The sequence below is a fragment of the Zonotrichia leucophrys genome, chromosome 20, assembly GCF_028769735.1.
Source record: "Zonotrichia leucophrys gambelii isolate GWCS_2022_RI chromosome 20, RI_Zleu_2.0, whole genome shotgun sequence".
Taxonomy (NCBI): domain Eukaryota; kingdom Metazoa; phylum Chordata; class Aves; order Passeriformes; family Passerellidae; genus Zonotrichia; species Zonotrichia leucophrys.
In genome coordinates, this window is record NC_088189.1 from 7,581,478 (window position 1) to 7,716,867 (window position 135,390).

The 135,390-nt window shown below is 54.3% G+C and overlaps 9 protein-coding genes across 11 annotated transcripts in view; 5 read left to right on the forward strand and 4 right to left on the reverse strand.

Annotated features, from left to right (window-relative positions):
• Positions 1 to 5,691: 5,691 nt before the first annotated feature.
• Positions 5,692 to 16,496, forward strand: LOC135456328 (BPI fold-containing family B member 4-like). Its single transcript, XM_064730110.1, has 15 exons — positions 5,692 to 5,803; positions 6,537 to 6,651; positions 7,072 to 7,176; positions 7,780 to 7,935; positions 9,624 to 9,687; positions 10,059 to 10,122; positions 10,575 to 10,666; positions 11,743 to 11,916; positions 12,486 to 12,539; positions 13,100 to 13,267; positions 13,372 to 13,439; positions 14,498 to 14,540; positions 15,033 to 15,096; positions 15,452 to 15,528; positions 16,063 to 16,496. Exons 1-15 carry the CDS (start codon positions 5,692 to 5,694, stop codon positions 16,084 to 16,086), a joined length of 1,380 nt encoding a protein of 459 aa, XP_064586180.1. The 3' UTR covers positions 16,087 to 16,496.
• A 4,461-nt stretch (positions 16,497 to 20,957) lies between these two features.
• On the reverse strand, positions 20,958 to 34,519 carry BPIFB2 (BPI fold containing family B member 2). Its single transcript, XM_064730325.1, has 17 exons — positions 34,481 to 34,519; positions 31,051 to 31,285; positions 25,785 to 25,901; positions 25,476 to 25,566; positions 25,110 to 25,214; positions 24,841 to 24,978; positions 24,374 to 24,419; positions 24,067 to 24,127; positions 23,732 to 23,823; positions 23,435 to 23,611; positions 23,041 to 23,082; positions 22,753 to 22,917; positions 22,138 to 22,205; positions 21,802 to 21,847; positions 21,485 to 21,548; positions 21,307 to 21,383; positions 20,958 to 21,026 (listed from the first exon to the last, which is right to left on the reverse strand). The coding sequence occupies exons 1-17, from the start codon at positions 34,517 to 34,519 to the stop codon at positions 20,958 to 20,960; spliced, it is 1,632 nt and encodes a 543-aa protein (XP_064586395.1).
• Positions 34,520 to 38,547: 4,028 nt separating this feature from the next.
• LOC135456474 (BPI fold-containing family B member 3-like) lies at positions 38,548 to 43,249 on the forward strand. The gene is made up of 13 exons (XM_064730327.1): positions 38,548 to 38,690; positions 38,797 to 38,919; positions 39,259 to 39,322; positions 39,755 to 39,815; positions 40,180 to 40,259; positions 40,834 to 41,043; positions 41,169 to 41,222; positions 41,301 to 41,471; positions 41,861 to 41,928; positions 42,221 to 42,263; positions 42,648 to 42,711; positions 42,834 to 42,910; positions 43,145 to 43,249. The coding sequence occupies exons 1-13, from the start codon at positions 38,548 to 38,550 to the stop codon at positions 43,217 to 43,219; spliced, it is 1,233 nt and encodes a 410-aa protein (XP_064586397.1). The 3' UTR covers positions 43,220 to 43,249.
• A 6,364-nt stretch (positions 43,250 to 49,613) lies between these two features.
• On the forward strand, positions 49,614 to 57,345 carry LOC135456250 (BPI fold-containing family B member 4-like). Its single transcript, XM_064730001.1, has 12 exons — positions 49,614 to 49,641; positions 51,281 to 51,389; positions 51,645 to 51,830; positions 52,105 to 52,540; positions 52,973 to 53,077; positions 53,532 to 53,678; positions 53,954 to 54,017; positions 54,674 to 54,734; positions 55,360 to 55,451; positions 55,536 to 55,578; positions 56,288 to 56,342; positions 56,502 to 57,345. The coding sequence occupies exons 2-11, from the start codon at positions 51,296 to 51,298 to the stop codon at positions 56,317 to 56,319; spliced, it is 1,260 nt and encodes a 419-aa protein (XP_064586071.1). The 5' UTR covers positions 49,614 to 49,641; positions 51,281 to 51,295; the 3' UTR covers positions 56,320 to 56,342; positions 56,502 to 57,345.
• A 6,872-nt stretch (positions 57,346 to 64,217) lies between these two features.
• On the reverse strand, positions 64,218 to 70,777 carry CDK5RAP1 (CDK5 regulatory subunit associated protein 1). The gene is made up of 13 exons (XM_064730176.1): positions 70,522 to 70,777; positions 69,849 to 69,952; positions 69,353 to 69,387; positions 68,578 to 68,678; positions 68,237 to 68,447; positions 67,392 to 67,512; positions 66,916 to 67,146; positions 66,523 to 66,620; positions 66,357 to 66,412; positions 66,111 to 66,241; positions 65,100 to 65,249; positions 64,573 to 64,713; positions 64,218 to 64,449 (listed from the first exon to the last, which is right to left on the reverse strand). The coding sequence occupies exons 1-13, from the start codon at positions 70,760 to 70,762 to the stop codon at positions 64,369 to 64,371; spliced, it is 1,701 nt and encodes a 566-aa protein (XP_064586246.1). The 5' UTR covers positions 70,763 to 70,777; the 3' UTR covers positions 64,218 to 64,368.
• A 1,219-nt stretch (positions 70,778 to 71,996) lies between these two features.
• Positions 71,997 to 86,659, reverse strand: LOC135456475 (uncharacterized). Its single transcript, XM_064730328.1, is given in 31 exon segments — positions 71,997 to 72,044; positions 72,310 to 72,386; positions 72,872 to 72,935; positions 73,279 to 73,321; positions 73,548 to 73,615; positions 73,901 to 74,068; positions 74,194 to 74,253; positions 74,452 to 74,628; positions 74,793 to 74,884; positions 75,326 to 75,389; positions 75,821 to 75,884; positions 76,269 to 76,424; positions 76,843 to 76,971; positions 77,576 to 77,675; positions 78,488 to 78,663; positions 79,679 to 79,719; positions 80,328 to 80,404; positions 80,898 to 80,961; positions 81,305 to 81,347; positions 81,573 to 81,640; positions 81,926 to 82,093; positions 82,219 to 82,278; positions 82,477 to 82,653; positions 82,818 to 82,913; positions 82,915 to 83,048; positions 83,356 to 83,419; positions 83,852 to 83,915; positions 84,257 to 84,412; positions 84,867 to 84,995; positions 85,625 to 85,724; positions 86,545 to 86,659. Coding segments are annotated over 31 exon segments (3,042 nt in total).
• A 3,876-nt stretch (positions 86,660 to 90,535) lies between these two features.
• Positions 90,536 to 98,631, reverse strand: LOC135456210 (bactericidal permeability-increasing protein-like). 2 transcript variants are annotated; one of them, XM_064729939.1, is made up of 15 exons: positions 98,488 to 98,631; positions 97,435 to 97,549; positions 97,053 to 97,181; positions 96,462 to 96,617; positions 96,037 to 96,100; positions 94,077 to 94,140; positions 93,587 to 93,678; positions 93,246 to 93,422; positions 92,988 to 93,047; positions 92,695 to 92,862; positions 92,342 to 92,409; positions 92,073 to 92,115; positions 91,666 to 91,729; positions 91,096 to 91,172; positions 90,536 to 90,830 (listed from the first exon to the last, which is right to left on the reverse strand). In XM_064729939.1, the coding sequence occupies exons 1-15, from the start codon at positions 98,600 to 98,602 to the stop codon at positions 90,783 to 90,785; spliced, it is 1,440 nt and encodes a 479-aa protein (XP_064586009.1). In that variant the 5' UTR covers positions 98,603 to 98,631; the 3' UTR covers positions 90,536 to 90,782. The 2 variants fall into 2 exon arrangements, with proteins under 2 accessions (XP_064586009.1, XP_064586008.1); XM_064729938.1 differs by having other exon boundaries at positions 90,658 to 90,830; positions 96,462 to 96,620.
• A 5,619-nt stretch (positions 98,632 to 104,250) lies between these two features.
• KIAA1755 (KIAA1755 ortholog) lies at positions 104,251 to 117,277 on the forward strand. Of its 2 annotated transcripts, XM_064730018.1 has the most exons (14): positions 104,251 to 104,374; positions 107,030 to 107,227; positions 107,724 to 109,011; positions 109,120 to 109,284; positions 109,820 to 109,943; positions 110,242 to 110,359; positions 110,989 to 111,075; positions 111,160 to 111,276; positions 111,604 to 111,702; positions 111,944 to 112,092; positions 112,979 to 113,117; positions 113,388 to 113,510; positions 114,100 to 114,291; positions 114,371 to 117,277. In XM_064730018.1, the coding sequence occupies exons 1-14, from the start codon at positions 104,372 to 104,374 to the stop codon at positions 115,355 to 115,357; spliced, it is 3,789 nt and encodes a 1,262-aa protein (XP_064586088.1). In that variant the 5' UTR covers positions 104,251 to 104,371; the 3' UTR covers positions 115,358 to 117,277. The 2 variants fall into 2 exon arrangements, with proteins under 2 accessions (XP_064586088.1, XP_064586089.1); XM_064730019.1 differs by lacking the exon at positions 113,388 to 113,510.
• A 5,910-nt stretch (positions 117,278 to 123,187) lies between these two features.
• TGM2 (transglutaminase 2) overlaps positions 123,188 to 135,390 on the forward strand; it is a 13,129-nt gene continuing 926 nt past the window's right edge. Inside the window, exons 1-12 of the mRNA XM_064730127.1 lie at positions 123,188 to 123,321; positions 125,356 to 125,535; positions 128,251 to 128,493; positions 129,598 to 129,716; positions 130,503 to 130,631; positions 131,110 to 131,290; positions 132,230 to 132,365; positions 132,462 to 132,565; positions 132,688 to 132,927; positions 133,075 to 133,347; positions 134,767 to 134,927; positions 135,148 to 135,284. Of these exons, the coding sequence (XP_064586197.1) occupies positions 123,312 to 123,321; positions 125,356 to 125,535; positions 128,251 to 128,493; positions 129,598 to 129,716; positions 130,503 to 130,631; positions 131,110 to 131,290; positions 132,230 to 132,365; positions 132,462 to 132,565; positions 132,688 to 132,927; positions 133,075 to 133,347; positions 134,767 to 134,927; positions 135,148 to 135,284 (1,913 nt within the window). The 5' untranslated portion in view covers positions 123,188 to 123,311. The remainder of the gene's footprint in view (positions 123,322 to 125,355; positions 125,536 to 128,250; positions 128,494 to 129,597; positions 129,717 to 130,502; positions 130,632 to 131,109; positions 131,291 to 132,229; positions 132,366 to 132,461; positions 132,566 to 132,687; positions 132,928 to 133,074; positions 133,348 to 134,766; positions 134,928 to 135,147; positions 135,285 to 135,390) is intronic.

Consider the following 135,390-nt stretch of genomic DNA (forward strand, 5'->3'; position numbering starts at 1 on the left):
TTCTGCCACCTGTGCTGATGATGTGTCCGAAGAGACCGTGTCAAGTCTCTATTAAAAGCTGTGAATAAGACAGAAAGCCTGAAATCTTTGCTTCTAGAAGATGTATGAATGTAATATAAAGCTGCTGCTAATTCTTCCCAGGGATTAATGGAGACTATCAAGGACAATTTCACTCAATACTGCTTTTCTTTTTGTAAAGTGAAGCTTCCCCAAACCTCAAGCAAGGCAGAAACATGACTTTGAGTCTGTGTCGCTATCCTTCAGTCAAATAGAATTAGCTGTCTTTATTTAAAAAGTCTTCACTGGCACCACAGTGCCAACACTTTCTGAGACAACAAAATGGACAGAAATCCATTTTCCAGCCTGAGAGGAAGGCAAAAAAATAAATTGGAGGAATGAAGAGTGAGGAGGAATTGAGGCGTTCACAGCACTCGCAGTGCGAGTGATTGGAAGTGATGGGAAGAAAGCAGGAGAGGGATTCATTTGCTTAAAACATAGAACTGGAATTGACTTTGAGGTGCACGTTGCATCACTGAGGAACCCAGGCTCTGCTGGGGGAGTGCTGGGCAGCAGCAGGAAAGGAGGGAGGTAGGATAGAGAGATGCTGGTGTATGGCAGCAACTGCAGAAGGCAGGGACGGCTCTGGCCACGCACCCCAAACTCAGGGCAGACAGCTGGTGTGTGCCCTGTGGTCTGTCCTGGAGGCTCCTGGCAGTCCTTCAGGAAGGTCACAACCTCTTCTGCTCACCAAGTGTGCCTTGTGTGGGGCCAGCTGAGAAAGGATGCCCCAGGGAAACCCGGAATGGGCCAAACCTGAAAGTCCAGATGCAAAACACCCACCCAGAAAGGTGCTCAGGGCAGCACTTTGGCTGCACTGACAGATACTGGAAAAATATTGCAAAACTTGGTGAGGCCAATGCCTGCCCAAATAGCTGGGAAGGGATTTGCAAGGCTGCCCGGGCTTCCCTGGGTGTCCCTGTGAGCCCTCCAGCCTGAGCTGCTGTCAGTGTTGTGTTGGGGAGCTCTGGACAAGGTCTGAACACCCTTCTGCAGAAATGCCTCCATTTTTGCACTGCAGAGTGTCCAGTGAGTGATGCTTTTCTGTGCATTTCTTTTCCATCTCACTGCATCTGCCTGATGAAGTTTGTCCCTTTTTGCAGGCTGATAACATTATGCTCCTTCTGCTTCCATCGGCGTCTCAGAAGAAGAAAATTTCCTGTCTATAAAATTCCTGGAGACATCGATTTGTGCTTATCTCATGGCAGTGATTTTACTCGCCTTTGCTGTTTATGCTCAGCATTGCAGATGCTTCCAGAAATCAATGCTGCTGCTCTGCCTCCTCCTGACAGGCAGCTGCTGCCCGTGCCTCTGTGTCCTTCTCCCTGCTTTCCCTGCCTGGGCTCTCTGTGTGGTTGTGTTCCTGCTTCTCAAGTTGCCTGTGTAGGAAACTGCAGGGCTGAGTGATCAGACACGGGCACAGCTGCAAAGGAGGGCTCTGACGTCTGCCCACGCACGCCCTGCCACGGCTCTGGGGTTTGTGTGCCAAGCAGCAGCCCCAGGTCAGCCTGGGCTTGGCAGGACTGGCTGTGCTGCAGGAGTGATGGGTATTAATCAAGCTGCTGTGCCCTCCCGGGCTGCTGACAATGGGAGCTGCTAAACCAACCACTGTAAATCTGGCCCTGGGGATTGTGGGGTTCTGTCAATCCTGGGCTCAAGTCAAGTCCCAAAACGTGAGGAGGGTTTGAGTCCTTCAGTTCTTGCTAAAACCTTCCAGGTCCTTTCTAGGAGACTCTAGATTAAGTTTTGGCAAATCCTCTTGCTCAAAATTAGTTTTGGAGCCTGGGTCTGGGAAGATTAATCCATCCCAAACCAACCAGAACACAGGTGACTCCACAGAGACAGTGCTGCACTAATGCCGTGTTCCTGGTGCTGAATTCAGCGTTTTACACTGCATTGGGGAGCTCTGAGACAGCTCCTTCCTTCCACTTCCCTGAGCAATTTCATTAACAAGAGTGGGAAAAAATCTCCCCTGAACAAACCAGCTCGCAGTGAGGCAGAGGAACCAGAGCAGTGAGTCACCCTTTTCCATTGCTGTTTTCCAGGCTCTGGGCTGAGCTGCCCCTGACTGAGGTGTCTGCCCCCTTCCCAGGGCAGGTCTGGTATGCTGCCACATTCTCCAGTAAAATCCTGATGGGAAAAACAATTCATCACCCCAATTTCAGCATTCCAGAGACCAGGCTGCGAGTTCACAACCCAGCTGCAGTCAGCACTTAAAACTTATTTTGTTCCCCCTGCCCTTTCCCAGTTTCTGTTCCAGCACAGCAGTTTGCCGTGTCATTTTCCTCCCCAAGTGCTTTCTCCTTTCCCTTGGGCTGCTGCCTTCTTGTTGGCATCAGGGAATTACTTCCATTGACATCTGGGCTGAGCAGTTCATGTAAGTTCACAGCATCCCTTTGGGAGCAGTCGCAGACTCCTAGGAGGTGTCCCTGAGAGGGAAAAGGCTGAACATCTGTACAAAGCTGCTCCATCACAGGCTGCAAGTCCTGCCACCAGATTTAGGCTTTTTACCTCAAGAGAAAGGATTCAGTTTATGTATACTCTAAACAAGGAGTTACTATTTGCCCCTTAAAGAATTTTAACACTCTGAGGTTACACCTTTTAGTTTTAGTTTTAGGTTTTTTTTGTCACATAGCAGTGAAGGAAAGCTGTGCTCCTCTAGCCTGCAACCCCTGGAATGTCTCAAAATGACCATCTGTCATTAAAATGTAGTGCAAAAATCTTGATTTTATTTCATCTTCAGCCTTTCTCAGTATTTTAATTTGACCTGTAGGGTGCAATTCTCCTAAGCTTTCCCTAGGCTTCCATGGTTCTGAATATTAGAGAAAAAAAATCAGTTAATTTAATAATATTTAATAAATTATTACATTTAATTACTTTAATATTACTCTTCTAAAGATCCTGTTGCTTTTTAACCTGCCTTCTTGCAGAACCCCAAGCCTGGGGCAGTGCAGGATGCCAGAGGCTGCTCTGGAGCATTTCTTCTCTGTGGGTGTTGGTCTTTCCTTGAGCCCTTCTGCTTTCCAGCAGTTGTGTTGAGACAATCTCTTCTACAATTTCTTGCAATGCTTTATTTTAATATATCTTCCCTTGTCACTGCAGGACTGAATCCAGCCTCCTGGTAAGTGATATCTAAATCACTGCTGCAAGGAGAGGATGAAATATGGGCGCATGGGAGGGGAGACAAGGGATGTGACTGAGGAGGAAAAAGTCTCAGAGCAAGAAGAAATATGGCCAGGGTGTGTAAAATGGGCTGTGCTCCTCACAGCTGCTGTCAGTGCCGTGGTTCAGGTGTGGTGCAGGACGTGAGGGTGTGGACATGGATCCCATGGAGCAGTGAGAGGATCCGATGGGATCCTGGCTCTGCTGGGCACGCACACATCCACAGTAACTCAGGTGCTTATTGCACACACAGGAACACTCTGAAACCAGTTGGAAATCCACATTTGTTCATGCTCAGCAGCTGGCTTTTGGCAGCAGTGATATTCCTGCGCACTGGAGCAGTGTCATGGACACTTCACTGTGGGTGTGCTCATGGTGACTGCTCAGCCTGGTGCATTTGGATCTCTGAAAGGGGACACAAAAGGAGCAGCATGGATAGGGTGCCTGTTAAGATTATCTAGTTCATCCCCTGGTTTTGGGACCAGACTGCCACCAGCACATCAAATGCAGTGGTGGCTGAGTGTTAAACAAAACAAATTTCTGTGACAAGCCAAAGTTTGCTCCATTGAGCAAAGGGCAGCACATGCTGAGGGACCAGTGCAAGCACTTTGCTGCTTCTGCAAGAACACACCTCATGGAGTATTGAAGAGAAACCTGAGAATATTTTTCTGCCTTCTGTATTCCCAGGGGACAACTAGCCTTAAACTCACTGTGGTGGTTGCAGCTTTCTCCTAACTTCAACTTAAACATATCAGCTTTGTTTGTTCCTGTGCCAGCCTTGTCCCTGAGCCCAGGCAGCTCCACTCCCTCTCTCCTTCCCTCTCCTCTGCCGTGTTTGTGGAGGATGATTGTATCTCTGCTGCTCCCTGTTCCATGAGGCTGAGCACACCAGCCCCTCTGCAGCTCCTCAGCTCTCAGCAGCCCTGTGCTGCTCCCCACATCCATCCCAGCTGAGCACGGGTGACCAGCCCCAAACAAAGTGCCCAGATAAGATCTTCCCCGGGCCCTGCACAATGGAAACTTCTGCTAAGCCCAGCCAAGGCATCTGCTGAGGGGTGAGAGCCTTGTTCCTGCAGGATGAGACTTTCCTTTGAAATCCATGTTGCTGCTTACCAGTGTTCAGCTACCATAAGTGTTGCTTATTCAAAATATGTTAAACGTTGGTTTTGTGCATTTCAATACAACTTCACTTTTTACATGGCACTTTTCAGACCCATCTGAAATCAATCTAAATGCCAAGTTTTATCAGGTCTCTGCAACTCTCAGCATTGCTTTTTGTCAAGAAAATATTTTCCCAGTACTTCACTTGAAACAGGAACGACTCTTTTAAATCTGACACCTTGCCAAAACCAGACATTCTAGGTCTAAGTCGTCTGGATCCCTATTCCTGTGCTTTTTCTGTGCTGCCTTCCTGCATGGGAAGTTACATCAGCCTTCTGCTAGGAGTCTTCAGTAATTCTCACTATTTCCTAAAAAGGTTGTTTTTAAGGTCATAGGGTCTCCATTGGATGTACTTGTGCAGGGCACCCTTTCTAGAATGGGATGGAGTGGCCCTAAAGCAGCATCTGGAGGCCAAGTGAGCAGTGACTCAGGCGTTGGTGATGCAGTGATGCTGCCTTGTTTCTAACAAGAAAATTGGTGTCTGGGTGGTGCTTTCCAGGAGCAGGAGCAAAGGGATGGCTGATCATGGGGCAGGGAGGCTGAGCACAAGAGGTGTGTCCACTTGGCTGCAGATTTTATATAAGGGATGCTACTTTCATCTCAGATGTGGGGAACAAAGGGACATCACAGAGCCCCGAGGAGTCCAGAGGAGCCTGAGTGGAGCCAAGAGCCCATCCCAGCTGGCTGCAGCTGAGTCAGGTAACATCCTCCAGGTGCTGGTGGTGTGGCAGGGTGACAGCTGCAGTGGCAGGGTCCTCACGCTGGAAGTGCTTGACTGCTTTGGTTGGAGATTGTGCTGGGCACCAAGCTCCTGATCACCTCTCTATGTCTGCTATGTCATAATTAAATTTATGTTTGTAGTTATTAAGTTATAACTTCTAGCTGGCTTTTTTTTTAATCACTTGCGCTTTAGTTTATTGCTGTTGAAAGGTAGAAGGAGCACAGATAATCCTCAGATGCTTCCCTTGGCAAAGCCCCTCACCAAAAGACCTGTACCTGTGTGTTGCAGGGATACAGAAATAGTTTAAACATCAAGTTTGGCTTCTTTTGTGTAAAGATTTTGGGCCAGACACAAAGGATGAAGAAAGGGCTTTTATTGACCCACACATGGAGCCTGTCCATGTGTGTGGACATGAAGAAGGTTCTGTTGCTCTGGGCTTGAACAGAGTCTCCTTTGATCCAGATAAAGAGTAAAGGAGGGATTCCTTTCTTGACTTCTTTCCTCATAAAGACACTGGGGTCGCTTCTGAGAGTTTCTTTCCTCACTGTCCCCTCTGTTGTCTCCCTTGCCAGCAGGGGAATCTTCTGGAGATGAAGGTTTTGAAGCTTTTTGGGATCATATTTTTCTGTGGCCTCCTCTCACCCTCGCAGGAAGTCTTGTCTGGCCTGTCCTGTGCTGTGAGCCCACGGGCGATGCAGAATGGTAACTACAAAAAACACCTCCAAGTTGTGTTTGCTTTGAAAGCTCTGTGGGGGGTAAGACTTCCTGAGTTTTACTCCCCATCATCTTTATTTCATAATTCCTCAGGGCTGCAGGCTTTGCTCAGAGCCCCTGAGAGCCATCACCAGATTGATGGGTCAGGGGAATCTCTGCTCCAGAACTGGGGCACGTTTCAGCTCCAAGCAGCCACACAGAATTTCAGGGCTAGATCTGGGTTATTTCCTCTTTTTTTCAGTTTCTCATTTCCATATTGGAGCAGCTGATGTTTGACAAACAGCTGCTGTGAAGTAGCAGACATAATAATGTTTGCAACGTTCAGGCTTGTTTCAAGTTGTTTCTAGTAAAAAAAACTCCAAAAGCCGAAAGCAAAAATAAACAGGCAAAAATCAACAAGTAAAAACCTCTTTGACAAAGGGGAGATGAGTTGTGATGGAACCCAGCCTCTGAGTGGGGTCACTGGTGCTCCTGGCAGTGCACAGCCAAGCTGTGATGTTTGAATTGGAGTCTGGGATGCTTTCCTGTTTACTTCACCGAGGGCAGCTTTGGTTTGTTGCACCAAAGTTGTAAAATACCATCCCTGTGTTATTTTACTGCACGGAGACAGCTGATGTCTCTCCATGAGGCGTCCTGGGGAGTGGAGGGGCTTTGGATGGATCTGCCTGAGGGGGGAGAGGTCGCTGCTGCAGGCTGGTCCTCACACAGAGATGTTTTCCAGTTCTCTCAGATGCCATAATTCATAGTGGGCTCATCCACCAGCACCTGCAGGGTCTCGTGGTTCCCAACATCATGGGCGAAGGGAGTCAGCTGAGCTCTCCCACCAGCATCACGGAGTAAGTGCCCCTTCAGCATCGCTTCTGAACAAGACAAGCTGAGCTGTCCCTGGCAGGGTTGGCCTGGGCTGTTATCCTTGTTTTATTGTGGTACTGAAATTCTGACCCAACAATGTTAGTGTGGTCCCAGCAAGGGACACTGCAGGCTGTAGGTGCAGAGTGACAGCTCTGGTGGTGCTGTTCATGCCTGGCAGCACTGAGAGAGGCAAAAGGCACCACAGAGGGGAAAAAGCAGACAGCTCTCCAAAGTCAGCTTCCACCCCAGTCTGGTTCTAGGCTTCTTATAGCCATCTGTCTACCCTTGTACCTCCAGCTGGAGGTGTCTGGGGAGCTGTGGGTGCTGTGGGTCCTCCCTGGGTGCAGCTGCTCAGCTGCTGGAAGGTGTTTTTAATCTGTGCCAGCCCTTGCTGTTGTTCACAGCCTGCACCTCATCAAGGTCCGGGTGCCCAGGCTGTCGGTGGTGCTGCTGCCAGGGATCGGGGTCCAGCTGACCATCGGGGCAAAGCTGCAGCTCAGAGGCAACTGGTGAGTGGGGATTCAGTGAGGGAAACCCCTACCCTGGCATATTTTGCATCTCTTAAGGATTTTGAAGTGTTTGTTACCTATAATAAAGCCACAGAGTAAAACAGACACCAAAATGTCACAGACATGTTTTATGAAAAATCCTTTCTTTAGGATTTTTCCTCCTGAGAAGCCGAGAGGCCTCAGGAACAAAATGTAGACAATGGTTATCTGCTGCTGTGGAATGCAACAGGTGCATCTGTGATTGGTCTCATGTGGTTGTTTCTAATTAATGGTCAATCACAGTCAGCTGGCTCAGACAGAGAGCCCGAGCCACAAGCCTTTGTTATCATTACCTTTTTCTATTCTTAGCTAGCCTTCTGATGAAATCCTTTCTTCTATTCTTTTAGTATTGTTTTAATATAATATATATAATAAATCAAGCCTTCTGAAACATGGAGTCAGATCCTCATCTCTTCCCTCACTCCAAGACCCCTGTGAACACTGTCAAACCAAAAGATGTCCTGTGGCATTGCAGAAAATGGAGAAGCCTGTTTCTCCTGGCTTTGGTGAGTTTCTGTGTGTAGAGGCTGAGAGATGCAGTAATCCCGTCTGCTTTTTTTGCAGCTTGGTTGGCCTGCTCTCAGAACTCATTGATATCTTAGTGGAGGTGAACATTACTGCAAATATTAAATGCACGAATTTTGAATCTGGCACGTTCCAGGTTGTCACTGAAGACTGCCTCTGCATTCTTGGGGCCATAAAGATCAAGGTCCTTTCTGGGTAGGTGCCTGTGGATTTATGTTTTTGTTATGTGCAGTCCTCTCCTCTTTATTGATCTGGACAGTGTGCCAGGACACAGACAGTGCTCGCTGATACAGAGCCAGGCCTCAGGGATGGAATTTCCTCCCTATTGCCAATGCCAACTGCATCAGTGGAATGAGGGTTAATTTGCCCTGTTTGCCTGTGGAAATTTTAAGATGTGAAGCATGAGGTTTGGTACCTTTCCCAACACACTTTCTCTAGACTTAGCTGGAGAATTGATATCCAAAGGGTAGGAGTAATGGGGCTGGGAGAATTCCAGGAAAACAGGACCATTACATTCCCTGGTTTTGTACTCTGCCTTTGGCTGCTGTCCCATGCCTGGCATGTGGAGTTTCCCTCTGACTGCTGTGGTTGTGTGTAATTCCATGCACATGTCCCATCTCTTGTCAGTGTTATTAAATTCTTGACAGCAAGGATTTGCTGACTTCATGTATTGATGAACTCAGCTGTAAATTGATAATGGGAAATATTTTCTTCTATTGCTTTTGAATTACTTACTTTTCAGGTTAATCTAAATTCTCCTAATTAATTTTTGCATTATGCATTATATTTCAATCAGTGCAGCAGCTGATTTGAAAAATGCTGTGTGAGTGAACAGAGGAACACGACTCACCTGCTCTGAGGGTCATGGTTTAATTTTTAACAGGATTAAAGTGATGATTTGCAGGAAGTGATCTCCTAGGGGGGTGAGGGAAATGTAGATATACACAAATGACTTCATGGCAGCTCCTCAGATCCATTTGTAGGCAGAATTTGGGCATAAATAACAGATGCTCTATGAATTCCTGCTGTCTGTGTCTTGCCAACTCAACAGTCCAGTAATATATTGATTATCAGACAAAACTGCCTCTGTGCTGCTGCAGGCATCACAGGTCCTGAGTGAGTTGTTCAGCAGCAGTATGGAAATGTCACACAGCAGATTTCTCCTCTTGTTATTCCAGATGCAAATTGTTTGTTCCCAGTAACTAACATGAAGATATTTCCTAACAGCTCCCTCTTCCCTTAACTACAGCACTGATTTAAATACCTGAGGGAGATACCAAGCACAAGGTTAGACTGTGAAAGGCTCACTCTTTTCATGCAGGCAATGCTCCCTGAGAGCTGAAGGAAAAATTTTCCTCACAGAAAGGGTTGTCAAGCACTGGAACAGGCTGCCCAGGGGAGTAGTAGGGACACCACACCTGGAAGTGCTAAAAAATGTGTCCATGGCACTTGAGGATGTGGTTTAGTGGGGAACATGGTGGTGGTGCAGAGCTGATGGTTGGACTTGATAATTTTAGATATCTTTTACAACCTTAATGATTCTGTGATTCTCAGCAATGAGTGAAGATCTCTCCTCAGTGGGGTAAGTGAGAAGAGAATATATATATATAACACACATATATAACATATATATACATAACATACATATAAAATATATAAATTAATATATAACTATATAAATATATAAATATATTTATAAATAAATATATATATAAAATATTGTATCTCCATCCCCTGCTCTGGTGAGCATCAGCCACAGCACTGGCCCTGAAGGGATGACTGAGGGTGTAGGAGAATGCAAAATGAAGGCTGGAGATCTTTTCGTCTCCTGTCCTGGAGCTTTGTTTGTGCTGATTTGGAGTTTTTTTCCTTTTTTTTTCCAGCTTGCTCACCCTGTCAGTGAATGAGCTGGTTCTTCGCCAGCTGACAGCGACTCTGCCCGCTTTGGTACGGCTGAGGATTGTCCTCCTTCCACAGCTGAGGCACAGAAATACTGGGGAAAACTGGTTAAATACTGGGAAATACTGGGAAAAACTGGTTATGAGGTCACAGCAAGATCTGCTGTCTCTCTGTGCTGCTCTCCCACATCACTGCTGTCTGTAGGGCAATGCCTCAGATCAAAACATTCCCCTCCAGTGTGGTGCCACAGCTCCAGGGATGCTCCAGTGCCCCAAGCCTTTCCCAGCACCCCAGCTGTGTCTATTGCCATGCAGCTTTTTCCCTTTTTTTTCCTTTCCTGGTGGGGAAAGAAGGGCGTCTGGGCAGGATGGGTGGTGAGGGGGCTGAGCAGTCCCGTGTGTGCTTTGTGTTTGTTGCAGCTCTGCCCCGTGGTGGATATCGTGATGAACCTTGTGAACATCCATCTCCTGAGCACTCTCAATGGTGAGTTGCTTGGGGAGGGTGAGGCTCTGCTGCCCCGTGTTTCCCACAGTGGGAACAAGACCCATTTACCCACACCAAGTCCATCAGTGCATCAGGAGAAGTCCAGCCCTTCTGCAGGCCTGTTGGTGAGCCTGGAATTCACACCCCAGCATTCCAATGAACTGCTCCCACCTAAGCCCTCCTTTTTCCATTTCTATGCATCACCTTTGGATTTTTCTTATTTTCTTTGATGCTCTTTTTGTGCTATATCCTAAAGGCAGATCCCACCAAGCTGAATTTGGGGATGTTCTGGCCTTTTGGAGTATCAGCAAGCACCCCTGAGCCCTGAATGCTTGGGCCTGTGTGGATGTGGGAACTGGTGGCCCCTGGGGCCAGGGGAGGTTGTGTTGTTGCTGATTTCCCGGTGCTGTAACGATCCTTTGGTGCTGTAACAATCCTTTTCCTTTGTGTAGCCGTAATCCCGGTGGGCACAGCAGGAACAATCCACTACCAGCTGGCCAGCATCCCCTACACCTCTGGCAAGTTCCTTGGGCTGGATTTAGATGTAAGTTAATGCTGGGCAGCAGGACCCTGGGAGCGTGGCTGTGCATTCCTCATCCCATGGGAGCTGTAGAATCCCAGGAGGAGCTGGGATAATGATTTGTCCTGGAAATGCACCTCCAAATGCTTAGATCTTTATCCAAATCACCACTAAGTGATTGTGTGGGCTTTTCTTCTTGTGCTCTGTATGCTAACCCACCCTGAATCTGCCCATCCCGTCTGTTGGATGTAGCTGCTGTGATGAGCAGTTCTCCTTCTCATGGCATGAGCTGTTCTCTTTGTTTCCCTTGCCCTGCAGGCCTGGTATTGGTGCTTTTTGCCTTTGCTGTTCAGTCTCTGCAATGGGTGAATGCTGAACCAGGCTAACGGATGAATTTTTTACTTCTGTCTCACTGTGAGGGGAAAAAAAACCCAAACAGCAGAAAGCAAGCTGCTTGCTACCAGGAGAGCTTAAAAAAGCAAGCAGCTGGACAGAAGCAAGTGGGGGAAAAAACCCAGCAAAAAAAGCAAACTACTTGATAGAAAAAGCAAGCAGCTGGACAGAAGCCAGTGGGACACGAGCACTAAAGAGGAGTTTGTGATAGCAAACACTGCAGCCTGTGAAACCCATGTTGCTGAACTAACTTTGGTGAAATTACTTCATTGGGAGGAGCCTTTGCCCCCAACCCCCCGGATGGTCAGAACCAGTCTCCTTAGCAAAAAGTCGGTGTCAGTGTGACTGTGTGTGCAGCTGGAGGGTGGCTGGGCAGGTCTGGGACCACTGTGTGCAGCACCATCACCCCTCGGTGCTTGGAGTGAGACCTCAGGGATGGAGTGAAGCACTGATTTGTGATGTGGACAGTGTGTTATTAGCTAATAATAACATTTTTTATTAGCCAGTAATAAATTTTCTGGTGTTAGCTAATGGCACCTCAGTTACTCTGGCTCACCCTTGTCAGCTCCTTCCATCTATGAAACAGAGCAACCTGCTCGAGTCCGGTGCTTTCCCGAGGGATGTTCAGCTGGCATTGCTGCCCTCCTGTGAGATCTGACCGTGCCTCGAGGCTTTGAGGGCTGATGCTGTGTCACCTCTCCTTGCAGGGCGTGGTGAAGCAGGTGGGAGGCAGCACCATCCCCCACGACTCGTCCCCCTCTGCTTTGCCTCCCCTGATGGACCGGCTGCTGCTCTTGGTGATGCGCCAGAGCTTCCTCAATGCAGTCCTGTCCCTGCTGCTCCAGCTGCCCCCACAGACCTTCCCCTGCACGCCAGACGTGGTGAGTACAGCAGGGCTGTGTTTCATGCTGGAGCCAGTGACAAGGGACAGGTAACAGCACCAGGGAGGGCTGTTTGTGCCTGTCCCTGGCTGTGTGCATTGTGCGTGTGCTGACCCCAGCACTGCCTCCCTCCTGCCCTTCTCAGAGAGCTGCAATAGCACCTGCACTGCCCAGCTGTGCTCTTGTCTGCAAGGACACCCCTGGGGACACCAGTGGAGAGCAGTTGTGCACTGCTTGTGCCATGGACTCCTGCAGGCTGTCAGCCTTTCAAGGAGTCTGCAAAGTGCCACAGAGAAAAGACATTGCATGTCTGCAGTGCCATTCCCTGGCTGTTTGCATTTCCCGTGCCTCTGATCTCTGCTTCCCATGGGAAGTGTTGGGGTCCACACATGGCAGGTGTTGAAACCTCTGGGGAACATCACCTTCCACCTTAACAACTACCAGGAGTCACCCAGAGAGCAGTGGGGACAGTGGGGGGCTCAGGGTGCTGTGGGATGGGGTGGCCCAGCAGGATGGGTGTTGTTGGGTGATGGGTTGTTGATGGGTGTTGTTGTTTTCTGTCCCCTCAGTTCTCCGGTGCCAGCCGCCTGCGCGAGGCCGTGTGGACCATGGCTCCTGCTGGGGTGAGCAGCTTGTTCTGGCTCAGGGGTTTGTGTAAAGCTCTCCAAGATGCACCTGGATGTGCCATCATGCCCCTGCCAAAGGTCCCCAGTCTTCTGCTCCCCTCCTCTTGCACCTGAGCCTGTCCTGCTGCCCGACCAGCTGGTGGGAGTGGGAGAGGGACTGGGGCTTTGCACAGCCCTGCCCTGCTCTCCTGTGTGCCATTGTCTGTTCCAGCCTTCTCCTGCTCCCTGAACAGGGGAAAGCCTTCTCTCAGCCTGTAGCCATTGCCATGGAAAGCTGATAAATATCTCCTGTTTCCTGTGTATCCCATTTATTGGGCACCCTCTGACACCCACAGCCCCCTTTGTGTTCTCCTTGCCTTCCTCATCCCTTCTGCCCTCAGCATGGAGAGCTGATCCATGCTGCTGGACCTGCAATTTGGCTTGTCCAGGGTGTGTGTGACCTTGGGAGGCCCTGTGGAGCCATGGGGCTGTGAGAGTCTGCCTGAGGACTGCCAGCCCCTGCCTGGCTGCTGTGTGGGGTGCCAGCAGCCCCCTCCACGCGTCCCCAATTCCCACAGTGCTCCGCCTGCAGCGGGACCAGTCCTCTGAGCATCAAACTGGTGTTGAGAGGGAACCCGCTCATCCTCTTGGAAGAAAACAAAGCCAGTGTCAAGCTGTCAGTCCTGATTCAGCTGTTTGGTAACCACTTAGATGGATCCATCCTCAACTTCCTGCTGCTGAAGGCTGTAAGTGTGGATGGAGCTGCCTCGGAGGGGTGCAAGCAGCTGGGTGAGAGGTGGCTGGGATGGGGATGTTTCCATCTGCTGATCCTCTCCCTCTCTGCCTGCAGGACCTTGCTCTAAACGTCCGTGTGTCCATTGTTGGGGGCAGGCTGATGCTGCAGCTGGCCTTGGGCAGGTGAGCTGTCCCCTCACACAGGTGGGGACATTCTCTGTGCTGCAATGTTGGCTCTGCGGCTCCTGCCTTGAAATGTTTTCTGTGTCTGTAAACCAGACATTTCATCTGAATGTGAGAATTTCATACCTGACTGATGTCATAAGGTGGTTGGGGTAGTTCAGGAAGGATTACAGCAGTTGGAAAGTTTTAAGAGGCTGGAGGAAAAGTGTGTCAGTTTTATAACAAGGAGGAATGAGGTAACCTGAATAATTGCAAGACTGTCAGCTTGACTTTGATCCTGGGCAGTGGTTTGAAATGCCTGATATTGGACATGAATGATAAAGCAGTAAAGGAAAGTGCTGTCATTAATGCCAGTCAAGGCATGATTAAAGATTGGAGAGCATTCCTTATAGCAGGAGGTTTGAGGATTTGGGGCCATTTAGGTTGTCAAAGAGCTGGATTTAGAAGCAAAATTGGCATAGCTTGTATGCAGCGATATAGGGAATAGAAATGCGTCAAAAGGCTTTTAATTCAATAGACAAGGGTATAACAAGATTCAATAGAAGTAGAAAAGAGAAATTGAAAGTGGAAATAAAGCATCCATTTTAGGTATGGATAGTTGTGTGATTGCAGTGATAGATGAGGAGCTGTAGCAAATTCACCAGACTGTGTGCTTTTACATAGAATCACAGAATGGTTTGGGTTGGAAGGGATCCTAAAGATCATCCAGTTCCAGGCCCCTGCCAAGGGGTTCCAGCAGCTCTGCTCTCAGCTGGGCAGGAGCTGTTTCCTTCCTGAAAGTGAAGGGAGGGAGAGGGAAGGTGCAGCCAGGAGCTGTGTGTGCCCTGCTGCAGTGCTGCACCGTTGACAAGCAGATTAAAATTAGGTTAAGCTTTTATTTTCCTGTTTTCTTTTCTCTCTTGCAAGTGTGCCAGCCCCTGTTTTTCATGTCACAATGCAGGTGTCCCTTTGTGGGTCTGCGCCCAGGGGCTGAGTGTGCTTGGAGGTGGCTGGCTCTGGCTGTGAGCTCTGGCTGGTGCCTTGTGTCTGACCTGCTGTTTGCTCTCCTTTCCCTGCAGCACTTCCCTCTCCTTGGAGTCTTCTGATGTTGGCATCAGTAATGTAAGTCTCTAACACTAGTCTGGGCCTTACTGGGCAGGGAGAGCAGCCAAGCATGATGTCCTGTGGCTCTTGGGGAGGGAGGGAGCCAGGCAGTGGCTGTGGGATGCTGTGATGGATTGCCCCTGCTGATGGTCAGAGCTGTTAGCTGCTCTGTGGTGTAGGTTGTAGCAATTCCTCTGTTGCTGGGGTTTCTTTTTCCCTTCTGCCTTTTCTAATAAAGAAAATGTAAAGCTGAAATCTGTTTGTTTATTCACCTCTGCTTGGGCAAAGCTCACACTGAGCTGCAGCAGAAGTGTCACGAGGCAGAAGTTTTTCTAAAGGAAGGACTGAATACAAATTGGAGAAGAAAAGCAGATTCACTTCAAAGAGAAGAGGGACTGTTCTTTAGCTGTGTCAGTGGGCAGTTTTTTGCAGTCCCAAGGGTCCTGCTTGCTGCTGGTGTGTGCACTGCCAGGCAGTGCTGCTCATGTGGTTGTTCCTTCTCTGATTCAGATATCCACCCTGAAGCCCCACTGCAGCAATTTGCTTGTGGAAACATTCATGCCTGCCATCAATGGTAAGGTGACCTGGATGACTGTAATGATGGGAGCACTTGGAGTTGTGGGCAAGGAGGGAAGAGGGAGCTCTGTGTGTGTGGGTGTGTGTGGGTCTGTGTGTGTGTGTCTGTGTGTGGGTTTGGAAGACATATAAGGAGTGCTGGAGCCATTAAAACCCTGAAATCCCAATTTTGAGGATGTAGTTAAAAGTCCAACCTTATATTTGCACCATCCCACCCCAGCATCAATTCTGGCAGCAGTCAGTGATGGAGAACTGAGGAAAGCCAAGCACACAGTGGTGGCTGAGAATCCCTGCTCCCTGTGCCCTCCCTGGAGCAGCTCTGTGCTGAGCTGAGGACCTGTCTGTCCCTGCAGGTGCCCTGAGCATTGGGATCCCTCTGCCCAAGGTGCTGCGCATTCCCCTGGTGAATGTGGATTTCCAGATAAAAGCGGTGAGTGCTCCGATGGCTGCTCCCTCCTGTGAGGCTCCAGGGCTGGTCACAGGACCCTGCTGGTGCTGCCTGTGTGTGCAAGGCTGTAGAACTCAATCCCTGAAAGACTGAAAGGGCTGCTCTGTCTGACCTCCCTGGCCAGGGAATGTTCCTGAGGATGTGATGCCCACACAAGGTGTGGGCCCAGCTGCATCATGAGCAGTGCTCAGGCACTGGGGCAGGTCCCAGTTCCCTGTCCAGGCCCTTTTTTCTTTCTGGAGCAGCTGTGATGTGGATCCAGGCATTCAGACAAGCCCTCTCCAGTGGCACCATCCAAAGAATCCTGAATTGCCCCAAGTTCCAGCCCTGATCACCCTGGAGGTGTCCTGGAGTAGCCAGAATATTCCCCAACACCTCCCAGAGAGTTCTGTGCCCTCCTTATTACAAACTGGACATGAGGACTTCTGCAGGAGGGTTCTGTCTTTGCTGTGTGTTGTGAACCGGCATCCCTTGATGGGAAATAATGTGTTTGTGTTTCTCCCTGCTCTCCTCCAGGGCCTGATCGTGTTTCTGGTGTGAGCTGTGCAGCCTGAGGCATGGAGAGGACTGTGGGGGCAGAGAGAGGAAGAGAGCAGCAAGAATGGAATGCCAGGATCAGCATTATCTGCTTTTTTTTACTAAACTTGATTCAAGGGTCTTGATAATATTTAAAATACTTTAAGATGAATTGGTTTGTGTGAGTACAGTTTGACACTTGCAAACCTGACTGGCAGCTCTGTGTACAAGCATTTATTTAGAGAAGCTGGTGTGATTTTGGGGTCACAGTCACAGCAGTTGAATGTGGTGCTGCAGTGGAATTGGGAAATTTGTTCTGAGGTAAAATTTTTCCTGGTAGAATGAAAAAGTGAATTTGTTGCATGTGGCTTCTGAAGTGACTATCCCCATCCTTGTCCAGGAGGATGTGAAGGGCTGAGTGGGAGCTCAGCATACATTTGTCATGTAACTCTTTTAATAAATGTTCCTACTTTTTTAGTGCTTGGAATGAGGTTCTGGTTTCTGATGCTTCTCAGGGTGAGTTTCTGTCCTGCCTCCACTCTGGGACTTTGTTCCTTTGTGACAATCAATATTTTGAGTTTGGGTTTGAAAAGTCTTCCCACTTCCTGAGAAAAAATATTGAACTTTCAGTGGCTCCTCCTGGCCTGATAACCTGCTGACCAAATGCTAATCCACAAGCAGAAATCAAAATTAAATCGAATTTCCAAAGGTCATGAAGCATTTCCAAATAGATTCTGGAGGGAAAACTTCCGTAGCAGAGGACTGAGAGGTCTGACAGCCCTGGAGAACACCCATGTGCCTGCCAGAGCCACGTCTGCTTAGGCTGATGTCACAGCCTGTTGGTCTCTGCATGTCACAGTGATAAGAATCCCAGCACTTTGGAATTTAAAAAGCCCAAATTATTCTGTGTTAAATAAATTACAAATCTCAGGTTTTAAATGGCCTCCCCAACCCCAGTTTTTCCCAGCACTGGATGACATTACAAGTGTGTGAGTTACTCTTTGTGTCCCAGAGGCTGTGGCAGTCTGGCACTGAGCAGCTGAGGGATGGGGCAAATTCCACCCTGCATTTCTGCCTGAAGGAAGGAACAGCTCAGCACCTGTGGGGCCAAACCTGTCCTGCTGCAGGAGCTCCCAGCACTGCTGTGAGATGCTGCAGAGGGATCACGAGCATGGCAGAGGAGATGCTGAACCCATTGGGGGTCGGTCCCCCTTTGTATGAACTGCCCAGCACTCCTGAGCTGTGCCAAACACAAACCTGGTGTCACACACTGTCACCACGTGGGCTGGCCTGCCTTGTGTCCAGCAGAAAGGCTTTGGGTGGGTTGAAGACCATTGAAGATGGGTGTCCTGGGGAGTATAAACAGCTCTTTTGGTTCCCAGCATGGTGCAGGCTGATGCTGCCTGTGGTGCTGAGCTCCCCAGGGTCAGTTCAGCTGCTGGTGACACAAGCCTTGTCCTGTCCCTGGGCAGAAGTGCTGCTCCTGTGTGGTGACACTGAAGCCCTGGGCTGGGTACAGCCCCATCCCCAGCTGGACCCCAGTGGGGTGAGGTGCCAGCAAGAGTGAAGGCGGTGGAGCTTTGGAGCCTGCTCAGGAGCCAGGAGCAGGAGCTCAGAGCCCTTTGCTCGTGTTCTCTGACACCAGCACACCTTGGAGCTGGCAGAGCAGGCTCTGGGCTCTGTGGGACCCTGTTACCTGCAGGATGGGATGAGGGACAAATTCCCTGTGCTGGCATCTGCTTTGTGCCACCCCAGGGCTCCTGCACTGCTGGGACTCGGTGTCTCCATCCATCCTTTTGCCCACAGGTGGCAGAACAGGCTGTGTTGGTACAAGGTTTTGTTCTGGCTCCTGAGCAAACACCTTCTGGACACTGAGTAAAGTTTAGGGCCCCTTTTCATTCCCGTTTGGCCATCACTTGTGTGTGTACTCTGCTCTGCTGGGAGGCATTCATTTCTCTGGCACAGTACCGAGGGCTCTGTGATCTGGCACTGTCCCAGGTCTCTGCTTGCCTTGAGAAAGAAAACAGTGTGGCAAGAACGAGTGATGAGAGCTTGCATGGAGAGCTGGCACAGCAAGCCCAGGGTCACAGAGGAGTGGCAAAGTCATCTTGTGCCCCTGGAAAAGGCTTTTCCTCTTGGGGTCTGGTTTTGGAATTTTTGCTGGTTAGAGTGACTTTGAGATGTAATAGAAAGTTTTGTTTGTAGCTCAGCGGTCGAAGAAGGAGTTAGAACTTTTTATTTTTGTTCTTAAGGTTGTTTATTGTTTCTTATTTATAAAATTCTTTCTTTGACTTGCTGAGGTCTGTTTGGCAGGTTGGGTTGAGGGACATTGCTTGTCTTTGGGGTGGTGTTATCTTTTTATAATAAAAACTACCTGTACACTATTCTTAATACTTATCACTTATGTTAGACAGTGAGTTTCTACTCTAAACTAATCTAAAAATGCCAACATCACAGCAGAAGATGGAGGCTAAGAAGAAGAAGAAGAAAGACTGGACACACCTAGATTCTTCTATCTTGGGACTTTGAGCACCTATTCTAAAAACCTTTAAAATCTATTTTTCACTTCGCGACAAACTAACTATTATTCTACTTAAACTCTTTTGACTTGTAATTCTTCATATAAAGGTTGGTAGTTGTTTTTTCCAAGGGCTAAATCAAAGGCACAGGGGTCTTGGGCTCTGTGCCAAGGTCTCTGAGCCCCCCAGGCAGGGGCTCGAGCCCTCCAGGGCAGCCAGAGGAATTTCCTGGGTTCTGACAGCCTGGCCTCCATCGTGCTGCTCATCACATGGAACTGAGGGGGAAGCAGCAGAGGAGCCTTTTCCAAAGGGAAAGGCAGCATCTTCTCAATGGTACTTGTCACTTCTGCAACTTGTACATCTAATGCTCTGAATTTCTAGTGGCTTCAGGAGTATATCCAGAGCAGGAAACTGCAATCCAGAACCCTTAACAGCTGGGATAACCCTGTTCAGGAAAGCTTCTTTAACACTGGAACCTTGGCAGGCTGGGAAATCTTTTGCTGGGTGAGCAGCAGGAGGGGCTGCCAAGGCCTGGCTGTGCTGCTGGCGGCTTGGGGGTTTGTTGGAGCTCTCTGTTATTGCTCCAGCAACGCCCCTGGCAAAAGCTTCACCCCTCTGCTGTTTTTGGGGGGCTGGAGAAGGGGTTTGTTCCCCCTGCTGTGGGGTTTGAACCATCTGGCTGCTATGTGCTGCCCCATGTGCAGTAGTGAGGGAAGCTGGGGGTCACCAGGCAGCTCCTCCTGCAGGACTGCCCGGGAAAGTGATGGATTCTGTGTTTGCCAAGGGGGCTAATGCAAACAATTCTTTCAGCATTCCTTTTCCCTGGCTGTGCTGGGGGTCTCAGTAAATGGGGTGACTGGGGGGAGCAGCAGATAACCCTCATTGTCCAGCATGAGGCAGCTCTAAGCTGTGGCTATTCCCAGGTGGGGCTGAGAGTTGTGGGTGCAGCTCCTGAGACTCCAGCCCTGCACCTGAGAGTCAGAGTCATGCAGTGGAGCTTGGAGCCAGAATATTCCCTGCCAAAGAAATGCATCTTTTCACTCCTGTAGCTTATTCCTTTTGGGAAACTGGTTTAACATATATTAGTCAAAGAATAATGGTTGCAGCTCTACCAGGAAGCTTTTATTAGGAGCTGTTTCTGCTATGGCCAACCTCAGGCATTAACATCATTAGTCAGGTCCCCACTCCGGGCATATAAACCTTCAGGGTTCTTTACTCCTTGCAGTAAATCAAGCTGGCTTGTTTTGTTTGCTTTTCCTATTTCTGAGGCTTTGAAATAGAAGGTTTTGAAGCGTTTTTCTGCAGAGGCTAGAAATGATGGGTATAGTTGTAGCAGTGAAAGCAGATGTAGATATAATTAATAAAGTTTCGGGGTTACGTGAAGCATCACTGTGGGAGAGCTGAGGTGGGAGCTGCATGATCAGGGGTAAGGATTCTCCTCCTGGGCTGCATGGTCAGGGATGAGGATTCTCCTCCTGGGCTGCGTGCTCAGGGACAAGGATTCCTCTCCTGGGCATCAGCACAGCCTCATGTTCTCCCTGTCTGGGGTAGATGCCAACAGCACCCAGTGACTGAGTGACTGGGGCAGCTTTTGAAGCTCTGTTACCACCCACCCTCCCCTTTTGGATGCCTGTGTCTGCTGTGGGTGTTTTTTCACCCCTTTATGTTCCTGAACAACCTGGAGATGTGTTTGGTCAGTAGGAAAGAGCGTCCCAATGCCAGCGAGCACGGCGCCGGCGCCTGCAGTCACCTCTCATTCAGCATCTCCTCTGTGATGAGCTTCCTCAGAAGCAAAGTGTTGAAAATATAACTGCCTTCAGGTCTAAAATTAGAAACCATTCTGCAGACTGATTTCCTCCCCCTCCTCTTCTTTCTGACCCGGGAAATTCACCAGCTGTAATGTTCCCATAGTAACACGAGACATGGAGGAAAAGCAGATGAAAGATCTCTCCTTGCAGGGACTGTGTTGTTCTGCAGCTGAGAGGCACGAGTCTGTTTTGCATCCTCGTAAATGAGTGGGATTAATTAAATGTAGGGTCTGGACATGATGGGCAAAATTTATCTGTTTATAGGTGCAAATTGTTGAGGGGGGAAAAATGTCAATAGTCACACCAACAAATGCAGAGTTAAAGAGAAATGTTTAATTAAAGCACAGAACGTTGTTATAATACATTCTCTGTGCAACAAAACTACCAGGAGGAGGGCTGGAAGACAAAGCTGCTAGTGCAACACCATTATTATCCAGAATATAAATCCATGATGTTTTAGTAAGTCAAGAAATAAGATTTTCAACATTTCAAGCAGTGGCAAACCACAGAGCACGGTGTGAGAGTCAACTGATCGATGGTGCCACTGTTCCACTCCAGACACCGAACTTCACTCCCAGGTTCTTGCCTCTCCAGTCCTCGCCTCCAGCTGGAGGTTGCAGGGGATCAAGACATAATCCTGAGCAAGGAAGGAAGGAAGGAGGACTGAGCATGGTGCCTGTGTGGCTCCATCAGCCCACACAGGGCTTCACCATCACCCCCATGGCCCCAGCCACTGCCTGTGTCCACGGGGCTAAAGAGGGGCTGGGCCTGTTTAAGGCAGTGGAACTTGGTCCTGCACGTTACCAGGGCTGGGCAATCAGGCTCTGATTTATTCTGGAGCTGGGAGGTTAGCATTGCTCCCAGGCTTCCTTTAAATCAAGCACAGCAGGGAGCAGTTTAAATGTCTTATTTGTTACCTTGTGGATGGTGATGTTGACATCGGTGTAAGTGAAACTGGCGATGTGGGGCAGGAAAACCCCTTGTCTCAGGACCTCTGAGAGAAAGAAAGAAAAGGGAGAGTTGCCAGCTGGGTGCTGCCTGGGTCCATGCTGAGCTTCCCACATGGCAGCACCTGCAGAGCTCCCATCTCCTCACTGTTTATCTGGGCTGGCACCTCCTCACGGAGTGTGGGCAGGAACAGCTCCTCCAGCAAGGCAGCCTGTGGGGAAAGGCAGGGTCAGCTCATGGTGTGGGCTAAAGCAGGAGGAGAGGGGCAGGGTCCAGTGAGAGGGTCCTGATGCTCACTGCCCCTCTTCCCATCCCACAAGGACTCAGCTGTCCCTCCCATCAGGTGCAGCAAGCACCCAAAGTCAGTATTCCCACATTTCCCTGCCCAGGATGGCTGGGGCAGCTGAGGGACACCAGGCTCTTGGAGGATGGTGCCAAGAGTGGCCACAGCTGGAGGTACCCACCAGTATAGGACCCACATCAGAGGTGGCCAGGCTGAGCTCGATGTCCCTGGAAAACAAAGAGCAGCAGAGGAGCTGCTGGTGCTGAGCTGTACTAAGCAGCTTTTCCTGTTTCCCCAGTTTCCCCATCTGGGCCTTTGTGGGAATGTGGAAGCTGCAGTTCCCACTTTTCTCTCTAGCCATGTTTCTGGAATTTCACTGTCTCCCTGGGGAAGAAGCCATGTCTGCAATGCCCAAACTCTAAAATCTAAAACCCTCCCCAGCCCAGTTTGGCTCTCCTTTTCCTGCTGTGAGTGGGATGTGTCCCCTGGGGCTCCTGCAGGGCAGAAGGGTCATTACTCTACAGCTGCCACAGAGATGATCATCCTGGTGTCAGCGACGCTGATCTGGAGCCTGGCAGTCACGTCCTGTGGGGGAGCAGAGGGCAGGATCAGTGAGGAAACAACCCCATTTTGGCTTTGTAGGGTGTGAGGTGCCCATTCATGTGCTGCCTCCAGCAGTGTGCTCCCTGCATCCTGCACGATGCCACATGAGCAAACAGCGCTGATTTAGAGAAGCTGGAGTGATTTTGGGGTCACAGTCACAGCAGTTGAATGTGGTGCTGCAGCAGAATTGGGAAATTTGTTCTGAGGTAGAATTTTTCCTGGTATAATGAAAAAGTGAATTTGTTGCATGTGGCTTCTGAAGTGACTATCCCCATCCTTGTCCAGGAGGATGTGAAGTGCTGAGTGGGAGCTCAGCATACATTTGTCATGTAACTCTTTTAATAAATGTTCCTACTTTTTTAGTGCTTGGAATGAGGTTCTGGTTTCTGGTGCACTGACAAGAGGAGCACTGTGATGGAACAGGCTGAGCCAGCCCCTGCAGAAGCTGCACTGGGGCTCAGGGGAAGGGGCAGTGCCTGTGGGCAGCAGGGGCACACTCAGCACATGCTCCCCAGGCCTCCACACCCACCACGTTGACACTCAGGAAGCTCTGGAAGGGAGATGGTCCTGCTCCAATCTGGGCAGTGAGGAAGAGCTGCACGATTGCTTTGTCCTCCTCCAGCACCACGTGAGGAGAACTCCGGGTCACAGCCTGGAGCACCACTGGCAGGTCCTCTTGGAAGAGGGAGCCCATCTGCCGAGGGAGTGGGGATGTTTCTGGGCATGGAAGCCACTCCTGCAGCCCCAGGGTGGGCAGCTGGGGGACACAGCCCGAGCTGGGCTTGTGCCTCTTGGGGGTACAGGGACAGCAACACACCTGAGTGATCCTCTCAGCCAAGGTGGCCGTGGTCAGAGAGCTCTGAAACACAAAGCACAGCTCGTGATCAGAGCCATGGGGCTGCTCCAGGGCTCTGTGCAGCCCCTCTGATGAGCCCCATCCCACCCCTGGGTACGTGCAGGAGCCCTCCTCACACCAGCCCATGCCAGGAGCAGCGTGCAGGTTACTCCTCATGGCAAACTCTCCATGCTCCTTTAGACCCGGAATGTTTTTAGGAGCTTGGGTGTGAGGGGCTGGGACTCTTGCAGGGTCTTGGACACACTCTCATTTTTATGTAGGGCTTGTGGTTCCTCCAAGACATTCCCAGGGCAGGGCTGTCCCTCCAGGTGTGTATCTCCCACTCCTTCCTTCCTCCCTCCCTCATTCCACTCACCAGGAGACTCACGTTGAGGGCTCCAGACTCTTCCAAGGCAGAGAACAAGCTGGTATAGAAGTGCTCAGAGAAGGCCAGGATGAGGTGGGAAGGGCTGGATCTCGCTGGCTCGGGCATGCTGAAAGGCACAGGGCTGACAGGCAGGGGGATTGCTGCCCCTGCCACTTGGAAAGTTGTCTGCAGGGACACAGGCAAAGAGAAAATGAGTTTCAAGTGTCTCAGGGCTGTAGCACTTGGTGGAAGAAGCTCTTCCAAGGACTGGAGCTGGGCTGTAAGAGCTGGAAAGTGAGGACTTACTTGCAAAGAGATGATGATTCCCTGCTCAGAGTACATGGGGGCAGCCAGGGGCAGGTACTGGACTTGGCAGTTGGGTGTGATGGGGAATGGAGCTGCAAATGGAGCAGAGGGATGCTCAGGAAGAGGAGGGAAGGAGTGACAGGCTCTGGGAAGTGTCTGGGTTTCCAGAGTAAAAGAGACAGGGAGAGAGCTGGGCAGAGGGAGCAGGTCCCAGGGAGATGATGGCAGCAGAGCCTCTGCTACTGCAGGGTAGGAATTTGTCCCACCTCCCAATTTGCTCCAAAATGCTCCTTGAAACCCTCAGTCCACAATGGGACTGAAAGCCAACTGCCCACCTGCCAGAGACATCAGCCGTTCATTTGGGAAAAGCAGCAACTTGGAGACTTCCAGGCAGATCTGTGGAATAAAGAACAAAAAGAAAAGAGGTGATAGATGGACATGGGGGTCTGTTGGCAGTGGGTGAACCCAGAAAGCCTCTGAGGTGAGTGTTGCCATTGGTTGAAGCAGGAGCCAGGGGACAATGGCAGTGTCCAGTGAGCACAGAGCTGTGGGGGGAATCTGGAAAAGCACCAGGTAGAAGTGCTGAAGTGCTCTGACTCTTACAGAGTCAAACTTTACAAACTTTATCTTACTTTATCTTACTTTTTCAACGTTGATCTGCTTGTCCACGTCTGAGCTCGAGGACTTGCTGGGTAAAAACAACAGAATGGAAGTTAGGAGAAAAGCAGATCAGCCAAAGGTGGGTGAGTGTCTTTTATGTGACCCAAAAGGCACCCAGAGACAGAATTACCACTGTTTTCTATCAAGCTATGATTACAATTCAGAATCACAAACTCCTGGAGAATAGCCTCTGGACCTACATTAAAAGAATTCCAGCTGCACAGCTCTAAAAGTACCACTCCCTTGTGACTGAAACTCTCTTAAAATGGGGAAACCACCCCAAAAGTAGAGCAAAGCTCCTCCCATGAAGGTAAAGTTTTAGTATTGGCCTTTGTTAGCTTTGAGGGCAGTGAGCAAGTCTCAGTCCAATGCCTAGAAACATTTGTGCCTCAGTTTCTTCTTTCACCCCTTTACCCAAACCCAACAAGGAGGAAAGCTGTGGGGCTGACCTGTCTGTCTCCTCGGTGCTCTGCACCTCCTCCAGGGTGGGTTTGCAGTCAGAGGTCACCATCTCCAGGTTCCCTTCGGGGTTCATGTCCACGTGGAGGTCTGCCAGGATGGACAGCCTCATCTCCTTGGTGCTTGAGCTGGGGAGGAGAGGAGAGGGCTGGAGGTGGGGGGTGCTCTGGCCACACTTCCCCCAGGCCACCCTTGCTCCTGCAGGTGCCTTCAAGCCAGGAGCTTGGGCTGGTTCCAGCCTGGCAGCCCCAGCACTCACGGGGCAGATGAGATGCCCAGGTCCACCTCGATGTTCAGCCGCATCCCCGTGTCAGGGATGAGGGTCAGGGAAAACTTGTCCACTTTGACAGAGATAATTTGGTTCCTGCTGGAGCAGAAAGGAAGGTGTTGGGAGACCAGCACAGACCCTGAAAAACCCCAAAAGTTCATGACATCTGCACAGATAAATCCATGCCTTGAGGGCAGCGTGGGTTCTGCTGCTGCTGGGCACTGATAAAGGAGACAGGACCTCATTTCTAAACCTCCTGGTCTGCAGCAGGATTTTTGTTCTCGCTGGCAAAGTCCCTTTCGTCCCAATATTCAAACTGCAGTGTGGGTATGGCAGGAGCAAGAGAGGGCAACTCACCTACTTGGGGAGGTGGGAGATGGCGCTGGGGCTGAGTCCATGAGGTCCCTCCTGAGGACTGACTCTGCATGTGGCTTTGAAACTTCAGCAACTGCAAAACAGAGCAGATGTTTTATGAGACCTTTTGGAGCTTGTGCCCTGATGGACAGACTGAAACCCATTTCCATCCCTTACTGACCCCCTGCTGCCAGCAATGGGCAGGGGGTGAGGCAGGTGAGCTGAGGAGTGGCATCAGATTGGGGTGCCAGTGTTTGGTGTGGAAGGTGCCAGCGGCTGCTGCTGGCATGGGAGGGGTGGGGCTGCACTTACGGTATCTCAGCCCAGAGGGGGTGAGGATGCCCCCACAGTCAGGTGACCTCGTGCTGTGAGCTGGCACCAGGAGGCTCAGGAGGACGCTCAGGGTGCACAGCATCGCCACGCAGGTGCCTGCGGGACGAGGAGAGAAAGAAGAGGAAGGAGAGGGCACCCACAGCAGCATGGTCAGAACAACGTGGCCCTTGCCTGGCCACTGAGGCACAGAGCCACAGATCTGCTCCTCGGCTGGGGCTGTGGTGTGGAGCTTGTCAGCTCTGGTGCAATAACAGCCTGCAGCTCTTGTGTGGTGTCTCAAAAGCACTGACAGAAAGCTCAGCCTTGAAGAGCCTTTGTAATCTTGTGAGCTAGAACAGTGCCTGCAGCAATATCTCACTTACTGAGGAACACAGAATGGCCACAACTGGTATAAAAATAGCAAATAAACAGAAGCTAAAATTAATAGAGGAAGGAATGGAAGTTATGGAGGAGTTATAGAGTCAAATGAAAAGGTGAAAGTGTTATCTGTCTCTGAAAAACATTTGGGAATCGTTTCTAATGTCTGTAATGCTCTTACAATGTTATGAAAACAAGTAATTCAGAAAGCTTAACCTGCAGAAAACATACATATTTATCTCAGTCTTTGCAGGAAGCATCACTTCTCATGAATGTTGACCCTTATGGAGAGACACAAAAGTAGGAGCAATGCCTGTATCAAGTTATTCAGTTTGCAAAAGGATCTTTACCTCTCCTGGCTGGTCTTCCCATGCTTCTGACTCAGTCTGTGTCTTGCTGTGGCCACACTGAGAAATCCTGCTGGTTTTATATGTCCTCCCAACCAAGCTGATGGGGCAGGAATTGGCAAAGAGGGCTGGGAACCAGGACACTGGGGGGACATTTTGTTTTTTGTACCATTTTTATTGTTTCCCCATGGAATTAATTACTTTGGCCATTGACCCAGGGAGGTGAAGGATTGAACAGCAGGTGCTGGGGCAGCTTGTCTTCACTGTGGTGTGCCTGAGGAGCACAAAGAAAGGCCTCTGGGTGGAGGGTGCCAAGAAATCAAACATTGTTAGAAAGCAAACGTGGGTTTCTTTGCTCTGCAGCCACCCTTTCTTCTGAACACCACAGGGACAGCAGCTCTGTGTCCACCTCTGCTATGGACACACTGAGAGAACTTGGGCTGTTCAGCCTGGAGAGGAGAAAGATCCAGGGAGGCCTTTGAGCCCCTTCCAGTGCCTAAAAGGGCTCCAAGAGAGCTGCAGAGGACTTGTGACAGGGCCATGGAATGACAGGACAAGTGGCAATGGCTTTAAACTGACAGAGGGCAGGGTTATGTTAGAGATTAGGAAGAAATTCTTCCCTGTGAGGGTGGTGAGGCCCTGGCACAGCTTGCCCAGAGAAGCTGTGGCTGCCACATCCCTGGAAGTGTTCAAGGCCAGGCTGGATGGGGCTTGGAAAAGTCTAGAGGAAGGTGTCCCTGCCCAAGGCAGGGGTTTGGAACTGGATGAGCTTTAGGGTTCCTGACAACACAGACTGCTCCAGGATTCCATGAGAGGCTGCTGTGGATTGTGTCACTCTCCTGCCTGGGGAGCTCAGACCAGAGGGGATGAAACTTGAACATGACCTGAGGGAGATCCTGGCAATTTATTAAGAATATTCTTGGTTCCATCAGGACTCAGTAAGTCTTTTGAAGGTAACAGAAGTGTTTCTATTGGGTTAAGTGAGTTTTAGACCAGACAGAAGATCTGAAATGGCCCATGTGCAATAATCCCTTCCTTTCTTAAACCCATCCCCTATCAAAAGCCACTGGCAATATGTATTACAATTGGCTGAGAATACAGTCAGTGGCAGCCACTCCCTTTGATAATATCTCCACAAACAGTGAAACCCTTCATGGGAGTGAATAAAACCCTCTCTTTCCTGTGCTTGATGTCCGTCATCTTTCTGCTTCCTCTTGGCCTGGAGGACAGAGCATGGCCCGCCTGCAAACATCATTACACACACACACCCTTCATGGCCTCACCAACTCCTCTTTGTGTTCTGGCTTCCCCCCATCCCTCCCTATGAGCTCAGCATGACCAGTGTCCCAGAGAGGGTTGAGCTGCCCATTTTGGCTCTGGGGTGAGGTGTTCAGGGCTTGTTGAAACACCTGCAGCCATTGTCCTTTGTGCCTCAGTGATGTGAGGAGCCGGGCTCTGCTCCCAGGTCCATCTCGACACATTCAAACACCCCCAGCACGGTGTTGCTTTCCTGCTCAGCATGGCAGGGAAATGCCAAGAAAAGCAGCATTCCAGCCACGCTGAGCATTTCCATTGAAGGCATCCTGGAGCAGTGTCAGGAGGAAATATGAAGATGGAGCAGCCTGCCAAGGGAGAGCAGGATTTACACTTCCACGCTGGTGTAGGCAGCCCATTGAGAAGCAAGAAATGCGCTCAGAAAAGTAAATCCATCGAGGAAGTTGTAACCCTCAGACGAGTCCCCTGCGGCCACGGGAGGCGTCCTGTGGGATCTGAGTTTGGCAGGGACGTGGACACAGCCTGGGAAAGCCTCTGAGAAATGAGTGTTTGGTGTGTTTTAGAGCAGCAATTGGGAATTTGCCCCTGTGGTTCCTTTTCCCAGTGCAGGTGATATCACCAGCTCTCCCTGAGATTGGGGATTTTCTGGGGAGCGTTATTATCTGTTCCAGCAGTGCAAGGGTTGGGGATAAGCTGCCACCACGCTGCTTAGAGGTGGATTTTCTCCTCCTGAAGAGCTGTTCTGGACCTGATGATGCCTGTGGAGGCTTAATTAGATGTCAACTCACAGCATAATGACTGATCAAGTTACTAGCACAAAAGTGTCTTTCTGGCATGATGTGCTCCTTGTCGGGAGTTATCCATAAATCTTACACTCCTGTTAGATAAGATGTAAATCTCCTTGTCTGGGCTTAGCAGCAGGCCACCGAGCACAGCTCTGGGAGGGAGGTAATGACGGATTAAACCTCATGACAAGTTTTATACAGAAATGAAGAGAGGAAATAAATTACTTTGTGCTGCATTACCTCACCAGGCTGAGCTCCCAGAGCTGGGTCCTGCTGGGTGGGGTACCCAGGAGGGATGGGGAGGACACAGTGGTGGCCAAAGGGACAGCAGCAGGCTGGAGGAGGGTTCTGAGCAGCCTGTTTGCAGCCTGGTGGGGTGTGTGGGTGTCCCGTGGTGGAATCAGGGCAGGGTTGGGGCTGAGGGGCCCATTCTGTGGGCAGGTGCAAGTTCTCATCCTCACTCTAACCCTGCCTGAAATCAGTAAGAATGTTATTGAGGTTTCCACAATTTTCACTGTTTTATCCCCCAGCTGAGCCCCCCACTGTTTGTACAACCCCACGAACCTTTGGGGAGCTGCTCCTCCAAGAGTCACAATTACATGTGTGGTTGTCTCCAGGAGCAGAATTTGCCACTGCCCATCTTAGCTTTCTTTTCACTCCCACTTCTGTCTGTACCACATAATTAAACAGATGAGGTTTTTCCTTCACACTTGGTGCACAAGTCTCTGTTGGCTGGGAGCTTTCATTTGGGATCCAAGAGTGAGAGCTTACCCAGACTTCCAGATTTATCAGTGAAATTATTTATATTGGCAGATGTTGGAAACCCTCAGGGACCAGCTCACACAACAGTATCCCCTTTCATTCTTTTGGTTCTCCCCCTTCTCAGTCAGCTTTTGTAGACTGGCTGTTCCTTACCTCTCTGCAGAGGATCAGCAGGGGTCCTGGGTGTGCTGGGATGGGATTTGTTAATGGAGATATTTTTTATGATACACTGCAACCCCTCACCCTCCAGCGCAGGCTCTCCCCTGGGGGGTTTGTGCTGAACTCCTCATATTCTGCGAATCCTCCAGCAGTCCCAGCTGCTCTAAATGGGAGTGATGTTCTGCAGAAAATGGCAGAGGAAGCTGTGAAATAAAAAAACCCAAGACCAAGGCCAGGGAAGGCATCAGGGGTGAGTGATGAGCCGCAGCTCCAGCCCGGAACAGGGACAGGCAGGGAAAAGGGGGAGGCTGGGAAGTGTCAGCCCGGAGGCAGCCACCAATCACTCCCTGCTAACAAGTGGGATATTAAAGCTGGTGATTTTCTGCATGGCTGTGTCTACAAACACACAAAGAAATGTAACTTAAAGGCAACAAAGTGCCTCAGCTCCTGCCTCAGCATGGTCCGGGGCAGGTGTAGCAGCTCTGCAGTGTCCCAGCTTTTGATGTCCCAATGCAACCCCCAAATTTCTGGGGGATCAGAGCCAGTCCTCTATCCCCCAGATCCATCCTGGATGGGGGCATGGAGGTGTTTTGAATGCCAAAACAATTTTTTCCTGATTTTTTTTCCAAATTAGACCGTGTGATTTTTCATTGGGAAGAAACATGTTTCTAAATTTAAAAGCAGATTTAAATGGAAAGTTTGAACAAGATGGGAAAGAAAATGGTAATGAGAATATCAGCAAGAGGTGACTTTGCTGTAAGCAAAAATCCTGGGCATCAGGCTCTGACTGTTCCCCCTTACCCAGCTCTTTTCCTCTGTCTTTCCTTCAGCCTGAGGGTGAAAAGTTTCTGTTTCCTGGTGATCTTTCTGGTGTTTTCTCCTGGCTCAGGGCTCTTCATGGCTTAGTCCAAATGGGAATCACTGGGAAAAGGTCAATGGGAGCCAGTGCCCATGGGGAGCATGGCTGGGGGATGTGGGGGCTCACTCATCCCTGGGGTTTATCCTGTGCTCACCAAACCCTGCTCTGAGCAGCTTTACAGCAGGAACATGGAAACCACAAACCTGATGGTTGGAGGGTGGCTGGGCAGGACACCATGGGCACCCTGAGGTTCAGCCCAGGAGCTCCCACATCCCCTTTGTCAGTGTCAGAACAATCCCCCCATCAGGAAAATCCCAAAGGACACATGGCTGGTTTGCCAGGATTGGAAATTCCTCAGGGGCAGGTCACAGCACTGTTAGAGGTTTCAGTCTTCAGGTTTGGATTTTTGCAGCACACAAACACTTTTTGCAGTTTTTTTTTTCCTACTAAACAAAGATTTTATGGACAAATTCAGACCAGCTCTAGTTGTGCTATTCCATGCAATGTGCATATTTGTCTGCTTTGTACTCCAGACTGTCAGAGCTTCTTTTAGGGATGTAAACCTTCAGCTTCATTTAAAACCAGAAGATGGCATTATTGAGAAAAGGTTTGCAAAGAGAGAAAACACATTTTATTAGACACGAGGCAAATTTTGCCCTAATCCGTACCAGATCAATTTCTTTAGCCAGTGACTTTCCCACCTTTGATCTTCAATAAATAATTATTGCTGGCTGCGTGAGGGCTCTGAGGGTGATGATTCTCTTTGCCCAGCATGCAGCCCAAGCTGTGAGCAAGGTCCTTCACAGCACCCTTCAGAAAGTGCTGCCAGCTCTGGTAAGTCCCATCCTCCTCCCATCCCTGTTTCCCAGAGCTCATCTCCTCCTCCCTCTCCTCCTTCTCCTTCTCCTCCTCCGCCTCCTCCTTCTTCTCCGTGCACTGTAACACATTTCACAGTTTTGCCACACAAAGGAGCTTTCAGACTGGTGAAAAGCCATCCCTGGGTTTATGCAGCAATTGCAGTGCTGCTGCTGGAATCCCCCTTGTCCCACCCTGAGAAGCCGGGATGTGATGCTCAAACAGAGCTGCCCTTGGGGTTGAGCACCTCATTCCCAAAGTCTGTCAAAGGGCAGACTTGCAGCCCCCAACACATCATAAAGTCAGTCCATTTTAGTCAGATACCTGTGGAGATCTGGCCCTCCTCTTTGCTCAGTTTAAGGCAGGTTTAATCCAGAGCAACCCAGTTCAGCCAAGGACAGAGGAAACTGAGGCAAGCCCTGGTTTGTGTAACCAACAGTGGAGCTCCTGATGTTTGTGGTCTGGCAGCTTCAAAGCTCTGCTCCCACTGGAAGTGTGTCCTGAAAATGAAAATGTTATTTCAAGGAATAATATTTCAAGGAATAAGAAATGATAAATCAGCCTCCTAAACTGTTTTCCCCCCAGGCACAAATGCTCAGAAGTAAACCCTACTCCCAATGTGCATTCTTGGAGAGTTTTGGCCACCCATAACTCTCCTGGGTGTGGCACCTGTGGGGTGGGACCCTGGGACATCCCTCCAGAGCCCAGCACTGTCAGGGTTCTGCTGGGACAGTCACTTGTCACCCTTCCATTGCAGAGGACCTGGAGGAGGGAGTGCTGGGCAGTGCCTCCAGCCAGGCTCTGTCTGCCGAGCCCTTCAGAGGCAGGAGGGACCGGCCTGCATGCACAGAGCCACAGCAAAGGATGCAGACAGCTTCTCTGAGGCCTCCTGGAGCATTGTTCTGTCCTCAGAATCAACCCCCCACCCCTGCTATCACAGTTCTTTGCCTTTCTGAAATCTCCAAAAATCAACACATCTCCCTTAACCACACCCAAACCCAACTGAAATGGCAGCAAAATTCCCCATCTTGCAGCATCCATTTATCTACTTAACTCATGGGGAAAGTATGCCAAAAGCAGAGACTAAACTAAAATACACAAACCCAAGAATTCCCACTCTGTTGTTTTTCCCTGTGAATACTCCCAAATCCTTTGGTGAGCAGGGAAATGCTGGAGATGCTGGCAGTGCCCACCATGGCCAAGGTGTCTCTGGCAGTGTCTCCTGCTCCTTTCAGGGGTGCTGTGTGCAGGGATCCTGTCTGACCTGCTGGGCAGCACCTGCAACATCAGTGGGGACAAGGGAGGGACACTGCCATGGTGGCTTTGCCATACCCTGGGCCACCCCTGGGCTTGGTGCCATTAGTCCATCACACACAAACACAGAATCAACAGTTAAATCCCACCCAGGTGCTTTTTGCTGTTAAATCCACAGAACATGCTGGTGCAGGACATGCCTGTCACTGAGACCTGAGGGATGGGGACTCTGTGGCTGCAGTCCCCAATCCCCACTGTGGCCAGGACTCATGGGAATGGATGGGGAGGGAGCAGCAGTGTCCTGCTCTTCCTGGGGTGTCTCTTCCTTTCTTTGGCTTTCCAAGAGTTTGACTCCACACACCGAAATAAAAAGGCCTCATGACCCCGTAGTGAGACTGTCCTGCTGAGCACTGTCAGATCCAGCTAGGCATGGCTGGGCAGAGGCTGTGCTCTGAAAGAACTGAATAAATAATAAATTTATTTATTTATTTATTTATTTATTTATTTATTTTATTTATCCCTAAATAAATCACATTTGCACTGTCAGGATGCACCACCCACACTCCCACAAGATGGATGCAAGAAAGTGACCCCCTGCTCCCAGGAGTGCACATGTGTGAGGGATGGGGAGTGTGCCCAGGGATTTAGGACCCCAGAAGGAGTTAGGTTTGGGCTGGTGCTGGTATTTATCAGCTGCTTCACTCATATCGATCCTGAGTGTGTAACTCACTGACTCCTGGATAATTTCTTGTCATTAGCAAGTCAATAAACAGCTTTGATCCTGATTTCATCGAGCTGACATGATTTGAACATCTTTTCCTGGTGACAGGAAGCTGGCACTGAATCGAGGATATCTTTGGAAAGATTTTTGTGGGTTTTTTTTAGGAAATTACTCCCAGGAAAACCTGCTGGGGAGGCAGGCTCCAAAAACCCTGTCTGTTCTCCACAGGGATTTGTTCTGCATCATGTGTAAGGAATCATTCTCCTTGGGAGTCCTCAACAGTGAGGAAGGAGCTGTAAAACCAGCTCCCCACAAAAACTGGGGTTTGTGATGCCTCTCTTCATGTCCCTGCAAGATTTTCCTTATTGTTCTTGTGTTAGCTAACAAACAAATTGGACAGTTTGAGTCTCAAGTCTTTGAGCAGAGCAAAAAAACGAATCCAAATATCTGTCCACAGCTTTCCTAGAGAATTCAAGGCTAGGAATCTCAGGGAACACCAAGTTAATTTTTCATGAGGCAGCTCTGCTGCTGAGCTGTGCTGTCATGTCCCTGGTGCTGGTGCCCTGGGGTGGATGTGCAGCCTTGTCCAGAGCTGTTCCCTGGAGCCCTACACAGACCCAGAAGCCCTGATCCCTCAGCAGCAGGGATGCACCAGTCTCTCAGTGGTCCCAGAGGGATGCCAGGGCAAACCTTGGTTTCCTCAGGCAGACAGGCCATGTCTGGATGATGCCATCAGTGGGAGAGCAGAGCAGATCCACCTCATTTTCCATCCATAGCTAGGACGTTTCCCCAGCCTGCTCTGACTGGAGCCTGCTGATGTCAAGGTCTCAAACTCTTCTTGGGGGTACATGCCCCTTGCTGTTTGCCTGACAGCTTCATTTTACGTGATCCAAGCACAGAACTGAGGCAAGCATGTCTGTTCACACCAGTCCTATTCTTCTCCCTCTGACCAAATCCGTTCTGGTTTCTGTCCTCACTCAGTAACTTGGCTCTGTGCTCCTGGGGCTTTGAAAGTCACTTTAGCGAGACCTGGACATCACCATGTCAATCTCTTTATGGGAATCTGCTTCAGTTTTTCCAAAATATCCAATGGTCAGAGACCTCTGCATTCAGCAGCCACTGGGGAGAGGCCAAGTTACTGTCATGCCTGAGAGGTCACTGGGCAGGAGCTGTTCCCAGAGCTGCCACCCTGCCCCTTCCCTGTGCACTGACCAGTGTCGGGGCTGTCTTCGTGGTGATTCAGGTTTTGGACAGTGGCTCCTGGACCATGAAGCGATTCAGGATAAATGATAACTTAATACCATCCTGTTAACACCCTCGTCCATCTTATCAAAGGTCATGATCTCACCATGACAGCTGGGCTTTGTGCTCCAGAGGTCCTGGCTGATCAGGTTGCAAGGAGAGTGACAACTCCTTCAGTGCTTTGATTATCTTTGCCACCCCTTCCTTGGCCTTTAACTGAGGTATTTTTTCAAAGCTGGAAATAATGTGTGTCCAAAGCTGGCTAATCTGCTGGAAATATTTATTTCCAAGTTTACAGAAAGTATTAGCACTGAGCAAGCAATTTTTCTGGATTATTTTTCAGCAGAGCTGGGGAGCAGCCATTGCCATCCACTCCTGTTGTCAATGAGTACATCAGGGAGTGAAGAGATCAGCCCAGTCCCTTTAGCTGCTGCCTTCTCCCTTCAGCACAGACTGCTTTTGCTGGGCTTGTCAGGATGTGCCCCATTTGGTGTGGGGCGCATGGAGGGAGGTTTCTTTTCCCTGCCCCAAAGTGCTGCTGCAGTGTCTCTGTTCTCCTGGGCAGCAATCAGGGCAGGGGCCTGCAGAGAGCTGCAGGGAGGAGGCAGAAGCACCTGGGCAGCTGCAGCACATCTGTTGCATGGGGTGGTGTGCCCACAATGGGATCAACAATCCTTCCAGAACTTCAGAAAGACCCCAAACCAACAAGTTCTGCCCTGGGAGCTTCCAGGTCAATGGCATCAAGCTCTCAACAGATTCTTCCTGTTAAAGCACATCCTACCTCCACCCCTCTGGAGCACTCTGAGCAGAGGTGATGGACTTGGAAGCAGTTCCATGCCAGTTAGATAAGGACAGCATTTTCCAGTTAGGTGGTGTTTCTCCAAAGAGTCTGTCAGTCCAGGGTCCAGTCTGCTAGGCTGTGACACTGATCAGGCTGTAGGCAAGTTGGATGGGAATGCTGGGCATGGCTTGGTGGCCTGGACAGGGAATATCCAGCTCTATTAATGTCTCCACAGTCTGTCTTTACACTGGAAAAGGTGCTGCCTGGTCCTTCATTTATCACAACACGCGGCACATCCCCACACAGGGGCTTACTGCTCAGCACTGCAGCCCTGAGAACTGTAGGAGTATGAGCAGCCAGGGGTGGCCAGTGTTTTGACATGTTTTTCAGTCAGAACATCAATTTTATTTAGAAGGAAAAAAGAAAGAAAGGTATTTTATCAGGGCATGACATCTCAGCCACGTCCTCATCCAGGCAGGATGAAAGGATGATGAACCACAGCAGGCACCCAGGGCTGGCTGGGTCTGCACCTACAGGTTGCTCAATGATTTACCTAACTCCTAATATCTCCAAGGAAATATTTGCAGTGGAAGTCACCAGAAACAAGACCTTGTTTGTTTTGCTCCCCACCAATTATTTTGGATGTCCCAAATGACATCACCTGCATTTTTCCTGCTGTGAAGCCCTATATATGAAGATCCTGGGTCCCATTGATCTTCAGAAAACAGAGACATTGGCTGGAGAGAGAGCTTGGTCAGGTAAGAGCAAACTTATTCCTCAAAAAGTGTGCTCCTTGCTTCTGCCTCTGCAAACCCTCAGTGTTCCTTTGGGAGTGTTGGCCTTTTAACAAAAATTGTTATTCTTGCCTGCTGCTTGCCTGAATCCTGCTCTCAGAAGTAAATGGTGCCTTTCAGTGCAAGTTTCTCCAGAAGAGATGTGCGTGTTCATTGGATTTGCAGTCCTTGCAGAAGAAAGGGTATTTCAGGGTTTTCATAAACAATTATCACTTCAATTATCTTTGGTATAACTCGATTATCTGCCATAGATTTCTAGCTAAGGTGAATTAGACCTCTCACACTTGTTTTGATCCCTTTTTGATGAGTTATTTACATTTAAATAGATTTGGAGCAATGAAGTTCATTTTGGTTCTTTAAAAAAAGAAAAATAAGCTACTTCAAGTTGTAGGTACCACAGAAATATTTCAATGACATTGAAATGTTAAAGTTTACTTTCTCTTTCTTACAATTCTATCAGGTGTTTCCATGCAGAGGGAAGCCTCAGAATCTGATGTTTGTGCAGAAATCATGACATTCTCCCTGGAGGTTCTCTCCTTGCTCGATACATTTTGTGTATTTATACTCTGTAGATGCTGTTGTTTTTCTTCTAGAGACAATCATGTTGTCAGAAATGTCTTGTTTTCCCCTTCTGTGGCATGCAGGATGTGTTTCGTGGAGAAATCCCCATCCGGGATGGATGAGTCCCAGATCACACAGCTCAGTCACGCCATTGCTCCCCAGCACTGGGGGGTCACAGCAGGAGCATCCCAACCACCCTTTGCTCTCCCCTTGGCTGCTCTGGCCATCGGTCTTTGGAGTGACTGGTGCTGACACTCCGGTTCCTTCTGCAGGAAAGAGCCACCAGGAGAGTCACTGTCCATCATCACCATGTGATGAGGAGGCAGGAGAGATGCCAGCAGCATCCTCCCCGATTTTGTCTTCCCTGACAGGAGTTCCTTCTTTCTCCCTCCCTCCTTTCTCCTCCCTCCCTTCTCTTTCCTCCCTCCATGGGCTGGAGCTCGCTCTCCCAGCACTGCACTAATGGCAATCACTTCCCACAGCTATCAGGACCGAAGATGTCGGTGTTGTGGACTGTTGTCCTGCTCAACAGTCTGCTGATCCCTTCACAAGGATTTATAATCCCGTTATCAGTTGCCAGACCAGATACGAATGGTAAGTGTATGTAAGAGACAGGATTTATCCTTCTTTTGAGGCCAGTTCTGCTCTTTTTGTCTCTTAATCATACTCAGAAAATCAGAAGCTGGTGCAGATCTGCCCAGCAGCAGCGACAATGCAAGTAATTTGCATTTACAAAGCAGTTTGGAGATGGCACTTCAGTTACTTTACAGAGGCTGGTGCCACCACATCTTTTGTATGAAGAGGGAGAGGGGAGGGAAGAGCCAGGCTGGCACACCTTGTGTAGCTCACAGTGACCTCTGATTCTGTTCTTCAGGTTTTAAAGGTTCACCAGCCCAAGATGTTCCCCAGAGAGCTTCAAGTGGTCTCCTTGGTGGCAATCTGCTTGGTGGTCTCCTTGGGCAAAAAGGACTTGTTGGAGGTCTCCTTGGTGAAAATGGTCCTGTAGGCAGTCTCCTTGGAGAAAGAGGACTTGTTGGAGGTCTCCTTGGTGAAAACGGTCCTGTAGGCAGTCTGCTTGGAGAAAAAGGACTTGTTGGAGGTCTCCTTGGTGAAAATGGTCCTGTAGGCAGTCTCCTTGGGCAAAAAGGACTTGTTGGAGGTCTCCTTGGTGAAAATGGTCCTGTAGGCAGTCTGCTTGGAGAAAGAGGACTTGTTGGAGGTCTCCTTGGTGAAAATGGTCCTGTAGGCAGTCTCCTTGGAGAAAGAGGACTTGTTGGAGGTCTCCTTGGTGAAAATGGTCCTGTAGGCAGTCTCCTTGGAGAAAGAGGACTTGTTGGAGGTCTCCTTGGTGAAAACGGTCCGGTAGGCAGTCTCCTTGGTGGAGATGGTCTCCTTGGCAGTCTCCTTGGAGAAAATGGTGCTGTTGGTGGTCTCCTTGGTGGAAATGGTCTTCTTGGTGGAGATGGTCTTCTAGGTGGCCTCCTTGGCCAAGATGGTGTAGTTAGTGGTCTCCTTGACCAAGATGGCATCCTGGGTGGCATCCTTGGCAAAGGTGGTGTTGTTGATGGTCTCCTTGGCAAAGATGGCCTTGTTGATACTCTCCTTGACACCGTCCTTGACCTTCTCATTGGCAAGAACGGTCTCCTCGGCAGAAACGGTCTCGTTGGCAGCCTCCTTGGCAAAAATGGTGAAGAACTCATTGGGTGAGTGCAAGTGGGAGATGGTGACCCTGAGCAGCCTGGTGTGTCTGAGCCATGCTGGGGAAAGGAGGTCCTGTTCTGGAGCCTGCACACACAGGGCTCCTTCCCTCCCTCCTCTCCTGGGGTGGGTTCATAAATGGGGGTTCATGTCTTGGGAGTGAACTCTGCCAGGGTGCCTTGTATATCCCACAAACTGTTCCTGGCTAGTGGGGATGCCTGATGACCCAGGGGGAAGAGGACCCCAAAAGCAGAGCTGCAGTGCTGGGGGCTGGGGGAACAAGGCTCTGCATATGTGCTGTTCACTGCCTTTTTCCTTGTTGCAACCATCCAGACTGAAAATTGTGAACAACACCCTCCCCAAAATCAGTCTGCGCTCCCTGCCGGGCTTCGGGCACCAGGTGGACTTCAAGACGCAGCTGCTGGTAGAGAGCAGGTAAGGCAGGTCCATAAGGGGATGGCTTGGGGCAGGGGGCACCATCTCTTTGGAGAGAAGATGGTCAGCAGTGTCCTGAGCTGCCTGCTGTGCTTCCCCTGGGCAGCGTGCCGGGCCAGCCGCTGTGCCAGCAGGTGGAGGTGGATGCGACCATCCTGGTCCGGGACACATGGACGCCTCACCAGAACGCTCTGAACTGTGAGACTGTTGACATGAACACCCATGTGAGGTAGGAATCAGGCGTGAGGGAACATCTGTGTGAACAGGTGGCCCATGGCCAGCCTGTGGCTCTTGTGGCAGTGGGACACCCTGGTGCTGTTGGTCATTGATGGCAGCAGCTTTCTGCCTGGTGCCTTGAAGGTGATCTAGCTGTCGGGCTCAGAGGGGAACTGTTGACCTTTTTCTAAAATTTTGGCTATGTAAAGAACATTTCTGGGTGTGGGGAACCTAGCACTGGGCACTGAGTATGGACAATGCAAGCAAGGCCTCACATTTCTCTTGTGTGAGGTCTCCTTACTTTCCAGCATTAATCTTTGTCTCCTGCTATTTCCTATTTTCCTTTTACCAGACCCAGAGTGCCAGTTCTGGAAGAGCCTTTGAAACGCCTGCTCAGCAATACCCTGAAGGATCTGGTGAGTGTGCAGAGCCACCTTCATGCCCAGTGCTGGGTGGGCAGGCAGCGCTTTGGGCAGGGCAGGCAGGAGGCCAGGCTGCCCCATGGATGTGGATATTTGCACAGCTGTGAGCTCAGTGGGGCGGTCAGCCTCTCCTCCTGCTGAAAGGCAGCACCAGCACCTGTGCCAGGCTCTGCTGGCAAACAGATTTCTGAGCCAGGCTCTGGTTTAGCAGCCACTAACCCAGGTGAGACCCACACTGGCTCAGAGGGGCGCTCACCCACAGGATGATGAGTCCTGTGTGATGGGATGTGCCCCCCAGCACTGCCTGCAGCAGCCCTGCCCACATGTGCAGCCCAGCAGAGCCCCCTGTCACTGGCTGTGCTGGTGCCATGTCACCCACTGGTGCAGCAGGTCCCAGGACCCTCTCACTCCCCTCTGCTTCCCCAGGGCTGCAACATCATCAACGCCAAGCTCAAGGTGTTGAGCTCCCTGCTGGGCTCCAGGAACCGTAAGTTGACACCTCCTGTTTTCCTCCTCCCTGTCACATCCTGCCCTTAGCATTGCTTGGTTTTTTACATTCGGTAAATACAAATATTTTTGTAATTTTCTAAAACCACAGCTCCCAGCTCAAACCAAACATTCAGCTTCCCTGCCCCAGCAGTGGTAGCCAGCTCTTCCAGCAGAAACCCACCACTGGAATGGTTTCTTTTAGAAACAACACTGTTGCTGCGAAGTATTGTTTTCTAGTGGCTTTTCTAGCTGGGAATGCTGTGAGTGGGAGCTGCTGATGGTTCCAGTAACTCCTGGCACCATGGGATTTGGCAGAATCCCTTGCCATTGCAGCTGAAGAGCTTTCTTCCCTGTGTTCACAGAGGTGCTCCCCCTCGGGGCCCTGGGGGACCTGCCCTCCTTCTCCATCCTCAGTGGTGATGCCATCCAGGTGGATCTGAACGTAAGTGCCGCTGTGTTCCCTGGTCCCAAAACCTTCGACTTTGATTCATTGGAACATGGTGGATGTTTATCAAAGGCTACTCACATTTCAGCTGCCTTCAGGCACTGTTCACAGGAAGGTTCTGATGAGTCTGCTCCAGCCACATCCCTGCTATTGCCACTGCTGGGTCTTGTCTTTATTTTTTGCCTGCTAATCCTTGATGGTTGCATGATCAAGAGTGGCTTGATGCTACTTAATTAAGCATAATTGTAGCACTCTCATAGTTTTTAATCAGAAAAGTTTAATTTCATACAGGAGCAGCAGTCACTGCTTGCAGGCATGTTCTGTTTATAAGTGGTTTGTCAAAGTTTGGTAATTGACAGGGACCAGAATCATGCATAAAATATCAGCAATGTGTGTTTCCAATCAGGATATGTGGCAGTGTTTCTGTGGGGAAGGTGTAGCAGATGCAGCCCTGTCTCATTTAATGCAGACAAACCTCATGGGAGGCTCTCCCCGAGGTGCACAGGCAGGCAGGGTGCCCAGTGCAGCCTCTGAGCCCCACCAACGCCCCTCCCTGCTCTGTCCCCTGCAGCTCCTGTCTGAGAATGGCAGGGATGGCGTGATGCCCCCCACGCAGGAACTGCCCCTCAGTGCCAGCCTGCAGCTGGCCACTGGCCGCCGGCCCCGGCTCAGCCTCTCCCAGGACACCCTCAGCACCCTGCTGAAGCAGGGCCAGGGCCAGGGCACCCTCAACCTCAGCATCACCAGCCTGGCGGGCAGCAATTCCCCTCTGCAAGGCCAGGTCAGTGTCCTGCCTGCCCTTTGGTGCCCACCTTTGCCTGCTGTGTTTGTGGGGTCCAGCTGAGCCCGGTGTGGGCTTTGCCCAGCCCCTCCCGGGCAGCGATGTCACCGGTGCTGTTCCCACAGGTCACCCAGAGCAGCTCGCTGACCGTGTCTGCCCTTTTCCCCTTCATCCCCCAGGTCAGTCACCTTCTCCATTGCATTGACTCCAGCCCCTCACTCACCCCACCCCTGCCCTGACCTCCTCTGTCCCTGCAGCTCAGCCGGTCCCTCCCTGGCTCCCTGCCCCTGGAGCTGCGTGTCCGAGTGAGGGATGAGCCAGTGGTGGCTGTGAGGGATGGAAGGGCCACTGTCACCCTCAGAGCCACTATTGATGTCACCAGCCCTGCCCTGCAGACCCCCCAGGGGCTCCTGTTTTCCGTCGATATGGTGAGTGAGCTCCTGGGGGATGAGAGGTCTGGAACAGGGCCATGGCTGAGGCTGGAGCACTGCTGCCATCCCCTTGGCTTGCCCTGCCCCTGGCCCTGCAGCGTTTGTGCTTTTGTATTTACTGCATCATCAAAGCGGTGATGCCCAGTCCTTTAAACAAGCTCATAACCAAGCACAAAGTGTAAGTGAAATGTTTCAGGAATAACACAAAATAAAGACAGGAAGTCAGGCCCTGGGGAGAGAGATACATGATGCCATCTGTCACGAAAATGTGGCTCCTCGGCACAGACAAGTGTTTTTTCTCAGAATGGGTAATTTACAAATACACTTTTCAGTCTTGGGAGCTGTGCAGGGGAATAACCTCATTTCTTTCATTGTTCCATTTCCAGGACATCGTTCTGAACATCACCCCATCAGTCTCTGATGGCAAACTGCAAACCTCCCTGGCTCTTGACAGGTAGAGCCCAGCTCTGCGGGTGGGGGCCTCTGCCTGGGGACAAATGGGGCTGGTGGGGGACAGAGATGTAGCCATGGTAAAGATGTCAAGGGCTGCTGGAGCCTTCCTGCCTCCTCCCAGCCCCAACCTCCGACCAACTGTGTGGTTGATGTGATGAGAGAATTGTAAAAAAGCTGTTCTAATTTTACAATCCTGTATCTTTATGAGGGTGAGAAAACTTCCAGACTGAGAAAGGGCCTGGAGGAGGCTGCACCAACACACCCCAACTGTTCCTTGTTTTTATCTTTTGTAGCATCAACCTGACACGGTTCCCCCAAAGCCTTGATGCTGCCAGTGTAAGTGCATGCACTGGGTGGAGGTGCTGCAGTGAAGGATGCAATGGCCAGAGACTCTGTGTGGGGGAGGAAATCCACAAGCTCATTCTTCACTTTTCATCCTTCTACTTCTCTTGGCAGAGAGCAATTTCCCTCTGCTCTGCAGATCCCCTGTGCCCTACAGCAGTGACACTTGGGTCTATCTCCTCACTTGGGGGTGCTGGGAATGGGGGAGGAATAATTAAAAAGAAATTAGCCAAAGAGCATACCCACCCTCAATTCTGGGAGTGATTCACTGAAGGAGGATTCCTAGTTCTTGTATTTGATAGCAAACTGAGTAGAACTCAGCTGATCACCCTGGCATGGCCCAATAACCATTGCTCTGACACATCCTCTTCCCTGCAGGCCTCCTCGCTGGCAGAATGGCTCAAGAAGGTCCTCACAGCTGTTTATGTACCGTCTGTTCAAGGTATGGGGGTCAGGATCCCCTCTCATCTCAGATCCAGCTGGATTTGAGGCTCTCCCCCTCCCTTTGCTGCCTTCATTCTGGGATTCATCCCTGTGATGAGATTCCTACACCTGTTTTTGCAGATGCCCTCCGTGTGTCAGTTCCACTGCCCAACGTCCTCAACACCAACCTCAGGAACGCTGAAGTTGCCATCATTGATGTAAGGATTGAGTTTTCCCACTGTGCTGTGTCCTGGGAGGGGGAATGTGCCCACCCAGGGCTGGGACATGCAGATCCCACAGCCCCACACCACCCTGGCCAACCTCATTTCCCATGGGCTGCTCTCAGTTTCCCTCTGCTGGTTTTCCACAGGAAAACCTCACCTGGGATAGAGCAAAAAGCTGGTGAAAGTCTGAATGAGAAAACTGAGTTGTTTTTGTTCTACTTCTTCCAGGAGGATGAGTTTTCCGGCCAGAGCACTCTGGGAAGATCCTGCTCGGGGGGAACCTCGTTGCTGCTCCCTTTCTGAGGCAGCACATGCACCCCAAGCCCTGCTCTGCTCCACTCTCTCCCTCTTCCTTTCTCTCCAGTGCTGCTCTGTGCTGTGGCTGTGGCCTGAGCAGGACAGGCAGCAGCCTCTGGCTTGGCTGGTGGATGTTTGGGGGTTCCTGTGGCCCCTTTTAACATCCACAGCCAGAAGGCAGACAACTCTTAGGCACATAGGCTGCTCTCGTATTGCTCTTTCAATAAAATCTCTCCCTGTCACAGTATTTTCCTCTCTGGATATTTATTTACATGAGTTTCTGGCTCCCCACAGCTGTTTACCTGCTCCATGCCCCTGTGCCACATGGCACACAGGTGGGTGGGGAGGCTGTGCCTTCAGAGGACAAACTGGGACCTAGAGAGAGCATTTCTGGAGCTCAGCCTGTGGCACCAGGTGTGAAACAGCCTCTCAGAGGGGCACTGGGTTGGGAGCACATGGGTGCCCTGGTGCAGCCCAGCTCTCCTGCCTGACTGGTGGGGGGCAGAGGAGAGTTTGCAATGCAGTGCTGGCACAGCTCTTGCTGATCTCTCCCTCTCCTTTGGAGCCCTTTGGAGCAGCTCCTGCTGGCAGCAGGTCCCACATGGAGCCTGCTGGGGCTGGTTGTGCAAGGCTCTGCACAGATAACGTGAGCACACACTCCATGGGGATTTATTTAGGTGTGTATTACCCCCTTGTTGTGTAAGACACACGGGGCTGTCAAAAAAAGCACATTTGATCTCACAATGGTATTAAGTGTTGAGGGCACCAGAACAAAGGTGCCCTTATGGCCAGGAGTGGCCGTGGAGGTGTCCCAGCACAGGGGTTTTTTGGAGGAAACACCATCTGCTGGGAAGGAGCTGGCAGCTGCAGGATGGGTGGGACAAGCCTCAGGAATCACTTCTCCAGGTTCCTCAAGCAGTAAAGGAGACAAAAATCTCTTGGTACTATTCCAAAGCCTCCTCACGCACTTGCTGGAAACTTTAAAAATTCCCCCTGCTGTGGTAACCTCTGTGTGCCAGCACCTGGGCAGGTGCCAGCAGCGATTTCTGTGGAAGAAACAGATTTCCCAGCACTTTCCTTCAGGTGAGTGCAGCCTCACGTGCTGCAGCCACAAAGTCTCACACACCTTTTCCTTCCCTTTGGCCCTGGGCTCTTGGGAAGAGTTCTGCCTGATGCTGGCTGTCCAGCAACCTGCTGCTCAATGCTTTCCCCTGGTTCACAAGTCATTATTTATAGTGGAATATATGAAAATCACAAATGGCATTTTACACCTTCAATCCTCTGGCCAGCTTTGGAAATTCAAGCACCTTTCCACTTTTCCTGCAGCATCCTCACCATAGAAGGATCTGCTGTGTGGGTTAAAGCAGAGGTGCCCATGGACCAGCATAAGGTCTCACTTTAGGAGGAGCTGAGCAAAGCCAGGCTTGAAATTCAGGATAAGATCAGGTAAATAAAAGGAGTTCAAAAAGGGGAGCAAGGTACCGTGAGCTTTGTTTTACCCCCAAACCTTATGATATACTCCAGTGAGCCAAGAAAAAACATGGAAATAAATACAACAGTAGTAGGAATGCAGTGAGTAATTCCAGTTTATATTTAGTGACTATATTTAGGGACTATCAGAAAATAGGTCATTATAGCAAAATGAAAACCCTTTTCTGAGAATCCATTCATTTAACAGGAAAGTTTAAGGAGGTTTTGTGTAGTGCTTTCCTTTTGAGGTTCTGGTTATTTTTATCATTAAAAGGTTAAAACCAGGCCATTTTAATAAGAAAGGCCTGTGTGAGTCACTGATACAATTTCAGCCTTAATTTGCACAACTCACCTGAGGGTAAGGTGGGCTTAGGTTGGGCTGTAAAGGAGTAAAGTGAAGGAGTAAAGTAAAGGAGTTTTGAGTGTTGGTGGGTCACCAGTGCCACTCTGGAAGACAGGGACCACTGAGGCCCCCCTTTGGGATTGACCCCCTCATTCCAGCACCATGACCAGCCAGGAAAGGCAGAGAATTGCACAGGGAAGGGGAAGAGCACGATGCTTGTGAGCAAACCTCCCCCTCCAAACTGTGTCGGGAGTAGTTTTGTTTTAAATGCTATTAAAATTTCAACTGGCCAGGCTGTTGAAAGGGGACAGCTCTGGAAGTGCCGCAGGTTTGCAGGGCAGAGGAGGCTCCTGGGCTGCCAGGGAAGGGCAGAGCAGGCGGCAGTGCCGGAGCCTTTGCCCGTAGAGGGTGCACGAACTGCGCTCTGCAGAGCCACGCTCCGGCACAGCCCAGCGCTCGGCTGTGCTTGGACGCCCGGCAGAAACAGAAGGAAAAACAAGGCAAAAGAGCCAAGCCCCTGATAAAACTGGGAAGTAACTTAGAGAGGAAAATAAATGAGAAAATTTGGTGTCTTTTGGCATTTCTGGTCTGACTGGCCTCTGATTCCCCCAAGCCCGGTGGAGCCCAGTTGTGCTTAGAGCTGTCACCCGCAGTGCCCCTCTTGCTGGGGCTGCTGCTGTGGCTGTTTGGTAGCATCAAAATCAGACTCCTGAGAGGGTGAGTGATGGAGGTGTCCCCTGCTGGCGTAAGCCACCTCGCCATCAAGTTCTGCCAGCCCCAGCCCACGCCCTACAAATGCACCAGGGCATTTCCCTGTTACAGCCCTCCCTCCCACCGTGCCTGCAGGTGACACTAACCATGCCACAGGGCCAGTGCTGCTGGTCCCTGTGCACCCCTCACACAGCCACAGGGAGTGGTGTGCTGCCCCAGAGATCCCAAGGCACAATTCTGTCCCGCGTGCCACATCCAGAGGTGATTTTAATGGACACGGCACCGGGGTCTTCTGAGACGTGAGCACATAGTGGAGGAACCACTCAGCCTGAGATTTTCTCTGCTCATTTGAGGAGACTATACACCAGCAGATAAAAGGCAGCAATAAATTTCCCATCGGCTATTTTGGGATGCAAATTACAGTTATCTCATGCAAAATCCAAGCAGAAACGATTCACTCTGCTGCTGCAATTGCCTTGCTCCGGGAGGTCTGTGCTCCACGCTATTCACAGGGAATTGTTTAACAAGACCCATTTACTTTGCAGCAGGTTGTTTTCATGGTGCTCCTTTATTTTTCCACAGCCTGCTCCCAATTGTGGATAATTTATTGGCAAGTGTCCTGAACAGACTTCTTCCTAATCTGGTAAGTCGGAAAAATAAAACATTCTGGGAAGGAGCAATGATTCTGAAAAGATGTGGTGCAGCTCCCTGTGGCATCACTGGTGCCTGGAGCAGGAGCAGAGCCACTGTCCCAGGCTGCTGCATCCACCCAGTACCTTGGGATCAGTGGGAGACACATTCCATGGCTCCACCAGCTTGGGAGAACCTTCTCCTTCCTTCCCAATGCAAGGTCTGCCCAAATGCTGAGAGTTCCTAGTGATGTCCTGGACTATGCAACAGATTCATGGAATCTCTCTCCTCCTGAAAGGCCCAGGGTGTTTCTAGCCACCCCCCTTGGGCTCCTGGTTCTCCTCCCTTCTCTGAGGAAGGTGCCCAGGGCCAGATCCAGAGCAGGGCCACCATTCCAGATGCCCAGTGCTCCCATGCCCAGGGAAAGCCTGGCAGAGCTAAGCAGGGCTGTGTGTCCTTCTCTGGCTCTGAATGTGGCTTCTCACCATCCTTCCCCAACCCTTGCAGCTCTGCCCAGTGCTCAGCATTGCCCTGGGACTCGTCAGTGACCAAACTGTGAGCACACAGTGGGTCCTTGTCCTGCCTTGTGCCATGTGTCACCCACTCCAGCTGAGGGAGGACTGGGACACCTTTCCCTCCTCTGGAACTGAGACATCTTTCCCTCCTCTGCTGCACCCTGGCCCCAGATCTGCCAGGAGCAGGGGTCTGCAGGAGCTCCCTGCCCAGAGCCCACTTGAAAGCCAGGCTCTCTCTTCTGGATGAAAGGAAACTTCAGGTAGGGAGGGGGATTTGCAGCCGAGTCCAACAAGGAATTACTGATCCTTTCCTCTCCCCCTAGCACTGCTGGCCCTGGATTTGTGGGCAGCATCCAGTACAACCTGTCCAGACTTCCCCTGGTAGCTGGCCAGTTCTCAAGGTGGACTTGAATGTGAGTCCTGCATCTTCCCCTTCCATCTGCGCACAGGGCTTGGGATATTTCCCTTAGCTTCATCAAGGTGTCCTCAGCCATGTGCAGCTGGGCAGGGGGCTGTGGAAGCTGGCAGAGCTCCTGGCTTCAAGCCTTGCTCTCACCTCTGTCATGGGAGAGCATAGCAGGGTTTAGGTTTCACAAACTTTTGGAGAAGGAAGTGTCACGGGGGTGAGGCCGTGCGTGCAGCCCTTCCACAAAGAGGGAGCATGAAGCTGACCGTAAAGGCAAATATTGCAAACATTTGGACCTGTGTTTCCTTCCCCTGTGACTCCACACTGTCATTGGGTGTGTGGCTGGAGCCAGAGAATGTCCCCAAACCCCCACGGGCCCCCATGCCACCCCTGCCACCCTCAGTGGAAACCACATCCTCCCGCTGGGCCTCATGATGAACTTCTGCAGCTGAGATACAGCTGTGCTGTGCTGCAGGAATTCAGGATCAGAGTGTCCTGCAGAGCAGCACTGTGCAATTGCTGCATTGGTGGGCAATCTGCTCTGCAGCTCCTGGTCACTGTTTGTGCTCCCAGCAGCAGAAACTTTTCATTTTTGTGTGTAGCCAGATTCTCAAGGCATACCCTGAGCCACATGAATTGCTGATGGGAATTGCAATCCCCACAGCACCAGTGGTGACTTTAAAGAAAAATACAGGTGATCCAGCTCACAGCTGTGATCCAGCTCACAGCTGGAACAGAGGTGATGGTGATCCACTCAGATGATGGTGATCCACCCAGGTGATGTCCCTCTGACTTCTGAATAATGTGTATGAAGGAACAACCCATGCAGAATTTCCTTCCATAGTTTCCCCTTACCACAGGGCAGTTTCCCCACAGATGGAAAGCCCAGTTTCCCTAGGCTGCAGCCTGGTAGAGGCTGGAGGAGCCACTCCAGCCCTGACCTCTTTGTTTGACCACAGGACACCTTGAGGAGACAGGGGCTGCACATAGAGGGGATGGAGTTTGGGGCTGAGACCTGGGGAGAAGTTCAGCAGTGACCTCCCCTCTGTGCTGGGCTGGTTTGTGTTCCATAGCTGTGCTGGGAGAGGGGGTTCTCCTCCCAGGCTGCTGAAAATTGACCTCACTTGCCTGAGGATCCTGAGTGTCTCTCTACACCCAACATGGCACAGCAGCAGCTTGGTGTTATCCCTGTAAACGTTGCATCCTGCCTGCATTCTTGAGCAGGAGGAAGACGCGTGTGTTTTCCATGGAACATTGTGTTTCCAGCTCTTTTGTGGGTGCTCGGAAGGGTGTGGGTGTACTTTGCATTCTTGTGCTCAGGTTCAATGAAGGCCAGCCCTCTCTGCAGCCACAGCAGGTGCTGAAGCCTGTGGGGGTGGCCAGCTCTGGTGACAGCCCTGGGCTCAGGGCAGAGCTCAGGTGGGAGGGCTGCAGCCCCCTCTGTCCACCCCCAGCTCAGGGGGTGCAAAGGCTGTGTCAGACCCAAACATGTCAGACTCTTCATGGCCTGGGCCCAAAGCTCTGGGGTGTCTTGGTCACGTTGGGCACCCATCACACCCTCACCTGCCCTGGGCTTCATCCTGCGAGCACTTAGGGACCAGGGCGGGAAATCACTCAGCAATGCTCATGAACTCTGCATGAACCACATGAAACTTCTGCAAATTGAAGGCTCTAAAGCCACCCATTTCTCCTGGGGTGAGAGGGAGTAGCTGGGACAGCTGCAGCATCACTGCTTGTGAGACTCTTTTGCCCTGGTCCAGCCCAGATCCACTCTGAAACACACCTGGAATATCAGAATCTGGTTTTTCTGATATCCTTGATGTTTCTTTTCCTTTCTCCTCTATTTATTTCTCTGTTTTCTTTTATCTGGTGTCTCTCAAGCCTCTTTTAAACACTTGGATGCACAGCCAGCTCCTTGGATGCACAGCCAGCTCCTGCTTGCCTCTGGGGCACAGGCAGTTTTCTCAGAGCAGAGGGTGCACAACAAAGCCATGCTCTCCTTCATTTGTTTTGCAATTTGTGAGGTTTCTGTATGTAATTAGCTCATTGGGAGGTAATTGCTCACCTCTCACTGTCCTTGGACTCATTCTGCTCCATTTGATGGTGCAGAGCTGTGCTGGGACACTCCCCTGAGCGGGTGGGCACCCCAGCCAGGGTGAGGGGTGATGCTGCTGGCCACAGCAAGGTGTGGTGCTCAGGCTGCTGCAGGGGTCACACTTCAGAGCCAGCAAAAGGGAGCTGTCCCTGCTCCATCCTTTCCTTGGCTTTCCTCATTCCTGCAGCTCGGGTATATAAAAGCAGCTGCCAGCAGCCGTGGCCATGGGCAGCTCCACCTCGACATCAAAGGGTCCAGGTAAGTGGCACTGAAGGACCGTGGCCACCGTGCCAGCTCCATCAGGCGACCTACAGCACAGAATAACTCAGCTTGAAATGCAGGAATTTTAATGATGCTTTCCTTTGATTTCTGTAGCAGCATTTAATCATTTATGAAAATTAATTTTTAAAGCTAGCAGAGCTCTTGCTTGTTAAATTCCACGTTTATTCCCGTTGTTGTTAAGTTTGTGATAATGACTAAGCTGGAAGAAAGGACTGGGAGTTTTTTCATGATCTTGGTGACCAGAATTCAGAGCAATTTTCAGCTCTCCAGACCTCATCTCAGCTGGTGTAAAATAAGTGTTTATCTGCAAAGCCAGACGTGCCTTTTGCATGTGCAAGATGCTTGGCTCACTGAAATGTGCATGACCGAGGAGCAGCACCCTGGCAGATATTGTTAATAACTGCAGAGATAGGTGCCTGCACGGTCACGTATTCTCTAAGAGCTCTTCTAAGAGCCCTGACATCCATTCTGGCACCCTTTTGCAATGCTGCACACGTCTTTCAGAGCCCCTCCAACAAATCCCACTGATTTTATTTGACACGATTTTCAATAGAAGCTGCTCGAGCCTCTCTCCTTCTCCCCTGTTCAATAATCACAGCTACAGGAGCTGTGCATCATTACGTGCTGATCAAAGGGAAAATGTAAAAGACAGTCGAGTGAATTAAAGTCTAATTTAATTGTGCCGAGAACTGTCATAGAGGGGTTTTTTTAAAGTATCTGGAAGAGATAAAGAAGTTGTTCAGTCTGACCTAAATAATGTTATTTCTCAGTGCTGAACCTCTGCAATCTGCACCCTGTACATTGTTTTTCTCAGAAGGGACAAGCTGAGGTGTCTGTTCAGGACATGATCTGTCCAGGAAAATGCTGCTAGAGCTGGGACCCCTGGCAGTGCTGCAGAGAGACCATTTTCTCATTTCTTTCCATGCATAAACAAACACTCCCCAGCCTGCACTGTCACCCTGAGAAGCCCAGCTCGGGCAGGAACAGAAGGTCCTTGAAGGTACTTTCTTTTGGCTGGGTGCAGATCAAACACAGGGAAAACAGACTCTTTTCACAGCTTGAGTGGAACAAGACGAGAAAAACAAACAACCTGCCCACGGGAAAGCGAGTCTGATTCTGGCCATGCTTTGAGCTTTAATAACACAGGGTGCTCTTCACAGCAGGCAGAAGGACACAGCTGTGACACTCGTCATTTTTTATTTGGCTGTGCCCCTGTGAGTGTTCCTCTTTCAGGGCCATTTCAGAGTGGTTGGAAGCCATCCGTCTCTCTCAGTACAAGGTCCTCCTCCCTCATCTCCATCCCTCTTCCTCTCTTAAAATGGCATTTTCACTTCCCTGCAGTGTCGGGCACCCAGCTCTGCATGGGGGGAGCACGGCCAGGCGTGGAGACATTGATGGCTCTGGGCTTCCACTGCTCCCTGACAGCCAGAATGGGAAAAGGGGGCTGCAGGTCAGGGCTGGGATGGAAGGCATGGTGTCTGGAGGCTGTATGTCCAGAAGGAAGCTCCCCACCAGCCCAGGGCAGTGCACATGAAGGATGGAGAACTGTCCCAGAGCCCAGGCTGTCAATACCCATGTGAAACTGGTGCTTGGGCTGATGTGAGTCTTCCCACAGGTGCTGTGCCAGGACATGCCACCCTTCTGGTGTCTCATCTTTCTTGGGGCCCTCCTGTCCCCCTCCCAGGGCCTCCTCAACCTGCTGAACCCGGCACAACCCAGCGGTGGTGAGTTCAGAGATGTTCTGTGTTTCCAGGGCAGAGTCACAGCACAGTCCTGTGCCATTTTGTGCTCATGGCACGTCCCTCTGCTCATCAGGGAACTGCCTCCTGGGAGGCCCATCTCCATGAGGAACACAGATTTGTTCAAGGGTGCTCAGGGCTCCCTGTGAGCACCCTGAAGTGGTCAAACCAACCTTGCCTGTCAATGAAATCCTCCCAAGAGTGGAAGTCCAGTCAGTAACTGGGAGTCTCTTGGTGCAGGTCTGCTTGGCACTGGTCTCATTGGTGGAAAAAGTGGGTTGCTTGGCACAGGTGCCCTTGGTGAAGGAGGGCTGCTTGGCACAGGCCTCCTGGGCAAAGGAAGTCCAAGTGGAGCAGAAAGTGGAGCTCCTATTGGTGCAGGAGCTGAACCCAGTGGAGGTGGAATCCTTGGCACAGGCCTCCTAGGTAAGAAAATTTGGCAAAGGGAGGGTTTGTGACCCTAACCCTAGGCAGAGCAGTAGAAGCAGCCTTGATCTAAGGCTGGTTCCAAGGAGAAAGCTGTGGAGGCAGCCATGTTGTGGCAGTTTTGTGTTCCCCTTGGGATGCCTTTTGCAGTTGCAGTGTGCCTGGAACTTGGGGCTTTGTGGTTTTCGGAACCCTAACCCTAGGCAGAGCAGTAAAAGCAGCTTTGAGGAAGGTGGTAAAGGACAGGATAGTAAGGAAGTTCTGTCTGTTGCAGGAGGACAGCCTGGCAGCAGTGGGCTGCTTGGCACAGGCATCCTTGGTGGGAAAGGCCTCGGAGCAGGACTCCTTGGTGAAGGACTCGGCACAGGACTCCTTGGTGGAGAAGGACTGGCTACAGGAATCCTTGGTGGAGAGGGAGTTGGCACTGGAATCCTTGGTGGGAAAGGCCTTGCAACAGGCCTCCTTGGTGGGGAGGGACTTGGCAATGGTCTCCTCAACAATGGTCTCCTTGGCAATGGCCTCCTTGGCAATAACAGCCTTCTTGGAGAGACAGGTCTGCTTGGCACAGGGCTTCTTGGAAAAGGAGGTCTCCTAGGCAATGGAAGTCTGCTTGGACTCGATGGTCTTCTGGGTGAAGCAGGAGGACTGCTGGGAGCAGCAGGAGGACTGCTGGGTGGTGAAGCCCCCCAGAAGATGACACGCTTCGCCTGGTGAGTCAGAAGCCCCTGGTGGGGCTCACTGCAGGGTGGCCCATGACATCCAGGGGGTCAGACCCTCCCTCTCATACAAACCACCGGTCCCAGGCTCACAGCTCACATGAGAATCTGTGACAGGGGAAATTCTAACCAGAAATGGGAAAAGTCTTACCTGTGGGAGTGGTGTGACACTGCCATGGGCAACACAGCAGGAGGGGCAATCTCCATCCATGGAGATGGCTGAGACTCAGGAGGATAGAGCCTTGAGAAGCCCTACCATGCTTTGAGATTGGCTGTTTGCAGAGCGGGAATTGGTCCTTCCCCACCTTCACTTTTACCTAGCAATATCCACAGGTCAAAAAATGAACAGGAAGAGATGGGACTGGAGGATCTGCTCCTGCTGATCCTGCCATCTCAAGGTGGGTTTGCCTTGGTGTCAACCCCCAGGCTGAAGGTGCTGAACCTCGAGAACGCCCGAGTGTCATGGAAGGTCCTTCGTGGGACTGAGCTTGTGCTGAACCTGTACTCGAAGCTGGTGCTCCGCTTTCCAGGGTGAGTGAGGGTGGAGAGTGAGGCCATGGGCACCTGAGGGTGCTGGGGACAATGGGACACTCCTGAGTGCTGGACAAACACCAAGCAACAGGCTGGTGAGAAAAGCTGTGCTGCTGACTCTCCCTGGAACCATTTCCAGCTGTCCTCACTCCACAGACACTCACCATCCGTGGAAGAGTTCAATAAACATGTGGATATTGCTCTGGAGGACATGGTTTAGTGAACATGGCAGGGGTGCTGGGTTGATAATTGGCTTCTTGATCTTAGAGGGAAATTCCAACCTGAACAATTCTATGGTTCTGTGATCTGCTACAGGAGAAGGAGCCTGAGAGAAGTCCCTGAACTGAAGCACTGTCCCAGCTGAGGCTCTGCTCGCAGCTCTGCCACAGGCACCAGTCTCCGGTGCTGCTTTGACTTCCTCCATAAGCCTTCCACGCCACTTCCTCTTTTCCAGGATTTTTCAGTTTCTGAGTGGATCCTCAGTAGAAGCAAACATCACATCACACATTGCCCTGAGCCAGGACTCCCCTGGTGACCTTAAGCTGGTGCTTAAGGATTGCAGCAACCTCCTTGGTGGCTTCAGCGTCAGCCTGAGGAAGGGGTGAGCGTGGGGGTCAGTGGGGGCACTGGGGCAGAACTTCAGTCTCAAATCTGGGCACGGATTGACAGCCTAACAAGCAGATTTTGGGATTCAGATAACAAAGTCCTGAGCATCTGTAATTCCTGCTGAAGCCTGGGGGAGCTCTGGGCTTGCAGCATCTCTTATCAGAGAAGAGGAGGGGGCTCCTCTACAGAGGAGCTCAGTTTTTTCTTGATGTCAAGTCCTGGGTTTTGACAACTTCCCTGGTAATTTTTGTCTGTCTTTTCCCTCCCCAGCCTCCTCACCAATCTGGTGAGCAGCTTGCTGAACAAGTCTCTTAAGTCCCTTGTCCCTGCGCTGGTGAGTGTCTGAATATTCTTTGCTGTGAAGTTGCATTTCAGCTGCAGTCAGTGCTCCTGCCAGAACTGCCTGGTAGATTTACACACACACAGAATCACAGAACAGTTTGGATTGGAAAGGACCTCAAAGGTTAATTAGTTCCAATCCCCCTGCCCTTGGCAGGGACAATATCCATTTCATATATATATATATATATATATATATATATATATATATATATATATATATATATATATATGTATATTTGTGATGCACAGATACATACCTGCAGCCCATAAGTGAGTTACACAAAATTGCTGATCTTCCTCACAGTCAGAATTTATTTGTTAAGAGTAATTTCAATTTCATCATGTGATGTTATGGGGTAATTTATACTCAGCTGTTCCCTGAGGGAGTGAACAAAAGCAACAGCTCAGTTTAGAGCAAAGTGGCCTTTTAGAGAGCCTTTTACCTTGTTCAGTAGAACCTGTCCTATTTTGAGAAGGGAGCTGAACAAATCATATAGCTCTTTTTCCATGGGAGAACCATGCTTTAGGATGAAAGCAGGATGTTTGTCCCATCCGGATTTAAATCTGTGGAACTCAAGTGGTGCTGGGGAATGTGCTGCTGCACCCACAGTGTTCTCACCAAGACTGTGCCCCTTGTTGCCATTGCAGCTCTGCCCATTAGTGAACGTGTGGGTCAGCATCATCAACATTAATCTGCAATTCCTCAACCGTAAGTCATTACATTTTCTTTCCTATATTAAGTTTCAGGATGACCCTGGGGGTTTGTGTGTCTGGCCACCTCCACGGGCAGCAGGTGTCCCCAGGAGAGCTGGGCTGCAAGCAGGGCTCTGTGCATAGAGCAGGAGCAGCTTTTCTCTGCTGGCAAACTGCTGTGGGTGGCACAGTCCTGGCTCACCACCACTGCCAGACACCACAGTCCTGCTCTTCTTACAGATGTTTTTCTAACCAGGGCTAGACCAAAGCTGCTCCCAAGAGTTGGCTATGCCAGGATCCCCAGGGGCAGTGCCACAGAGCCAGAGTGTTTCCCCTCCCCAGCCCTGTTCATGTCAGACCTCACACACCATTGCTGCTTCACTGGAAGCAGATCTGTTCCCCCCAGCATTTCCCTTGTGATGGGATCTGCACCTGTGAGCTCCAGGGTAGCAGCTCTCATAGGAACCTTTGAACCCCTGGGAGTTTGAGATCTATAGGAAGGACAAGGAGTTTTTCCTCCTTGCTGGGCAGGACAGTGCTCTCCCAGCTCTGCCAGATGCTCTGGGTGGGCACAGGGCTCCAGCAGGCTCAGTGACCCTCAGACAGCTCTCAGTGCCCTGACAGCCTCTCCCTCTCCCCAGGCGTCATCTCCTTTGGGCTTCTGGGGAAAATTTACTCTGCCTTCTCCAAACTGCCAGTGACATCTGGGCACTATGTGGAGCTGGATCTGCAGGTAGAGCCATGTCCCATCCCATGTCCCCACACTGCTGCCCTCCCTCCACATTCCCATGCTCTAACACCCCCTTGCTCTTTGCAGAATTCCCCATTCCCAAGCTCCTTCATCGACTGGCTTCTTCAGAGTAAGTCCAGCCCCAGGGCTGCCACGGGGATCCCCACGGATGTCTGTGAGCCAGAATGGGGTGGCTGAAATGGGGGACACAGTCCTGGGCAGTGGCCAGGAGTGGGGAGGGCTCTCATGGCTCTGGGGTGCAGGCAGAGCTGCCAGGTGCTGTGCATCTCTAAACAGCCCCACAGAGCACTTGCACCTCACAGGGCACGGCAGTGCTGGGGGTGTTGGGGTCACTGGTCCTCAGAGATGGCCCCCAGCTCAGATGTGAGCAGCTTTGCTCCTGTGCAGTGCCAGGTCTGGAATACAGTAGCAAGAGAAAGTCTGTGCACTCCTACTTGTGCCCTGCACAGCCCTGGAAAAGTCACTTCACCTCTTATAAAAGGATTTAATAATATTTGCTTAATAAGAGTGAATAATGGTCCTCAGGATGCTGCGAGGATTAATTAATATTTGCAGAGGTGATTGGAAGAGCTCTCAGCTTCATATGCATGGAAAGTTAATATATAGGGAAGGGAAGGAAGAGTTGGAAGTCTTCCCAGCTTCCCCAGAGCCGTATTCCTGAGGGCACTAAATCATCTCTGCCCATAAAGCTGGGGCCTCTCAGGCCACTGGTACAGCAGGCACTGCTGAGCCTGTTCCCGTGCTGGGGGACACTGGGGGCTGTCAGGCTTTGGGCACCTGGGGAAGGGAGTGCACTGACCTGGGCATGTCTCCCCCAGCTGCAGGTGTCAACCCCAGCATCAATCCGTAGCTGCAGGACTGGCAGAGCCCTGGGTAAGGAGGATTGGCTGGCTGGGACTTGGCTCAGAGCTCTGCTGCCAACTGTGCCAGAACCTGGGCTGGGCGAGGAGAGCCCTGCCCCTGCTGCCTGGAGTGGGAGGTGGCAGGGGCAGCACAGGGCTGCCTGAAATCTCCACTCTGGTGTCCCTCCAGGTGTCCCTGCAGGCGATTCCCCAGGAGGAGGAGGGAAGGGAGGAAAATGACTCAGAAGGTGGAGAATAGACATGAAAACGGAGAAACCCAACCAGGAAAAGACCCTTTCTTCTGTTCTACATTTCAGCCTTCTCAGATTTTGGTGTCTCTGTCCAGCCTAGAGTTATCTGTGCCAATGATACTCTGTGCCAATAATGATCAGTCAGTAATTAGCCATATTGATAATTAGCTGTGTCAGTGATCAGCCATGTTGATGACACTGTCCCTCCTGGCTGTCATGGTCACAAACCATTTGTTATGGCACTCACCGATGAAGGGATGCCCTTGATCCCCTGGTTTTCCCTCACACCCATCCCAGCTTCACTAGGGCTGGAGTTTAGGCCAGGTAATGGCTCAGCACAGAGGGAACATTCCAGGTGCTGGATGCAGACAGTCAGGCAGGGTTTGGTCCCCTCAGGAATTTCATGAGACTGCACCAACTGCCCAAATCCTTCTAAGAAAGGAAGAGAGAAAAGGGACGAATTCAATGAGCTGTAAACACTTTGTCTTTGCTCTCCTTCTGCTTCTTGATTGGCTTACAAATTCAAAAGGGATTTTTGCTGTTTCCAGTGATTTCATACTGTTAAAAAGAGGCAAAAAAAGCCCCCAGCCTAATCCAGGCGCACACTCAGCCTATTTGTTCCCAAACAGCAACGCTTTGAACTGATCAGAGTGAATGCTATCCTGCCTTGTAATCTCCAAGTGGATTTGGACGTGCTGCATTGTGGGTGAGGTGGATTTGAGGCAGATTCACACCCTTCTGTTACTCCTTACAATAAAAATGATTTTTCTTCATCTGCATTCAGCACGTGACTTGGTTCCTTTCCAAACTGCCAAAGGATTTTTGCATTTGCAAGGGTTTTGTTATTTATCTCTCCCATCAGCTACAGGAGTAACTCACATGTGAGGAATATTGAATAGGTGAGTCTGCTGGAAAGGTGGGGAACCACAGGGGCTGCAGCTCCAGAGACAGGCCTGAGTGAAGCCCAAACCCTGCCCAGGCTGCCAGACCCCCACTCTCACAGCTTAAAGTAGCTACAGAAACGTGGCCAATGTGGCAAATAAATATTCCCCTCATTTGTATTTATGCAGATTTATTCTGCCCCTGTCCCTGAGCTGCTGGTTCTTTTAGTGTGTATTCCTGCTCCTGCCTGTTGCCAGTGAGCTGGGGCTGTTTGACATGAACAAACACATCCCTGGGGCTCCAGGGGGACAGCTCCCCCCGAGGCTGGGGCTGGGACCCCAGGGAGGGCAGGGGCAGTACCAGCAAGCTCTTGGGTACAGGAGCCTGCTCCTGCTGCGCTGGCATCAAACCTCATGCCAGGCTGGCTGTGCCACAGCCCTGGAGCTGAATGGCTGCATGGTGAGAGGGGCCAGGGACAGATGCCCAAGCCCTACAGCCTCCAGATCCACTGGCACAGCACTATGTGCCACCAACCATTTCCAAGTGTCCCCATTGGCTCTGCTGGGCATTCCTGGTGGGCAGCACCCACGCCCTTCTCTGCCTCTGCCCAGCGTGGGTCCCTCTGCTCCTGCCCAGGGCCCCAGAGCCCCATCCAACGGGAACAGGGGAGTCCTGGTGCTGTTAGCTGAGAGTTTGCAGCCAGCATCCTCCTGGTACCACACTGCCAGGGCCAGGGCTCCTGCTCACATCTTCTGAGTGGCAAAATGTTCCCCTGAAAATCCTGGAGGTTCTCGCTGCTCTTTTCCCAAGGTAAGGATGTGGTTGACGTGTCACCAGCACCACAGGACCACAGCCCAGCCTCTCCTGATGCTCCTTCAGTCCCTTTACCTCACCACTGTGAGCAAACCATACCCTGAGCAGCCAATGCCACCCCTGCCCTGCCCATTAATGTCAGAGGTATTGATGCCAATGAGATGTGGGCACTGGGCACATCTGGGCTGCACCAGAGCACCTCGCTCTGGCTGCAGTAACACCCACACCTGGGGGCTCAGGGAATGGGTCTTGGTGCTGATGATCTGGGTGTGCTCAGAGCACAGAGATGAAGGGCAGATGCCAGGTGCCCTTTGATGACAGTGGCAGAGCTCTGTCACACGGGGACAGGATGGGTGGCAGCGTTTGGCCCAAGCTGTTGAATCTGTAACACCTCATTGGGCACCTTCAGTTTCCAGTTCCTAAGGAAACAGAAGGAGGAGGATGAAGGACCGTGCCAAGGCTCACTTGCTGTGAATGATTGCAAAAAGAGGTGTAAATATTTCCTCAGTAACCCTAGAACCAAAATGCCAAAGCCCAAACCTTGCCTGGTGGCACAGTGCCATCAGGCTGGGTCCCATCTCTGCTGCCACTGAGGCAGGGGTGGGCAGCCCCTGGCCACTGTGAGCCCTGTGGGGACAGCAGCAGCACCTGCACTGCTCTGACCCACCAATATTAACAAAAACAGTGCCATGGGGCACGTCCCTGCTGCTGGCACCACCCAGCCCCAGTGTGCCAGGACAGGTGGCTCTAGAACAGCTCAGACCTTTGCCAGCTCTGGCTGTAAGGGCACTGATGAGGTTTTTCCTGAGGTTCCTCCCACCCTACTGGGTTGCCCTGTGGAGTCTGGTCTGAGCCTCTCCCAGGTTTCTCCACCCACTGGCACCTGTGTGCTGTGCAGAGCACCCCAGGGTGCTGTCAGCATTGCCACTGCTGCACTGGCTGCTGAGCATGGCATAGGGAAAGCTTTGCCACCAACAACAGTATAAGGGCTTTTCAAAATGGAGTTTGGATAAGAGACTGTGGGAAGAATCTTCCCTTTAATGAAATGTCAGAATGTTTTCCATTTTTAAAGAAAAGCTGGTTGTGGAATTGCCTCCTGTTTGGTTCTGATAGCTTCAACCAAAGCCTCCTACTATTACTTTTTAAACTTCCTGTAGTTAAATTACAGAAAGAAGACATAAAAAAAAAAAAGAAAAGGAGAAGGAACAGATTAAAAGACACTAAATAACCCAGAGAGCAACTTGTTTAGTCTCAAAACCCCATAATCAGTGAATCTCATTTCTGTTCCCATCACTGTCCTCATGGATGCAGGAAGGGGAGGAGGACAATCCTTTCTGGCTGTTCATTTTCACAGCAGTGTGCTGAATATTAATCACTCTCAGACCCTCTGCTGGAGGCACTGCTGCAGATTGCCCATCCTGCAGCCACTCTGTAATTCCTACATGGCAGCCACAGCCAGGGCAGGTGAGGGATCCCACAATGACCTCGCTCTGTGAGTGGCAAACACACCCCCAGCAGTGTCCCTGAGCACCCTGACAGCTCCATTAGACATGCCACTGTGCATCAGACTGTTGTCACCCCTGGGTTTGCTCTCCAGGAATCAGACACCTTCTCCTCCTCCTCAATGCAAGAAGTCAATGTAGAGCAGTGAGGTTGAGATTTGGGTGTTTTCAACACTGATGGACTTTGCTTTTGACACCCTTGGAGCCATAATGAGAAAGCCCCAAGCCTTGTCCTTGTGCTGACAGCCCTGCCTGTCCCAGGCTGCCCACCCTGCCTGTCCCAGGCTGGCAGCACTCCAGCCCCACATTCCTGGTGGCAGTGGCAGCTGCCCCACACTGGCTGCTGGGGAAGGTGGCTTGGACTGGCAGGAACAGGGACCCTGGGCATATATTCACAAAATAATGTGAAGTAATTCCCTTTCACATTTCCTGGTGGAAGTTCTGCTGAAGGGGAAGAGTCCCTGCCAGGCACACAAAGCACAGAAAGCAGCCCTCTGTTTTTCACAGATACAGCTGTCCAAAGGAATTGCAGCACCTTCGCCTCACGGGAGGCATTTTAATTACTCTATTGACTCGTGCTCCTGAGAGCCCCAGGCGTGTCAGAGCTCAGGCTGGGATCAGAGGGATGCAGAGAGACAGGGAGGGAATGCATGACCACCCCTGACAGCCCAGTGCTGCCCCACCACAGTCCCAGTGCCCTGCCCTGCACACTGAGTGGTGCTGAGCCATTCCACGCTGTCCCTGACCAGCATCAGACCATCTTCATGTCTCTGATCTGTGTCTGACTGTTAAATAACTCAGCAGCAGGGGAAAAACACTTGAAAAAAAATATCTGGAAGATATAGAGCCATTAATGAAAAACATCAGAAAATAGATATCAAGTAATGACACCGCAATGAGAGCTTATTAATAGGAAAGGCTAAAGATAAAACTAATTTAAACCTGATGAGACAAGACATCTCATCTTCAGGAGAATGAGAAGTCAATAGTTGTCTGTCAGTAAAGGAAATAAATTGCTCACAAGGGAGGAGGGAAAGCTGCAGGACTGCTGGGCCCCAGAGAGCAGCAGTGCCTGTGACAGACTGTGAGATACCCTCTGAATTCACAAACCCCACGGCTCGGAGCTGCCACTCACCACCTCTGTCATTGCCATGCAGGTCACAGCCCAGGAGTGCTCCAGGGAGGCACACAGACAAGGAGGGAGGCTGGGGACACACAATGCCAACCCGGGGGGGCTGCAGAGCAGCTTGGGGGTGCACCAAGGAATGGCAATGGAGAGCTCATTGCATTTCCAGCACAGCACAGAGTTCACCATCACCTGCAGAGGAGCCTGCCCTGCCAGAACCCAACCACTGCCAGTTTCAGAAAGGAGTGAACTGTAGAACTGGTTTTAGAAGTGGAAAACAGTTTTGAAAGCTCTTTATGTTGCATTAAATCCCAAAGCTCTGTGCAAAGAGCTGGCTTCAGAAATGGTGATGAAAAACTGCTGAAGGAAAACTCCCTGAACCCCCAGCCCACAGCAGTCCCAGAGCAGGGAGGAGGAGGAGGCCTGGGGGAATGGGCTGGCAGGCACATGGAGCCTGTCTGCTGAAGTGAAAAGCCACGAGAAAAGAGGAGGAAAGCATTTCCCCAGGCACAGCCTGGCAGGCTGCTGGCATCACTCAGAGGCAATGCCTTGTCACCTGCCACCCCTTCAGCAGAGTGAGCTCCAGCTGACCTAAAGCAAACTGTGCTTACAGGCTTACATCAGGGAAAACATCCATCCTTCCCTCCACCAGCACCAGGACATGCAGAGGGAACACAGACTCCAGAGCTTGAGGTGTTCTGGGAGAGGACATGATACACCATGGCCAGCTCTGGCACTGGGAAAAGCCTGACTGCTCTGCCCAAGCTGCTTCAAAAGTTTGGAGAAGGGAGCAAATTCGGGCAGGAGAGTGTAGGCAGTGATGGGACTCAATTTTGAGGCTGTCCTTAAGCCAGGGCTGAGCAGGGAACAGCGGCTGTGAGCACCTGCTGCTCTCTGTCCCTCCACTCCCTGAGCACAGCCAAGACCTGAGGACAAACAAGTTTGTTCTCTGATGGGGGCCAGGGGAACAAACAGGCTCTTGTTCTCCCTGCCAGCGACCTTTCTGCCAGGTGAAGCTATTTGTGTGTGCGGGTGATGTCCAGCCTCACCCACACCCTGCCAGCAGAGAGGAAAGCTCAGGCTGTGATTTACGAAATTCCGGTGTCAGGAGACACCCTCAGGGCACGGCTGCTGCTGGAAAGTAAATGTCATCCCCGCACTTCAGGTCTGCACCGGGAAACCTGATCTGCCAAAAGCCTCCTGAGGTGTTTGCCCATGGGCAGGACTGACTGCAAGGGCACAGCTTTGACCTGCAGAAGGCACAGGTGTACATCAGGGAGATGGGAGGTCTGGGAGGGTTCAGGGCTCTCATCCCTGCTCAGGGTGGGAACAGAAACGTGCAAGAGCACAAACGAGGTAGGAGTCCAGCTTTCCCAATAGCTGGATTTAGGCAGCAAACCTTACAAGTGACACAGAACCCGCATCCCACCTCCAGGCCTCAAGAAAAACAACACATTCCTTCTTCCACGCAGTGCCAAAGGACTGACTCAGCCTCCAAGGTCACCGTAAGCACTTCCTAATGGATGCTTTGCTGCCTTAGAACCTCGGTCTTCATTCCCGAGGCCTATAAAAACTAAGGAGGCGAAGCAAATGGTGAGTGCTATGGCTCCCCGGGGAGCCCGTGCAGTGAGCATTATCACCTCCTCATCAAAATGTAAAACCCAGCTCTCCTCCTCATTAGTCTCCCACTCTTAAAATAATGATTGTAAAACGGCCACAGCTGGCCTCAAAGCAGGATGGAGGAGGGAGAGCACACTGTGGTCTGCATTTTCCACTTGGAATAGATGCTCCTGGGGAGGTTAAAAATGAGCAGGGAAAGGTGGGTGTCAGCCCTTTTTCCAGGGTGCTGGCTTGGGCCCTAATCCCAAAATGCCTGGGAATTATGAGCTGAAAGATTTGCCATAGGGCAGTTAAATTTGGCCACTGCTCAGTGGGCTTGATGAGCCAAGCATCTTGGCCTCAGTGCCCATCACCTCTGAGGGCTGTTTGCTTATACATGCTGCTGCTTCCTTTGGGATTTCACCCAAACTGCTGCCTCTTCCTGAAACCCCCCTGGACCACAGGCTCATCCTCACTGAGCAGCACAGGTTCAGGCCCTGGTTTGTGAACTTGGGCCAAATACATATTCCCATGTGGAAGCAGGAGGGCAGAGCAGCCCTGTGTGCCTGTCAGCCCCTCAGAGCCCACACAGACAGTGCTGTCTGTGCAGATTCACTTCCAGAGAAGGGACTCAGCTCTGATAATAAACAAAATGTATTTGTTTCTTGAAGCCTAATGAATATTCAGTGAACCATGCTGTTTTCAAAGAGAAACAATTATAGCCCAGAAAGAGCTGAGCAGGAGAGGTGGCTTTCGAGCAAAACCCTTTCACATTTATTTTAAAATTCTGCAAATTCATGTTGTGACTGCCCTGCTACCAGCTGTTCCTTCAAAACTGGTCACTGGCTTGAGCCTTTTACAAGGATTTATTTTAATGACATGATTATCTGTATGAAAAGGGGTGATCCTTTCTCACATCTCAGTTTACTCACAAGTGCAGGTCACAGGTCCTTGTTTGAATTTCACAGAGCAGGCTGGAATGTGACACTGCGCAGCCAGGGTCAGCTGCAGGCTGATGAAAACAAGGAACTGTCAGATGCATTTGAAGAACTTGCTGGCCATTTAAATCAGTACAACCACTTCTCTTGGTAAGCAAAGGGAAGGACATCCATAGATGTTTGGATTACAAAACTGCACCCCATGTTTTAAGCAGCCATCTCTTCCCACGCATTCGCCAGGCCTGGAAACAAGGAAATCTTCTCCAGACAAGATCCAATCCTCCCCAGTACCAGGGCAAGGCTGCATTCCTTCAGCCCCAGACACAACAGATTCACTGGAGCACGTTAAACACCATTTTTCATTCCACAGTCCAGTGCCACATTCCAACACACAAGTGTGGTCTGGGTTCTTGCATCTCTTTTCCAAGCATTTTGCCAATATTTGGAAAGAATTAATTAATCTTCTGTTATTTCAGGCCTTTCTACCCTTTGACAGTACTCCTGTCACTCTCCAGCAGCTACTGGGGCTGTGTTTTGTAGGTACTACCAGCTTTTGCAGCTCCTAAACTCAGCTGAGCTCGTAGGAAGGAACTGCTCTGCACATCCATCTCAGGCTGGGCTGTGCCAGAGGATGTGATCACAGTCAGAGGACAGACCTGCAACACTCTGAGGGTGGGACAAGCCTCAGGGCAAGTCAAAATACACAATCTCACAGTACTTGGATTTTGCAAGTTCACACACAGCTTCTATCCCTTTGAACCCGCACACACTATGACAGATAACTTGGCACCAAAGCAAAAATATGTATGTATTTTATTATTCCATAAATAAATTTTAATATACATATATATCTTCCTGGTTCTACCATATCTCTCCACCTGACCACAGTTCCTTGTTTCTTCATGGAGAACAAGTGCTGCTTCCACCCAGGGGCAGCAGGGATCCCTCAGTGAGAAGCAGCAGCACGGGACAGGGTGGTCCGATAGAGTGGAACTCCCCGCAGGGTCTGTGAGCTGGCAGAGGTTACCTGAAAGAAACAGCACAGGCCTTCAGGCACTGGGGACGATCCATTCTCATTTTAGGTTCTTCTGGCAGCAGCTGCCCTAGAGAACAGCACTGTGCAAGGAAATGAGCACTGCAGGTAGGTCACCTTCACCATCACATAGTCCCCGGGCTGGGCCCTGCCCGGAGCCCCAGGCTCAGCAGCATCCTCCAGCTCAGCATCGGGGAAGATCACCTTGATGTTGCCATCGTTCCTCCCACACAGCTCCGAGGCAGAGCGTTTGCTGGGCTGGAAAGAGGACAGGGAACATTACCTGCATGGCAATTGCTCTGATTCACTGCTGGGCTTTATTGCCTCAGGAATTAATTGAGCACTATTGATGGTATTAAACCCACATTAACCAAGCCCTGGAACAGAGCACTGTGTCCAGAGCTGCTGGGTGACACTCACACACCAAAGCACAAATTCTGTGCTTGGCCAGAGATGCATCCCTAACTGATCCCATTCCCTGTGCTCAGCTCAGTGCTCTGGCAAAGTCAGGCTGTCTGCTTAAGTGTGAAGAAACGGTTTTGGGAGTCCTGGGATTACAAGGGGAAAGTGAGAAAGTGACTGCTGTGCACAGCCTCAGATCCAGCAAGAAAGGAGTAGGACAATTCCATTCCAGGTACACTCACCCCTTCCACCAGCACCAGCTGGACCTGTCCCACCAGTGCTGTGTTGGCCCTCACAGCCTCCTCCCTGAAGGTGGCAATGAGCTGCTCCAGCCGCCGCTTCTTCACATCCGCGGGGACATCGTCCTGCAGCCGGTGATGTGCCCGTGTTTTCTGCACACACAGAGCCCGAGCAGCCCCTCAGCACCCAGCCTGAGCCCAGAGCCTTGGCTGACCCCAGCCAGCCCCACTGCTCCTCCAGCAACAGCTTCCCACATTCCAAAGGCATTTCAGTTTGTATCACAAAGGAACTATTCCAGTGCCAGCCATGCCCTCGTGCTCCTCACATCTTTCTTCTCCACCTTTTAGGCAGAAGGTCTGATGCAGGGCACTGAGTATCAGTGGCTGTGAAACAATTTTGCAGCTCCTGTGTGGGATGTGCCTGTCTGTCCATAGACAGGCAACAGATTCTACTACTTCCAGTCTATGTACTGAATGGTGATCTAAATCCGTTTCCTTCCTTAAGTTTCCCAACCTTCTGTCCTCTTCCCCAGCAGTATCATACACTCTGGAGAGCATTCTAATGGAGACTTACCAACTACCCACTCTTCTCATGGAAATACCTTCTCAAAAATCCACTACTTCTCTCTAGACTTGACTGACAGACCCTCATAGCTGGGCTCCAGCCAAGCACCATCAGCACATTCTTCATCAGCAAATAATGTATTTGCAGCCTCTGCTGACACAGTTGCTTCCCTCCAATGACCCTGGAGTATCTTCAGAGCCAGGTCATTGAGCAGTTACCAACCCTGACACTCCTACAGAGAAGCTGGAAGCCTCCCAGGCAAAATAGCCCTTGCAGAACCACATACCCTACAAGTGCTACCCGGGACAAACAACATCTACCAGTATACAAGTCTCTGGGGATGATTTTCATCAGCTTTTTAAAAAATATGTTATTGTGAGAAATAGGACTGAGGAGTTTAGGGGACACAGCCAGGGATAACAGCCTTCTCCACCAGGGCCTGCACTCACCTGTCTCATGCTGTAGGCAAACAGGAAGCCGACGTTGTAGCGGACTTCCCGCAGCAAGGACACTGTCTGCAGGTGATCCTCCTCTGTCTCTCCACAGAACCCAGCGATGAAATCACTGCTCAGGCTCACTCCTGTAACACAGATACAGCTGTACACTTCCCTCAAGGAAGACAGGAATGCTGCACTTGGGAAAGGACAGTGAGATGCAGCCATGCCGAGTTCAGACCAAGCCAAAGGAACACGTACCTGGAATAGAGTCACGCACGTGGTGCACGAGCTCTAAATATGCTTCTCTTGTGTATCTGCAATGAACAGCACATGGATTTGCTAAATGGAAACCCACAACATCAGTGAGGAGAAACCAGCAGGCAAATCAAAGGGCAGGACACAGGGCTCCTCATGGGTGACCCACCCTCGCCGCATGGCCTCCAGGACTCGGGTGCTTCCACTCTGGGCTGGGAGGTGCAGCTGTTTGCAGATGTTGTGTCGCTCCTGGATGAGCTGCAGGACCTGTGGTAAGTGATCAGATGTCTCAGACAGCTTAACTGTACCTGGGAAGAGTACTTAACTGTCCCTTAACGTAGGAGTACTTAAGAGTCCCTTAATTGCCAGGGGAAGAGTCTTCCCTGGTTAAAAGCCAGCAAACTGCAAACCTGCCAGCTTTACCCCAACATCCAACTCCCAGGAGCTGCTGTTCCCAGTTTGGGAACCCACATTCTCTTTGTTTGGGAAGGCAGCACACCTCACATTTCAGAGCTGCCTTGCTGCCTGCAAGCAGAAGCCAAGGTGTTTATTTTACACTTGCCTCATCAGGAAAATCCTTGGGGTGTGGAGAGGTGAAACGGATCCTCATTTCTGGATCAATCCTAGAGACCTGGTCCAGCAGGTGTGAGAAGCGCAAACCCCCCGCTTTGGCTTTGTACACTGTGCTAAAGCCACGGCTGAGGGCTGGGGCAGCCACTGACTGAAACTGCACCTCAGACAGGTCTCGAAAGCTGTTGACATTCTGACCCAAGAGCGTCACTTCTTTCACTCCCTACAAAATATACAGAGAGGAAGAAATATAACCTGGGCAGGATGGCTGAGCTGCAAGGGCAGCCACGGTTTTACTGCAAGGAGTTTCAACAGAAGCCCTCCCATCCCTGTCATGGACTATTACAAGGGGAATCCCCTCATCTCTGCAGATAAAGGCACTGGTTACAAGTACCACTGAAAACATTGTTACCAAGAACCACCCTTCCTCCCATGGCTTGGGACAGGTGGGAGGAGGCTCTGCCTCACCTGATCCGAGAGCATCCTCACTTCCTGCAGGATGGAGGCGATGGGGCGGCTCCTTTCCCGGCCTCGGGTGAAGGGCACGATGCAGTAACTGCACATGTTGTCACAGCCCCGCATGATGGACCTGCCCAGAGGTAAAGCACAGGTCACCTCCCTCCTGCAGAACCATCCACACTGCATCCTGCCCAGGATGAGCCCTGAACTGCTGCCTGCAGCCAGCTCCACACACACACCATCCACACTGGATTCAGCTTGCCCTGAGCTAACGCCTCCTGATTTTTCATGCACATTTCCAAGAACGCTGGAAAAAGCTAATGAGGCACAGACTGCCACTGCAGCCTGGCAGTGATCAAAGATCTTTCTACATCCCACTCTTGCAGAGTGACACTGTCCTTCCACACACTACAGCCACACTGAGCAGAGTCTGATTTCATGTTTGACAATGTTATCACCAAAACTAAACAATCAGAACTTATAATGTGTGGAGCAGAGAACAAGAAATAGCAGAACCTGGGACAGATGACCACAGAAGGAAGGGGATGAGAGAAGCATGGACTTCAGGAAGAGACAGTGGCACAGAAATCACTCAATGCAGCATCAGGCTGAGAGTCAGCATTCCCAAAGGAGAGGGAGAGAAGTCCACAACAGCCAGAGCTCAGGGCATGCTCTCCAGGGCTCAGTCACACAGCAAAGCAACAGCAAAAACAAACACAAACACACACACACACTCTGGGAGACAGTGCAGCCAGGCACAGCATCTCCTGGGCAGCTGCTGTCACCGACACATCTACTCTGCACAGATTTCCAAACCAGAGCCACGGAAACAAGCACTGGGAAAAGGTACTCACACAAATGCTGTTGTGCCACCTGCACTAGTCTGGACAGGCAGAATGTCAGCATAGGTCTCATCCAGGGACAGCAGGACATTGGCAGCTTGCTGGCCAGACTCTGCCACTGCCAGCAGCCGGGGAAGATCACGGTAAGCATCAGGGCCTGCCACGACATCGACCAGCTTCTCCCTGTGCAGAATCTCCTCCTTAAGCCTCTCAGCCATGCATCCTGCCACCAAAGGGGAAGGCTCTCGTGAGGCAGTGCTCTCTGTTACTCCCCTGCTGCCCTTCCAGCTGCTTTCACCCCAGGCCAAGGGGGCTGCTGCCAGCGGGACTCAGGCCATGCAGCCCGGCCATACCCAGGATCCCGACGCGGAGCGGAGCTCGAGCCTGGGGCCGCCGGGCCTTCAGCGCCTTGAGGTGCTGCAGACGGTTCCAGATGGCCTGCTCTGCCTTCTCCCTGGGGAGCCAGCACAACGGGCTATTGCAGCTGCTGCTCCTGCTCTGAGCCCCAGCCTGAGCGCCCCAAGGGCTCTGTCAGGAGAATTCAGCTAAAGCAGAGAATCTAATGGCACCTGAGAGTGCGTTTGTGGTGTGCGGATTATGTCTTGGCTCTGTCTTATCTGGTATCACTTTGCTTGCCTGAGAGCATCTGCCCTGCAGAAACACTTTAGGGACTAAGCTCTTGGGGAGAAAAAGTGCCTTGGCCACACTACAAAGTACCCTGCAATAAGCATTTGGTGTCTTCTGCATTCAGAAAAAACAAGGAAAGTTCCCTTCATATCAAGTTGCCCCTTAACATATTTCTCACATTTTTAAATACAGACACTGTACTAGAGAGTCGCTTCAAGAGAAGACAGAATATTTTAAAATAAAATCATTAATTGTGCATGTCTCTCACTGCCCATGGCATATACACAGAGATTACACTACCAAAGAACTTCTCACTACCCAGAGAAGCAATTCATAGCACAATTAATGTTGTAAATCATAGCACCAGCCAGCCCTACCCTCAACTAAATAGCCAGTTTTATACCTGCATACTCCTTTCCTCATGCAACATCTTTATTGCTTTGGTTTTCAAATGGTAATTCCTTAAAAAGTGTCCCAAACCAGTGACAAACATCTCCTTACCTCACGGAACAGGTGACAAGAAGAACAACATCTGCCTAAATCAAAAGCAACAAAAAGAGAAGAATCTATCAAAACCAAACAGTAAGTTCTCATGCCCTGCCCAGGTAACCTAAAGATGTAGACTCTAAAACTCACTTAACTCAGGGAAAAAGACCTACATGAGTACACAGAAGATTTCAACAAAAAGAGTTGCAAGAAAGAAACAGAAGACAAGCAGAGTTTTCACTAAATGGTAAAAGTAAACTCAAAGAGGAGACAGGAGGATCCTGCTGTGTCCAATCCCTCTCCAACTGAGACAGAGCCCAGTAGTTTAAAGAAAAAAGACAACCCACAGCTTTCTAGCACACTTGTTAAGCAGTTTCCTTCACTTCACAGAACTCAGACTGCAAACCTCCTAACATCCCCCAGGGTTGCACTCCAGAGAAAAGCTGGGACTTGCAGGCACAGCAGGGCGTGAGGGCTGGGCTCCAGGAGAGCTGCCACGGTGCTGCCTTACCTCACCCAGCTCCTTTGTCCTGGCATAGCCATTCTTCTGCAGGATGGCCCAGACGATCTCGGTGTCGCTGACGTTCATCTGGCAGCCGTAGGTCTCCAGGTACACTGCAACAAAGGCCGTGTGACACAGGAACCTGCTCAGCTCCCATCCACAACCCGTCCTAGCCCCTGCTCTGCGGGAACAAGCCTCAATCCCACCACCGGAGTCAGGGAAGCAGCACAAAAGCTGCCTGCACCTGCAGCCCACAAGGGATAAACAAGGGCAGGCTCTGGGAAACTCGTGTGCTCTGCAACACGGCAGGGCTGGGCAGCTGTATCCTTACCGGGATACAACACTCGGGGCAGTGAACACCATCCCCGCCAGGGCACCACCCGTGCCACAGCCCCACTGACAGCCCAGCACACACTGCGGGCAGGCGCCTGAGCAAAAGGCTCTCTGCCCAACTCCGTGGTGGTAGAACACACACGACTTTGCAGCCAAGAACTAAACTCTTTCTAGCGTCAAAACCCCCTCAGGGCCCCAAAAGCAACCAAACATCCCATTTTCCCCACTCTGCTCCGACTGGGAAGCACCACTGTCTGCACCGGCCTTACGGCTGCCCTTGACCCGGCAGCGAGGCCACAGCAGGGGGTTCGGCTGACCCCAACAGCTCCGACCCCGAAGACCCACAGACCTTTCGGGGCACCGGGGATAGAGCCCGGCTCAGGCGGCAGCTCTGGCGACGGCCCCGGCTGCCCCGCGGCAGCTGCCCTCAGGAAGTGCCGCAGGTCGGGCCCCGCGGGCAGCGCAAAGCCGCGCCACGCCGGCCGCTGTCCCGGCCCGCAGCGCGCCCTGCGGGCGGCCCCGGTGCGGGGAGCGGCCCCGGGCGGGCGGAGCAGCCCCGCCGCCCGCAGCGCTCGGGCCCCGGGCAGCATGGCCGCGGCCGGGGGGGCGGTTTGGGGGACGGACCGACCGTCTGGGGACGGACCGGCCCCGCCGTGCGCCGACAATGTGACTCCGCCGCAGCCTCCGCCCCTCGGCGCCGCGTTCCGCCCCGCCGCCATTCCGGGCCCGCCCCACTGCTGGGCGGCGCCGCCGCGGGAATCACAGAATTAACTAGGCTGGAAAAGAACTCCGAGGTCATTAAGTTCAGCCTGTGACCCAGAAGCACTATTTCAGCCAAACCAGGGCGTTGAGTGCCATGTTCAGTCTTCCCTTAAACACCTCCAGGGACGGTGACTCCACCACTTCCCTGGACTGCCCATTCCAAGGTTCAATGACCCTTCCTGGGAAGGAATCTTTCCTAATATCCCACATAAAAGTCCCCTGATGCTGCTTAAGACCGTGTCCTCTTATCCTGTCCCTGTTCCCTGGGAGCAGAGCCTGACCCCCACATGGCTGCTCCCTCCTGTCAGGGAGTTGTGAGGGTGAGAAGGTCCCCCCTGAGCCTCCCTTCTTCCAGGCTGAGCCCCCCCAGCTCCCTCAGCCTCTCTGATGCTCCAGCCCCTTCCCCAGCTCCATTGCCCTTCTCTAGACATGCTCCAACACCTCCATGTCCTTCTTGAAGTGAGGGACCCAGAACTAGAAAAAGGACTTGAGGTGTGGGCCTCACCCACGCCAGGGGGACAATCCCTTCCTTGGTCTGGCTGCCCCCGGGCTACAGGCCATGTTCATACAGGCCAGGATGTCCTTGACTTTCTTGGCCACCTGGTGCTCATGTTCAGCTGCTATTGACAGCACCCCCAGGACCTTTTCCACTGTGCTTTTTTCAACCACTCTGCCACAAGGCTGGAGTGAAGGCACAGGACAGCAGGATACAGGTGTTCCATGGTGCCTCGCCATGGCCATGGAAACAGCCCAACAAAGTGGCCCTGATCCAGCTCCCATCTGGCCCTGTGCAGCCCCAAGCACAGACAAAGACACCAAGAGAAGAGCCCCAGCACCAATGCCTTTATTGCTGCTCAGAGGGAGGAGGGAAGGGGGTGGCCCAGGGCAGGGGACCCCCAGCTCATGGTAGCACCAGGTGAGGCCCCAGCAGGAGGATGGAGGGTGCAGGCCAAGGCAGCAGTGCAGGACAGTGGCAGGACTGGTGGTCTTCGGCTTAGGCAGGGAAGGGCAAAGTGGTGAGTGGAGCAGATTTAGTGCTGAAGGGCTCTGATCACCACATCTTCATCCCCGGGGCTGGAAGTGAACGTCTGCTCCAAGCAGTAGGAAATTCTGGGAGAAAGAGAGAAAGTGCTGGGCTGCTACGGGCCCTGGCAGCTGCACTGCCCAGCACCCAGCACATCCCTGAAGGCACAATGGATTGGGACATGTGCTCTGGTTTGCTGCTGGGCCATTGGGATCTCAGTGAAGAGCACCCTCCCATTCATCACTTTCCAGCACAGCTGGGGGAACTGGATTTGGAGGCTGTGCTGGTCAGCAGGGCTTTGTAGGCAGCAGGATGGGGCCCAGCTGGGGCCAGCTGCTCCCTCTCACTCACCTGGTGGAACCTCACAAGGATATTGGAGAGCTGAATTCTGTCCAGAAGTGGCAGGGGGAAACCCTCATCTAAGTGGGCTGGAAAAGACAACACATGTGTCTGCATTGGGATGGCAATGGGAGTCAAGGGAGCACAGAGCACTCAGAGAAGGTGGCCCCCTCCTTCCCCCAGCCCTTTCCCCTCTCCTCCACTGCTCCTGGGGCAGGCAGAGGAAACTCCTGCCAAGCACCACAGAAGGGCTGCCTGTTGTGCAGGGACAGCTCCCTTGGGCAGTGCTGCCCCCAGCCCCACTCTGGTCTGAGCTGCTGGCAAGGCAGGAGATGCAGGGATTCGGGGAGAGGGTCTGGAAAGCATTAGGATCTGCACAGGGCTCATATTTTCCATTGCGTTTGCTGCTGGGAGCCTGTCAGAGCAGCAAGAGGCTCCCTCCGCTTCACTGCTGCCTCCTGCACGCACTTTGCCCTGCATCAGCCTTGGCAAGGAGGATTTAATTAGTGAGCTGGGACCCCTTGGATGGAGCAACCTGAGTGGAGCAAGCCCATTCCCCTCAGTAGGTTCTCACCATTGAGACGTGGGAGGAGGATACTGGAGGTCAAGTAGTTCATTATGGACTGCACAAAATGTACCTGGGGAGTGGGGAGAGAGGGGGGAAAAGCTTTAGTCTGCAGAACAAGAGACATGCAGGTACTCAAGCATAATTAACAAAAGGAAATGAAGAGTGGGATGGGCACACACTTTGCCAGCAGCTTTGTCTGTTCCCTGTGGCAGTGTGGGAAATGTTTGGGGTGAGAGCAGCAATGGATCAGGCTCCACATCCTTTCCCAGCCTTGCAGGCTGAGGCAGGAGGTGGCTGCAGGGTCAGTGTGGGGTCCCATGTTGGGAGGCAGCGGGGAATGACTCTCTGTCCTGGCCCCCAGCAGGCTGCCAGCTCCATGCTGGGGGCTCTGCTTGTGGTCAAGGAGAGCTTACCTGGAAAGTGCCAACAGCTGAATCCTTCAGAGAGAGCCTGATCCTGCACAGGGACAGAAGTGGTGCTGTGGAGGATGTGCCCAGGGAGGGAGCGATTCCACCCATCCATGGCCCTGCGGATCCCACTCCCTCCAGCCCCAGCTCATTCCTTCCCTCCACAGCAAGCCCACATCCCAGGCACCTTCCCATCCCCTCTCTGGCCCTGGGCACCCAAAACAGAAAGACCCCCAGCCACCCCCTGCCCAGGCAGTGGCTGCTGCCCTCTGTACCTGCCCACATCCAGGCTCCCAACTATGCGGCCGGATCTCACGTTGATGACAGCGGACACGTTCCCTGTCTGGGGAGAGAGCACAGAGCTCTGGCAGTGTCCACCCCACCTCAGCCCAAAGCAGACACCAGAGGAACTGCTCTGACCAGCTGAAACACACCACTGCCCATCCAGGGGCACGTCTGCATCTAGCATTAAACCTGGCATTTGTCAGCTCAGGAATTGTTCACTTGGGGACAGCCTCACTGTGCCTGGACAGCACCTGGCAGCTCCCCTGGCAGAATTTGGGCAACAGGACAGGACACAGCTCAAAATCCCTTCTGCCCCAGCACCACAGGCCCCGTCTGAACTCACCAGGCTGAGGAGGAAGAGAGGAGCCAGGCTGGAGTTGGGAAAGATGGCATAAGCCTGGATATCCACAATGGGCTGGAATGAGATTCCTCCTTCTCCAATAGTCAGGAATGGAGCAGTGGGAGTGGACACCCTGAACTTCATTGGCATGTTTGGATACTTCTCCTCCAGCTGTATGGGAGATGGGAGAAGATGGGAATGATGGCACAAGCCCCCAGTCCTGAGGGGAGAACACTTGGCACAGAGCAAAGCCTGTGTGTGCAGGAGCTCTGGGCAGGCAGGGCCAGATTGCTCACCTGGGGAATGAAGGCTGAGAAGACAGAGGTGTTCAACTTGAATTCTACATCCTTTGGGATCTGCAGGGAGAGGATTGTGACACTGGGGCAATGTGGCACAGAGGAGCCCATGGCATCCCCACATGCTGCCATATCTGACAGCCCCATCCCACAGCCCCCAGCTCTCTCACTGGGGCTTCTCCAGGATTGCTGGCTGCTCCCAGAGCTCCTCAGCAAATGGAACCTCTTTCCCTGCCCTGTGCCACTCGTGCCACTCACCATGGCCTCTGTGATTTCAAAGACCAGTGCCCCAGCCTCGTGGTAGGCAATGCCGGCTGTGTTGAAGAAGTAGCTGGAGGCTCCAAAGTAAACCATGCGCTCATGATCCGAGGGGAAGGCCAGTGGCAGCGGTGAGAAGGGCACGGGGGAGCGGTGGGCCAGGGAGTAGAATTCACCCTGGGAGGAGGGAGAGACATGGAGTAGGGCTGCAAATAGCAGTGGGGCTCAGCTGCTGACTCAGGCTGGCAAACAGCATTTGCAGCAGGTACCAAAACCTTGGCTGTCACCTGCCTTTGGCAACAGCACTGGCCTAATCAAGGGTTCCCAGGGCTGCCTCTCACCTTCAGGTCGGCATCCAGGTACTGGGCGGTAGTGCTTGGGGGTGCCACCAAGGTGTAATTTATCCCTATCTTGTCATCTATCCTGGCTGTGACTGCAAACACAAGGAAGAGAGGTGAGTATGAATGACATGGTTGAGAGCAGGTGGCCCCCACTGGCATCTGGGCAGTGCCATGATTGGGTTCCTCGTGCTTTAGCTCAGTACCAACTGCTCCTCTGCTCACTTCTGCTAGGAAGCAAAAACCCCCACTTTTACCCTGACTTTTCTCAGCCATCTCTTGGATCTGAGGAATGGCCATCATTGCCAGTTAAAGTACCCTACACCCCCACCAGCCCATGGGCACAAATCCTGAAGGAATTCCCACAGTCAGACAGGACACCCAATGATTTGTATCATCTGAGAAGGTGCTCCTCAGCTCCCAGCTTGGGTGCCTTAACACCAGGACATGGGGAGCAGACACAAAGTAAAACATTCCTCATGGCTGGGAAAAGCCAGGAAGAACTGCTCCTAAATCCACACACAGCCCCCCAGTACCTGGCAGTGTCCGGATGTACGTCTGGAGCTCATTGTGCACAGACTTGGCCACATTGTCACACACCTGTGGGACAGAAATGCCACAGAGCTGAGCAGGGGCAGCCGGGTCACAGCCACACTCCCAGCTCCATGACAAATCTTGCTTAAGTAAATGAGCGCTGTGATGATTGCCTCCATTCATCAGGCAGCACATTAAGTGTCCAAGACACAAGCCGGGTTTATACCTACAAGCATCTGCTTGCACCAATTCCCCTCAGCCCAGTTCAGCTCTGGGGAGACCCTTGGAAGGAATCTCATGTGGCCCATGCAGGAATGAACCGTGCTGAGCAGCCAGGGCGTGGCCGAGAAAGAGCAACAGAGAGGATTAACCCACCCACAGTGGCGTGCTCTGGCTATATTTCTATCCATATACTTGATCTTTTAAGGACATTAACCAGAAGCGAGGACTAAAGACAACCAGGAATCTCAGGGCCCTGCTGTTCAATGTTCACATACCATGGTCTCTAAATGCTTCTGCAACAGGGACTTATTACCCTTCTTGAATATGTTGTAAAACCACCTGCAGAGAGACACAGAGAGAAGCCCTGTCTAGCTCAGATCCATACTGCAGAAGTATGTGCCCAGGAAAGGGAGATGATACAGAACGTCATTCTCAAGCAAGACCCTGGGAACATCACTCCCACACCAATTTGGCGTCTGGCTTTGTCCCAGGGTTTACAATTGAAAACAGACTCACTGGTAAACCCCACCAACCCCCTTAAATGTGCAGCTACAGCAGGAGAAATTCAGGCCAGATTTAAGACCAGGCAACCTCAGATTTGCCAACAAGCTACTCCTTACAGGGAGTACAGGGAGTACATTTCAATGTCAAAGCAACATTCCCATGGCATTCCCATATGTGCTAACACACAGCATTTCCAGACTTTCCAGTGAAGTCACATACGCAAGCTTGCCTGAAAAGTGCAACCCAACTTTGGAGGCACGGGCACTGCAGTCTGAGGTGCTGATGGTGGGCTTCCCAGTGGTGTCACTGCCCAGCCTCAGGATAAATTTGATTGAGATATTTTCTACCTTCAGGTCAAAAGATCCAGGCCCCCTGCTGCAGGGAGAAGGGGGATAAGAAAGGGAAGTTTGTAAATGCCTAGCTCTGGTGAAGAGACCTCAAATCTACTTGAGGATTCATCAATCTGGATCAGTCTCCCCCTTGTATGGTGCTTCCAGAGGAGATTGGGAAAGGGTCTAATTCAGGGGAAGCAAATTTCACTGGCACATAAACCAGGACAGATAACCTTTAAATAGAGGGAATGAGAGCAAGTAGGGATGGTGGAAGAGATCTGAGGGCCCATGTATAGCTCACCGTTCAAATGCCTTGTTCCTGCCTCCCACCTTGTTTTATCTAGGGAAGTAAAGTGACAGCTGCCCAAAACACAAGGGAGAGGAGAAAAAACCTGTCCAATTCCAGAGTGGGAAACACAGAGTGGGTGCCTGAATAGGGAGAGGAAGAGCTGGCCACTCACATAAAGAGAAACTTCACCCAGCAGTCCCCATTCAGCTCAACAGAGGCATTGGAGATGGAGACCTGCAGGCCCACGTTGGAGATTGGGGTAATCCGTGAGTGTGGCAAGCGGAAAGTGGGAATGCGCAGCCTAAAAATATACAAATAAAAAGTCATGTTATAGTGGTTCCACACTCCCAAGCACAAGGCAAGGGAGGGAGGGAGACAATCAGAGAAGGAAGAAGGGTGAGCGGGATGGAGTCACTGCACTGGCAGCATTTCCAGCTGCAGTGCTGCTGCTCCAAAGCTAGGCCAGGCAGGGACACACAGTGCAGAGTGGCACCTTTGGGAATGTGGCCCTTGCAGCCACCCAAGGCAGCTCCAAACGCTGCGCTGCAGGAGCAGAGAGGCACCTGGGCAGCAGGGAGCTGGCATTTCCACAGGCACTGGGCTCCTGCTTCACATAGGAACGTGTGTCCTGGTCCCACAGGCAAGGTCACCTCCACTACCCAGGCTGTGATTGCACACAGTCCACCCATGCCCAGAGTGCTGTGACCACAGTTCCATTTTTCCCCTTGGGAAAGGAGAAAAACAGGAACCAAGGACAGGGCCCACATCTCAGCGAGGTGTGGAGGGGACAGGATGGTCCTCACTGCTCTAGGTGCTCTCCATCATCACCCAAACCTCCAGCCCATTGCCAGGGTCAGGAGGGCAGTGGGTGGCTCCAGGCCACTGGTGAGGCTCACAAGGCTTACCTGGAGAGCGAATAGTGCAACTCCCCTGATTTACCCGAGATGTTTGGCAGCTTCAGCTGGGCCAGCTCCTTCTCCAGGATTGCAATCCCCTGCTGTTGGGCTACAGGGACACAGGGACAGTGTCACTCCACCATTCCACCATTCCAGCCACAGGAGCTGGAGCACACACCGGGCATGCAGCAGAAGGATCAGAAAAGAGATCCAGGTGATGCTGCCTTCCAGGCTGGCTTTAAAGCAAACCTCCAAGCACAGAGCCCTGAGAGCACACAGGCAATGCTGCCTGGTGCCCTGCTTGCAGCCCCAGGGAAAGGTGGTGGCTGCAGAAAGGAGGGAGGTGTCCTAGTCCTCACTGTCCAGGCAGTGTGCTGGGTGAGATCTGCATGAGGTCTGAGGCACTGGGATGCTCTGTGTTTCTCACAGAGTGTATTTCAATCCATAACTGTGCTCTGCTGGAGCCGGGCTCTGCCTGCCTCGATAAAACCAGCACGGGGCCCATCCATCTCTGTCACTGCCCCTCCCTAAACTCCCCAACTCCTCTCTCCTCTGCAGCTCCCTCCTCCAGGGCTCACGGCTTGGATGTGCTGTGGGACCAGCACCCTGCTGCTGTGCCAGCCTCCCACACTGCCTGGCTGCAGCTCCCTGACACCCCACAGGGCTGGTCCCCTCTGCAGGGGCTCCATCAAGCTGTGGCATGGGGGGCAGGCAGATGCAGCAGGGGAAGCCCTGGTCGATGGTGCAATTGGCACCCCTGTCCAAGGATTTCCCCACCCTGTCCCTGTGCTCCTCACATGGGCACCCATGGCCAAGGATCCCCCATCCCGCCCCGGGACCCTGCACTTCTCACAGGGTACCTGGCTCCACACCTCTGCCACCAGCACAGCTGTCAGGAGAGAAATGAGAAGCAGAACCCACCGTAGTCCAAGCCTGCCTGGGTGATCCTCACCACGAAGCCGGGGTTGGTGGCGGTGGTGAGTGCCAGGCACAAGGTCAGTGCCCCACAAGCCACAGCCACGCTCTGCATTCCCATCCTGGCTTCCCACAGTGCCACGTTGTGCAGGGCTCTCCCAGCCCACACCACCTTTATATCCCTGCCAAAACAGGAACCTTGGGCAAAGGTGGTGTGAGGAGCCACGGGGGCCTCTCTGGGATTTCCTGCTTGGCCACCACCCTGCTCCACTGTGCTGCTGGCACCATGGGCACATGGCCCAGCACAGAGGCACACCTGGTACCTGTCACTGAAGGCAGGGAAGGAGCAGTGGAAACTGGGAGGCAACAGCCCCGTTTCCAGCTCTCTGTCACTGCCAGCCTGGGAATTCCCCGGGCAGCTTGTACCTGTGCCAGAGTCAGGACTGCTGCTGCTCTCCAGCCTCACACTGGCACGAGTATATGGGCTGGGAATCATGATGGAAAACCCATGGACACAGGAAGAAAAGTGAGAGCAGCCTGCCTGAGTTTGGAGAGAACTTGGACAGAGAAGTTGCAGCACAAAATAAAACCTCCCTTACCCATTCCCAGACAGGACAAATTAATTGTGGCCCATAAGACTGGACAGTGGTCAGGACCGGTGGCAACTGAGGTTGTCCCTAGACCAACAGGAACTTCAGCACAGAGAGGTCACGGTAGGCATCAGGGCCTGCCACAACATTGACCAGCTTCTCCCTGTGCAGAATTTCCTCCTTATGCCACTGTGTTTTTCCAACCACACTGCCCCAAGGCTGGAGTGAAGGCACAGGACAGCAGGACACAGGTGTTCCATGGTGCCTCGCCATGGCCATGGAAACAGCCAAAGCAAATGGTCCCAATCCATCTCCCATCTGGCCCTGTGTGGCCCGAGCTGCAGACAGTGACACCAAGAGCAGAGCCCCAGCACCAATGCCTTTATTGCTGCTCAGAGGGAGGAGGGAAGGGGGTGGCCCACGGCAGGGGACCCCCAGCTCATGGTAGCACCAGGTGAGGCCCCAACAGGAGGATGGAGGGTGCAGGCCAAGGCAGCAGTGCAGGACAGTGGCAGGACTGGTGGTCTTCGGCTCAGGCAGGGAAGGGCAAAGTGGTGAATGGAGCAGATTTAGTGCTGAAGGGCTCTCATTGCCTCATCTTCATCGCCGGGGCTGGAAGCGAATGTCTGCTCCAAGCAGTAGGAAATTCTGGGAGAAAGAGAGAAAGTGCTGGGCTGCTACAGGCCCTGGCAGCTGCACTGCCCAGTACCCAGCACGTCCCTGAAGGCAGAATGGATTGAGATATGTGGCTCTGCCAACCCCTGTGGCAGTTTTTCCCCCCGGCAGGCTCTGGAGGCATTTCACAGCCACACCTCACTACAGCTTTTCAGCATCCCCATTGTGACCCTGCTTTGGGGTTTCCCCAAGTCACCCCACAACAGGGGCTCTCTCTGCTCCCCTGCCCCTACTACAGCTCCTTACAGCTGAGCAGGCAGGGGCTGCATCCCACCAGGCATCACAGCATCCATGAAGGCATTGCCAGTCAGGGAGAGCGGGGATTTGGGGCCGACACTGCTATAAAAAGCAGCATTGGAAACTCAGACCCCAGGCCTAAGAACTGGAGAATGATGTGGTGCCGTTCCCAGACACCCAAAATGCAGCCCAGAAAAGCAGAGATCTGGTTTGCTGCTGAGAGCTCCCGTCCATCACATCATGGCACAGCAGAGGGAACTAGCTATGGAGGCTGTGCTGGTCAGCAGGGCTTTGTAGGCAGCAGGATGGGGCCCAGCTGGGGCCAGCTGCTCCCTCTCACTCACCTGGTGGAACCTCACAAGGATATTGGAGAGCTGAATCCTGTCTGGCAGCGGCAGACGGAAACCCTCACCTAAGCGGGCTGGAAAAGACAACACATGTGTCTGCATTGGGATGGCAATGGGAGTCAAGGGAGCACAGAGCACTCAGAGAAGGTGGCCCCCTCCTTCCCCCAGCCCTTTCCTCTCCTCCACTGCTGCTGGGGCAGGCAGAGGAAACTCCTGCCAAGCTCCACAGAAGGGCTGCCTGTTGTGCAGGGACAGCCCCCTTGGGCATTCCTGCCCCCAGCCCCACTCTGGTCTGAGCTGCTGGCGAGGCAGGAGATGCAGGGACTTGGGGAGAGGGTCTGGAAAGCATTAGGATCTGCACAGGGCTCATATTTTCCATTGCGTTTGCTGCTGGGAGCCTGTCAGAGCAGCAAGAGGCTCCCTCCGCTTCACTGCCGCCTCCTGCACGCACTTTGCCCTGCATCAGCCTTGGCAAGGAGGATTTAATTAGTGAGCTGGGACCCCTTGGATGGAGCAACCTGAGTGGAGGGTGCTCCAGCAAGCCCATTCCCCTCATTAGGTTCTCACCATTAAGATGTGGCAGGAGGACACTGGAGGTCAAGTAGTTCATTATGGACTGCACAAAATGTACCTGGGGAGTGGGGAGAGAGGGAGGAAAAGCTTTAGTCTGCAGGACAGGAGACATGCAGGTACTCAAGCATAATTAGAAAAAGGAGATAAAGAGTGGAACTGGCACACACTTTGGCAGCAGCTTTGTCTGTTCCCTGTGGCAGTGTGGGAAATGTTTGGGGTGAGAGCAGCAATGGATCAGGCTCCACATCCTTTCCCAGCCTTGCAGGCTGAGGCAGGAGGTGGCTGCAGGGTCAGTGTGGGGTCCCATGTTGGGAGGCAGCGGGGAATGACTCTCTGTCCTGGCCCCCAGCAGGCTGCCAGCTCCATGCTGGGGGCTCTGCTTGTGGTCAAGGAGAGCTTACCTGGAAAGTGCCAACAGCTGAATCCTTCAGAGAGAGCCTGATCCTGCACAGGGACAGAAGTGGTGCTGTGGAGGATGTGCCCAGGGAGGGAGCGATTCCACCCATCCATGGCCTGTAGATCCCACTCCCTCCAGCCCCAGCTCATTCCTTCCCTCCACAGCAAGCCCACATCCCAGGCACCTTCCCATCCCCTCTCTGGCCCTGGGCACCCAAAACAGAAAGACCCCCAGCCACCCCCTGCCCAGGCAGTGGCTGCTGCCCTCTGTACCTGCCCACATCCAGGCTCCCAACTATGCGGCCGGATCTCACGTTGATGACAGCGGACACGTTCCCTGTCTGGGGAGAGAGCACAGAGCTCTGGCAGTGTCCACCCCACCTCAGCCCAAAGCAGACACCAGGGGAACGGCTCTGACCAGCTGAAACACACCACTACCCATCCAGGAGCGTGTCTGCATCCAGCATTAAACCTGGCATTTGTCAGCTCAGGAATTGTTCACTTGGGGACACCCTCACTGTGCCTGGACATCACCTGGCACCTCCCCTGGCAGGATCTGGGCAACAGGACAGGGCACAGCTCAAAATCCCTTCTGCCCCAGCACCACAGGCCCTGTCTGGACTCACCAGGCTGAGGAGGAAGAGAGGAGCCAGGCTGGAGTTGGGAAAGATGGCATAAGCCTGGATATCCACAATGGGCTGGAATGAGATTCCTCCTTCTCCAATAGTCAGGAATGGAGCAGTGGGAGTGGACACCCTGAACTTCATTGGCATGTTCGGGTACATCTCCTCCAGCTGTGTGGGAGTAGGGAGAGGATGGGAATGATGGCACAAGCCCCCAGTCCTGAGGGAAGAACACTTGGCACAGAGCAAAGCCTGTGTGTGCAGGAGCTGTGGGCAGGCAGGGCCAGATTGCTCACCTGGGGAATGAAGGCTGAGAAGAGAGAGGTGTCCAAGCTGAATCTCGCTTCCTTTGGGATCTGCAGGGAGAGGATTGTGACACTGGGGCAATGGGGCACAGAGGAGCCCATGGCATCCCCACACGCTGCCATATCTGACAGCCCCATCCCACACCCCCCAGCTCTCTCACTGGGGCTTCTCCAGGATTGCTGGCTGCTCCCAGAGCTCCTCAGCAAATGGAACCTCTTTCCCTGCCCTGTGCCACTTGTGCCACTCACCATGGCCTCTGTGATTTCAAAGACCAGTGCCCCAGCCTCGTGGTAGGCAATGCCGGCTGTGTTGAAGAAGTAGCTGGAGGCTCCAAAGTAAACCATGCGCTCGTGATCCGAGGGGAAGGCCAGTGGCAGCGGTGAGAAGGGCACGGGGGAGCGGTGGGCCAGGGAGTAGAATTCACCCTGGGAGGAGGGAGAGACATGGAGTAGGGCTGCAAATAGCAGTGGGGCTTAGCTGCTGACTCAGGCTGGCAAACAGCATTTGCAGCAGCTACCAAAACCTTGGCTGTCACCTGCCTTTGGCAATGGCATTGGCCAAATCAAGTGTTTCCCGGGCTGCTTCTCACCTTCAGGTCCAGGTCCAGGGACTTGGTTGTAGCTCTTGGGGGTGCCACCAAGGAATAATCAATCCCAATCTTGTCATCTATCCTGGCTGTGACTGCAAACACAAGGAAGAGAGATGAGTAAGGAGATGGTCAGGAAATCTGGAAGCAGATGGCCTCTACTGGCATCTGGGCAGTGCCATGACTGGGCTTCGTGGTGCATCAACTCACTACCAACTGCTCCTCTGCTCACTTCTGCTAGGAAGAAAAAAACCCCACTTTCACCCTGACTTTTTCACAGCCATCTCTTGGACCTGAGGAGTGGCCAGTGTCCCCCAGCTAAAGTAGCCAAAGCTCCTGACAGTCGGTGGGCATTCGGAAGGAATTCCCACAGCCAGACAGGACACACAGTGATTTCTCTCTGCTGAGAACTTGCTCCCTTGCTCCCAGCTTGGGTGGCGGAGCACCCGGAGATGGGGAGTGGACACAAAGTAAAACATTCCTCATGGCTGGGAAAGGATAGGAAGAGCTGCTTCTAAGCCCACTTAAAGTCCCCCAGTACCTGGCAGCGTCCGGACCTGCTTCTGGAGCTCGTTTTGTACAGACTTGGCCACATTGTCACACACCTGTGGGACAGAAAGGCCACAGAGCTGAACAGGGGCAGCTGGGTCACAGCCACACTCCCAGCTCCATGACAAAAACTGCTTAAGTAAATCAGCACTGTGATGATTGCCCCCATTCATCAGGAAGTACATCAAGTGTCCAAGCCACAAGCCGGGTTTATACCTACAAGCATCTGCTTGCAGCAATTTCCCCTCGGCACAGTTCAGCTCTGGGGAGACCCTTGGAAGGAATCTCATGTGGCCCATGCAGGAATGAACAGTGCTGAGCAGCCAGGGCATGGCCGAGAAAGAGCAACAGAGAGGATTAACCCACCCGCAGGGGCGTGCACTGGCTCTAGTTACATCCCTACTTCTGAGCCTTCGAGGACATTACCTACAAGTGGGGGCTAAACACAACCAGAAAACACAGGACCCAGCTTTCCACTGCTCACATACCTTGCCCTCTAAAGTCTTTCGCAACTTCCTCTCAATAATGCGGTGGAACAGGTTGTAAAGCCACCTGCAGAGAAACACAGAGAGAAGCCTTGCCTAGCTCAGATCCATACTGCAGAAGGATGTGGCCAGGAAAGGGAGAGCCTAGAGATGGCAAGCCCCTGGGAACATCACTCCCACACCAATTTGGCATCTGGCTTTGTCCCAGGGTTTACATTTGAAAACAGACTCACTGGTAAACCCCACCCACCCCCTTAAATGTGCAGCCACAGCAGGAGAAATTCAGGCCAGATTTAAGACCAGGCAACATCAGATTTGCCAACAAGCTACTCCTCTAAATAAGGCCACATTCCCATGGCAGGTGGGCTAACACACAGCATTTCCAGACCTTTCAGTAAAGTCACATACGCAAGCTTGCCGGAAAAGCGCACCCGGACGTTGGAAATGGTGGCACTGCAGCCTGAGGTGCTGATGGTGGGCCTCCCAGTGGTGTCACTGCCCAGCTTCAGGATGATTTTCATGTTGACATTTTGTACCTTCACGTTGAGAGATCCATGTGCCTTGCTGCAGGGAGAAGGTGGATAAGAAAGGGACATTTGTCAATGCCAAGGCCTGGTGAAGAGACCTCAGATCTGTTGAGGTTGCATCAATCTGGATCAATCTCCCCCTTGTATGGTGCATCCAGAGGAGATTGGGAAAGTGTTTAAATTCAGGGGAACCAAATTTCACTGGCACATAAACCAGGACAGATAACCTTTAAATAGAGGGAATGAGAGCAAGTAGGGGCGGTGGAAGAGAGACCTGAATGTCTATGTATAGCTCTCCTTTCACGTGCCTCCCACCCTCTTTTATCCATCATATCTGGGGAAGCAAAGTGACAGCTGCCCAAAACACAAGGGAGAGGAAGAGGGAGAGGGGGAGGGAGAGGGAGAGGGAGAGGGGAAAAAACCTGTCCAATTCCAGAGTGGGAGAAACAGAGTGGGTGCCTGAATAGGGAGAGGAAGAGCTGGCCACTCACATAAAGAGAAACTTCACCCGCCAGTCGCCATTCAGCTCAGCAAAGGCGTTGGAGATGGAGACCTGCAGGCCCACGTTGGGGATCGGGGTAATCCGGGAGTACGGCAAGCGGAAAGTGGGAATGCGCAGCCTAAAAATACCCAAATAAAAAGAAAAGTCATGTTATAGTGGTTCAACACTCCGAAGCACGAGGGGACGGAGGGAGGGAGAGAGAGAAGGAGGGAAACAGTCAGAGAGGGAAGAAGGGTGAGCGGGATGGAGTCACTGCACTGGCAGCATTTCCAGCTGCAGTGCTTCTGCTCCAAAGCTAGGCAAGGCAGGGACACACAGTGCAGAGTGGCACCTTTGGGAATGTGGCCCTTGCAGCCACCCAAGGCAGCTCCAAACGCTGCGCTGCAGGAGCAGAGAGGCACCTGGGCAGCAGGGAGCTGGCATTTCCACAGGCACTGGGCTCCTGCTTCACATAGGAACGTGTGTCCCGGTCCCACAGGCAAGGTCACCTCCACTACCCAGGCTGTGATTGCACACAGTCCACCCATGCCCAGAGTGCTGTGACCACAGTTCCATTTTCCCCCTTGGGAAAGGAGAAAAACAGGAACATGCCCCAAGGACAGGGCCAAGAGCTCAGGGAGCTGTGGTGGGGACAGGACGGTCCTCACTCCTATAGGAGCCCCCCAACCTCCCCACTCCTCCTGCCCCTCAACTGTGATGGGGGGCAGTGAGTTCCTCTAAGGCACTGGCAGGGCCCACTAGGCTTACCTGGAGAATGAATAGCGCACCTTCCCTGATTTACCCGAGAAGTCTGGCAGCTTCAGCTGGGCGAGCTCCTTCTCCAGGATCGCAATTCCCTGCTGTTGGGCTACAGGGACACAGGGACAGTGTCACTCCACCATTCCACCACTCCATCCTTCCAGCCACAGGAGCTGGAGCACACACCGGGCATGCAGCAGAAGGATCAGAAAAGAGATCCAGGTGATGCTGCCTTCCAGGCTGGCTTTAAAGCAAACCTCCAAGCACAGAGCCCTGAGAGCACACAGGCAATGCTGCCTGGTGCCCTGCTTGCAGCCCCAGGGGAAGGTGGTGGCTGCAGAAAGGAGGGAGGTGTCCTAGTCCTCACTGTCCAGGCAGTGTGCTGGGTGAGATCTGCATGAGGTCTGAGGCACTGGGATGCTCTGTGTTTCTCACAGAGTGTATTTCAATCCATAACTGTGCTCTGCTGGAGCCGGGCTCTGCCTGCCTCGATAAAACCAGCACGGGGCCCATCCATCTCTGTCTCTACCCCTCCCTAAATTCCCCAACTCCTCTCTCCTCTGCAGCTCCCTCCTCCAGGGCTCACGGCTTGGATGTGCTGTGGGACCAGCACCCTCCTGCTGTGCCAGCCTCCCACACTGCCTGGCTGCAGCTCCCTGACACCCCACAGGGCTGGGCCCCTCTGCAGGGGCTCCATCAAGCTGTGGCATGGGGGGCAGGCAGGTGCAGCAAGGAAAGCCCTGGTCGATGGTGCAATTGGCACCCCTGTCCAAGGATTTCCCCACCCTGTCCCTGTGCTCCTCACATGGGCACCCATGGCCAAGGATCCCCCATCCCGCCCCGGGACCCTGCACTTCTCACAGGGTACCTGGCTCCACACCTCTGCCACCAGCACAGCTGTCAGGAGAGAAATCAGAAGCAGAACCCACCGTAGTCCAAGCCTGCCTGGGTGATCCTCACCACGAAGCCGGGGTTGGTGGCAGTGGTGAGTGCCAGGCACAAGGTCAGTGCCCCACAAGCCACAGCCACGCTCTGCATTCCCATCCTGGCTTCCCGCTATGCAGGGCTATGCTGGGCTCTCCCAGCCCACACCACCTTTATATCCCTGCCAAAACAGGAACCTTGGGCAAAGGTGGTGTGAGGAGCAACAGGGGGTGTCCCCAGGACTTCCTGCTTGGCCACCACCCTGCTCCACTGTCCTGCTGGCACCATGGGCACATGGCCCAGCACAGAGGCACACCTGGTGACTCCCACCCAAGGCAGGGAAGCAGCAGTGGAAACTGGGAGGCAACCGCCCTGTTTCCAACTCTCTGTCACTGCCAGCAATCCCTGCCTGTGGCTTCCTCAGTGGAGCAGAGCTGGGTTTGGCAGTGGCAGCTGAGCCTGACAGAGCCACATGTCTGCAACCTGCCCCCAGAAGAAGCTGGGAACAGCCTGGGCTGCCCAGGAGCAGGGTCCCAGCCCTGCTGCTCTCCATCTCTATCCCTGTCCCACGGCTCTCCTGGCTACTCTGTGAGCTGCACCACAGACCTGCCAAAGGCACCAGAGCAGCCTTGGGGCACAGCAGTGGCTAAAGAAGACAGGTCACAGCTTCTCACCTCATGTGAGCAGATTCCAGGGACCCCCATACCCAGCAGGCTGGCAAAGGAGCACCTGCCTGGGCTGGACAGCTGCACTAGGGCAACTACCTCAGTGGGGTGGCCTGCACCTCCAGACCTTGTCACAGGGCTCTGCACAGAGCATCCACCAAAAGGAAGAGACATCCATTACCCCAAGATCAAGCTCCAAAGACATCACTGCTGAGGCATGATATGTCCCAGCTCTTGTCATGATGACTGGAGACAGGGGCAGGAGCTGGGTGCAGCCAGGCAGGTGTGAGGGGGAAACACCCCTGTGCCTCCCCAGCCAAGAGAGCTGGGCTGGCTGGTCTCTCCTTGCAAGGTAATGGTAACGGAGGAAGAAATTTTTCAGTCAATTTCATTTCCTGTGCTTGGTGTCCCAGCAGAGCAAACATATGGCTGCTGATGCAGGAAAATCTCATGCTGGATCCAGGCAAGTCCTGGCTGCCAGAGGCAACATCCTTCAACCTGTGAGCAGAGCTTCTTGTGCTCAGAGTTTGTTTTTTGTCCGGAAAGAAACATGCAAGAACAGAGGAGAAAGGCAAAAACCAAATCCCCACTCACAACCTCCTTGGCATTGTGACCCTTCCTGTCACCCATCATCAGCTCTTATCCGGATCTTTCTCAGTTCAGAGCAGGAGATCCCAAACCTGCCATGGTGACAAGCCCATCTCACTGAAGGGCCATGACAAAACAACATTCAAGATGTTCAGGAAGAGCATGGAGGAAGCAGAACTCTTCCATAAGGAGAAATGAAACTGTATAAGGAATAGCATAGAGGGGACACAAAACCAGGAAGTCTTCCCCCAGGCTTTGAGTAAATTTTGAAGTTGAACTGAAAAACAAGCCTTCAAAGAGCCGGACTCTGACCAAACACTGCTGTGTTTGGCAAGGAGCAGCCAAAACCACATCTAAAGCTCAACATATGTACCGGTCCCGGTAGTGCTTCCTGCAAGTGGTGACAGAGGGAATGGAACATGAAATCCTGCCCTGCTGGCCCCAACCCTTTGGACAGGTAAAGGCTTCTCCTGCTGAGCTGCTCTGCCTCTTCTGGGAGTGTGGGGTCTGCTCCACCGGGGAAAGGCTGGCTCCCCCAGGCTGCTGGAGAGGGAATGGGAGTGCTCACATGGGAACCAGGAGCCCAGGAGGACAGGCACTTGCAGGAGTCCTGTGCTGCTGCTGTCCTTTGCCCAGGACTGCAGGTCAACACCCCTCTCTCCACTGTCCATAGCCACCCCTGCTCCCCAGGTCAGAAGTCCCTCTGGCCCCACACGCTCCTCAGCACGTATGGGCAGTTCCTCATCCTGTCCCAGCTCTTTCCACATCTCTCTTGTGTGCCATGGCTCAAGCCGCCCCTGTAGCCATATGGTGGGGATACCAAGTACTTCAGGGACCAGCCCGGGGTTTGCTCTTTGGGCTCTGAACAGTGCAGGCACATTTGCCATCTGCAAGAAAATCTGAATACATCTTTGTTCTGTGGTGCCATAACCTGCTCGTTTGCCATCTGCAAGGAAATCCGGACACATCTGTGTTCCCTGGTGCCATTACCAGCCTGGGAATTCCCCGGGCAGCTTGTACCAGTGCCAGAGGCAGGACTGCTGCTGCTCTCCAGCCTCACACTGGCAGGTCTGTGTGGGCTGGGGAACCATGATGAAAAACCCATGGACACAGAGGAAAAGTGAGAGCAGACTGTCTGGGGTTCAAGAGAACATGGAAAGAGAAGTTTTCAGCCCAAACTAAAAACCCCCTTACCCATTTCCGGACACGACAAGTTCCTTGTCACCCATAGGACTGGGCAGCGGTCAGAACCGGTGGCAACTGGGGTTGTCCCTAGACCAACAGGAACTTCAGCACTGAGAGGTCACGGTAGGCATCAGGGCCTGCCACGACATCAGCCAGCTTCTCCCTGTGCAGAATCCCTTCCTCAAGTCTCTCGGCCATGCATCCTGCCAGCAAAGGATCCAGCTGCTTTCACCCCAGGCCAAGGGGGCTGCTGCCAGCGGGACTCAGGCCATGCAGCCTGGCTGTACCCAGGATCCGACGCGGAGCGGAGCTCGAGCCTGGGGCCGCCAGGCCTTCAGCGCCTTGAGGTGCTGCAGACGGTTCCAGATGGCCTGCTCTGCCTTCTCCCTGGGGAGCCAGCACAACGGACTATTGCAGCTGCTGCTCCTGCTCTGAGCCCCAGCCTGAGCGCCCCAAGGGCTCTGTCAGGAGAATTCAGCTAAAGCAGGGAATCTAATGGCACGTGAGAGTGCGTTTGTGGTGTGCAGATTATGTCTTGGCTCTGTCTTATCTGGTATCACTTTGCTTGCCTGAGAGCATCTGCCCTGCAGAAACACTTTAGGGACTAAGCTCTTGGGGACAAAAAGTGTATTGGCCACAGCACAGAGGGACGCTCTCGGGACCAAGCGTCCGGCCAGGGATGGGGAGGCCCCGCCGCCACCTTCGCCCCTCGGCGCCGCATTCCGCCCGGTCGCCATTCCGGGCCTGCTCTGCTGCTGGGCGGTGCCGCCGTGGGAATCACAAAATCACAGAATTCATTTGGTTAGAAAAGAACTCCGAGGTCATCGAGTTCAGCCTGTGACCCAGAAGCACCATTTCAGCTAAACCAGGGCACTGAGTGCCATGTCCAGTCTTCCCTTAAACACCTCCAGGGACGGGGACTCCACCACCTCCCTGGGCTGCCCATTCCAAGGTCTAATGACCCTTAATGTGAAGGAATTTTTCCTAATATTCAACATAAAAGTCCCCTGATGCTGCTTAAGACCGTGTCCTCTTATCCTGTCCCTGTTCCCTGGGAGCAGAGCCTGACCCCCACATGGCTGTTCCCTCCTGTCAGGGAGTCGTGAGGGTGAGAAGGTTCCCCCAGAGCCTCCCTTCTTCCAGGCTGAGCCCCCTCAGCCTCTTTGGTGCTCCAGAATCTCCCCTGGTTCCATTGCCCTTCTCTGGACATGATCCAGCACCTCCATGTCCTTCCTGAAGTGAGGGACCCAGAAGTGGACACAACACAAGCCCTTCCCTAGTCCTGTTTCCCCACTATGGCGGATACAGGCCAGGACGCCCCTGGCGTTTTTGGCCACCTGGTGCTCATGTTCAGCTGCTATTGACAGCACCCCCAGGGCCTTTTCCACTGTGCTTTTTCCAACCACTCTGCCCCAAGGCTGGAGTGAAGGCACAGGACAGCAGGACACAGGTGTTCCATGGTGCCTCGCCATGGCCATGGAAACAGCCAAAGCAAATGGTCCCAATCCAGCTCCCACCTGGCCCTGTGTGGCCCAAGGTGCAGACAGTGACACCAAGAGCAGAGCCCCAGCACCAACACCTTTATTGCTGCTCAGAGGGAGGAGGGAAGGGGGTGGCCCAGGGCACGGGACCCCCAGCTCATGGTAGCACCAGGTGAGGCCCCAGCAGGAGGATGGAGGGTGCAGGCCAAGGCAGCAGTGCAGGACAGTGGCAGGACTGGTGGTCTTCGGCTCAGGCAGGGAAGGGCAAAGTGGTGAATGGAGCAGATTTAGATTTAGTGCTGAAGGGCTCTCATTGCCTCATCTTCATCGCCGGGGCTGGAAGCGAACGTCTGCTCCAAGCAGTAGGAAATTCTGGGAGAAAGAGAGAAAGTGCTGGGCTGCTACGGGCCCTGGCAGCTGCACTGCCCAGCACCCAGCACATCCCTGAAGGCAGAATGGATTGGGACATGTGCTCTGGTTTGCTGCTGGGCCATTGGGATCTCAGTGAAGAGCACCTTCCCTTTCATCACTTTCCAGCACGGCTGGGGGAACTGGATTTGAAGGCTGTGCTGGTCAGCAGGGCTTTGTAGGCAGCAGGATGGGGCCCAGCTGGGGCCAGCTGCTCCCTCTCACTCACCTGGTGGAACCTCACAAGGATATTGGAGAGCTGAATTCTGTCCAGAAGTGGCAGGGGGAAACCCTCATCTAAGCGGGCTGCAAAAGACAACACATGTGTCTGCATTGGGATGGCAATGGGAGTCAAGGGAGCACAGAGCACTCAGAGAAGGTGGCCCCCTCCTTCCCCCAGCCCTTTCCTCTCCTCCACTGCTCCTGGGGCAGGCAGAGGAAACTCCTGCCAAGCTCCACAGAAGGGCTGCCTGTTGTGCCAGGAAAGCCCCCTTGGCCACTCCTGCCCCCAGCCCCACTCTGGTCTGAGCTGCTGGCGAGGCAGGAGATGCAGGGATTTGGGGAGAGGGTCTGGAAAGCATTAGGATCTGCACAGGGCTCATATTTTCCATTGCGTTTGCTGCCGGGAGCCTGTCAGAGCAGCAAGAGGCTCCCTCCGCTTCACTGCCGCCTCCTGCACGCACTTTGCCCTGCATCAGCCTTGGCAAGGAGGATTTAATTAGTGAGCTGGGACCCCTTGGATGGAGCAACCTGAGTGGAGGGTGCTCCAGCAAGCCCATTCCCCTCATTAGGTTCTCACCATTGAGACGTGGGAGGAGCATATTGGAAGTCAGGATGTTTATTAAGGACTGCATCATTCGTACCTGGGGAGTGGGGAGAGAGGGAGGAAAAGCTTTAGTCTGCAGGACAGGAGACATGCAGGTACTCAAGCATAATTAGAAAAAGGAGATAAAGAGTGGAATTGGCACACACTTTGGCAGCAGTTTTGTCTGTTCCCTGTGGCAGTGTGGGAAATGTTTGGGGTGAGAGCAGCAATGGATCAGGCTCCACATCCTTTCCCAGCCTTGCAGGCTGAGGCAGGAGGTGGCTGCAGGGTCAGTGTGGGGTCCCATGTTGGGAGGCAGCGGGGAATGACTCTCTGTCCTGGCCCCCAGCAGGCTGCCAGCTCCATGCTGGGGGCTCTGCTTGTGGTCAAGGAGAGCTTACCTGGAAAGTGCCAACAGCTGAATCCTTCAGAGAGAGCCTGATCCTGCACAGGGACAGAAGTGGTGCTGTGGAGGATGTGCCCAGGGAGGGAGCGATTCCACCCATCCATGGCCATGCAGATCCCACTCCCTCCAGCCCCAGCTCATTCCTTCCCTGCACAGCAAGCCCACATCCCAGGCACCTTCCCATCCCCTCTCTGGCCCTGGGCACCCAAAACAGAAAGACCCCCAGCCACCCCCTGCCCAGGCAGTGGCTGCTGCCCTCTGTACCTGCCCACATCCAGGCTCCCAACTATGCGGCCGGATCTCACGTTGATGACAGCGGACACGTTCCCTGTCTGGGGAGAGAGCACAGAACTCTGGCAGTGTCCACCCCACCTCAGCCCAAAGCAGACACCAGGGGAACGGCTCTGACCAGCTGAAACACACCACTGCCCATCCAGGGGCACGTCTGCATCTAGCATTAAACCTGGCATTTGTCAGCTCAGGAATTGTTCACTTGGGGACAGCCTCACTGTGCCTGGATGCCACCTGGCAGCTCCCCTGGCAGGATCTGGGCAACAGGACAGGGCACAGCTCAAAATCCCTTCTGCCCCAGCACCACGGGCCCTGTCTGAACTCACCAGGCTGAGGAGGAAGAGAGGAGCCAGGCTGGAGTTGGGAAAGATGGCATAAGCCTGGACATCCACAATGGGCTGGAATGAGATTCCTCCTTCTCCAACAGTCAAGAATGGAGCATTGGGAGTGGACAGCCTGAACTTCATTGGCATGTTTGGATACTTCTCCTCCAGCTGTATGGGAGATGGGAGAAGATGGGAATGATGGCACAAGCCCCCAGTCCTGAGGGGAGAACATCTGGCACAGAGCAAAGCCTGTGTGTGCAGGAGCTATGGGCAGGCAGGGCCAGATTGCTCACCTGGGGAATGAAGGCTGAGAAGACAGAGGTGTTCAACTTGAATTCTACATCCTTTGGGATCTGCAGGGAGAGGATTGTCACACTGGGGCAATGGGGCACAGAGGAGCCCATGGCATCCCCACATGCTGCCATATCTGACAGCCCCATCCCACAGCCCCCAGCTCTCTCACTGGGGCTTCTCCAGGATTGCTGGCTGCTCCCAGAGCTCCTCAGCAAATGGAAGCTCTTTCCCTGCCCTGTGCCACTCGTGCCACTCACCATGGCCTCTGTGATTTCAAAGACCAGTGCCCCAGCCTTGTGGTAGGCAATGCCGGCTGTGCTGAAGAAGTAGCTGGAGGCTCCAAAGTAAACCATGCGCTCATGATCCGAGGGGAAGGCCAGTGGCAGCGGTGAGAAGGGCACGGGGGAGCGGTGGGCCAGGGAGTAGAATTCACCCTGGGAGGAGGGAGAGACGTGGAGAAGGGCTGCAAATAGCAGTGGGGCTCAGCTGCTGACTCAGGCTGGCAAACAGCATTTGCAGCAGGTACCAAAACCTTGGCTGTCACCTGCCTTTGGCAATGGCATTGGCCAAATCAAGTGTTCCCAGGGCTGCCTCTCACCTTCAGGTCTGCATCCAGGGACTTGGTTGTAGCTCTTGGGGGTGCCACCAAGGAATAATCAATCCCAATCTTGTTATCTATCCTGGCTGTGACTGCAAACACAAGGAAGAGAGATGAGTATGGAGATGGCTTCCTGGTGCTTCAACTCACTACCGATTGCTCCTCTGATTGCTTCTCTTTAGAAGGGAATAAACCATTTTCCTCCTCAATATTTCTCAGCAATGTAAACCATCTCCTTGACCTGAGGAGTGGCCAGGGTCCCCCAGCTAAAGCAGCCCGAGCCCCCCAAGTCCATGGGCATAAATCCTGAAGGAATTTCCACAGCCAGACAGGACACACAGTGATTTTGTCTGCTAAGAATGTGCTCTCCAGCTCCCAGCTTGGATGCCTTAACACCAGGACATGAGGAGCGGACACAAAGTAAAACATTCCTCAGGGCTGGGTAAACTAGGAAGAACTGCTCTTAAATCCACATATATCCCCCCAGTACCTGGCAGTGTCCGAATGTACGTCTGGAGCTCATTGTACACAGACATGGCCACTTTGTCACACACCTGTGGGACAGAAATGCCACAGAGCTGAGCAGGGGCAGCCGGGTCACAGCCACACTCCCAGCTCCATGACAAAGACTGTTTAAGTAAATAAGCACAGGGATGATTGTCTCCATTCATCAGGAAGCACATCAAGTGTCCAAGCCACAAGCCGGGTTTATACCTACAAGCATCTGCTTGCAGCAATTTCCCCTCGGCCCAGTTCAGCTCTGGGGAGACCCTTGGAAGGGGAATCTCATGTGGCCCATGCAGGAATGAACAGTGCTGAGCAGCCAGGGCGTGGCCGAGAAGGAGCAACAGAGAGGATTAACCCACCCGCAGGGGCAGGAGCACTGACTGCTCTGAAGCTGAGCTTTGCTGAGCTCCTACAGCTCTGTGTGCCAGGACAGGAGAGTGCATCCCTCTGCCTCTTCCATCCGCAAGTGAAGCCCTGGCATTTGTGGGGATTTTATTGCAGGCTTATCACTACCCTGGGAAATTTACTGCAGGGCACTGTCTTGCAGATGGCTGAGGAAATCTGCACAAGCTCTTTTCAATGTTTTTACTGTAACATCACAGGAACCACGGGCAGGATCTGTCTGTCATCTGTCTGACTGGGCATGCTGCCCACAGAGCTGATGGTGAGATGCAGCGCTGCAGAGCGGCAGCGACCACACTGACAGAGATGAGGAGGAGGAGGCAACACAGCTTTGGGCATGGTCTTAGTGACAGCAGGTTGCAGCTCTGCCCTGTCTCCAGTGATATTTTTCTGTCTGTGCTGGAAATGCTCCATTGCTGCCTGTGAGGATGTCGCTGCAGGCAGAAGAATGCAGTCCCAGTGACCGGGATTTCCCCATGACCCGCATTTCCCTGTGACCTGATTTCCCTGTGACGGGGATCTCCCTGTGAGTGGAGTCCCAGAACTGGAGGTACTGGGACTGCCCAAGCATTGCAGCAACAGCAGGAGGCAGACACAGGCTGCCTGGCCTGGGCTGAGGCCCAGCTGTGCCCAGGGTGCAGCTCAGTCCCTGCTCCTGCCCTCTCCTGCCCCTCACACCATGACTCCACAAAGACAATGAAGAATGTGTGTGGGACAGAGGGAGTTTGGAGGAGGAGTAGAGGGCAGTGGGGTCCCTTTGCAGTCCCAGAGCTGTCCTCCTTCCAGGTGACAAAAGAGCAGAAAAGGCCTCTGAGCCCTGGTGTTGCTCCTGCTGCCAGACCATCTGCTGCCACAGACCCCAGGGGACTAGGGAACGGTGTTGCATGGAATTGGGAATAGTGCCTGGGCAGGATGGGATCTGCTGCAGGAATGGGATTTGCCTGTTCTCCAACTGCCTCCTTCCCAAGCAAGGTTCACATCCAGAGAGGCTGTAACTCATGCCAGTTATCCTTGTAGTAATTATTGCTAACAGCTTGTTTCCATGTCTTGTTGCAGGTCTCCTGCACGTCAGTGTCTGTAGTAGTCAGCAGTACCAGAGCTCCCTGACCCCCCTCAGTAAAACAAAACACCAAATGTCTGAAATCCAGGAATGAGAATTTCCCCCCAAGTGCTCCCCAAAGCCCTCCAGAATATGGCTGGTTAAAGGACAGCTCTGATCAGGTTACAATGAATTTGGCTGAGACATAAGATCTAATTAACTGACCACATGGAAAGAAAAGTCTTTGTTAATTAGGAACCAATTATGCTGGGCTTTGGCAAAGTCTCCAGGTTTCAAATTCAGCCTGAGTCAATCCATCCTATGGAGCCTGCGACGCCCATTCCTTTGATTTTATTGAATTGGCAATACAGTCATGTGCTCTGGCTGTAGTTCCATGCCTACCTCTGATATCCCTGCCTCTGATCCTTCCAGCACATCAGCCACAAGTGAGGGTTAAAGACCACCAGAAAACCCAGGGCCCTGCCCTCCACTGCTCACATACCTTGTTTTCCAAAATCTTTCGCAACCTGGACTCAATAACACTGTGGAACAGGTTGTAAAGCCACCTGCAGAGAAACACAGAGAGAAGCCCTGTCTAGCTCAGATCCGTACTGCAGAAGGATGTGGCCAGGAAAGGGAGAGCCTAGAGATGGCAAGCCCCTGGGAACATCATTCCCACACCAATTGGGCATCTGGCTTTGTCTCAGGGTTTACATTTGAAAACAGACTCACTGGTAAACCCCACCAACCCCCTTAAAATGTGCAGCCACAGCAGGAGAAATTCAGGCCAGATTTAAGACCAGGCAACATCAGATTTGCAAACAACATACTCCTCACACAAGGGCCACGTTCCAATGGCAGAACCACATTCCCATGGCAGGTGGGCTAACACACAGTGTTTCCAGACCTTCCAGTAAAGTCACATACCCAAGCTTGCCCGAAAAGAGCACCCGGACTTTGGAGATGTGGGCACTGCAGTCCGGGGTGCTGATGGTGGGCTTCCCAGAGGTGTCACTGCCCAGCCTCAGGAGAATTTTGATGTAGATATTTTCCACCTTCAGGTCAAAAGATCCATGGTCCCGGCTGCTGGTGGAGGGGGATGAGAAAGGGAAGTTTGTAAATGCCAAGGCCTGGTGAAGAGACCTCAAATCTACTTGAGGATGCATCAATCTGGATCAGTCGCCCCCTTGTATGGTGCATCCAGAGAAGATTGAGAAAATGTTTAAATTCAGGGGAACCAAATTTCACTGGCACATAAACTAGGACAGATAACTTTTACACAGAGAGGAGTGAGAGAGCAAGGAGGGGTGGTGGAAGAGAGACCTGAAGATTCATGTATAGCTCTCCTTTCACATGCCTTGTTTCTGCCTCCCAGCCTGTTTTATCCATCATACCAGGGGGAGCAAAGTGACAGCCCAAAGCACAAGGGAGAGGGAGAGGAGAAAAAACCTGTCCAATTCCAGGGTGGGAGAAACAGAATGGGTGCCTGAATAGGGAGAGGAAGAGCTGGCCACTCACATAAAGAGAAACTTCACCCGCCAGTCCCCGTCCAGCTCGGCAAAGGCGTTGGAGATGGAGACCTGCAGGCCCTTGTTGGAGATTGGGGTAATCCGGGAGTACGGCAAGTGGAAATCACGAAGGCGCAACCTAAAAATAGACAAATAAAAAGGAAAGTCATGTTACAGTGGTTCCACACTCCCAAACACAAGGCTAGGGAGGGAGGGAGAAAATCAGGGATGGAAGGAGGGCAAGCAGGATGGACAGGGCCAACATGTCAGGGATCTGTGGAGGGGACAGGATGGTCCTCACTGCTCCGGGGGCCCCAACCTCCCCACTCCTCCTGCCCCTTGCCTGGGTCAGGGGGCAGTGGGTGGCTCCAGACACCTCTGGCAGGGCTCACCTGGAGAGCTCATAGTGTACCTTCCCCACACGCAAGACACGAGAGTCCCCCGAGATATCTGGCAGCCTCAGCTGGGCCAGCTTCTTCTCCAGGCTCGCGATCGCCTGCTGTTGGGCTGCAGGGACACAGGGACAGCGTCACTCCACCACTGCTACAGGGGCTGGAGCACACACCGGGCATGCAGCAGAAGGATCAAATGAGAGATCCAGGTGATGCTGCCTCCCAGGTTGGATTTAAAGTAAACCTCCATGTACAGAGCACTGTGAGCACCCAGGCAATGCTGCCTGGTGCCCTGCTTGCAGCCCCAGGGTTAGGTGGTGGCTGCAGAAAGGAGAGAGGTGTCCTAGTCCTCACTGTCCAGGCTGCCAACTAGGTGAGGTGTGTGGGAGGTCGGAGGCACTGGGCTGCTCCATGCTCATTGCCAGCAGGTGAAGATGGATGGAGCTTATGTCCCAGGGAGCAGCAGTGGGTGCTGCACCCCAGCCTCCGTCTGGGAAGGGGAGTCACGTTCTCTCTCACACGGCTGGCAGAGCTGCCTGGTAAATGAGCTGTTTCTCACAGAGTGTATTTCAATCCATAACTGTGCTCTGCTGGAGCCGGGCTCTGCCTGCCTCGATAAAACCAGCACGGGGCCCATCCATCTCTGTCACTGCCCCTCCCTAAACTCCCCAACTCCTCTCTCCTCTGCAGCTCCCTCCTCCAGGGCTCACGGCTTGGATGTGCTGTGGGACCAGCACCCTCCTGCTGTGCCAGCCTCCCACACTGCCTGGCTGCAGCTCCCTGACACCCCACAGGGCTGGGCCCCTCTGCAGGGGCTCCATCAAGCTGTGGCATGGGGGGCAGGCAGGTGCAGCAAGGAAAGCCCTGGTCGATGGTGCAATTGGCACCCCTGTCCAAGGATTTCCCCACCCTGTCCCTGTGCTCCTCACATGGGCACCCATGGCCAAGGATCCCCCATCCCGCCCCGGGACCCTGCACTTCTCACAGGGTACCTGGCTCCACACCTCTGCCACCAGCACAGCTGTCAGGAGAGAAATCAGAAGCAGAACCCACCGTAGTCCAAGCCTGCCTGGGTGATCCTCACCACGAAGCCGGGGTTGGTGGCAGTGGTGAGTGCCAGGCACAAGGTCAGTGCCCCACAAGCCACAGCCACGCTCTGCATTCCCATCCTGGCTTCCCGCTATGCAGGGCTATGCTGGGCTCTCCCAGCCCACACCACCTTTATATCCCTGCCAAAAAGGGAACTGCTAGTCACAGTGGTGTGCGGAGCCACGGGGGGCGTCCCCAGGACTTCCTGCTTGGCCACCACCCTGCTCTGCTATGCTGCTGGCACCATGGGCACATGGCCCAGCACAGAGCCACACCTGGTACCTGTCACTGAAGGCAGGGAAGGAGCAGTGGAAACTGGGAGGCAACAGCCCAATTTCCATCTTTCTGTCACTGCCAGCAATCCCTGCCTGTGGCAGCAGTGGATGCTCAGTAGAGCAGAGCTGGGTTTGGCAGTGGCAGCTGAGCCTGACAGAGCCACATGTCTGCAGCCTGCCCCCAGAAGAAGCTGGGAACAGCCTGGGCTGCCCAGGAGCATGGTCCCAGCCCTGCTGCTCTCCATCTCTGTCCCTGTCCCACGGCTCTCCTGGCTACTCTGTGAGCTGCACCACAGACCTGCCAAAGGCACCAGAGCAGCCTTGGGGCACAGCAGTGGCTAAAGAAGACAGGTCACAGCTTCTCACCTCATGTGAGCAGATTCCAGGGACCCCCATACCCAGCAGGCTGGCAAAGGAGCACCTGCCTGGGCTGGACAGCTGCACCACTACTTCAGTGCAGTGCCCTGCAATAGTCACTTCCAGACCCCTTCCTGCACAGAGCAGCCATAGAGATGAGGAAACATCCATCACCCCAGGATCAAGCTCCAATGACATCACTGCTGAGGCATGATATGTCCCAGCTCTTGTCATGATGGCTGGAGACAGGGGCAGGAGCTGGGTGCAGCCAGGCAGGTGTGAGGGGGAAACACCCCTGTGCCTCCCCAGCCAAGAGAGCTGGGCTGGCTGGTCTTTCTTTACAGGACAAAAGTGATGGAAGAAGGAATGATTCAGTTACTTTCATTTCCTGTTGGGGTCCAAGCACAGGAAACCCGTGGTTGCTGATGCAGGCAGATCTCAAGCAGGATCCAGGGAAGTCCTGGCTGCCAGAGGCAACATCCTTGAGCCAATTAAGGATGTTGTGAAACGCAGCTGTTGCTCAAGCACAGCAATCCCTTGGGGCTGCAGCCTCAGGAGACCCCAAGGGATGAGGCCATGTAGTTTGTGCTAGAGGAACTCAGCACGTGAAGATCGAGGAAAGAGAGACCAAGGCGTTCTGTTCCCCTTTGCCTTTTGTCCCACAAGTTTTCAGCAGGGTCACTTGCAGGCTGCCTAGCAGACAACCAGTAAATGCCCACCAGGCTTGTATGAGTGGCTAAAAAAGGCTTTTCAAAGGGGCACTGCAGTCACTGTCAGCTCTGGGACCTGAGAAACAGGGACATGGCAAGGATGCTGCCTGCAGAGAGGGACAAACCACCCAAGGAAGAGCTGGGTCCCACCATCACCACCCACAGGCTGTGACTCTCCATCAGTGCCAGCCCAATGCATTGCTGGGAGCCTGGAGACTGTGAGCAAGTTCCTTGTGCCCAGAGCTCCTTTTGCCAGAAAGAAACATGCAAGAACAGGGAAAGGCAAAAGCCAAATCCCCACTCACAGCCTCCTTGGCATTGTGACACTTCCTGTCCCCCATCATCAGCTCTTATCCAGATCTTTCTCAGTTCAGAGCAGGAGATCCCAAACCTGCCATGGTGACAAGCCCATCTCACTGAAGGGCCATGACAAAACAACATTCAAGATGTTCAGGAAGAGCATGGAGGAAGCAGAACTCTTCCATAAGGAGAAATGAAACTGTATAAGGAATAGCATAGAGGGGACACAAAACCGGGAAGTCTTCCCCCAGGCTTTGAGTAAATTTTGAAGTTGAACTGAAAAACAAGCCTTCAAAGAGCCGAACTCTGACCAAACACTGCTGTGTTTGGCAAGGAGCAGCCAAAACCACATCTAAAGCTCAACATATGTACCGGTCCCGGTAGTGCTTCCTGCAAGTGGTGACAGAGGGAATGGAACATGAAATCCTGCCCTGCTGGCCCCAACCCTTTGGACAGGTAAAGGCTTCTCCTGCTGAGCTGCTCTGCCTCTTCTGGGAGTGTGGGGTCTGCTCCACCGGGGAAAGGCTGGCTCCCCCAGGCTGCTGGAGAGGGAATGGGAGTGCTCACATGGGAACCAGGAGCCCAGGAGGACAGGCACTTGCAGGAGTCCTGTGCTGCTGCTGTCCTTTGCCCAGGACTGCAGGTCAACACCCCTCTCTCCACTGTCCATAGCCACCCCTGCTCCCCAGGTCAGAAGTCCCTCTGGCCCCACACGCTCCTCAGCACATATGGGCAGTTCCTCATCCTGTCCCAGCTCTTTCCACATTTCTCTCATGTGCCATGGCTCAAGCCCTCCTGCAGCCACGTGCTGGGGTTACCCAGGGATGACAGAAGCTGGGTTGTGGCTGTGAGCAAGGACACCAGCCATTTTTGTCATCTGCAAGGAAATCCGGACACATCTGTGTTCCCTGGTGCCATTACCAGCCCGGGAATTCCCCGGGCAGCTTGTACCAGTGCCAGAGGCAGGACTGCTGCTGCTCTCCAGCCTCACACTGGCAGGTCTGTGTGGGCTGGGGAAACACCAGGGAAAACCCATGGTCTCAGCAAGAAAAGTGAGAGCAGCCTGTCTGGGGTTTGAGAGAACTTGGAAAGAGAAGTTGTCAGCCCAAAATAAAACCTCCCTTACCAATTTTCAGCCAGGATAAGTTCATTGTCACCCACAGAACCGGGCTGTGGTCAGGACGTGTGGCAACTGTGGTTGTCCCTAGACCAACAGGGACTTCACCAGAGCTTGGAGTAACCCTGTCATCAAGGTGTGGGGAGCTGCGGCTCCTGCCCACTGCACCGCGCGTGGTGCCAAAGCCTGACGCTGTCCACTGTCACCTGCACGTCTCTGACAGCCTCTGACCCAGCAGCAACTAAAAATACAGCTGAGGAACATGTGGGGGCTCCTCCACGGTTGTTTTCCCAGCTGCAGGCTCAGCATGACCCAGCCTCATCTGTTCTTGGAGCTGGGAGGGCTCTGGGCCAGCGTGGGGTCACTGCTGACGCCAGCCCTGACCACTTCATCCAACACAGACAGCAGGGACACCCAGAGACCCCGGAGCTCACAGCCTCAGAGCCCCATGGGGCACAGCCAGCAGCAATGTGGGCATGGCCCCTGGATTGGGGATGTGGGCAGGAGCCACCAGGGTCCTACCAGCAGCCAGCCCCAGAGACCAGCCCTGATGCTGGGCTCATCATTGTCACCCTCCCTCCACCCCAGCATGCAGTGACAGCCCAGGGGACCCTTGGGACCAGCCCTGCACTCAGTGTGTCTCCCCCTCCAAGGGCTGCATTCCCCCAGACAGGCGGGCTCCTCTCGCAGCACGCCAGCTTGTGACACAGTCTGGGAGCCTCGTGGGAGACAAAAGGGGACACAGAGAGCCAAAGGGGTTGATTTTGCAGAAAAGTAAAAATAAAAATGCAAGAATGGTGACCTCGAGCAGAGCCTAGGGGGATCTGAATGGTGGCTCTATGCTGGCAGAGGGGCAGGGCAAGAGGCCACATGCAGCCTGTCCCAGCAGCTGCTGAGGACAAACAGGACATGGAGAACAGGAGCAGCAGCGGAGGGTGAGCTCATGGGGTGAGGGGCCCCAGGGACTCCTGGGTGGCCCCCAGAAGCTCTGCCTTTTGTTGGACTTGCTCCCCAGCACCCTGACTCTCAGCCTTGCTGTCTGGGGCTGGCCAGAAGGCATGGGGAGCTGCTCTGGGGGATGTGGGGATGCAAAGCTGGACGTGCTGGTTACCTCTGCAGGTTGTCCTGACTGAGCACAGGTGGCAAGAGACACCTCAAGGTGCAGGTGGGGAGCTCCTGCTCTAGGTGCAGGATGTTGGGGTCCCTCTGGGCTCAGCTCCATATCTCTCTCTTCCTGCTCACCAGTACCACAGAGGAACCATTGTACTGGTCCAGGACACAGCCACACTGTCCTCCTCCCTGCCCTCAACGCCCTCTCCTGGCCCTGCTATCCATTAAGAGATGCAAGAGCCACAGCTTTTGGGTCCATTTCAGAGGTGACCATGCAATTAGAAAAGGTCACAACCTTGAGTTCACCTTCCCCTGCACTTAGAGGAACTATGAAAAACCTGAAGCTGCTGAGTGAACTAGCACAATTACAGGAGCAATTGGCTGCTGGTGGGGATGGGAAGCTGGTCCCAGCTGGCACTGGGGATGCTGCCCAGTTGGTCCCAGTTGGCACTGGGGATGCTGGCTTGGAGCCAAGGGCCAGTCCTGCGGTGGGCTCAGCTGGGCACCCCAGCCTGGTAGCCATGGCCAAGCCTCTGCCCACCCACAGGACCAGCACTCGTGATCCATAGGGGCAGCGGGAGACTCTCAGCAGCTCCCAAGGAAATGGGAAGCAAACGCAAAGGCCTCGCTGGCGCCGTCCTCCCTCCCACACGCCAGCAGCCCAGCTGCACCTCCTCCCGTCTCGGCTTGTTTTCACAGCGTGTCCTTTGGCCGCTCGCTGATCCCTGGACAAATGTTCACTAGCGAGACAGCCCCGGCAGGCTGCAGCCCACGCCGAGGCCGTCCCACCCGCCCCGGTGCTTTCCCAGCCCCAGTGCCGGCCTTGAGCCCATTCCCACGAATGCAACAGTGGAAATGATTGCAGCCTGAGCAAGGCGCAGAGAGGCTGAGAGTGCTGGGAGTTGTGCAGGGCTGGCAGAGCTGGTGATGCTGTGCCCACAGTGTATGGGGCTGGGAGAGCTGTGCCCAGCATGCCTGGGGTTGGGAGAGCTGTCTGTGCCCAGGACTGGCAGGGCTGTGTGAAGCAGCATTTTGCCTTAGGAGAGAACAAATCTGTGGCTTTGGCTCTTATGCTGGTTGTTTTTGTACAGTTCTGGTTGCTGAATCCCATGATCCTGCCTCTCAGTAGGTCCTTCCCATCCCTGGAACAGTTCGAAGTCCCAAGAGAGGCACTCACTGTCCTGATGCTGCGCTTTTGGGGCAACTCAGGAATGGGAACTGGGAGCCACGGGATGCATCCAGGACACAGACCACTGCCCAGGAATCACACTGACCCTGGGTGGGTTGGAAAAGAGGGGCACCCCCACAAAAAACGCCTGTATGAGCACATCTGCATATGTGTACAAACACATGTGTACACACATGCACATGTACACACACATGCCCATATATCTCTGCGTGTTCCCGGTGTGTTCCAGAACCCTTCTCCTGCAGCTGCTCAGGGGGCGGCGGGAGCTGGGGGAGGACCCCCGGTACAGTCCCCTCCTGCACCCCTTGGGGTCTCTTTCTCCCTCTACTCCGACCCCATCCCATCCCGCCGGGGGCCGCCCCCGCCCGCGGGGACACACAAGGGACTGTCCCGGGGGCCGCGGCTCGGGAGCGTGCGGGGGGCTCCCGCCGGCGGGCACAGGAAAGCGGCCCCGCCGCCCCCCCGGCTCTGTCCGGGCCACCCCCGCCAGCCCCCTCCCCCGCCCCGCCCCGCTCCCGCTTTCTTCGCCTTTTCTTTCTTTTCTTTCTTTTTGTTTTTTTTTTTTTGTTTCTTCTTTTTTTCCCCCAGAAGAGGCGCGGCGGGCGGAGGGGGCCGGGGGGGCCGGGGCTGCCCGCCCCCGCCCGCGGCTCCGGAGGCGCCGGCGCCGGGAAGAGCCGCCGGCGGAACGGGGACCGGCCGGGAGCCCCGGGCCGGGAGAGCCTGCGAGGAGGAGGAGGGACGGGACGGTCTGTGCCGCGGCCCCCGGCCCCTCTGCCACTTCCTGGGAAACATGGTAATCCCTGGGGTAATCCCTCTCCGTGCCGCTGCCCCTCCCCGTGGCTGCCGATCCCGCGGGCACCGGGTGGGCACGGGGTGGGCAGCGGGAGCGACAGCACAGGGAGGTCGGGAGCGAAGGGGGAGGGAGGTGCAAAGGCAGAGGTGGGTGTGGAGGTGGGTGTCAGGGCAGATGTGGGTGGGAAGGCAGAGGCTAGGGTTCACAGATGTGAAGGTGGAGGTTGGGTGTGCAAGGTTGGCAATCAGGAGTGGAGGAGGCCGTGGCCGCTTGGGCAGGTGTGTGCGGGGCTGCATCCTGCGATGCTTAAACTTCCCTGCAAAGTTAGAGAGGGGGATGGCGTGCAGCGGCCGGGAGCTGCCGTGCCAGGGGACGCTCGCAGGGCCCTTGGATCGCTCCCACCGCCGCCGGCACGTGCCGTTGCCCCGGGCTCTGCGCTGAGCGCGGCCCCCGCTCTGGGCCGGGCTGAGCGCCTCCATCGTGCCCTGCCAAAGCTGGTGACAGCCAGAGGAATTGGTATTCAGGACTGGTCCCAGGCTCAAACCTCTCCTTCCTGAGCAGCGGAGAGAAAGGAGCTGGAGCTGAGTCACTCTGTGGCTTCGGGCATGGGTTAAACAACTTTACCACACCAAAACCCCAAAGCCCAGATTGTCTTGTTGATGTAAACCAGTTTAAAAATATGGGTATTTGGGGAGAAATATCAATCTCTATTTAACAGCGCTTTGGCTTATTAAAATGGAAATAGCTTTGCAAATGTAAATCTCCTTATGCTCCCTAATGCCTTTGTTCCAGCTCCCTCCCAGTGGGTGGAGGGGCTGCTTTTGGATTCCTATGGGCTCCTGGCCGGCCGGATGCAGCTTCGCCGACAAACTTGGAGCTGCTGCACCATGGTTACCCCAAAAAGCCTCCCCCAGTGATGAAGTGCTTTGTAACAACTCCATGAAAACATTTTTAGTCAGTCATTCCAGGCCAAAATATTCCCCAGCACAACTCAGGCTGTGTCTGGTGCCTCTATCAGTCCCTGGTTCTCTCCTGACACTGGCTCATGCTGTCCCTGCCACTGGATGAAGTCCTGGGTGATAAGACAAGAGGAAACAGCCTCAAATGGTGCCAGAAGAGGGTTAGACTGGACACTAGAGAAAAATTTCTTCACTGAATGAGTTGTCAAGCATTGGCACGGGCTGCCCAGGCAATGGGGGAGTCACTATCCGTGGGAGGATTTAAAAGACTGTTCGAGGCAAGACAGGCAGTTCTGGCTCATCTCTCATGGCAGCATTCAGAGCTGGATGGATCGTCCTGTGCTGTTGTGGCTTCTCACCTCAGTGTTGGGACAGGGAGGAAGTCCAGCTGGGTAGTGCTGGGCAAGGAGGTGGTGGGCACCCGCCTGGGTTCAGCACTGGGGACCAGGTGGCTGCACCAGGGCCCCACTGGAGCAGTATGGAATGGGGTGCTGGGCTTTGCCCTTCATCAGGGATTTTCCAGAGTAAGGTCTCCAGTCCATTCTAGGAACTGTACACAATAAGAACAAAGCTTGAGGAGAAAGGTCCAAGGGCAGAAAGCCTGGACAGGAAACACAGTGGCAGATCAGGGCCCTGAGAAGGGACTGGCTTGCCTCCTCTTCTGCCCAGATCTCTGGTTTCTCCTGTCAGGTGTAGGGGCAGGAGATTCCTGTGCCGAGACATGGAAAAAAAGTCAGAAATAATTAACCAGAGCATGACTGCAAAGTGCTTTAGCTAAAGCGCATTAAAACTAATTAAGCTGAATTAACCATGGCCCTTTTGTCTCTGTATGGGCTCCTGGACCAGGGATTAGCTGCCTGAAAGTAATGCTCACCTTGAGCTAATCCCACCAGACTTCCTGGGTGCTCTTACGGGAGCAGGACCTGTCTGCTTGGAGGATGCTTCTCTTCCCCACTCGCCTTGACAGGTGTGCCAGACTCATCCCTGCACTGCCTGGAGCGCAGCCCGGGCATCACAGGAGCTGTGGGATGGCTTTTGTCCATGTACCAGCCGTGCCACACTGCCTCCAGCTCCTGCAGCACTGAGAGAATGAACTGGGAACTGCTGGTCCGCAGGCGGCACAGCCCCAGTGTCCTCACCCTGCTCTGGGGCAGTGTGGGAGGATGCAACACGGCAGAACGCTTCCCAGAAAATACAGGAATAATTCTGAGTTTGGCGAATTCAGCAATGAGTCTGGACCAAAACACCATATCCATCTTCAGATGTTTGTCCTTCGTCCCATCTGCTGCATTCCTGCAGCGAGCTGCGGAGCCCGGCACAGCCCCACGATCTGTCTGGTCTGACTCCTCTCAACCCCTCGGCTGCTGCGGCTCCTCCGCCTCCTCATGGCTGGCGGCCGAGCAAGGCGGCTGCAGCCTCGGGGTTTATCCCAGGCTCCTTAACCACAGCCGGGCGCTGGGAACCGGACCCGCCCCGCCTGCGCCGTGCTTGCTGTGCTCCATCCCGGCTCCTCTCGTTTCCAGCCCAGGAGCGTTTGGAGCCCCTGAGCTCTGCAGCATTGCCAGTGTGGGCGTCCCAGGGCCCCGACAGTGGCCCAGCGCAGCGTGGGATGGTGGGCAGAGACAGCGGGTCAGGCGGAACGTATCCCTGCTTCGGGGCCACTCTCCCACCAGCGACACTCGCCTCTCTCCCGCAGGATGCCGGGTCCCTGGATGCGGCGGTGCAAAGTGCTCTCCAGGCCCTCTACCCGCCCTTCGAAGCCACGGCTCCCACCGTCCTGGGCCAGGTGTTTCGGCTGCTGGAGACCAGCTACCAGGGGGATGGGCTCTGCTGCCTGCTCCAGTTCCTCATCCCCGCCAAGCGGCTCTTCGAGCGCCTGCGGCAGGCGGCCTGTGTAAGCCCCCGTGCCCCACCACGGTGCCCCCGTGAGCCCCTCCCAGACACGGGGGTTTGCCCCAAGGAGTCCTGCCTGCATGGGCACGCTGCCCTGTGGGCTCCCTCCCTGCACGTCCACTCCTTGTCCCATCCGCTCCCTACAGAGGGTACCATGGCACAAACAACTCCCTGGGATTTGTCCAGCATATGTGGTCCCTGCAATAAGGGCAGGGGGACTCTGGGGTCATCTTGTCTTGATCCTAGAGAGGCTTAAGCAGGGGTTTTTCCTCTGTAAGCACACGGGTAGACTCCACACTGTGGGAATAGCCATGAATCAGGGTGGGCTTGCAGGGCTGTGCTGCAGGGCCTTGGCTCAGGGACGTGCATTGGGTCACCAGGCTCTTTCATCTTAATCATGGGAGGCACGGGGCCGGGCAGCAAGAGCGTGTGGGGGTGGCTGGGAGGCACAGAGCTGGCAGGGCTCCCTCATGCACTGTGTTCTTCCTCCTTCCCAGGCTCCCTACTTTAACCGCATCTTTCTCCATGAAGGCTGGCCCTTGTGTCTGCACGAGAAGGTGGTTGTGCACCTCGCACCGCTCAACCCCCTCCTGCTGCGCCCCGGGGACTTCTACCTGCAAGCAGAGCCCTGTGAGGAGCACACAGCACGTGTCACCATCAAACACCTCTCCCTGGACCTGCGCTCCGTGGAGGAGACACCTGTCCCCGAGGCCACCCACGCTCTGCTCTTCACCAACACATGGCTGGAGGAGGTGAACAATAGCTGGGCCGGAGCTCCCCTGCACACTTGCCTGGTGGCCACCGAGAACGGCGTCACCCCACTGCCATGGAGCCGGATTGCCACGCCTGAGTTCACCGACAAGCCCAGGGCTGGAGCTGACAGTGTGCCCGCTGGGACCTGGCACGAATCTGCTCCTGAGAGTGCACCTGGGACACTTGTGCTCCATGGCACAGTGAATGTCCCCACGCCCTACAGCAACGTTGTGGGCACCATCCCAGGCTGCAAGGCCACCTCTCGGAAGTCAAGCCAGGGACGATACCCAGGACTGATCAAGGTGGAGCAGGCAGGTCTGCGGAAGAAGCCGGCCACGCTGCCTGTGCCCAGCCTCAGTGAAATCATCAGCCAGAACCTGGAGGGGGAGTATGTGGACCTGCTGGAGCAATCCCAGGAGGACTTGGACGTCCTGACCAGATCCCTGCTGCCCACCTGCCTTCCAGGGACAATAAAGGCTGGGGCTGATGAGATGCTCCCCTGGGCGAATGGGGCATCAGGAGCAGATTCGTGGCCCTGTGGGGGAGCACTGAGCTCAGAGGAGCGTCCCTGCAGCCCGTGCCTGGGGAGGGAGATAAGCCAAGAGCCAGAGTCACATGGGCCAAAGTGCCGCCAACGTGACTCCTACATGGCCGCGCTGCAGAACCCGGTGAGCTTCGGCTCTGGGCTGATGGCAGCCATCGTGGAGGAGCCCGGCAGCCCTGGCTCCGAGCTGCCCCCCGCCACCCCCCGTGAGACCCCCCCACAGCACAGGAAGGGGGCAGGCAGCCCCATGCTCCTCACCCGCCAGTCCCGCCGAGCAGCTCCTGCGGTGCCAGAGCGAGGGGGGTCGGCGCAGCGGGGCAGCCCCCGGGTCCCCCCAGGCTCCAGCCACAAGTTCTCCTTCCTGAAGGGCACACGGCTTGGGGCAGCCCCTGAGGATGAAAAAACCAGCAGCCAGCACGAGGGGGCCTGGAAGAAGATGTCGGCCATCTACTCGCCCAGGATGGGCAGAGCCAAGGCAGCAGGGAAAGGTACCACCCTGTGGGGCTGCAGCACCTGACCAGGCTCTGCTGGGGCTTTGTTATTCCTCTGCTTCGTTGAGCATCACCAGCTTCCCTCTCCTCTATCCCTGTGCACAGGTACGAATGCAGCCACTGCTGCTCCTGTGGAGGAACGGTCTCTGGAAAGTTCCAGCTGCAAGAATGGTCCCTCTGTGCCCAGCACTGGCCCTGCTGGTCGGGAGCCTCCAGCCTGGCAGGACCTGCACGCTGGGCTGCTGCGCTCAGGCATCATCTGCCTGCCAGGTACTGCTGGCACCATGAGCCTGGGGAATGGGAGGGAGAGGCCTCTGGATGGAAACACAGGCTGCTGGAGTGTTTTGGAGGAAGGTTTCAGGGCTTTGCTGGAGGCCAGAAATACTCCAAGCGGAAAATTTTTTTTCAGCTGGGCAAAAACATTAAAAACATAAATGCAGGCAGCCTGTGCAGAGCAGCTGCCCCGGTCCCAGCCGCCCCAAGCCCTCCCACACCATTCCTCTCCAGTGAAGCTGTTCAGCTTTAGCTGCCAAACACTAAACATTTGGCTCCTTCTTTTTCCCAAGAACCAAAAAGCATTAACAAAACTCATCTTCTTCTCAGGAAAAACGTCCCCAACAGCTCTGGAATTCCAGACATTCATGCCAAGAGCCCCCCTGGGCTGGCTGTCCCCCTCCTAAAGGGCCAGAGGGGCTGCACCATGGCAGGCTGAGCTGAGGCAGCACTGATGGTTACCCCAGCCCATTGTGGGTTGCTCAGGTCTGGCAGGTGGCTGCCAGAGGAGTCACTCACCCTTTCTCCACAGGGAGCTCGGACAGGCTGGGCAGGGCCCTCCTCCTGGTGACCACCAGTGGCAGTGCCTGGCGGGCTGCGTGGTGCTCAGCTGCCGAGCTGGCAAGGCTCATCCTCTGCCTCTGCTCCCTCCCCAGGTAAGAGCCAGCAGGACCTGCCAGGGACCCCCAGCTGCTGCCTGGCTCAGGGCTCCCAGGCCAAGTGGGATGGACACCCAGCATCCCACACACTCTGGTTTGGGCACATCCCCGAGGTCCCTGAACCATGCCCCTGCCAGAGGCACATGCTCTGAGCCCTTGGCAGCGACATCCCACAGGGATGAGGCCACTGCCTGTGGGTTCCTGCCTGCCTGGAGGTGCAGAATGTGGGAGGGGGCTTTGAGAGGGCCCTGCCCCAGGGAAGGACCCCCACTCCTGCTGTGTTTCCCCTCGGTAGGCAAGAAGTGAAGAATGGTGAGAGGCGAGAAGCGAAGGATGCTGGGCTGACGGTTGTGGTGGATGCCCGGAAGCAGCCGCCTGCTCCCGTCCTGTTCTCAGCCCTCCGCTCCGTCCAGGTATGCCAGGCTCTGTGTGCCTGTGCCATAGGCATGCCAGGGCTGTCCCTGTCTGGGAGGGAGTGCTGCCTCCCTTTGGGGGTCCCTCAAAGCCTCCTCTGTGCCTGCTCTCCATGTGACCCCCAAAAGTCCCTTCTGAGCCCTGCCATCACCCAGCAGGCATCACCAAGAGCCCTCCAGCATCCTGATCTGTGAATTCACCAGGAAATGGGCTCTGCAGTGACAATCCACTGTCGTGGCTGAGTCCTTGTGCCAGTGCCCAGGTAGTGCCACAGGAGTGCCCTGTGCTGTCCAGGGGCTATGGGGTCCCCCCTGCCACAGCCTTTGTATGCCCAATAAAACCCACACTGGCCCAGATGCTCATCACATGGAGAAATGTCACTGGTGTCAGAGAAGGGGCTCACTCATGAGGCTCTTCCCGTGGTCCTTTGCCAGGGAGGCAAGGTGGCAGGGACAAGGTCATGGCCTGAGGGACATGTTTCCATCTCCCACACCAGTGAGAGTGGGAGCCTTTTCCTTTGCAATGAGCTCACCAGCCTCAGCTGATCCAGGAAAGTCCCACACTGCCATGGGTGACCTGAGGGCTTTGTGTGGGGTTTGCCCTGGTCATTCTCCCCTGCCTCCCACAGAGTGTGTCTCCAGGCTGCATTCATAGCTTGCTGCTTCTGGCTGAGAAGGAGCTGGTCTCCCACCGTGAGAAACTGCCTGGGGTGCAGGTGAGCCTGTCCCTGTCCCCTGAGCTGGTGCAATAGGGAGTTATTCTCTGCTCCAGGCAGCCTTACAAGCCCTGTGCCCTGCAGGTGGAGATCCTGACATCGCTGAAGGCTCTGGGCCGCCACGTCGACAGCTCCCAGCTGCCCCCAGAGCTGGACGGTGCCTTCCCCTACTGCCACGGCGAGTGGGTTCAATTCTTCCAGGTGTCTGTTACCACGCCATGAGCCATTGCCTCACCTCCCCCGTGTCCCTCTGTCCCCACTGCATCTTATGTGTCCCACACACATCCCTGGAAAAGCAACAGGGAGGGCTGGGAGAGGGGAATGAACAGGAGAGCTCTGAGCGCAGGAGGGTCAAGCTCCTTCCTATGTGCTCCTGCCTGCAGCTGCCCATCCACCTCCTCACTGCCTTCCTCATCAGCTTTAACCCAGTGCCTCACAGTATTTCCTGCTCTGTCCTGGCACTTCTCCTCCTCCTCCTGCTCCTCATGGGCAGGCTGCCCCCACTGACCCACGGTGTGTGCCCCACAGAAGCTGCAGCCCTTCACAGCCAGCCTCAGGCGGGCATCGGAGCTGCTGCAGCACTGCATCCAGGAGCTGCGGAACACCAACGCACTGGCTGGGACACAGGTAATGGATGGCAGCACCACAGGTTGGGGACATTCCCAATGTGCCCATCTGCAGTGCAGCCACAGCAACCTTTCCCTCCAGTTCCCCAAAACGTGGCATAGCCATTCCCAGACTGGCTGTTCCTGGCCATGGGGCTGTTCCCTGTCCCCTCTGTCCTGCCTGGGGAGCAGCCCCTGTGCTGGCTGAGACCGCAGGTGAGGCCCCAGGTAAGACACTTGTCTGACCCTCCCCTCCTCCACAGGATGCGGCTGCAGGCATCAGGAGGCACCAGGAGCTGATGCAGAAGGTGCTGAATGACGCTCAGCTGGGGCGGGTGCAGCGCGAGGGGGGGTTCCTGCTGGCCCGGCTGCGCAGGGAGGCCGCCCGCCTCTGTGCTTCTGATCACATCAGGTAGGATGGGGCAGTTCCACTGCCAGGGGGTGCCAATGCTAGGGACCCTGCTCCTGCTGGCTGGCACAGCCATCTCCCCATGGACAGCTCGGTCCCGTGAGCCCAAGCTATTGCCATGATCAATCCTGCTCTGGAAGCATGGACCACATGTCTGGGACAGCCCATGGCAGGAGTCCCCTCATCCTCACTGGTGCCAGATCCCTGAGAGGGTCTTCTGCCCCAGGCCAGGCCAGATCTGTAGTGCTCCGCAATGCCGGCAGCAGTGCCTTGGGCTGGGCTCGGGAGAAGCCACTAGATGGGGCCAAGTCCCGGCCGTGCCGCGCCCGGCCACCTGTGCTGTGCTGTGCTCCTCTGGCCATGCCGTGATCGTCCGGTGATGTGCGCTTGTCTGGCCGTGCCACACTCATCCGGTGATGTCACAATCTGGCCATGCATGGCTCCTCTGGCCATGCTGTAGTCATCCAGTAATGTCACCCCACCTGGACGCGCCATACTCACCAGTGATGCCGTAATCTGGCCGTGCTGTTGCTCCTCCAGCCATGCTGTAACTGGGCCATTCCATTCTCACCCGGTGATGTCGCTGTCGGCCGGGAATGCTGCACCCATCTGGTGATACCTCACTGCTCCAGTCACACCATGCTGCCCCATGGTCATGCATTGAGGCAGCGCTGATCCACTGCTCCCTCCTGCTCCCTTCTCTCCCTGTACTGATACACGGGGCTTTCCCATCCCGTGGTCCCTGCTATCCATTTGCTCTATGGGTTGGGAAGATGTCCAGGTGCTTGCAAGGCTGGGGTCAGGAGCTGGGCAAGAGACCTGCTCCCCTCCACTTTGTGCTCACCTGGCAGCGCCTGGCACTGATGGCCTCCCTCCTCCCAACCCCCAGGAGCGGTATGGAGTTGGCTGAGGGGCTGTATAGTCAGCTGGAGGAAGAACTTCACAGCCTCGTGTCCCAGTCCAACAGCTGCCTGGCGCGCCTGCATTTCCTCCGCAAGGTCCGGGAGCTCGAGGCTCAGTTTGGCAAGGTGAGCTGGGTGTCCCTGGGGTGCCACAAGTTGAAGTTGCCCTCTGTGGTGTTCCATGGTTGAGTGTTTTGCTCGTGTTTCCTTTATTTCTGATGATGATAGAAGCCTGGAGAATGGCAGGATTGCCTGAGGTTTGATTTTCATTACGGGCAACTGTGTGTGACTGAGCCTGGGCTGGGATGCTGGGCTGGGGCAGGAAGGGGAGGTGCTGTGGACACACTGCTGCTGCCCTGGCTGTTCCCTCCCGATCCCTGTTCTGCTCTCTCACAGCTGGGGTCCTGGCTGGATGGGGAGGCAGCAGCTCGGCTGCAGGAGATGGGCACCGAGGACTGGAGTCCTGACGGCTGCCAGGGCTCCGCCGAGCACTTCAAGGAGTTCCTCACCCAGGCCACAGTATGTCTGCAAGGGCTTTACTGTAACAGACACCCCCTGGGTTTGGAAAGAGGCTTCTGGGCAGAACTGAGTGTCCCTGATCTACTGAGTCACACTGCACTTGCACACTCAACAGTTGGGGCCCATTGAGTCCCCAACATTGTGGGGATTCTGGGCAGTCCTGCTCCTGTGAGGGGGTGGCTGTTCCTCAATGTGTGCTGGGCTGGGACTGCTGTCCCCAACCCCTGCTGCACTCCATCCTTTTTCCTACAAAGCCTGGGCATCCATCACACAACAAATAACGTTATGATGAGGATCTTCTGGTTCCCCTGGATGCCCTTTTGGCACACGCACTGCCAGGAGGGTGCGGCATGGTGACCCCACTCGGGACAGGAGGTCCATTGGGTGCATTTTAAACCAGGCCAGGGCAGAGCAGAGATTTGGAGAATCCCATTGCTTTGTTAGTTCTCACTTGCCCAGAAGTGTTTCCCATCCAGCTGTAATGGTGATGGATGGGCTAAGGGCAATGCCAAGTGCTACCTGCAGTGCACGTACCCCAGGTCAGCACCATTCCCAAGTGTGGAGCTGTTCCCTCCTCCTGTCCCTGCAGGCTCGGTACCAGCATGGCCTGACCCTGTGCCAGGAGGCAGCTAAGATCCGAGGCCGGATGTTCCCTGAGGCAGACGCCCTCCAAGTGTCTGCAGCCCTTTTCCAGTCAAAGCTGATGAGCTTCTCCCAGCAGCTGGAGCGGCGGCAGGCAGAACAGGAGCTGCTGCAGGAGCTCGTCCGGTTCTCCAACAAGGTGAGTGCAGGGGATCTCCCCCTGCAGGACGTGGTGCTGCTGGTGGCCACGAAAGCAGCCACTGTCACCTCTTTTGCAGGTGGCAGGGCTGAAGCTGGACTGCCAGCAGTGCTCGGCCCGGGCGCAGCGTGGGGAGGGCCAGGCACTGCGCTGCCTCCAGAGATCCTTCCAGAAGCTCTCGGTGGAGTTCGCCCTGGAGAAGCTGAAGGAGATGAAGGCTCAGGTGCGCAGGATGCAGAGCAGCCAAGGGTTGGCAGCCTGGACAGAGGCACAGCACAAGTACCAGGAGACCCGGCAGACCCTGGAGGAGATGCTGGCAGAACTGCAGGAGGCCTGGGGAGCACAAGCTGATGGGCACGGAGACTCCTCCAGCCCCCCCAGCCCAGGCTCTGCAGCTCCTCACATGGAAGTCCCGGTGTGCAGAGCAGCCCCCAGCCCCGAGCCAGCAGTGCTGGGGGACAGGGGGTTGGCAGAGCAGCCAGAGACCAGCACTGAGGGGCCAGGACAGCCCCAGGGGCCGGGACAGTCCCAGCCCAGCGCCACTCCTGCCTCCACGCTGGGTGTGGAGCAGAGCTCTCTGCAGCCCCACTGCCAGCTGGAGCCTCAGGATGCCCACACCTCTCACCACCACGTCTCTGCTGACACCCCTCATCCCAAACCCAAGAGCAAATCCAGCCTGGGAGCGACAGGACACCTCACTCAGGAGCGCAGCCAGCCCCGTCGGAGGCGTCCCGTCACCCTGCCTCCCTGGACACGCTTCCCAGGAGCTGACCCACCGTGTCCTACTGCCGTGCCCCAGGGGACTGCCTCAGATCCCAGCACAGCTGGTGCACCAGCAGGGCCACAGCCAGAAGCTGCCCAGTACTTCCAGATTTCCAGCCAGAGCAGTTTCTCCTCTGAAGACTCAGATTCACAGAACTCCATGGAAGAAGCCCCAGCAGCAAGCCTGGCTTTGCCCGGGGATGTCCAGAGTCCCAGACCACCCTGCCCATCTGAAAAGGGCCACCAGATCATTTACCTGGAGAACCACCACAATGAAAGTTCAGCTAAAGCAAATGCCAAGTAACCAGTTCCTCCAGTTGGGGCTGTTTCTGTCCAGCTGCATAAGTTTTGATCACAGACTGAATGAGACTTGCCATGCTCAGAGGTGGGATGCTGGAACTTCTTACCCCACCCTCAGTCCCAGAATCTTTGGTTCCCTGTTCTTAGTGTTCTACCTGCCATGGATCAGCAGTAATTCCATCACCAGCTCACAGGGCTCATTCACAATCTACCAGATGTGTAGCAATCCTCCCATGGAGTGCCTTTATCCCTACAAGTGCCAGCCTTGTCTCAGGCAGTGGGGAGGGTTCCCACATTAGAAGCTGTGCCTGGAGCATCCCAGGGGAGTGCAGACCTGTGAGATGTTCCTGTCACTCATTGTACTCCCTGCTCACTGGATGATTTTACCATCCCTGTGCTGCTGCTGCAGCCCTGGCTGAGCCCCAGCAGTGGGCCCTGGGTATGTGTGTGCTCATTAACACAGGACTAACTCCATTAACATTAATAAACCTGAAGAGAAGCACCTGGATGGTCCTCATGGAGGAGAATGAGAAGTTGTGTCCCCAGCTGCTGGGGTTTCGGGTTCCAACTGCTCCCATCACCCCAGCACAGTGCCCACAGGCACCTGGTGCCACCAAGAATGCCCCCCGTGCCCTCTACATGGGCTGTGCCCACAGCCTGGCTCTGCTACTTGCTGCCAGCACCTTGGCCTTGCTCAAAAGACCCTTTTGTAAGGGTTAAGTGCCTCAGTCTCCTGTTCTCCCTCCCAGTACATGAGCACAGTGGTGTCATCCTGCCCAGCCTCCCCACTCTGTTTTGGGAACGCGCTGTCCCGAAGCCTTTGGGACCCGTTTGCTCTGGGTGCGACCCTGCCGATCCCAGCCCGAGGCAGCCCGAGCTCCCCAGAGACCCCGTCCCTGCAGGCACATCCCTGTTCTGCCTGTTGGGGCAGCCGGGAGGGGGTGATGCAGGCGGGACCCCGGCTGGCGGGGCCGCCCCCCTGGGCAGCCACAGCATGAGCTAATCAAGAGACATCAGAGGAGAAGCGATCTCTGCCTTGGAGGCCGTTCCAGAAAAACACTCTCCTCACTCTCCTCCTCCTCCTCCCAGCGCAGCACGGGCACGGCTCGCACCCTGCGGGATGCTGCAAAGGGCACTGGCCCATCCCAGTCTGGCCCAGCATCACTCATACCCCCCTCAGCCTTGTTTTTGCCAGATCCCGAAGCCAAGCCCCGCTGAGCTCCCCACGGCCCCAGCTGCCCCCCGCGGGCGCCGCGCTCCTCCTGTCTGGGTCATTACTGACGGGACCGACCCCGGCCCTGCCCTGTCTCAGCACCTCTGCCTGCCACCACTCCTGGCCCTACACAACTGTCTGCTCTTTCCTTGCCCCTACGATTCTTTTAGACTCCATCTTCCCCAGCTCGACACGGATTTACCTACTGACAATTCTGTCCCTGCTCCACTGAAATCCTGGTCACTGACTCCATCCCATTCCTTCTGGTTGGAAAGTCATCCTAGAGAACCTGGACAGGTGTGCACAGCCTGTCCTGTGGAGCCTAGAGTTCGTTCCATTCTCCAATAATGCCACATCCTGAGTGTCACCAAGGTCCCTGAGCCAGGACATTTCTACCTCTCCATGGTATGTCCCTGCTCCCCATCCCTGTGCCCTACAGCTGGGTGTGCCCATGTAGCCAATGCAAGCTGTGCCCACCTGGATGGGACCCAGCTCACTGCCAGAGCCAAAAACCTTTTCTCCCTCCGGCATCATTCCAAGCCAAGACTGACAGTTCCCTTGCTCAATTTTCCACCCTATTGAGAGCTGATCTGCTGTATCCCCCCCCCATTACAGCTTTTAGGTTGGAGAAATAGCACTTTCCAGTGAAAAGGAGAGTAATTTTTCAAACCAGATGGAATTATGATTCTTCTGAATAAAGCAAACAATGACTTTCCTGTTGCTTTCTTTTTCCGTAAGTAAAATAAAAAAAAAAAAAGATATTTTGCAAATCCTGAGCTTAACTGATAACAAAAAGGGGAATTTCCGGCCTGTGACTGGAGGGTGAATCGTTTCCCTGGAAAGGTTCTGTGCACTCCAGGGCTGTCAGCCCCCACAGCTGGATGGGCATACCCATATCCCTCCTTCCCTCCTACCAAAATGTGTTTTGCAACATTCTGGCAAAAATTTTATCTCTGCTGATCCTTCAGCACATGATTTATGACTCCCCAGTTTGACCAATTAAGCCATAACCTTTCCAGAAAGGCAAGTACAGGAGTTAATCAATGTCTCCTTTCCCTCGTGAAATGGCAAAATCGTTTGTCAGGGCCTGGCAGGGTTCCAGCAGTGTGGGCTGGTCAGTGTCTGGCAGTGCCAGGGTGCAGAGCACCCTCCAACCTTGGAGGGAAACTCCCACAAAGTCCCAGGAAATGCTTTTTCCCAAAGGAAAAAAGGTCTAAAATGCTGGATGCAGCAGATGACAAAACCAGCTCAGAGAGGTGGAGGGCCCATGGATCAGGCACAGATCCCAGCCCCAGGGAATGACCTTCTCTTGCCCATGGCAGTTCCTGGGTCAGCCATTCCCCCTCAGAGCAGACACTGCATGGGTTGGCACAGAGCAGGGAGCTCTGACCACAGACAACCACAGCACTCTTCTTCTTCCTCCTTCTCCTCCTCCTCACCACCAGATTCCCATCAAGCTCTGCCCTACAAACTGCAGGGGCTGCAGGGTCAATGGGTTCAATTGCGACAAGACAGAGCAAAGAGGAAAAAGAGAAGAAGAAGAGCAAGAGGCACTGGGGTTCCCGCACTCCGAGCCGTTGCCACACTTGTGCCCTGTCCCAGGCAAGGAGGAAGTGTGGGAAATGGGTGACAAGGCAGAGACGCAGTGACAACAGCATGAGGGAAAATTCAGATCCCCCCACATGGGCCCCCCAGCAGTTCTGGTGGCAGCAGAGCCACCACAGGCCCATTCCTGCCCTGGCAGCCCCTGAACTGCGGTTCAGCCACAAACAGCCCTGGGAGTTCAGAGGCACAAGTTGGGGGCTTGGTCTGTGCCACAGTGGGAACTGTCTTGCCTGGATTTGTCCTCCTGGGTGACAGCGGGTCTGGTTTCAGCAGGTAAACACAGAGGCAGCTCTGGATAATCACAGAGGCAGCTGAGCTGTGGGACAAGGGCACCAGCTCAGTCCTGGCTCTGGGACGTGGCTGCAAGCACAGGTATCCCAGAGAAGCTTCATTATCTCCAAGTGCCCACTGTGGCAGAGTAAAAAGAGGTCTTGCCTGTCACTGAGCTGGGGTTGCTGGTGCTCTGGGGAGCTGCAGGATAGCCATAAGAAATGGAAAACCAGAGAAACCAGTGATACCAGAGGAAAACAGGAAGGGTGAGGGGTAACGCCAAAGGGTAGAGCTCCAAGGGCTGGACGTAACTCAATCTGATCTGAGCTGGCCAGGGAAAGGCATTCCAAAATCCCAGCTGCACTGCATCCCGAGGGATGGATGGAAAATGCCTTTGGCAGTGCTTGCTCAGGCCCTGCAGACACCCGCCCTGGGCAGATGATGACAGCACACAGGTGACCTGCATGGGGGACACACACGGCTCATGGCTTAGCCCTGGGGGAACCACCCAGCTTCAGGCATTAAATCCGGATGTGTGAACTCACCCAGGAGCACAAACACTCCATGCACCATCTGGGGAGGACAGACCCTTCTTGTTTCCCCCTGCAGACCCGTTGGAGCCTGCAAGCTATGAAAGTGGTGAGGGATTACTGGGGAGCGGTGCCCTGGGGGAACAGAGGCCCTGGGGAGGAAGGGCTGGGGGGGTTCCAACAAACTGCTGGGAAATGACAGTCAGAGGCTGGAATTCAGTTTGCACCAGGTACGGCCAGATCACTTTGCAAAACATTGTGTTTGGCTCATGACTGTCCTGGCAGTGGAGGTGAGCCCATCCTGCAGCACTGCAGCCCACTCTGGAGTGCTGGGGACCCTGCCACAGTGGGACTGACCTTGTGGCCATCCTGGGGCCACCAGCCAGGAAAGGTTTGGCACAGATGGAGAATCCACCTCCCCTGCACGCATTGCTGCTGTCCAACACAGGACCCACCTCCCAGGGGCTTGCTTGGGACCTCGCCAGGGTCCCCACCTTTCCTGCCCCACCGTGCTTGCACACCCAATAAACCTAGAGACTTTCGAGAGGGTTTTTTTCCTCTCATTTCTTTCAAATAAAAATACAGACTCCGCCTATAAACAAAGACAGTTACATAATTAATTCCTCCTGAGCCCCCCCAGGAGCGGGAGGGGGTGCCTTGCACCAGGACTCCCCAGAGAAGCTGGTTATCCGCTGCTGCTGGCCGGTCCCTCCAGGCCATGCTGGTTCAATCTCCGCATTTTTCGGGAACAGCCTCTGGCTCAGCCCGTGCCGTGAGCCGGAGCCAGAGCGGCGGGCTGGTCCGGCAGCCCCGCACATCCCTCCCGCTGCCCCGGGAGCGCCGCCGCTCCACGGCCGCATCTGCCCTGCGGCTGCCGCACCGGAGCGCACCGCGCCTGCCAGGGGGGGCAGGTGCAAAAACAATCTGCTTTTCCTTAAAAAGCCACTTCTCCTCCCAAAGGAAAGGCTGCAGTGCTTGGGCTGGCACAGCTGGGAACAAGCCCCCTTTATGCCGGCTCTAACCCCACCGCCTCGGGAGCCCCGCGCTGCCCCGAGCCCGTCCTGCTCAGCCCTGGCCCTGCGCCAGAGCTGCCTGTGGCAACCAGAGCCCCGAAGGAAGCGCGATGCCACCACCAACCCCGTCCTCCCTCGCCCCAGCCTGCATGCCCGTATGGACCCTCGGCTGCGGCTGCTGCCGAGCCCCTTGGCTCTGCCCACCGCGAACGGAGCAGCTGCAGGACTTTCACCCCAGCTTTGGGAAGTACTTTCACCCCAGCTTTGGGAAGTACTTTCCCATGCTCACAGATCAGGGGTGTGAGAGGGGTGGTCGCTGCATCCTGCATGCCAGGATGCCCACACAGCCCCCAGAGCTCCCCGCTGGCCCTGTCATTGTGGACATAAATCTCTTTTTGTCCTGAAGTCGCATCCCTGCAGGGTCCCTCACAGACCCTCACCCCGGGACGATGCCGAGCACCCCTCACAGGTGTCCCGGGGGCTGCAGGAGCAGCGGCTGGGCTGGGGCTGAGTTTGGGGAATACCCGGGGCGGGAGGCAGCGAGGAGATGGGCAGAGCTCCTGAAGTCGGTTGACGACTTAACAGGGCGACTCAGAGCAGACACTGCCCCTTTCAGGGGTTGTTTATCTGCCTGCACAAGGGACTGAGTCAGGATGTGCGGGCACTGGAGGGGCTGCAGCCGCCCCGGCACACACCCAGCAGAGCAAACAGCGGCTCTGTGTGTGCAGGACACACGGCAGGCACCGGCACTGCAGGGACCGGCGCGCTTTGAAGCAGCTCCAGGAGAGGGGCGGGGGCGAGGAGAGTCACAATCCTGCGCTGAACACCTTGAGCAAATGAGGAGTTATTCTGGGCTTCAGCAGTGCAAACACCCTCTTAATGCAACCCTGTCTTAGTAAGAAGAGTAAAAATAACAGTCCAGCAGTGTGGCTGGACTACCATGGGCGGCATTTTCCAGTGCCTGGGCAGACAGATGCCTCCGCAGTACAAGGTGGTGAGTGAAGTGGGCACTAAAGCTGCAAACAAGGGAGGTTTCCTCTTGGCGAAGTGCTGGGACCGAGCCCAGAGCTCCCTGGATATCCCCTGAGGGACAGCCCTGACTGGACAGAGCCAGAGGGACAGCCCTGGGACACAGCTCCAGGGAACAGCCTTGGGAGACAGCTCCAGGGGACAGCCAGGCATTTGTGTCCTGCCACTTCTGCCCGAGGTGCCAGAGCAGGGACAGGTACTATGAGGGGTCCCCACTCTGTGCTTGGCAGGAAACCAGACAGAAGATAATCCCATCCCTGCTCAGCACCAGACACCCCAGCTTGCCCAGTCCCACACACCCCACACACCCTACACCCCTCACAGCACAAACTACTCGTGCTTCCAAGCCGAGTGAGACCTGGCTGCTTCCAATGCCTGCCCTGCCGGCGGTGCTGTGCTGGCTGTTTGTCGCACATTAACTCAAGTGTGCACCTCCGCTGCAGAGTGCAGCCAGAGTTCATCCTGGTGCAGGAGGAGGAGCGGGCTTGTGCAGGCAGAGCCGAACCCAGCAGCACCAGCCCTGACAGATTGGCACTCACCAGCACCAGGGGCAGAGATTCCTGTGCCCAGGAAGCAGCCTTGGGAACAAGGCCAGCTCGGGGCAGGTGATGCCAGCTGTGAGCTCCCATGGCCACCAGCCCTCCCCAGGCATCACAGTGGACAGCAATTGCTGTGGCTCTGATGCTCAGAGAATGGGGCAGCTCATGGGACCCTCGCCCCCACTGACCCCTCCCTGCATCCATGGGAACTCAGCCCAATGCTGCCCACAAGGACCGAGGGGTCTGGGAAGAGGGAGAGGGCTTCATTTTCAGTGTCTCTTCTCAAATCTGAGCAAGGAGAGCAAGACCCAGCCAGTGGCACACTGACAGGGCAGCACCGTTCCTGTGTGGACCTTCCTGGGGTGAGGAGGGCCCTGCTGGTACAGGCTGTGCACTTGGCAAAGGCCCCCACCATGACCTGCACACCCCCAGCCCATGCAGATCCACAGTGGAGTAGTACATGAATTGTTTCTATTAAAACCAGCTGTCCCAAGCTTTCTCTCAGCAAGGATTTGCTGCTTCTGCTCCAATATCCCTCCCCACCTCCCTTAAAGAAGGTGATGGAGGATGGGGCACCCCCAGCCATGGCTGCACTGGGGACAATGCTGCTGTACACCCAGCCATGTGCGCCAGAGCAGGACACACCAGGAGCCCCCACACATAGGGCTTCTCCTGGACTCTGCCCTTGGCATGCTTGGACCTTACCAACTCTGTCAGTGCCAAAAATCCCTTGGCAGAGCTGGGCAAGGAGCCCAACTCACTGCAGACCCTCCCAGTGCAGTGCCCTGACATGCATGAGCAGAGCACTGCCCACAGCTGGGGGCCCTGACCAGGACCACCCCAAGTGTGGGGAGGGCTGAGCTCCCAAACCCCAAGAGAGCCCATGGAGGTGTGGGGTCTCAGCCCCCTGTCCCTGACAGGTGGTCTCTGGTGTGTTGGGTGACCCTTAGGACACACGGGGAGGGCTGGGACATGCCCAGGTGGCGCCACTGGCAAGACCCTGAGGCAGGGACCCCCAGGCAGGAGAGAGATGGCCAGTTCATGGGGCAGGGACTTCCAGCGAATGTGGTGGTCACTGCTGCGTGCACACTTCCACGTCCCAGAGCAACCAGTGCTGATTCCAACACATCTGCTGTCCAGCAGCAAAGTTTTCACCACATTTTCTCTCCAGACCCCATCTCTCAGGGATGCCGCTACGGGAAGGGGATGCAATTCCCGGCAAACGCACCCCACCAGGACCGGCCAGGATGGGGACGCTGCCAGAGGAGGGAAAGAACTTTATAAGGAGAAAACAGTCCCGAGTCCTGGCGCTTCGCTGACAGCCGCGCAGCCCCTCTCCGCCCCCTTGTTCTCCCTCCTCTCGATCGGCAGCGGGGTCATTTCCAACCCGAGGGCTGCGGGGTCCCGGGAGACTCCGCCGGTGCCAACCCGGGGGGCCCCAGGACCTGCTGCTGCTTTTTTTTTTTTTTTTTTTTTTTCTTTTGGGTGGTTGCTTTCAATAGGTGGGACCTAAAGCCGCCCGTTTCCTGGAAACTTTGTTTTTCCTTTCTTCCCTGCGGCGGCCCGGCCGCGGGGAGAGGCGGGGGGTGCGCGGGGGGCGGGCGGGATAAATGGGGCGGGCGGTGGGGCCGGACAGCGGCTGGTGAGGGGCAGCTCCCCCGGCACCCGGACCGCGACCGACACCGACAGCGCTGCCCGCGGCACCGGGACAGGCACCGGGACAGCACCGGGACCGGCACCGACAGCACTGCCCGGCACCATGGCCGAAGGTAGGAGAGGCGCGCACCCCGCAGGTGCCGGGCTCGGTGCCGTCTCGGGAAGTCCCGAGCGGCCGCATCCCCGCCCCAGCCCGCGCTCGGTGCCCCCGCAGCGCTCCGGGCTCGCTGGGGCTGCAGCCGGTCCCAGACCAGCCGGAGGGAAAGCGGTGGGGGACGGACAGACTGAAGCGGGACGGCGATCACAGCCCAGCAGGGTCCGGTCTGTGCCCTTCCCTCCCTCCCGACTCCCCTCCAGCCCCCGCGTCGCTAGAATGAAGTTTGGTGCTATTTAAAGCTTTCCCGGTAGAGCAGGGGGACAGCTGGGCAGGGAGCGTGTGCCTGACAGGGTGAGGGGATTTCAGGAGGCTCAGGCAGGAAAAGAGATTCTGGGTTTCGGGAATCCTGCATGCTTGGCTCTTCAGGGTAGAGACACCCCCAGCTCCCACACAGCTGCCCCCAAAGTGCCAGGAAATGGGTCTGTGTGATTCCCGCGGGCACACAGCCCTCTGGGTGAGACGGCATCACTGCTCTGCTGTGCCACAGTGCCTCAGGCTGCCCTGGCTCCCAGCTCTGCTGTAGCAACACCAACACGGGTCCCTCGGGTCAGACACTCACTCAGACACATAGCCGAGCAGCTACAGAATCACAGAATTAACGAGGTTGGAAAAGACCTTTAAGGGCCTCAAGTCCAACCTATGACCTAACACCACCTTATCAACCAGACCCTGGCACTAAGTGCCACATCCAGTCTTTTTTTAAATACCTCCGGGGACAGAGGCTCCACCATCTCCCTGGGCAGCACATTCTAAAGCACAATCACTCTGTGAAAAATTTTTTCCTAATGTTCAGCCTAAATTTCCCTTGGCACAGCTTAGCACTGTGTCCTCTTGTCGTGAACACACTGGGCAGCTCCTGCTCCTGAGTGCCCAGGGTGCTGCTACCACTTGCAGCACCACAGCCCCCTTCCCACCCATCCCTTGGCACCCATTGGGTTGATTGGAGGCACCTGTGCTTGGATAAATCTGCTTTTTGCTAAATCTGCTGAGGTTGAAAACCCCAGGGTGACTGGGACAAGGAGGAGCCCTGATCCTGTTCTCTGAACACACTTATTATTTATTTTATTGTCAGCAAGCTTAACCATGTCAACCATGAGTTCCACTTGTACAGTCCATGTTCCATAGCAGGGGGTTGTGCTGCTCACGGAGGGGGAGGCAGGGAAGGAAGGGGCTTGTGTGTGCTCTGTCCCCACTTCACAGCTCCCATGGCCTGGTTGTGGGGACCTTGCCCTTTGTTAGGGACTGTTCAAGCAGCTCTCACACTGTGCTGGGGACAGTGCCAAGCCCACTGCCCTCCCCTGGGCCCATACTGCAGAGTCCCCTTGCCCAGAGAGCCAGGAGCAGTGTTTTCATTTAGCTCTGGGGATAGTGAACCCAAGGGCTGCTCTTTCCATTGGGCACTGTCCGGCGAGGGCTTGGTGACTACCAGGGCTGGTACTGGGAAGGGCATGGCTGAGGGGAGCCATGGCACGGGGCAGTGAGCCTCAGCTTGCCCACTAGGTGCCCACGATCTGCCCAGTCCCTCACTTGCTCTCTGCACAGAGTGCTTTTGCTTATTCTGGTGATGAATACATCACTGCAGAGCAGTCAGGGGTCAGTGGCCTCAGGGGATGATGGATATCTCATTGCTCCAGCACAGTGCCCAGGGTGGCAGGGACGTGGCTGCTGGCGGCTGGCACACAGCCCTGCCTGGGCTGCCAGCAGAGCAGAGCAGCCTGAATATGGCTGGGGCATCAGACACCCTCTGTCACCAAATCTGCACTTGCTCCCACCAATTTGTCAGCACAGTAAAGCTGCTGCAGGCCTGGCTGAGGCACGGTCACAGCACCCTCCCGGAGAGATGCTCAGGGCGCTGCGGGTGGGGGAGGCTCAGGGACCTCTCCAAGGTCCCAACCCAGGGCTCGGGATGGGCACAGCCACCCTCCTTGCCAAGCCTCGGGGCTGTGAGACGTGTCCCAGCTCAGAGCTGTACCTGCCCCTACGTCTGCAGAGCTGGTGCTGGAGACGTGGGACCTGCACTGCGACCGCAACGGGCGGGAGCACCGCACGGCGGACATGGGCTGCAGGCAGCTGGTGCTGCGGCGGGGACAGCCCTTCAGCATCACCCTGCGCTTCTCGGGACGCGCCTACGACGAGGGCGTGGACAAACTCTCCTTCAACGTCGAGACCGGTGAGTGTGCCACACCTGTGTCGCCAGGGAGGGCTGAGGGGGTGTCACCACCTCTGCCCCTGCCCCCAAAGCTCAGCTGTGCTCCCACGGGAGCTGTGCCACGGCACCTGCTCCATGTCACACAGTCCCTGTTCCTCACCTGCTGCTGGGCACAGCTTTTATATCACAAGAAAGTTAGAAACTCATCTCCTTAGTGAGAGAGGAAGAGAAGTGATAAATAAAGCAAAAAACCACCAGCATCATCACCTCCTCCCTGTCCTCCTCCTCCCAGGGCTGAGCCAGACTAAGAGCATGACAGGGCTGCCAGCTCACTAGCAAGTGCCTTGGCTGAGGCCAGGATCCTGCCCAACCCTCCTGCCCCTCTCAGAAACATCAGCACAGTGAATCTTTTCATCCAGAGGTATCACAGCATTTCTGCTGATGGGATTTACACCCAGCCCTGCTGTCCTCTCAGACATCCCAGAGCGGGGTGTGCTCAGGAAACACAAACACTGCAGAACGGAAATGTTCCCACGGAGCCCCCCCAGCGCAGCCCCCCGGGCCGGGCCGGGGCTGGGCTGGGCTGGGCTCTCACAGCCAGGGCAGGGGCTCAGCCCCGCCAGCTCAGAGCAAAGGGAGAGGAAACTATTCCTCAGGCAGGAGCTATTTTTGGGGCTGAAGCACCATGCTGAGTCAACCCGGCCAGAATTCAAAGTAAAACTGCAACCAAGTTTCCTCGCAGAGTAAAACTCTCCTAATTTCCATCCCAAAACCAAAACCCAGCATGTCCCAGCTTCACCCTACACCTCGGTGCCCCAGCAGCCCCATGGCCATGCTACAGCCGGGCAGTCCCAGGCTGGTTTTGCAGGGGGACAAGCCACAGCCCAGAAGAGCCTCCCAGGCCAGGCACAGGCTGGCAGCAGCTCCTCTGGGCTGGATCCCAGCCCCAGCGCTGCAGAAAGAGGGCAAAGGTGCTGTGGTGCTCGCAGAGGGACGTGGCGGTGCCACTCCAGCGGCCCCAGCACATTCCAAACTGGTGCCGGACCTGTCAAGGCAGGGACTGCCAGAGCTGTCCCTCCGTTTGGGACAGCAAAGCCACCGAGGTCACGTCCTGCCTATCACAGGAAAGAGGGAAGGAAGAGTAGAGTGAAATTAGAGCTGTATTTTTGCAGTAGCCGTGCTGGCAGAGCCCCGTTCAGGTGCAGGAGTCCAGGGGGATGTTGTGGGCTGTGGAGGCGGCAGGAGGAGGCGGCAGGCTCCTGTGTCTGCCCAGCTCACGGCAGCGCTGGCTCTTGCCCAGAGGACGCCGAGAACTCAGCCCAGCCTCCCCGGGAGGAGAAACTGTGTCACTAGCATGAGTTCACGGGTATTTTTGGTGACCGGCCTGTGGGCGAGGGCTGGCAGCAGCCCAGTGGGGCTGTGCTCCGGCAGGGAGAGGGGACAGCAGTGGCACCGCTGCCTCGGCTGCCGGCCGGGCTGAGCAGGGCCGGGGAGCCGCAGGGCCGAGCTGTGTGCAGGGCCGAGCTGTGTGCAGGGCCGGGCTGTGTGCAGGGCCGGGCTGTGTGCAGGGCCCGGCTGTGTGCAGGGCCCGGCTGTGTGCAGGGCCCGGCTGTGTGCAGGGCCGGGCTGTGTGCAGGGCCCGGCTGAGCAGGCCCGGGCTGGGCGGCACCGCTCGGAGCGCGGCTCTGGAGCTGGCTCGGTGCAGGTGGCTTGGCCGTGGCTGCAGCTCGGAGGGGCCGGCAGGGATCACACTGTCCCAGGCTCGGCTCTTTGGCCACTGAGGTCATCCCTAACGCCGGGATGTTTGCAGCAACGCCTGGGGCTGCTCACACAGACCCGGGGACGGGTCCGGGGCTCATGGCCGGGCTCTGCCACCCCCGTGCGTGGCTGCAGGGACTCAACAGCGCTGCTGGGAGGAGGCACAAGCGGGTCCATCTGAGAACAGAGACCTGGCACCAGGGCAAGCATCCCCGTGCTCTGCTGGCTCCCACAGGGCGAGTCTGTCCCTTCCCAAGCAGTGAGAGACACCCCTGAGCTCCCCCAGTTGGGCTACTCTGTGCCCTCAGTACCTGATAAACTACATGGGAATGTTCCAGACGGGGACAGCCAAGATCCAGGCAGCTGCCACAGGGCAGGGGGGCTTGTAGCAGGTGCCCTTGGTGCAGCCTCCATGGCTCGGGGCTGTTGTGTTGTGAGGTCTCCAGGATGAGGTGAGAGATGAGAATCTGACTTTAGGCTCTCAGAAGGCTATTATATTATATTATATTATATTATATTATATTATATTATATTATATTATATTATATTATATTATATTATATTATATATCATGTCATATTATATTATATATCATATCATATATCATATCTCACATCATATCAAAAGAAATTATATACTAAAACTATACTAAAGAAAGAAAAAGGATATAGACAAAAGGCTGGAAAAGAACGAATAATAAAAACCCATGATTGACCAGAGTCCCAACACAACTGGACTGGGATTGATCATTAACTAAAACCAATTCACATGGAATCAATCCAAGATGCACCTGTAGGTAAGCAACCTCCAGACTACATTCTAAGCAGTCAGATAATTATTGTTTACATTTCTTTTCTGAGGCTTCTCAGGAGAAAAATCCTAGTGAAGGGATTTTTCAGAAAATATCATGGGGGCACAGGGCTCCCAGGAGCTCTGGAGCACTGGGAGGACTGACTGACTGACCTACTCCTTCTACAGGGCCGTGCCCCAGTGAGACATCAGGAACCCGGTCCCACTTTGCCATGAGTGACTGCCCCGAGGAGTCGTGCTGGAGCGCTGTGGTGCAGCAGCAGGACGGGGAGTCCCTCTCTGTGTCCCTCTGCTCCCCACCCGATGCACGCATCGGCCGCTACAGCCTGACCCTGGAGACCTGCACCGACTACCAGGGCTCCAGCTACCAGATCGGGGACTTCATCCTGCTCTTCAACCCCTGGCACCCAGGTGAGGCTTTCACCCCTCTGAGTCCAGGGGTCCCAGGGCTCAGGAAAGCACAAGATGCTCTCCAGGCACTTTCCTCACAGGTCTCATCCCAGTGCAGATTCCAAGTGTCCCAAGCCCTGGTCTGAAGGAAGGTTTAAGCAGAAAGCCTCACTTTGCTTCCATCTCCACACAATTCCCGCAGTGGATTGGGGCCAGCAGCACCATCCCCACCTTACAATACCCAGAGCCCCTTTGCCACCACCCCAAACACCCAATGGCCTGTCCAGCCTGCCCCCACCATGGTGGGAGCTCACCACTGTGCTGTTGGTGTGAAACCCTGGGCAGTCCCTGGCACCAGCTCCTGGCCAGACAGGGGACAAGGGAAAAGCCCCTAAATGTCCCTAATTGGCTCCAGTGGTCCCTAATTGCCCCCAGTTGTCCCTAATTACCCCCACCAGGTCCATTTTCACCCACCCTCACCCAGGCACCCAGCTGTGGACTCAGTGACATGGATATCAGTGTCCTGGTGAAATTGGGGCAGCCAAACCCAGAGGGGAGGTTCGATTCAGTGCTGTAAGGTTCAACAGCCCTGGGATTTTCCTCTCTCCATGTCCTTCCCCTGCCTCTGGACTGGCTGATTTCCTGGATCTCAAGTGTCCCACTCTGAATCTGCAAAGATAAGGGGCCATAGGAAGCTCTGCTCAGCCAGAGCACTGGGGGTGGACATGTGGGGTTTCCTTCTGCAAACATTTCCAGTAAATGTTAATTTCCACAGCAGTAGCTGCTGTGAGAGAAATGGCTTTGGCTGTGCTGAGCCAGCACACCCACTCCCACTGCTCACTGCACCCCTAGGGAGGTCTCCCTGCTGAGAAGAGATCCATCTCCATTAAATAAAAGGGAGGAAAGACAGAGCCATGAGAAAGAATGGAAAGCAAACCACAAACCCGCTGAAATTTTCCCATCACTTTAAAACAACCTGGGCTGAAATTCCCCAGCAGCTGTTTAAGGCATGAGCAGTTCCAGCCCCTGGTGCCTCATTTCCCACTGGCTCCATCCACAGGGAGGGGGTCAGGCAGCTGGTGGTGCAGGGCAGAGCCCTGTCCCCATCTCTCGCTGTCCCCACAGAGGACACGGTGTTCATGCGCGACGAGAGCGAGCGCCGCGAGTACGTCCTGTCCCAGGACGGGCTCATCTTCCAGGGCACCTGTGATTACATCTACTCCATCCCCTGGAACTTCGGCCAGGTGAGCAGGCAGGACCCCCTGGGACCCTTGGGACCTCTGGCCATGCAGCTCTGGTGCTGCAGGACACAGGGAATGGTGCCACGTGCGTGACTCTCACCAACCTGCGCCCCAAATGCTGCCAGCACCTCGGAGTCCAGCCATGGGTCAAAGAACCTAGAGTCTCATTTCCAGCAGGGAATGTGCTGACTTCAAAGCATGGCAAGGCAAGGGGAGTGTTTCCCCCTGGCTCCTAGGGGCCCCATGGCCATGTGTCCCTAATCTGGGTGGCCCTGCTGTGCTGGGAGCTGGTGCCTGATAATGAATTCCTGGGCATTGTGCCAAGGGTACTGATAAGGCAGTGCTCACACCCGAGCTGCACCCCCGGGGCACAGGGAAACTTGTTCAGTCACCCTCCCTGGGCAAAGGGCTGGGGGCCACAGCAGTGGGGGTGCCCGTGGCCTTCACAGGATCCGCACCTCAATTCAAGGAAGGGCTGTGACTCAGCCGTGATGGGAAATAGATTTTCCAGGAGGTCACGTCCCTGCCCTGACCCCTGTGCAGTCACAGGAAACCAGATCCAGCCCCAGTACGTAGGCAGGAGATCACCCACAGGCTTCACAGGCTGAGTGGGGACTGTGGGGACATCACTCAGGGGATGCTGGCCGGGGAGGGGACCCTGATAGGGTGTGACCCCTGTACCCGGCAGTTCTGCTGGCAGGGGCACCACAGCGAGCCAGAGAGGGAGGACAGAGGTGGCAGAGCACCTGTGGGGACCTCACACAACCCTTTCTCCCTGCTCTCCACCAGTTTGAGGATGAAGTCTTGGCCATCTGCCTCAAGATGCTGGACATAAACCCCAAACACCTGAGGGACCAGAACCGGGACTGCTCCCGCCGCAATGACCCCGTGTACATTGGCAGGGTGGTGAGCGCCATGGTGAGTCTGGGGTGCGCCCTGTCCCCAGCACCCTGTCCCCAGCACCCCTCATTCCCTGGGCTGCAAACACCCTCAGCTACAGCTCTGGCAGACAGCATGTGCCATCCCCCACAGTTTCACACCATTTTTCCTTCTCCTTCCTTTCCTTCTGGGGTGTTTCCTCTCTCTTTTACATGCTTTCCCTGTTACTGCTCCTATATGTGTAAGAGCTTTTTTAGAGGAAACAAAAAGCAGGGATGGGGCACAGATCATTTCAGGGGTAATCACTCCCAAATTCCCAGGCAGGAGGATGTGTTTCTAAAATTCATCCCTGATTAGCACCATATCCACCTGCATCCCAGTGAGCTCTTGCATGGATACAGGATATTAATGTGGGTGCCAGTGCATGTGAATGGGGCAAAGGCTTTTTCCCATCCTCCCTCCCTCCCTCCCCAGGCTGTTCCTGCCCCTCCATCCTCCCCCTGTTCTCCTGCCACAGGTGAACTGCAATGACGAGGACCGGGGGGTGCTCTTTGGGCGGTGGGACAATCGCTACGAGGATGGGATGAGCCCCATGGCCTGGATTGGGAGCGTGGACATTCTCAAGAGGTGGAAGAATTTTGGGTGCCAGCCAGTCAAGTATGGCCAGTGCTGGGTCTTTGCTGCTGTGGCTTGCACTGGTGAGAGCAGATTCCTCTGGTGTCTCCTTTTCCACAGGACAGGGTCACCCATCTCCCACCCCAGCCCCTGCCCCCATCCACTCCTGGTGCTGCATCCTGAGGGAAGAGCTGCAATCAGCCTGCAATGATTCCTTTGCAATTAGCTCTTTATTACTCTAGTTTGTCAGGAAATAGAGGAAAAATATTATACAAAAGGGCTCTGGTTTTTCAATCAGCACTGCCTCCCAGGCCAGGCAGCAAGGGAGGGACTGAGGCAGGCCAGGGTGAGGGAAGTGGCTTTAAGGCCAAGTTTGCAATAAAGTCACGAATCCACTAAGATCAAAATAATGTCATGGCCACCAGGGCAATCAGACTGGGGAAAAACAAGAGAAAAATTCCAGACTTGCTGCCGCTGGGAAACACTCACATATGCTCGTGCAACTTTGCCCCAAGAAAAATGCTGCCTGTGAGAGCACTGATGTGTCACAGACAGACAAGACCCTTTTTAGAGGAGAGAAATAGCAAAAACCTAAAGTGGATTTTCAGCATCTTGCCGAGGTTTATAGCCTCCTTTGAAGCACTGTAACTGCCTCCCTGCTCCCTGGGGAGCTCCCTGTGCAGTGAAAGGCAGCTGGGAGATGAAATCCGGGGTTCAGCACGGCTGCCCACACTCTACCTCCAAAGCTCTCACAGACGCTTTTTGTGCCTTTTTTGCTGCAATATCAAAGCTGTCAGGCTGTCAGAGCAGGTGCCACCCAGCCTGCTTGCCTGTGCACTGTGGCTGAGGGCACTGGCTTCTCCTGGGGAGCAGTCCCCAGGCAGCCCTTTCACAGGCAAAGGGAATGGCAGGAGTTGTTCAAACCTGGGGCTCCAGGGGATAGGAGCTGTGCAAACCTGGGGCTCTGTGGGATGGGAGTGGAGCAAACCTGGCCCTGTCTCACCCTGCCCTGCTCCCCACAGTCATGAGGTGCCTGGGCATCCCCAGCCGGGTGGTGACCAACTACAACTCAGCCCATGACACCAACGCCAACCTGACCATCGACCGCTACATCAACGAGCGGGGGGAGCAGGAGAGGCAATCCTGGGACAAGATCTGGTGAGCAGCACAGCAGGACCTCAGCCTGCCCCTTCCCCAGAGCCTGGCAGGTGCTGGGGGAGGCTGAGACTCCCAACACTCTGGTTTTCCTCTCAGGAACTTCCACTGCTGGGTGGAGTCGTGGATGACCCGTCCCGACCTGGGAGGTGACTATGACGGGTGGCAGGTGCTGGACCCGACCCCTCAGGAGAAGAGTGAAGGTACAACGTGCTCCACACAGAAGCTCCATCCTCCTCACACCCCAGCACGGCTGGGTCACCCCACCACAGCCACCCCTTGTGGCTGAGCCCTGGAGTGGTGACAGTGGCTCTGCTCCGTGCAGGAGTTTACTGCTGCGGGCCAGCCCCTGTCAAAGCCATCAAAGAGGGTGACATGCTGCCCAAGTACGACATCCCCTTCATCTTCGCCGAGGTGAACGCTGACGTGGTGTACTGGGTGGTGCAGGGGGATGGGATGCAGAAGCAGAGCATCCGCTCCTCAGATGTGGGGAAGTTCATCAGCACCAAGAGCGTCGGCAGGGACAGCCGGGAGGACATCACCCACAACTACAAATACCCAGAGGGTATGGGGGATTTCAGGGGGACACTCCAGGGGGGAATGTTGCTGCTGGGAAACAGCTGCAGCAGGAGGGCTGCAGGGCTCAGGGCAGAGCAGCCCAGGCCAGGCCCTCCCCGCACGCAGGGAATCACAGGGATTTTGTGACCTGCAGGGTCTGAGGAGGAGCGGGCAGTGTTTGAGAAGGCAGAGCATCAGAAGAAATCCATTGGGGAGGAGGATGAGGGGCTGCACCTCAGGATCAAGGTGTCAGAGGGTGCCAACAAGGGCAGCGACTTCGATGTTTTTGCTGTGGTCAACAACAACACGGACGAGGAGCGTGTCTGCAGGGTGACACTGTGTGCCCGTGCCTCCAGCTACAACGGCACCCTGGGGCCCCAGTGTGGCCTCACAGACCCTGTGGACATCGACATTGAGCCCAGGGCAGGTAAGGGACCCTCTGATGGTTAAGGAGATGCTTCACCAGGGCTGGGGTCAGCTCAGCCTCTGTTCAGCTGCTCGGTAGGCAATGCCACTTTGGGGCATCCTCCTTAGCTAACTACCACTGTGGATTTTGAATCTTTGTGAGAGGATGAGGAAATGGCTCAGGCAGAGGCTGGAAATGCATTTGGAGCTGGGCAAGCCACTGCTGCTGTGGCTGTTATGCCAGGGGAGCAGGCTGGGCACACCCAGCTGCCATCCCTAGGCACCCTGTGGCACTTCTCTGCATCCTTCCTGCTTTCCCTCAGACTTTGGGCTAGGCTGGGCTCTCTGGTGGGATCTTCCCACACCAGAATGGGACTGGCCCAGCTCAGCGCTGAGTGCGTGGTCCCAGGCTGGAGGAAGGGAGCAGCACTGGGTTTCCTGGCCAGCAGCTGAAGCTCTCGGTGTCTCCGTGGGTGGGCGTTTGCTGCAGAGCTGTCCTGGCACGGCCCCCCACCCTCCCTCGCGCTTGTCACACACGTGAACATCACCATCTGGTCCTTGAACACGAGTTTGGGCTTACGTGAGTTTGCAGAGACCCTTTAGGGCTTGGAAAGGCCACACATCTGCTGTCCTGGAACAGGGAAATGTTTACCCTGCGCCGAGCCCTGCTCCTCACCAGCCCTCTTGCAATCGCAGCGCTCGGCGCTGTGCCAGGTGTTGAGCTGCTTTGCAGGAATGAGGAATGTGCTGGCCCTTGCCACCACGGAGGGGAGAGGGATGTGCCTCTGCTCATGCTGGCAGAAGCACCAGCTGGTACTTGGAGCCTTTTGCAGGGCTGGATGGGGGAGTGGGGAGATGTGCTGTGGCCCTCGGCGTACTTTACATTCCTGTGAAAAAGTTAACCCAACACCATTTTTTCTGAAACATTAATTATGAGCTCCTGAAACTTCTACCCTCAGCTCCTGCTTCAGAATACAGACCCCAGGACTTCCCAGGCTGCATTCTTTAGGGCACCTCATCACTTTGTGCCAATGTGGGAAGCCAGGCTTGTTCCCCTCCCCACAGTCTCAGCTGATGCTACGGCAGCTTCAGATCCTGCCTCATGAATGTCGGGCTCCATTTCCCATGGTCACAGCCACTCTGGGCTCCTTGTTCCAGGCACTTCTGCAGCTGGTTGCTTTCAGCCTCCTTCCCTGTGCTTCCCCTGGACAGCCCCATCCCTGAAGGACTTTCAGATGAACAAGGCTGAGGGCTGAGTGAGGGCAGGTGCCAGGGGCCAGGCTGCCTCCCAGTGCCACGCTGGCTGCCAAGGGCTGGCACTCTGGACCCCTGGTGCAGGCGTCACCCAAACCATGCCAGCAGCAGCTGGGTGCCAGTGCAGGACTGTGGGTTCTGGGCTGGAGATGCTGTGGGTGCTGACCCCTCTCTGCTGCCCTTCCAGAGAAAAGGGTGCCCCTGCGCATCCTGTACGAGGAGTACAGGGACAAACTGACCCAGGACAACCTCATCAAGGTGGTGGCTCTCCTGAATGATCACCAGACTGGCGACATCCTCGTGGCTGTCAGGGACATTTATGTTGAGAATCCACCGATCAAGATCAGGGTAAGGGTCCAATGTCCCATCCCAGGCAGGTTTGAGGGGAATGAATTGCTGTGATCTCTGGGGGCTGCCCCGGGGCTTGGGCAGCAGGTCCTGCTCCTCTGAGCAGGGCTGCATCCCCTGGGACCTGCATCCCTAAGGTCCTGCCTCAGCTCTGGGGCAGGGGGAGCACCATGGCCCTCAGGATCGGTGGGGCTTGGGGTCCAACCTCTCCTACTTGCAGATTCTAGGAGAGCCAATGCAGAATCGGAAGCTGGTGGCCGAGATCAGCCTGGTGAACCCTCTCTCCGTGCCCCTGAATGGCTGCGTGTTCGTGGTGGAGGGCACCGGCCTCACCGAGGGGCAGCTGGTCAAGGAGCTGTAAGAGCTTTTCCCCCTTCACCTGGCTGGGGTGTTGGGAGTGGTGTGGGGGTGGATTTCTGTGTGTGGAGCCCCCAGGGAGGGCAGCCATGGGGCACAGCTGGAG

Bases quoted from the DNA above. Each gene is read 5' to 3' on its own strand.
- LOC135456328 (XM_064730110.1), top strand. From the start codon at position 5,692: ATGAAGGTTTTGAAGCTTTTTGGGATCATATTTTTCTGTGGCCTCCTC. The intron at 10,123-10,574 runs GTGAGTTGCTTG...TCCTTTGTGTAG, and splicing joins TCTCCTGAGCACTCTCAATG to CCGTAATCCCGGTGGGCACA. The intron at 12,540-13,099 runs GTGAGCAGCTTG...CAATTCCCACAG, and splicing joins GGACCATGGCTCCTGCTGGG to TGCTCCGCCTGCAGCGGGAC.
- BPIFB2 (XM_064730325.1), bottom strand. From the start codon at position 34,519: ATGACCTTTGATAAGATGGACGAGGGTGTTAACAGGATG. The intron at 23,612-23,731 runs GTAAGTCCTCAC...GTGTCCCTGCAG, and splicing joins GAATCATCATCTCTTTGCAA to ACAACTTTCCAAGTGGCAGG. The intron at 21,027-21,306 runs GTAACAAATAAG...TTCCTTGCTCAG, and splicing joins TCAACATCACCATCCACAAG to GATTATGTCTTGATCCCCTG.
- LOC135456474 (XM_064730327.1), top strand. From the start codon at position 38,548: ATGTGCTGTTCACTGCCTTTTTCCTTGTTGCAACCATCCAGACTGAAA. The intron at 38,920-39,258 runs GTAGGAATCAGG...TCCTTTTACCAG, and splicing joins GACATGAACACCCATGTGAG to ACCCAGAGTGCCAGTTCTGG. The intron at 42,911-43,144 runs GTAAGGATTGAG...TACTTCTTCCAG, and splicing joins CTGAAGTTGCCATCATTGAT to GAGGATGAGTTTTCCGGCCA.
- LOC135456250 (XM_064730001.1), top strand. From the start codon at position 51,296: ATGCCACCCTTCTGGTGTCTCATCTTTCTTGGGGCCCTCCTGTCCCCC. The intron at 54,018-54,673 runs GTGAGTGTCTGA...TTGCCATTGCAG, and splicing joins AGTCCCTTGTCCCTGCGCTG to CTCTGCCCATTAGTGAACGT. The intron at 55,452-55,535 runs GTAGAGCCATGT...TGCTCTTTGCAG, and splicing joins ATGTGGAGCTGGATCTGCAG to AATTCCCCATTCCCAAGCTC.
- CDK5RAP1 (XM_064730176.1), bottom strand. From the start codon at position 70,762: ATGCTGCCCGGGGCCCGAGCGCTGCGGGCGGCGGGGCTGCTCCGCCCG. The intron at 69,953-70,521 runs GTCTGTGGGTCT...CCTTTGTTGCAG, and splicing joins TATCCCCGGTGCCCCGAAAG to TGTACCTGGAGACCTACGGC. The intron at 64,450-64,572 runs GTGACCTACCTG...TGTTTCTTTCAG, and splicing joins GGGACTATGTGATGGTGAAG to GTAACCTCTGCCAGCTCACA.
- LOC135456210 (XM_064729938.1), bottom strand. From the start codon at position 98,602: ATGGGAATGCAGAGCGTGGCTGTGGCTTGTGGGGCACTGACCTTGTGC. The intron at 92,410-92,694 runs GTGAGTTCAGAC...CTCTCTCCCCAG, and splicing joins CTCTCTTCCTCCTCAGCCTG to ACAGGGAACGTGTCCGCTGT. The intron at 92,116-92,341 runs GTACAGAGGGCA...GTCCCTGTGCAG, and splicing joins GGGAGCCTGGATGTGGGCAG to GATCAGGCTCTCTCTGAAGG.
- KIAA1755 (XM_064730018.1), top strand. The intron at 111,277-111,603 runs GTGTCTGTTACC...TGTGCCCCACAG, and splicing joins AGTGGGTTCAATTCTTCCAG to AAGCTGCAGCCCTTCACAGC. The intron at 113,118-113,387 runs GTGAGCTGGGTG...GCTCTCTCACAG, and splicing joins TCGAGGCTCAGTTTGGCAAG to CTGGGGTCCTGGCTGGATGG.